General features: G+C 38.7%; 1 pseudogene; it reads left to right on the top strand.

Moving 5' to 3' along the window:
• The first annotated feature begins 91,453 nt into the window (after positions 1-91,453).
• On the top strand, positions 91,454-91,547 carry LOC114198800 (U6 spliceosomal RNA; annotated as a pseudogene).
• The last annotated feature ends 52,632 nt before the right edge of the window (positions 91,548-144,179 follow it).

Here is a 144,179-nt window from a genome sequence, read left to right as displayed (position 1 = left end):
AATTTTTTTATTGTTATGTTAATCACCATATATTACATCATTAGTTTTTGATGCAGTGTTCCATGATTCATTGTTTGTTCATAACACCCAGTGCTCCATGCAGAACGTGCCCTCCTCAATACCCATCACCAGGCCAACCCATCCCCCTACCCCCCTCCCCTCTAGAACCCTCAGTTTGTTTTTCAGAGTCCATCATCTCTCATGGTTCGTCTCCCCCTCTGACATACTCCCCTTTTCTTCCTCTCCTGTTATCTTCTTCTTTTTCTTTTTTCTTAAAATATGTTGCGTTATTTGTTTCAGAAGTACAGATCTGTGATTCAACGGTCTTGCACAATTCACAGCGCTCACCGTAGCACATACCCTCCCCAATGTCTATCACCCAGCCACCCCATCCCTCCCACCCCCAACCACTCCAGTAACACTCAGTTTGTTCCTGAGATTAAGAATTCCTCATATCAGTGAGGTCATGTGATACATGTCTTTCTCTGATTGACTTATTTCACTCAGCATAACACCCTCCAGTTCCATCCACGTAGTTGCAAATGGCAAGATCTCATTCCTTTTGATGGCTGCATAATATTCCATTGTGTATATATACCACCTCTTCTTTATCCATTCATCTGTCGATGGGCATCTTGGCTCTTTCCACAGTTTCAGCCCCTAGCTCTTGCTCTTACATCCTAAGGGCATTAGTGAGCTTATAGTGGACACACCTTCCACCTACTGTCCTAGTGGGCTTCTACTTACTTCCCACATAATCCTGTAGAAACTCCTGGGAGATGGTCTTCTTATCTTGCTTCCATATCATAAAACATTTTTCTAGTTTAGTGGAACTTAAAGTATGTTGCCATCCAAGAGGTCAGAACTGAATATGGATGGGTATCAAGGAGGGCACATATTGTAATGAGCACTTGGGTGTTATACGCCAACAACAAATCATGGAACACTACATCAAAAACTAATGAAGTACTGTATGGTGACTAACATAACAATAAAAAAATTAAAAAAAAAAGTGAATGTGGAATTGGATAATCTGAAAAATTCTCCTGAGGGAATTCTGATGTGATCCTTCTCTTTAAGAGTCTCCTAGAAAAATGCTCAGTGTTATTCCAGGTGTCAGCATCCCAAATGCAGTTTAGAAGACAGAATAAAAATTGAGGTAAACTTGAAGAGGCCAGTTACTCTAAACACTGCCCTGGAGGCAACACCTCATCCCACAGATTAGTCTGCAAGGAAGAAAGAGGGGACATCAGGGCATCCTGGCAAATCCTCTGGTTGAGCTAGACAAGAAACCTGGAGTTCAAAGAAGGGCAGCGACAAACACAGGGCAAGTCTAGGTCATAGAGCCAGCAGCTCCCAGACTCCCAGACTCCCGGCCAGTGTGTCTTCCCTGTGCCAAGCAAGGCTGAAGAGATGGGCTGAGGCCACATGGTAAAAAGCTCATCTGTCCCATCTGTAATTTAAATGACGTGGGCAGTTGGTCATAATAATGATAATTTTAATAAATCATGTCCCTTTATTCCTTGCAAAGCACTTTCACATCTATTCCGTCATTTGACCCTTAATACAATCTAGTGAGGTAAGAAAGGCAGACAAGACTCCCCCTATTTACAGATGAGGAAGTGAGTGTCAGAGAGGGTGTGTGAGTTGTTCCAGATCATAGGACAATGGAAGGATGACAAAGAATGAGCACAGACCTGATGCAGACCCCTGAACTCTACCTCGGCCAGCCTTCCATCTTTACAAAGAAGAATGACAAAACTGGCTGGGAAAACAGAGGAAGGGTAATGGGGGGGTACAGAAAAGATATAAAGGAATCTAGGAAGCAAAGCTGGCAGAATTAAAAATTGCTACACAAGGGTTTTCCCCATGTAAAACTCAGAAAGTAAAAACATCAAGAGGCAGATGAATGGTAAGGAAATAAGTGAAGACAGCCTAAAAAATTGGAAAGGAGGGAGGATTATCTGACTGAATCAGGTAAAATCTTCACCATTTGGGCATCTCCATACGCACACAAGAAGCAGATAAGGGTCTAATTAGCCTCTAGAAAAACTGTGCGATTCTCCTTCCTAGGTTTTCATTTAGGTTTTTTAAGGGTGTTTGGGGAGGAGAAAGAGTGTAGACATTTCCCTAAACCAGTGTTCTCACTTTGGGGAGATTTGCCTTCAGATCAAATGTCTGGAGACATTTTTAATGGCCTCGACTTGGACTTGGAGGAGGGAGCTCCTGGCATCTAATGGGTAGAGACCAGCGAAGTGGCTGAACACCCCCACCGATGCATAGGAAAGCCCCCAACAATAGGAATCATCTGGCCCAAAATGTCAATAGTTCCAAGTTTGAGAATCCCTCACTTGAACTGATAAAACCACATTCGTGATTGGAACACTCTACGGGAGCTCTAATTCTGGCTGAGTCCAGGCCCTGACTATCTTAGGCAGCCTCTCCAGAGAAGGGGACACAGAAGGACACTGAGCACAACGGCCTTTCCCCAGCAACCTGACTGTAGCAGCTCCATAAGATAGGTGCCCCTACAGAACCAGATGTGTCAGAGACTCTGGCCCTCCAATCCAGTTGGTGCTGGGACTGGATACTCCCGGAGAATATCCAGGAGAAAGCAGAGCCCACTGCATAGGTCTGAAGAACCTGTGGTCAAAGCACTGAGCCCTCAGGGGAACCCTGGTTTGGGAGTTAGAAGGGCCATCTCCTCCCTCTGTCCCCAGTGACCTTCACGTGGTTGGGGTGGGTAGATTAAAGGGTACCAGTTGTGGGGCAGATGGGGCTGCCTATCTCTTGCTAACTCTGTGGCCTCAAACAACTCTCTACCCATTCTGTTTTCTTTTCTGTGTATGTTGAAAATAGTAACAGCCTGACAATTTTGAAGGGAACATGGAATACAGTAATTCACATAAAGTTCACAATACTAATTCCTGGTGACTGTTATTCCCATGCCCTTCCCACCCTACATCTTCACTGAGCCTCAGGTTCCTTAATGATGGAGCCAAATTGTTGAGCTAATTCCTTTCCAAAATCCTTTCCAGCCTTAAAAATATCCTGACTGTAATGAGGCTCTCCTGGAAATTTCAGGCTTCTAAACTGCTGATATTTGGCATTGTCATTCAAAGAACCAGGACTCTCTATCTCCTTGGGCAATAGATTTTTTCATCAGCCTTGAAATTTTGCCCTACTCCAATTTGCGTGTTCTGATGCCAGCCTGCACACCTAGCTCAGGCATGATCTGTCCTCATCGCCCTGTCCTACCTCTAGTCTGGTGGAAGGACACACTACTTCTCTCTGTTCCACCACACTGGAGACAGCCAGCTGAGTACCTAATATATTTCTAAAAGGAAGACATTATGTAACAGGAAAAAAGTGGGTGATTTACTATATGAGAGTAATTTTAGTGGAATGAAGTTTTCACTTTGATATTTAACATAAACAATTATTTTTATTGTAGAAAATGCACATAAGTAAAAAGAAAATGAAACTGTCTATAATTTTACCATCTAGAGGTCACTAATACTTAGGCATAATTCATTTCAACTGGTAGATAGACCATTCTGTACAGTTCTATAATCTGCATTTTCCCTTAGTAATACATCATGGACATTTTCTATGTCAGATCATTTGGCTCTGCTATCACCTTATAAAAGACTGCATAGTGGTCATTTATGGAGTGTGAAATAATTAATTTATCCAATCCATATTATTGATGGCATTTGAGTTCTAAATTTAGCGACATCAAGTATATGGGAAAAAATACCCTTGCACCTATATTTGTATATTTGTACAATCATCTACTAAGGATATATTCCCATGAAAATGGACACTGCAGTGAAAAGATGAGAGGCTTAAAGAACTTGTCCATCTTTTTATCCCCAGTATCTAACTATAGTATCTATCATGTAATACAATCTCAATATCTATTTGTTGATTAAATGAAATTTTCTTGAAGTGGAATTATTGAGTCAGAAGGTATGCATATTTTATATTTTAACATACATTGTCAAGTCATACATAGAAAAAATATACAAATGTATAACCCCATCAACAATATCTGGAGGTGCTTGTTTCTACTTTGCCCTTGCTAATATGGAACATCACTACTATTTCAACTTTTGCTAAATAATTATATACTCATCTCTTAGATCACTTGTGCTGTGAAATTTCTTTGCTTATATTATTTGTCCTCCATATATCTTTGTATCCGCTTTGTATTCTTTACCCATTACTGTATTGAGGTTTTATCTTTTGCAAACTGATTTGTAAGTACTTTTATATATTAAGGATATTACCACTCAGTTTGTCATTCATGTTAAAGATTTTACTGAGTGCTATTTGTCTTTAAACTTTACCATTTTATTTCATATTTACGTACACACATTGTTTAAACTAAAATATTTACATCCATTCCTTTATGATTAAGAAGAGAGTCACACAAAATCAAATGCCTTCAGGAGCCAAGCAGGTAACAGATATGTGTAAAAGGACTATGTATAAGACCACCTAATATTTTATTACTGAGACAATCAGGAATGGTGTGTCTTTGAGGCTTCCACCTCAATTCTTTTCTTTCCTTTCCTTCCTTCCTTCCTTCCTTCCTCCTTCCCTACCCCCTCCCCCTTTCTCCCCTCTTCCTTCCTTCCTTCCTTCCTTCCACTGCCCCCCTTATTTCCTTCCTTCCTTCCCTCCTTTCTTCCTTGAAATCCCTCCCTTGGACAAGATGAATATATGTGTTGACAGTACTGAGCAGGTATCATCAGTTTGTGATGTCTGCCTTCACAACTTCTTAGATGTCTATATATCTCTCTACATCTTCATGATATGATTTTTAATATATGCATTTTTAGATTTATGTTTTAAATCCATCTGAAATCCTGAAGGTGCAATGGATGGATTTGACTTTTTTTCTGATTCCCTTTGTCTCACCATTTTTCAAGTTGTCCCTCTTTCCCCAGGAATTCTGAAAGACTGATATCATCGTATGCCAATTTCTTGTATATGTAAAAGTCACCTTCTGTATATTCTATTCTTTCAATTTATCTGTCTCTATCTCTATCCATGCCACTACCTCTCTATTCTATTTTCCATATTTCTGCAGCCGATCTCTGGTAGAAGAATCCCCTAAGTCATCCTATGCAGCTCCCCCACCATTATATTCTTTCCCAGATGTTTATTAGATGATATTGTGCATTTATTTATCTCAATAAACAATTTGGCAAGTAGAAATTTTGACTGCAATAGGATTAAATTTATTTTTTGAAAGAACTATAAGTTTTATTATTTAGTAACATAAATAAATATGTTAAGTTTTCCTTCATACACTTGGGTACAATTAACTCAAAATTTTGCATCTTTCTTATTCATTAATAATTATGTATTTTAAAATACTATTGCTATGGAGAGCCTCAGTGGCTCAGTTGGTTGAACACCCAACTCTTGGTTTTGGTTTAGGTCATGATCTCATGGGTCATGAGATCGAGCCCCTCGTCAGGCTTCACACTCAGCAGGGAGTCTGCTTGAGATTATCTCTCCCCTTCTGTCCCTCCCTTTGCTCTCTCTCTAAAAATAAGTAAATATGTTGACTAACTGAATTTAAATTAAAAAAAGAATAAAAATAAATAAATAAATCTTTTTAAAAAATAAATAAAATTCTATTGCTATTTTGAATGAGATAGAGAAATGAATTACAAGAATGAAGGCATATATACACACACATGATTTTATTGCATTTTGCTCTAATCTTCCCAAAATATTGAATATTAATATTGATGCCAGGCACCTAATAACTTTCTTGTACTGGATTTTAGTGGAAGTTGCTTGTAATATTCATAAAGGTTTATTGCATGGTAAAGCCTACTTGGAAGCCAGTCCGCCTGAGTTCAAAGGACAGCTCTTTTATAACAGTGATTAGTAGGCATGATATTTACTGTTAGATTCTGACACACACTTTATTATCCTACAGAAATATTATTCTCCTTCATTATTAATATACTAATTTTTTAAATCAAGAATAGATATTTAATTTTATTAATAGACTTATAGCAACCTATCAGATAATTCAAACCTATTTTTTCCTTTTCTCTCTTATTGCAATAAATGTTGATTAATAATTTCTTAATGTTGAACCATCCTTGAGTCTGGGAAAAACCCTTCTGGGACATATTATATTATACCTTTAACACATCAATAGGTTCAATTCATTCTTATCTTGTGTGAGTATTGTGCTATTCAAATATTTTACTTCTTTGTGATTAAATTTTAGCAAATATATTTTCCTAGAAAAGTATTCATTGTGTTGAGCTACTTAAATTTGTTAGCATAAAATTTAACTATATGTCTTTTTTAATTTATAAATTTCCTGTCCATATATATTATTTACCACTTTTAAATTTCTGTTGCTATATATTTGTTTCCTGTCCTGAATAAACTGAAAATAATGAGTTTATTTATAACACAACCTGGATGACTCTCCTTAAGATTCACTCATTTATACTGAAGCTTGTTCAAATCAATCTTTTTAAAAGATCTAATGATTTTAAAATCTGTAAGATTTTAAAAATTGTAAGATTTTTAAAATTAACAGGCATCTAGAGCCTCTTAGTTCAGAACTTTAAAATGAAAACTAGCCATTTATTGAGTACCTACTACATGCCAGGTATCTAAAATACATTCATCTTACTTAATCATAATCATAATGTATTATTATTCTAATTAAACAGGTGAGAAAACCTAATCTCTGGATAGTCAAGTGAGTTGCCTAAATTAACAGTTACTAGGCAGCAAAGGTGGGATTTGAACCCAGATCCTTTCCTAACACTATGTTCCTTCAATAATAAGCTTTGTTGTCTAGATGAGCAATGACTTGTGTTCTGATTCAATGACCAAGGGTAACCTTGCAGTTGCTAAAACTATACATGAAGCAATCATTTCACTTTGACCCACAATGTTATCACTGCCTAGCATCTGGCTTGTTGGTTAAAAGATCAGTCAAATGACTTCATCATTAAGCTTCATCTAGTATACCCAGCTCCCTATTTTCCAAGAGTGAAGCTGCAGTTAACTCCACCTGATACTCAAACAAGGCTCAGCACCAGTTGTTCTTCTTGTCATTAAACCCTTGTGGGTCTCACTATCACCAAGTCTCATCAATTGAGGAGAGTATTGTCCTGGCTGATGGAGAGTTCCAGCTAATGAAGCATTGGCTGATTGAGAGCTGATTGCACTCTGTAGACACAAAAAGCCCACAGACGGAGAAAATTGATACTCTTAGTGCTGATGGGAACACAAGAACAGTTTGATCAAACTGAGCAAAATTATAAATATTAAAACACTTTGATCCTTGGAATTCCTCTTTGAAGGATTTACCTTATAGATATCTCACACAAGCATGAAATCATATATGTATTAGCTTTGTTTGTAAAAACAAATACTGAAAACAATTAAAATGTTCATCAATAGGAGCAGGTTAAATAAAACATGATAAATGTCCACAGTCGCTTATCCAGAATCCTTAGGGCCAGTTTTGATTCAGAATGCAGATTCTCCTTTTTGGGGCACCTAGGTGGCTTAGTCAGTTAAGCATCCGACTTTCGATCTCAGCTCAGGTCTTAATCTCAGAGTTGTGAGTTCGAGCCCCACAGTGGGCTCCACATCCTATTAAAAAAAAAAAAGAACACAGATTCTCCTTTTTTATTTTAGTAAAGTAATACAACCCAAGTATGATATGTACTCCTATTTCCAGCAGACTCTGAGCAGCACCCAGCAATAAAATATATTTATACTTCTGAAGCATACCCAATGAAACTAAGTGAGATCACCAAAACGATATGTATTCTCATATCAGCTCAAGGGAGTTTTGCAGCTAGATAGTTTGGGTGTCAAAATTTGGGGTAAAATTAAGTTTCAGGGCCTTTGGGATTTGACAATTAAAAAGGTAAGTGTTCTGGACCTGTGCTATGGAATACTGTGAAACCAGTTAAAAATAAGTGGGGCAATTATACTATTGACATGGAAATGTTTTCCAAAATAAATTGTAAAATGAAAAAGATAATATGTCAGGCTTTACACACACGCGTGCACACACTCAAAATCTTGTGTAGTTATGTAAGCTTGAACAACAGATTATCTCTGAAAGATCCCATGTTTTTGTTTTCCCATACAGTTTGGTGTCATCTATGCTGGATGTCCACATATTGCTTTTATTCATTGATTTTTCAGCCTTATATATTGCTTACATGTTTCTCAAAGAAAAGTATTTGGACTTCCACTTCTGGGAGGATGTACTAGATGTAAATTTCTCTATTCCTCCTGCTAAGTACAATCAACAATAAAATACTTGTGGGTAAATTTAGCAAAATGTGTGCAGGAATGGTACGGGGAAACTAAGAAAATGCTGATGAAAGAAATCAAAGAGGTTCTAAATAGAGAGGCAAAGTGTACACATGGATCAAAATAGAAATAGTAAAGATACCAGTTGTCTCAAACTGGTGAACAGGTTTAACATAATTTTTATCAAAATACCAACAAAATTTTATGTAGATATAGAAAAAAAACTATTCTTCCACCTATATAGTATGGCAAAGAGACTACAATTGGTACAATTTTAAGGAAAAAAATGGCAGGATGAATCATTCTACTCAATTTCAAACCTTATTATATAGCCACAGTAATCAAGATTGTATGGTATCTGTGGAGAGATACACACACATAGATCAATAGAACAAAACAGAAAACCTAGAAATAGCTGCACACAAGTACAGTCAACTGATTTTCAGCACTCAATCTGTATAAGAGACTATTAATATCCTTAATATATAAGGAGTACTTACAAATGCAATATGCAAAAGAAACTCAGTGATGGAGAGATAGCGTCTTTAACAGAAGGAACAATCAAGAATTCACAGGCAAAACAAAACAGAATGAAGCAAAAACAAAGAAAAAAAACTTTGACCTAAATCTCAGATCTTTCTTTTGCATGAATCAACTCAACATGGACCATTGAATGTAAAACATAAAACTATAAAAAATTAGAAGATAATATTGGGAAAATCTTGGACATAGGGTTTGAGGAAGCATTCTTAGACATGACACCAAAAGACGATTCCATTTAAAAAACTGGTAAATTGAACTTCAAAATTAGAAATGTTTGCTCCGTGAAATCCTGTTAAGAGAATAAAAAGACAAGCTACAGATTGGAGAAAACATTTACAAAGATTATATATATATATATATATAGTATAAATAGCTCTCAAAACTCAACAGTAATAAAACTATCCAATTAGAAAATGGACAAAAGACATATCTTTACCAAAGAAGATATACAATGTAATTAAGCACATAAAGATGTTCAACATCACTAGTCATTAGGGAAATGTAAATTAAGACCATAATGAGATATCACTACACACCTATTAGAATAACTACAATAAAAAAATAATGACAATACCAAGTGCTGATGAGCATGCAAAAAATGTAGACCTTTTATAAGTTTCTGATGTGAATGTAAAATGGCACAGCCACTCTTGAAAACACTTTACAGTTTCTAAAAAAACCTAAATGCACACCAATCTTATGATCCAGCAGTTGTGTTTCTGGACATTTATCCTAGATACATGAAACCTTTTTTTGTTTTCTGAACAATTTTTTTGTTTTCTGAACAAAAACATTTACATGATAGTTTATAGCATCTTTATTTATAATAGCCCCAAACTGGAAACAACCAAAATTTTCTTTAATAGCTGAGTGGTTGAATGTGGTACATCTATACCACGTGCTATGGACTGAATACTCACATCCATCCTAAAACTCATATGTTGAAATCCTAATCCCCATGGTAATGGTACTTGGATATGGGGCCTTTGGGAAACAATTAGGTAATGAGGGCAGAGTTCTTATGATGGGATTAATATCCTTTTAAGAGGAGATCAGAGCTAAACCATAAGAGACTCTTAATTCTGGGAAACCAGCCGGGTTGCTGAGGGGAGGTGGATGGGGGGTCGGGGTAACTGGGTGATGGACATTAAGGAGGGCACTTGATGTAGTGAGCACTGGGTGTTGTATGCAACTGATGAATCACTAAACTCTACTGCTGAAACTAATAATATACTATATGTTAATTAATTGATTTAAAAAGAAGAAGAAGAAGAAGAGACCAGAACCTTGTTTCCTCTCTTTGTCATTTGAGGATTCAGCATGAAGACATCCATCTGCAAACCAGGAAGAGAGTTCTAACCAGACACCAAATAGGCCAACATATTGCTTTTGGACTTCCTAGGCTCTGGAACTGTGAGAAATAAATTTCTGTTATTTAAGCTACACAATCTTTGGTATTCCATCCATTATAGCAGACTGAGCAGATTAAGACACCATGGAATACTACTCAGTGTTAAAAATGAAAGAACTATTGTGAAACAGCCTGGATGGGTCTCAAGGTCATTATGCTGAGTGAAGAAAAAAAAAAAAAAGCCAGTAACAAAGATCACATCGTGTATGATTTCTTTTATATAACCTTGAAATAACATAATATAGCAATGGAAAGCAAATTAGTTGTTGCCACTAGTGGCTTAGGGATCTTGGCAGAAGGGAGAGGGTAGATGTAACTTAATAGGAGAAGCATGATGGAAATCTTTGTGGTGGTGGAATAATTCTCTATCTTGTTTCTGTGGTAGTTACACAAACCCACATGTGATAAAATGACAAACTACACGCACATGTAAAAATATTGTTTTGTTATTGTGCTACAATTATATATAATGTAACCACAAGGAATTTGAGTGAAGGTACCCAGGTACTTTCTGTACTATCTTCACAACTTCTTATGAATCTGTAATTATTTCAAAATAAAGAGCTAATAAGAAAACAATTTTTGAATCTTGACTAATTAGCCATAGGAATGGCTGGCTGTCTGATTCTGCAACTATCATCTCCTTCCATAAACCTGCTCTCTGTCTTTGCTCTGGGGACATTAGCCCCTTTCTCCACCACACACACCGTCTTCCTACTGTGGTGATGGGATTTGTTCTAAAATCCCTTTGGAGAGTACAGTCTCTTTATGTTTGGGCTTTAAACCAAGAACAAATGTGACATCTTCTTAATGTATGCCCCTTCCTATGTCACACCATTAAAGGGCCCATTTGGAAGTCATGCACAGTGTATAACTGTTAAATTATATCACGTCTAATTCTGCATAGATTACGCTACAGTTTGCTTGTAAAACTCTTGTTTTTTTATTTTTCCTTTTGTAGTTTGGTATGTACTAAAAGAATTATTTGTGTCCCCCAAAATTCTTATGTTGAAAACCTAATGTCCAGTGTGATGGCATTAGGAGGCAGGGATTTTGGGAGGTGACTCGTGAAGGCAGAGCCCTCATGAATGGAATTAGTGTCCTTATAAAAGAGGCCCCAGAGAGGTCCCTGGCCCTTTCTTCCATGTGAAGACACAAAGAGAAGGTGGTCATCTATGAACCACAAAACGGGCTCTCACCAGCACGAAATCTGCCAGCACCTTGATGTTGGACTTTCCAACCTCCAGAACTATGAGAAATAAATGTTTGCTGTTATAAGCTAACCCAAATATTTTTGTTATAGCAACCAGGATAGACTAAAACAGCATGCTATGGTTCTACTATAAAAATGTAAAATTAAATAAAGGAAACATCATAGTTTATAGATAAGAATATTGGACTAGAAATGAAAACCCAAGTTCAGGCATTTTCACAGTATTTTTATATTATTGAGAGCAAGAGAACAACTTGTTTAACCTTTTAAAAAGATCACTCTGAAAGTCATTTGGAGGCAAGACTGGAGGGGAAGAGATTGAAGACAATGAGGGAGTGATGGAAATAGTCCAGCAAGGATAACACGGGAGCTCCCTTTATCTTTGCTAATGCTGCACTTTCTGTCTAGATACACTATTCCATCTCAGTTCAAATTTAGTATATGTTGGACAATGGGTCAAGCACTACTGGTTGCCTACCCAACAAGAATGACTGATTTTGTTTCACTCCTTCACCATACAGCTCAGAGGCAAATCCTGATTTAATTTGCCCAAACATAGCAATCTTTTTCCCATTAACAGTGATTGGTTTGAGGGAAGTCTGTGACCCAATTTTAGTCAATGAGTTGTGAGGGACAAGCTTGCTGGTGGTCTTTCGTGAAAATTCCATAACCCTCAGACATATAAACAGTGGGAATAAATAGTCCCTTTTCTTACACTGAAAATGATAATGCAGGTTCTAGCCAAGGACATAGTCAAATTAATGAAGATGGTGAAGTGAAAGATGGGGAAAAAAAACTGGGTACTTGTTGGATTGCTGAGACACTGAATGACCAACTCTGTAGCCACATGACCCATAGATATGAGCTAATATATTTGTCCCTATTGTTTAAGTCAGCTATTGAGTCTTCTGTTAGTTGGAATCAAAAGCGCCATTATTAAAACAAACAATTACCGTGAACCAGACACAGTGCTGTGAGTTAGAAATTGTAGTAAAGTTGACATAAGTCTTGCCCTCTAGGAGCTTGTTATCTGTTGGAAGAGTTCACTGTCTGAGTGCTAAGTGTTAAAATTAATCCCATCCTTCAGGCTGTTGTCAAATTCCTCTGAGTCTCAAAAGGCTTACTCAGATTGAGTTCATTTGTTCATGAATTTTTAATACCTCTTTTATTATGCTTATTCTAGTCTGTCTTGTCTTGCCAGTGAATATACATTCCCGCCACTGGAGGAGAGAGATGAAGCCATCCTGGAAGTAGTATATTATTTTTACTCTATTTTATCTGATTGTGAGGCTGGGGATTCAAATTGCACAATCACATATGGTCTACACATAATCACAGCCCTGGCTCTAACTCTGGTCAGATGATTTAATCTTCTGGCCCTGAACACAGGTCTACAAATATCGTAAGTAAATATTTAAGAGAAGAAAGGCTAATTACTAAGTAAACACTTGCTATTTCAGGTCTCATTTTACTCCCTTGAGGTCAATGCCACAAGGGCACCTTCAAACCTCCCCTTTGTCCCTCTTCATGTTTATATGACACTACCTCTTTGGTGAATGGGAATACACATTGTGTAACCTATTATAAAAATATACATTTTATTTTATTGAGTTCTTTAAAAGAAGGCATACACTCACTGGTTCCCTTCTGTTTTATCCCTAGGCTTACTCCATCACATACAAGTTGACAAGTCTAAGTTTAAGGAAAATCTATAGGAGTGCAACACATTTAATGAGTATAATCATGCCATCTGTCGATACATAAAGCCTTGAGTTTGGTTCTCATAATGAACTGTGAAGCCCAAAACTATCAAATTAAAATGGAGAATTTCTTTGCTTTTCAGGTACAGAAGAATTGCTACATCTTAAATTGGGAGATGTTCTACATGAAATAAACCCTAAGGCAAAAAAAGCTATGCAAATATTCTACATGGCAAATGGTGGTTAGAACTAAGAGAAGATCTTTTAAACCAAAATTAAGTTGGAGGTTTTTGCCTTAGACAATCAACCTGCTTGTAAAGGGACGTTTTTAGGTTTAGACATCTGGTTGGTGGTCCTAAGGTGATCAACATAAAAAAAAAAAATCACATTCTGCTTTAATTTCTGTGAGGTTAATAATCATACATAGCCCTGTCCTTGTGAGTCACTTAATTATTTTGCTCCCACAATGACTCCAGCCTTTGAGCTTAAGAATATAATACTTTTTGCAAAAAAATTTCCATAGGTATAAAGGTACATCTTCTAATCAGTAACTGTAGTTTGAACCACTCCATAAAATGTGTTAATCTTGTCCACAGTCTTCAATTTTACAGAGTCTCTGTGGCACTTCTTGCAATTGAACCAGCACTCAGAGGCCACAGGGGATCAATGATCAAAGTCCCTGAATCTGGAGGTGCCAAGATTTCCTCTGCCTGCAGTCCTAGGCCCAGGCCCTCCAAGCTAATTGGATTTTCCCATCTTCCCTCAGTGTCTATTCCAGGAAAGAAAATTGATGGGAAGGCAGTGAAAACCAAAGAGAAAGTGGAGGAACAATCAGTCTCTAGACTTTTTTTTTCTTCTAGTTTAACTCTGGTCCTGCCCTTTGAACTTGATATTTGATCTGAGTCTTCCCAGCTTCCACCCTGGTACTTCTAAGACTCTGGCCAGATGTGTCATTTGATGTTCTCACTCCTGGTTGTCTCAGGTAGAAGAGACTATCTTTACTCCTGCTTAGGGACAAAAAAAAAAAAAAAATAAGACCTGGTCCCCCCAAGTGTTATATTTAAATAGAAAGAGAACTGGGTGATGGGCATTAAGGAGGGCACATGATATAATGAGCACTGGGTGTTATATGCAACTAATGAATAACTGAATTCTACCTCTGAAACTAATGATGTACTATATGTCAATTAACTGAATTTAATTAATTGAGTTTAAATAAAATTAAATTTAAAAAAAGAGAGAGAGAGCTGGAAGAAACAATCCAGAAGGGTGATGGAAAATTTACAAGAATGAAGTCTCATGCTGATGCCAATGGAGCTCATCTCCTTGGGAGTATATTGGTAAAACTAGTTATGTGAACAGGCTTTTTTAGACATTAGGATAGTAAAGTTCAGAAGAAGCAGTGACTTGTTTTGCAAAATTAATCTTTTTTTAAAGATGTTATTTATTAGAGAGAGACAGAGAGCATGAGCAGGGGTAGAGGGAGAGGGAGAATCAGACTCCCCTGCTTAACAGGAAGCCAGCTGTGGGGCTCCATCCCAGGACCCTGAGAGCATGACCTGAGCCAAAGGCAGATGCCTAACTGGCTGAGCCACCCAGGCGCCCTGAAAAATTAACATTAATTTCACTTTTTCTCTGATACACTAGCCTGTCTTCTTCAAGAGTTTTTTCATTGACATCTCCTTATCACAAGCCAAGTTGTGTCTGTAAGAGATCTTAGGGGTGCTTTGGGTGGGTGGCCAGGTGTCCAAACTATGTTTTGGACTGACTGGGTATAGGGAGCAGATTGTATGGTTTAACTCTATACAGAGCTGAGGTTTCATTCTTGGGGGCCAGAACTGGATTATAAACCCTACCTAAGGCAGCCAGGAATAAAATGGGTCAATTGAACAAAGGATCAGTTGAAGACAGAGTTCTTAGGTTATGTAATGAAAATCAATGATAAGTGGCCAGTCCAAAGAAGAGCATGTTTGAGTTATCTATTGCTACATAACAACTCAAACCAAACTTAATGGCTTAAAATAACAATAATCATGAATCCCTCATGAATTAGTAATATGTGCTAGTTTCAAATGGTAATATGGAGGCTGAAGGATATGCTTTGAAGATAGCATACTCACACAACTGGCAAGTTAATGTAAGTATTATGGATTAGATTGTATCCCCCCAAAATTTGTATATTGAAATTCTAACCCCCGGTACATCAGAAGGTGATCTTATTTTGAAATTGGATTTTTATAGAGGTAATTAAGTTAAAATGTGTTCATTACTGTGGCTCCTAATCCAGTATGACTAAGGTCCTCATAAGAAGGGGAAATTTGGACACAGACATACATAGAAGGGAGACTGTGAAGACACAGATAGAATGTGGCCCTCTACTAGACAGGCAGAAAGGTCTGGAACAGATGATTCCCTCATTGCCCCCTGAAGGAACCAAACCTGCTGACACCTTGATCTCAGATTTCTGGTCTCCAGAACTGTCAGACAATACATTTCTGTTGTTTAAACCATGCAGTTTGTGGCACTTTTTAACTGCAGCCCTCAGAATGCAATCTAGCTAGCTATGAGTTTCTCTGCACATGGGCTTCTCCCTGGAGTGATTTGAGCTTCCCCGTGGCATGCTGGTTGGGTTCCAAGAATGAACATGCCAAGAACAGGGAAGTAGAAACTGCCAGTCTCTTCCAGCTTGGGCACAGAAACTGGCATGGTGCCATCTTCCCTCTGTATTCTATTGGTCAAAAATTGAAAAGCTAGATTCAAAGGGAGGGAGCATAAATGTTACCTCACTTCTTTTTGGAAAAATCATCAAATAATACTGGGGCCATGTGTGAAAACATCTTAAGAATTGAGGCTGGGAAACAAAGTCAAGTATGGAGCATCTTTGTCATGCCTTGTAAAAAATAACAGCTAACATCTATGGAGTACTTTCCATGCCCTAAGCACTGTACTAAATGTTTATGTGCTTTTTATTTATTTCTACTCTACCCATTATCCTATGACATAGATGTTGTTATTATTCCCAGTTTGAAATCAAAAAGATCAAGCAACTTATCCAGGGTCATATAAATAGTGGCAGTCAGAACTGTCATTTAAAACTAAATTTCTGACCCCTGAGCCTGCACTTTTAGCCATTGCCCTACTGATACATGTTCCAGGATGGCTGGAATAGGAGTTTCTATTGGATATAACTTTGATCTGAGGCTTTCAAACATGTACCTGCTGGTGTCCAAGCTTCTCTTCCAAAGTATGTTGCCCAGATCCTCAGGTTTAAAAAGAAAATGCAACCCAATTCCCCTTCCTTTCACTTTTTCATAAAGGATGAGAATGAAATCTCATAAATTCTATAAAACATCCATAGATTTAAAGAGGACGATACAGGCCAGATGAAAAAGTTTGTTACTCTGAGAATAAACTCAAGTGCACTGAGTTTACAGGCACTGGTAGGGGAATAAATCAATTTAACTCTATATCCCATCATTCTTTACAGGTTTGTAACAAGGTGTACTTTGTTAGATTTTAATCTGCCTACATTTGAGACAGCAAAGCTCTCCACAATCATCTTTTAATGGCATTGCAATTTATAGACAGTAACTAATTTCAAACTTCATAGCACTTGGCTTTTATGATTATTTCAAATCATTTAAATGCAAATGAATTTCCAGAGAGAGAAAACATCAAATGCCCTTGAGTGGCAACATGTAATAGAACCGTGTGCAGAAGCCACTGTAGGAATCCGAATGGGTCGGATAAGGTTGGATGGTAAGGCTGTATAAAAGTGTTTGCCTAAATCCAATTTACATTTCATTCCATGTTATATTCTATTTACCCATTTTGTCATTTTAATATGACTTATTTACTTAATCCTCCACTGAAATCCCATCCACTCCTGATTGCAAACCTAAGATTCAAGTTAGGAAAGGAGAAATGGCAATGCAACATTCCAATACAATAATCAAAGACCCTGGATATCTCTTGCTTCTCCACACCTCTTTGCAGCCAATGATGTTACTGCAGGCGGCAGCCCCAAACATCCGTGCATGCATTAAACTATTGCTCTTCCTCCAAACTAAGCTTGTGTTTGCCTGCTGATCAAGTCGCATTTCCTTCACTGAATTGCTAAGCAAACATATACATATACTGCTGGGACACAGAAGGCTGGCCCTTATGTGAATGCATGCTAGCTTGATAGTTCACAAAAGCATTGGAACTGTCAGGGCAGAGCCCATTTAGAGAAAAGTTGAGGATAGTGATGTGTTTTTCATAGAAGAAGAAAGATGATATTTCATTCTCTCATTCCACTTAGTATATGACAAGCTCTGAGTTAGGTGTTAGAAATTTAAGCATAAACAGAGCATAGTCCCTGGTTCTCTGAGTTCACAATACAATAGAGGAAAAAATGTAATTCTTCTTCTTTTATTTTTTTAAAGATTTTCTTTACTCATTTGAGAGAGAGAGAGAGAGCACAAGCAGGGGAGAAAGGCAGAGGGAGAGTGGTAAGCAGACTCCCTGATGAGCAGGGAGCCTGATGTGGGGCTCAATTTCAGGACTCTGAGATCATGACCTAAGCTGAAAGCAGATGTTTAACCAAATGAGCCACGCAGGTACCCCAGGAAAAGATGTAATTAAATAGCTATATAACAAGATTGCACAAGACTGCAGGACAATTGCCATCTCTGAACTTTAAAGAACACGGAGGCAAAGGAGAGAGTGGATGATGTGGCAGATATTACAGAGAAGAGCTTCTTAATGGGGTCCCCTGTTTTTACTCCCACTCCTTGGGGCTTTCCCTCCACAATACTCATCACATCTAATTTTTAATGATTCTAATTAGTGCCCCTCCCTTCCACAATGGAAGGGTCAGACAGAAATGGACAATATCTGCCCTGCTCAATGCCATATTTCATAGCTTAGCACAGGGCCCTGCACATAACTGTTTGTTGGATATAAGCACCAATCTAAAAATTTTCATCACCATTCACAAAATTGGCTTTCACACCCATTACGTGATCTCCTATCCATCCCTTTCCTGCCTGTGCTCATTCCCACTTCTCCACATTTGCCTGTTCTGATCTTTTTGTTTGGACCACAGTCCTCACTTTTCTCCGTGTGGTCCTTCAAGGACTACTTTAGTGATATGCTTTTATCACAGGAACTGCCTGATGATGCCACCTCTAATGACCTTTATGTCTCTAAATTTGTACAACATAAATTATCATTTTCACGGTTTTCAGCATAAAACTAGTTTGTTCTTCTTGGCTTCATAAAGTGAGTGTTGCTGTGTCTGTGCATGTTCAACATGGAACTTCTTATGAAATTCCTTCAAAGTGAAGACTATTGAGTTTTCTCTGTTGTGTTCTCCATCTTCTAGAACACAATGGCCGCCTCAACCAGCAGAATATGCAAGTCTGATAGGCCTTAATGATCACCTAACACTAGACATTGCTCTCCATTTTCGAGTGGAGCTACATGAGTGTCAGAGGGATGAAGTGGCCCAGCAAGCATCAAGAAGCAGGGGGGATAGCAAGACCAGTATTCATTCTCCCCTATTCTAAACTACTCTTGTTTTTACTCTTATGTATTGCTATTATTAGATGCACAATGATGAATCATATGAAAATAATAATTTGAACCCCTCAAAATCTGTCTTTTTAAAACCAAGTTACTTCCCTCATCCAGGATTCCCTCTTCTCATCTCCAAAAATAAAAACTCTGGATTAAGGGACTTCCTCCACCCCCTCACAACTTAGAAGTTCTAGTTTCCATTTTCTGAGTTAATGGTTTCTGCTGCTCAAGGGAAAGAATGTAAGAATCTGAACTTTGAAATTAAATACTATGATATATGACATAATAAACTTCCAACCCTCATATTACAATGTAATTACATTTTTACATTAACTTGTGTCAAAAAAAATGAACTAGGCAGGGAATACAGTATGTAGATATCACTCCTAATCTTTTCTAAAGAGCTTAGAATTTAATTAGATAGACTGACAGGTGAGACAAAAATTACAGGGAGAAAATGAGTCACCTACTCAAGGAACATAAAGTCCATGGGCAAGCTCCTTGAGTGGTATGTACTTATGAGCACAAACCCCATCCACTAATTTGACAAGAGTTTCGGGACAGTTTCCAGAATAATGTTTGGAAAAGACTATGAAAGATTAGTTGGACATCAAAAAAGTGATTCATTTGGGACCACAAGACATGAAGGATGGTATAGAGTAACAGTTAAGTGCATAGACTTTGGACTCATTGAGATCTGAGTTAAATCTGGATTCCATAACTTCTAAGTGCAACCTGGACCAAGTTATTTAACATCCATAAGCCTCAACACAGTCAGCAAGCAAAGGTAAGTAAAAATATTTCCCTCAAGTGTTTTGTGTGTGGCTTCAATGATAAGATTTATGCAGCTCCCAGGGCATAGCAAGTGCTCAATAAAGTTAATATAACAGGAGATCAATATTTATTAAATTGAATTCACACAATTTTAGAAAGGTAGATTGCTGAGACAATTGCCTCAAATCCTTTCTGGAAGTCAGAGATTGTAAATAAGCAATAAAGATGGGAGATGGAATGGAAGTAGGAAAGGAAGCTGAATAATAGTTGTCACAAATATTGACAAAGGACTTAAAAAGCTTCTTCTGTGCTTATATCACTGGATAGTCTCAGCAGTTCTTGAAATGGGCAGAAAATGAATGGTGATTCTCACTTTAGTTATAAGGAAATCAAGTGACTTATTTGCACTCACCTAATTACAGAGATGTGGAGCTGGGTCTTCCAAAACAAACCTCCTCAACAGAGGAGCTCAACAGAGGCTTAGATTTCAACAGAGGCAGTGGGGGTTATATGTAAAGACCTAAAAGGGAAGGGATATTGAATTATAAGAATGTGATAAGTGTGGGCAAGTTGACACAGAGTGTGGGTCTAGAAAAGAGATTAGAAAATGGCAAAAGAAGAAATTTCCAAGAAGTCCATGGAAAGGAATACTTGGTTGTGGTCTCAATGTGTAGGCTAGGACTTTTAACTCTCATCCTGGAGTGTTGTTATATAGATGTGAACAACCAGTCAATATCTGCTCTAGAAAATGGGCTTTCATCTTGACCTGGGACAGAAGAAGGAGAACCTTGGTTCCCTGTTCCATCTCATAGTGTGTCCTAGTGAGGGTCAGATGCTGTTTCAGGGGCTAGATGTACAGAAATGAGAAGCTAACCCTGTTAGTGCTGTTGAGACCTTAGCAGGGGAAACAAATAAGAAAAAAAGACAATTAATAAAATCGAAAGATATTATAATAGAGGCAAGCACAGGGTTCTCTGAGATCAGAATGGAAAGACCTGCACAGGGATAGAAGTTGAGGACACATTTCTTGACCTGCAGTTAGTGGACTTAGCCTCAAAGGATGAGCACAAGATGAGCAGGGGAGAAAACTGAAAAAAAGGAGGTGTAGGAAGAAAGAGAACTCCCAAGTTCCAGGCAGAGAGCACATCTCATGCAAGAGAATTGCAGTATTGAGTGGATTGATCAAATTTCTCTCTCCCTATTCCTAGGCTGCATCAAGAAAGCCACTTAACTAGAGATGCCATCGTTCCTGTTCCACACTTACTCCTTCTAAATGTACCTCTCCATCTGTGGAATGGAATATCCAGTGTTATTTCATCCCACATAGCCTGTCCTTAGCTAGTGAAAGCCAATTAGACCAGGGTGGGCACCTGGCCCACGGGCATAATAATCAGTGACATCAACACCTACCATAGGTACAGATCTTTCATGTGACATGAAAAGATGCTTCAATAAGATGTCTCGCTCATTAACTGAAAATAGGAGAACAGAGGGACCAAAGTAGTAAGTAATATGAGCAAAAGCCAAAAGGAGATATCTAGAATTATCAGAAGCAAGAATCAGAGAATCAGAGAAGAATCAGAGAAGGAGAGAGATAGGAAGACAAAGCCATGAAGAAGACAAAGTTAGCAGGGCAAGGGAAGCATGAACAAAGTTAGCAGGGCAAAGTTAACAGGGCGAGGAAGACAAAGTTAGCAGGGCAAGGAAAGATATAAACAAAAAGATAAAAGTGAAGATATAAACAAAAAGAAATGTCCGATCTTCATGTTCCGCATTGGTCTCCCTGGCACTTTCATCACATTACCTGCTACCGGAGATATGGTAAAACAAGGTGAAAATAACAGAAAATTCTGAGTCATCATTCTTGACAGTTTTCTAACCAGAGCCCATATTTGGGAGCTAGACTAACCAAACAAAAGATATCCATATAGCAATGTTAACAAAATATAAATTTAAAACAAACAAGTGAATTGGAAGCAAATATTTGAAGCCTAAATATTGATGCCTGATTTGTCCCTGAGCTTCCTGGCTGTGAGAGCAATGAGGGCAATGCACTGTTAGTGAATTTCATTAGTACAGGAAGGAAGGTCTCAGTTTCCTGGAGGAAATAGTAGTTTTCCTGTCTCAAACTTCAAAATTGATCTCCATATGGGTCATTCTTTGGGCTACTCATTTGTGTGGTAGACACCATCCTCCATGATAATTTCAGAGCAAATGCAGAAATAGTTTTCAGTCTTAAAGTCTAACTAACTGAAACGAGTCCTGGGAGGAACTCATATGGCCTATGGACCCATCTGGTGACTCTAAATGGAACTCAGCACACTCTGAACTCTGGTCAAGCTCTGTCTCTTGTCTTCCACGCTTCCCCTCCTTCTCCATGCCCTGGGGGTATATGGGCAATAGACTATGACCCTCAAGAAGACAGGGGATTTTGTCTGTTTTGTTAACTGATGCATTACCAGTGCCTAAAATAGGGACCGGTATACAGTTAGGACCAATTCCGTATGTGTTAAATTAATGTGGAATGAACCATTCAGATCTCAACCTATAAACAACAATTGATTTCCTTTGCTAAATGTCCTATCAAACATTTTTCACTCATTACTGAAATTACATATTTGAAATTGGCCTTCCTGGAAAACTGTAAACTCTTTGAGGGCAGTATTAATTTCTGCCCTATCCCAGGCTTTGCTCTGGGCCCTGTATTTAGAAAGTGTGCAATACACAAATGATCAGGGGTGCCTGGGTGGCTCAGTTGGCTAAACATCTGACTCTTGGTTTTGGTGCAAGTCATGATCTCAGAGTGGTGAGATTGAGCCCTGCATCAGGCTCCATGCTCAGTGGAGAGTCTGTTTGAGGTTCTCTCTCTCCCTCTCCCTCTGCCCCTTCCCTGCTCAAATAAATAAATAAATCTTTTAAAAAATACACAAATGACCAATGAGTGACAATAGGCATGAATGACCTGTGAGTCACATAATGAATCTTGTGATGCAGTTTCTAAATGCAACATTATCAGAGACAAATAAGACGGAAGGATTTCAGGGCTACTGAAACCAAAGAGAAGGATACAGTGACTAATGATGGAAGAGGAAGGTAACAAGAACAGGTGAAAAGAGATCAAAAACAAGGAGAACCAGAACAAGGCTGATGACAAGGAGGAGGACAAACCCATACCTATCATCTTAATTGATTTTCCAAATTCTGTGAAACCTGGATTGTAACCATCTAACAGATATAGAGACCAATATTCAAAGAGTATTAGTAAGATATATTAAATGGATTGAGCTGAAGATATGAGAACTATGGTTGTTAAAGATTGTGCCAAAGAACCACTAAATCATATTGCTGGTATAGATTGCCCGGGACCACCTGGCCCATTCATCTATTTATAGACAAAGGAAAAATGTCCTGAGAGAGCTCACTGTTGCCCAACCTTGCCCAAATACTTGTTTGGTGTTGCAAGTGACTCCTCAGATGGCTGACACAACAAATAAGTCTTCTATTTTCTCAAATGGGATCCTTCAGAGGTTTGTGGGATCAGCAGAAGCTGATCAGGATGTGAGTGAAAACAGAGAACTTCTAGTTTTTAGTCACTGCAACTTCTCTTCCGTGCCAATCCAGGGAAGCACACTAAAGCCAAGGTTAGTGTGATTATCCTCTCTGACTGCTAAGTAACCCCTGTACCTGACCCTGAGAAAAGCCCCAGGGAAAACCAAAGGTCAGATCAGCCAAAGACCAAAACAATATGGCTGACCTTTGCAAAGGTGTTGAGACTGCACAGAGAGATTTGTAAAAAGGGAGGGATTGTCTTGCAAAGTTCAGCTACTTTTTGTGAGGAGAAGTGGCCCTCTGCTCAACTAATGCTAAGTGAAACCTGCAGGGGCACTGACAGTGGGTCCCTTTGGCCTTGGTGAGCCAGGTGGCCTCCCCCAACTGATATCCTGCTGGAGTCACATTTGGAATTTTCAGAGAATGGACCTTCACCACCTGAATGAAGTGGGATTCAAAGAGATAAACACATAAGTGTTATGCCTAGAAACAGCAGGACACCAGGAAAAATACAATTATTCTAGCATTTAGCACATTATCCATTCTCTTAAATGTAGAGTTCAGAAGTCTTTGGTATTTTGCATACAATGAAAAATTTTTCAAGCAAAAACTTATTACAAATACGGGTATGTCAAACAAAATCTGTGTGCTGTTTTTATCTTTATATCTTTTTATCTTTAAATCTTTAACTGAAACAGAGATGGGGACCAGAACCTGTCCTTTAAACTCCCGTATTCCCATAGCCGCTGCAGAAGCACCTCTAATGGACTTAATGTTCTTAAATACCAGTGTAATAAAATGAATCTCAACAGCACACTTCCTTATGTGATTATTTGCTTAATATCTACCTGCCCCGCTGTACTAGCGCCTTCCCAAGGACACACACCATGTCTGATTCTCCTCAATGTAGCATTGCCAGTGCCTGGCAGAGTGCTCAAAACAGTGCTTGAGACAGTGTGTGGGAAAACACCTTGTAAATTCTAAAAACTCTAAAAGGCTACAACTAGAAGGTAGTAGTCTCAGTTCACTCGCCAGAACCTATTTTCAGGAAGCAATCATGTTCGGTCGAGTTGAAAGTGTTTTCTCAGTAAGTTCACGAACTCCCAACAAACAGAGAATTCTTGTTTGACTGATGCCTGGCAGACACGTGAAGTGATTTCCTAAGCCCATCGCTGCTTGTCATCATTTAAACACCGCCTGTCCCTCTCACTGGCTCCACCTCCCACAATTCATTGTGTGGGGGGCATCCATTGTCTCCGGGCACTCTCTCTCTCTCTCTCTCTCTCGAAAACCTGCTCTAACTCCTTTCAAACCTCCATGCAACAGCAGAATGTAATTGCACTTTCATCTTCCTTAGGTATCATGTCTAGAAAAAATCGGCAGTGAGTCTATTCTTCTGATTAGATGGGCACAGCAGCAGAAAAATAAATTGAACCTCTGTCTTTTTGTGAAATCCAATATTTCACAATATACTATTTGACACAGCTCAGATTGCATTGATCTGAATCGGAGCATTGTAGCACACTCAGAAAACATTCCCTTTTATTACGTTACATGGATAAAGAGAGGTTTAAAGGCCCAAGGCATAAACAAAATCTTGAGCTTTCGTTGCAGGCTCATTAACATACTGGGTGTTAATTAAATCTTTAGAAAGTGTACTGCTTGGGTCATGAGCTGACATATAATGAAAATGACTTGTAATGCTTCACACCTCATAGGGTCATGCAGCAAAATATGTGGATTGGAAAATCTATCCTGCAGGACTCCCCATCCTGTGGAGAGACAGACACCCCACAAATTCAGCCTATGGTCATTCCTTTTATGGAGGTGCCTTTTGCCTGGAGATGACAAAGAAGGCCCCATAGTGGAGGAAACATTTGAAGGGAGCCTGGAAGAGCCGGCTGATTTTGCTTGGTGGTACCAGGTAAAAAGATATTCCAAGCAGAGGGACTAGAATGTGCAAATGAGTAAGCACAAAATCTCTCAGCCTCTGGTTTGTCTATATTCCTCCAAAAGCCTAAGAATGGAGTATTCCACCAGAGACTGTCCACTGTGCAGAAATGAGGGACTCTAGCAGTAAGGCCCTGCTTGTTCAATCCATCACTCTTCTGCAGGTGTACATAAGGCTAGCAATCAAGGAAATCCTGTTATTTTCCAGTGAGCAGCTGTCTGGTCAGTTCTCTTCCTTCCTGAAGTTATGAAATTCCTCTTTAGGTATTTTCTCATGAGCAATTTCACCTTTACTGCTTTACTTTTACTATTTTTTCAGAGCATTTTTACCTCTGGAGATTATTTTAATCTCATCCTTTTTTGTTTAGTTGTATAAGTTACCAACCCCCTCTTCCCTGATCCTTTTAGCAAGCTTGTCTCCATGTCTATGTACATCCTTTATAAAAAATGTTGTCCAGGATGGGATCAGGAGACCTCTGTGGAAAGAACACTTTCACTACCTCCATTCTGACCTCAGTCTGTACTTTCTAATTGATTAAATTCTTCTTTCCAGCTTATCTCTTGACTCAGGCAAAAGACCCCGTGGACAAAGCATCCCATGATGGTAACCAAAACTACCCCTCAAGCCCTGATACCAGCAAAACCCATGTGATTGACCCCAAGACAATGATCGACTTGACCTTCACTGCCCACCAGCACATATCCACTGATCTTTGTCTCACATTTTCTGTATATAAACCTAGAGGTATTTTCAGCACTTTGGAGACAGTCTTTGAGACATTATTCCACTGTCTTCCTGGTGTGGCCTCACTGAAATCAATTCATTTTTTGTGCCACTACTACTTATCTCTCTGCCTTTGGATTTTGTCAGTGGCTGGTGACCAAACCTGGCCTGTTTGGGATCCTCAAACCCAGGTGCTTTTACACCCCTGTGCCCTGGTTACGCTGTGCTGCCCCAGGAGAGAGCTGACTTGGAGATCACACAATTATTTATCAGCAGTCTCTGTGTAGGGCTGATTTACCATTTTTGACTGTGATTTCCATTATTACTCTTGAGTTATATGATTTTTGATAACACAAAGAAACACAGTGGAAAAAGCACCAGAGACTGAGATAAGATTTAAATGTGAATTCTGACTCCGCTACTCTCTATAAGAAGAGAGGCCAGACATTCTTCTCTGAGTCTCAGTTACTTAATCTCGAAAATGGAGATAAAAATTCCTTCCTCTGATGAATAGTTTAAAAATGTAATTCACTGATTCTCAATACCTGGAATCTAATAGGCCCAGAAACATGCAAATGCCTATGGATGCTCATACTGACACTGATCCTGGGCCAGGCCTAAAAATAAACACTGCTTCTTTCTTATTTCCAGGTGTTGAATAACTTAGAATATTTTCCTCCCTCACTCGTTTAATCCCTCTGTGACATTTTGTCAGTGACATCTTTCAAAATATCTTCTATCTTGCAGTAATGGCTTGCTTCATTATGGAATAATGAGGGCTAACAAATCTGATTGTACTGATTCTTTCACTACAAATAGATCACTGGTGCTCAGCATTGTCTGTTTCAGAACTCAAAGAATGAGTGTCTGCAGATCAAACAAGAAATTATCCCCTTCCATTTGCTTCCAGAACTCCTGCCCGCTTAAGTACCGCAGAACTGTAGGTGCTGATGGGACTGAAGCAGTCTCTTGTAAGGGAGCCTGTGAGCCATATCAAAGCAGAACACAAATCAGAACTAAGATTCTAGCCCAGGTCCACTTCAGAATCACTATGCAACCTTGGAAAATATATTCCACTTCTCTGAACTTTTTCTTCTTTATCTAGAAAGTAGGCACAATATTATCTACTTTGCAGCAAAGTTAAGAGAGTAGTATGAAATAGCACAAAGGTACAGTCAAGAGGAAGGTAGCTGCTATTAATAAAATGGCTTCTGGGGGTGCCTGGGTGCTTCAGTTAAGCATCCGACTCTTGATTTTGGCTCAGGTCATGATCTGAGGGTTGGCTCAGGTCAGGAGCTCAAGCACTGAGCAAGGAGCCTGCTTACGATTCTCTCTCTCCTTCCCCCTCTGTTCCTCCCTCCCCTCCGTACAAGTGCCTTATGCCTAGAAGAGGAAGCTCTTTTCCAATACATAAGTTAAAAAACCACCTATTGTTTACTGAGAATTTGCTGTGTGCAAGTATCATATAAGTCACTGTGGAGAAGAAAAAATGCAAACCATGCTGTCAATGAACTACTGTTCTCATATGGGTGATATGCATCATATGTTAATATGATTCTGACAAGTTATAAGTGGTGATTGTCATGAGAGAGGTGACGGCAAAGGACTGTGAAATTCCAGAGGATGGAGAAGGTTTCTACTTGTGTAAGGCCATGAAAATACCCTATAAAGAAAGACTTTGAATGTGGCCTTAAATGGCAAGCAAGGGTAAATCTGAGGAGATAAGGTTTAAGGTAAGTTAAAGCTCCTTGGTTGTATATACCAGAAAGCAAAAGACACAAAAATTAATAGTTCTCTTAAAGGAAAGAAAAGGTTTGTTGGAAAGATGCATTAAGGAGGAATTGAAATACCAAACTTGAGGAAGGCCAAGAACCAAGGGACATCTGTCTGGACATGTCAGCAACAGAGGCACATGACTCTTCTTTCTAGGATGCAGCCAAGAAATAATTAGCTTTTAGCTGCATTTCACAACTTGACATCTCTGTTCTTGTGCTCAAATTCTAAGGAAAGAATCTAATTGGTACAATGCATATTAGTCACAAATGACCAGTGGGGAGGGCATAGTCATTAGGGACACCTTTGTAAGCAGGGCAACCACCCCAATTTGTGTTGATCATGGATCAGAATGAAGGAGTGCAGTCCAGGGAGAGGGACCCAGTAAGCAGTAGCATGGAGGTCAGAAAGCTCAAAAATAGAGAATTGTGTGAAGCATGGAGAGATTATAGAGTCTGTGAAGGAGAGGACCAGAAGATGAAAGCCAGAATCTGAATCTATTCCAACAATGCCTTCAAAATCCCTTGGATAAAGAGTGAGTAAGAGATGAGATCAGAAAGGAACAAGTGACATTTAGACAGATTATTGCAAAGAAATTAATCCTGTGGGATCTGCTGGGGTTGTTACTGAACACCAGGACAAAATTACTCTGTGATCACTGCACAGCAAAAGCAAAATGTGTTAAGTTTAATTCCATCTCATGGACAAAGTAACTGTTCACAATAAAGAACAAAGTACATCAAAAATTTTGAGGGGGCGAAGCAAGATGGCGGAGGAGTAGGAGACCTAGATTTCGTCTGGTCTCAGGAATTCAGCTGAATAGGGATCAAACCATTCTGAACACCTACGAACTCAACAGGAGATCGAAGAGGAGAGTAGCAACAACTATCTGAAAAGAGAAGCGACCACTTACTGGAAGGTAGGACGTGCGGAGAACTGAATCCGAGGCGATATTCGGGAGGATAGACAGTGGGGGAGGGGCCTCCGTCGGCCGCTTCTGGCAAGTGCTAGAGCCGCGGAGCACAAAATCGGACCTTTTAGAAGTCGGCTCCGCTCAGGGACGTCGCTCCAGTGGCTAAGCGGGGGGTGGAACCCTCGCGGGACAGTGTGTCTCAGGACCCTCGGGGTCACAGAAAGACCGGGGATGCCTGAGTGCGGCAGAGCTCCCAGGTATCGGGGCGGGGAAGCCGGCTGCAGAGATGGAGCCGAGGCGCGGGCTCTCAGCTGGGGGTGGCCATAAACTGTGATCCGAGGCCCAGTCGGGCCACTGCTCCTGCAGCAGGGACCCAACAAGCGGCAGAGCCGGGGAGACTCCCCTTCCTCCCCCGGGAGGAGCGGCGCGGGAGCGCACAGCAGGGATCTGCTGGGTTTGGAGACTCCACACGGGGTCGGGTGCCAGAGGTAGAAACGTTCGGTCACAGGCCGGGTGAGCACGGAGAGCGGCCGGAGACCAGGGAGACGGGTGTGACTGCTTTTCTCTGGGGGCGCACTGAGGAGCGGGGCCCCGAGTTCTCAGCTCCTCCGGGTGGAGATTGGGAGGCCACCATTTTTGCCCTGGTCCTCCAAGGCTGTACGGAGAGCTTGCAGGGAACAAAAGCTCCTGAGAGCAAACCCAAGCAGCTTGCTTAGCCCAGACCGACAAGGGCGGGGCAATTCCGCCTCCGGCAAAGACATTTGGAAACCACAGCAACAGGCCCCTCCCCCAGAAGATCAGCACGAACAGCCAGCAAGCCAAGACCAAGTTTACCGATCAAGGAGAACGGGAGAACCCCAGCGCTAGGGGAACACTGCACATAGAATTCATGGCTTTTTTTTACCATGATTCATTAGTTCATCAAAGTTAATTTTTCTTAACTGTTTTTTTTTCTTTTTCCCTTTTTCAACCAACATCTTATCAATCTCTTTTTAAAAAAAAAAACAATTTTTTATTTTTCATTTTAGAGTCATATTTTATCCCTTCATAGTAGTTACCCTTATTTTTGGCATATATATATAAGTTGTTCTCTCTTTAAAATTTTGAGATACAGTTTCTTCTAACAGATAAAAATATACCCTAAATCACTAGTGTATGGCTCTGTTCTAGTCTCCTGCCTGATCACATTCTCCCCTTTTTTATTTTTTTTTTTAAATCTTCTTTCTTTTTTCAAACAACTTCTTATCTTATCAAGTCCTTTTATAAAATCTTTTATAATTTTCATCTTTACAGTCATCTTCTATCCCTTCATTGTATCAACCCTTATTTTGTACATATATGTCTTTCTTCCTTTAAAATTTTAGGAGGCACTTTTTTCTAACAGACCAAAATACACCCAAAATCTAGTGTGTGGCACCAATCTATGCACTAGCCTGATCACATTTGATCACATTCTGCTTTTTTTGTATTGTTCTGTTTTTGTTTTTATCTTTTTTTTCTCTTTTTTTTTCTCTTTCTTTTTTCTTTCTTTCCCTTTCTTTTCCCCTGGTTTCAGGTCTTTTCTGATTTGTATACAGTATATTTGCTGGGGACGTTGTAAACCTGTTAGCATTTTGTTCTCTCATTCATCTATTCTCCTCTGGACAAAATGACAAGACAGAAAAAATCACCTCAGCAAAAAGAACAAGAGGTAGTACCGTCAGCCAGGGACCTACTCAATATGGACATTAATACGATGTCGAACCTAGATTTCAGAATCATGACGTTAAAGATACTAGCTGGGCTTGAAAAAAGCGTGGAAGTTATTAGAGAAACGCTTTCTGGAGAAATAAAAGAACTAAAATCTAACCAAGTCGAAATCAAAAAGGCTATTGATGAGGTGCAATCAAAAATGGGGGCAATAACTGCTAGGATAAATGAGGCAGAAGAGAGAATCAGCGATATAGAAGACCAAATGATGGAAAATAAAGAGGCTGAGAAAAAGAGGGAGAAACAACTACAGGATCACGAGGGCAGAATTCGAGAGATAAGTGATACGATAAGATGAAACAACATTAGAATAATTGGGATCCCAGAAGAAGAAGAAAGAGAGAGAGAGGCAGAAGGTATATTGGAGCAAATAATAGCAGAGAACTTCCCTAATGTGAGGAAGGAAACAGTCATCAAAATCCAGGAAGCACAGAGAACCCCTCTCAAAATCAATAATAATAGGTCAACAGCCCGACATCTAATAGTAAAACTTACGAGTCTCAGAGACAAAGAGAAAATCCTGAAAGCAGCTCGGGAGAAGAGATATGTAACCTAAAATGGTAAAAATATTAGATTGGCAACAGACCTATCCACAGAGACCTGGCAGGCCAGAAAGTACTGGCAAGATATCTTCAGAGCACTAAATGAGAAAAATATGCAGCCAAGAATACTATATCCAGCTAGGCTGTCATTGAAAATAGAAGGAGAGATAAAAAGCTTCCAGAACAAACAAAAACTAAAGGAATTTGCAAACACAAAACCAGCCCTCCAAGAAATATTGAAAGGGGTCCTCTAAGCAGAGAGAGAGCCTAAAAGCAGCAAAGATCAGAAAGGAACACAGACAACATACAGTAACAGTCACCTTACAGGCAATACAATGGCACTAAATTCATACCTTTCAATAGTTACCCTGAATGTAAATGGGCTAAATGCCCCAATCAAAAGACACAGGCTATTAGATTGGATTAAAAAACAAGACCCATCAAGGGCGCCTGGGTGGCTCAGATGGTTAAGCATCTGCCTTCAGCTCAGGTCATGATCCCAGGGTCCTGGGATCACGTCCCGCATCGGGCTCCGTGCTCCTTGGGAGCCTGCTTCTCCCTCTGCCTCTCTCTCTCTCTGTCTCTCATTAATAAATAAATAAAATCTTTAAAAAAAAATAAAAAATAAAAAAATAAAAACAAGACCCATCGATATGCTGTCTGCAAGAGACTCATTTTAGACCCAAAGAAAACCCCACATTGAAAGTGAGGGGGTGGAAAACCATTTACCATGCTAATGGACACCAAAAGAAAGCTGGGGTGGCAATCCTTATATCAGACAAACTAGATTTTAAAACAAAGACTGTAATAAGAGATGAGGAAGGACACTATATCCTACTTAAAGGGTCTATCCAAGAAGAAGATCTAACAATTGTAAATATCTATGCCCCGAACATGGGAGCAGCCAATTATATAAGGCAATTAATAACAAAAGCAAAGAAACACATTGACCACAATACAATAATAGTGGGGGACTTTAACACCCCCCTGACTGAGATGGACAGATCATCTAAGCAAAAGATCAACAAGGACATAAAGACTTTAAATGACACACTGGACCAAATGGACTTCACAGACATATTCAGAACATTCCATCCCAAAGCAACGGAATACACATTCTTCTCTAGTGCCCATGGAACATTCTCCAGAATTGATCACATCCTAGGTCACAAATCAGGTCTCAACCGGTACCAAAAGATTGGGATCATTCCCTGCATATTTTCAGACCACAATGCTTTGAAACTAGAACTCAATCACAAGAGGAAAGTCGGAAAGAACTCAAATACATGGAGGCTAAAGAGCATCCTACTAAAGAATAAATGGGTCAACTAGGAAATTAAAGAAGAATTTAAAAAATTCATGGAAACAAATGAAAATGAAAACACAACTGTCCAAAATCTTTGGGATACAACAAAGGCAGTCCTGAGAGGAAAGTATATAGCAATACAAGCCTTTCTCAAGAAACAAGAAAGGTCTCAAATACACAACCTAACCCTACACCTAAAGGAGCTGGAGAAAGAACAGCAAATAAAGCCTAAACCCAGCAGGAGAAGAGAAATAATAAAGATCAGAACAGAAATCAATGAAATAGAAACCAAAAGAACAGTAGAACAGATCAACGAAACTAGGAGCTGGTTCTTTGAAAGAATTAACAAGATTGATAAACCCCTGGCCAGACTGATCAAAAAGAAAAGAGGAATGACCCAAATCAACAAAATCATGAATGAAAGCAGAGAGATCACAACCAACACCAAAGAAATACAAACAATTATAAGAACATATTATGAGCAACTCTATGCCAGCAAATTAGATAACCTGGAAGAAATGGGTGCATTCCTAGAGATGCATCAACTACCAAAACTGAACCAGGAAGAAATAGAAAACCTGAACAGACCTATAACCACTAAGGAAATTGAAGCAGTCATCAAAAATCTCCGAAGAAACAAAAGCCCAGGGCCAGATGGCTTCCCAGGGGAATTCTATCAGACATTTAAAGAAGAATTAATACCTATTCTCCTGAAACTGTTCCAAAAAATAGAAATGGAAGGAAAACTTCCAAATTCATTTTATGAGGCCACCATTACCTTGATCCCAAAACCAGACAAAGACCCCATCAAAAAGGAGAATTACAGACCACTATCCTTGATGAACATGGATGCAAAAATTCTCACCAAAATACTAGCCAATAGGATCCAACAGTACATTAAAAGGATTATTCACCATGACCAAGTGGGATTTATCCCTGGGCTGCAAGGCTGGTTCAACATCCACAAATCAATCAACGTGATACAATACATTAACAAAAGAAAGAACAAGAATCATATGATCCTCTCAATAGATGCAGAAAAAGCATTTGACAAAGTACAGCATCCTTTCTTGATCAAAACTCTTCAGAGTATAGGGATACAGGGTACATACCTCAATATCATAAAAGCCATCTACGAAAAACCTACAGCGAATATCATTCTCAATGGGGAAAAACTGAGAGCTTTTCCCCTAAGGTCAGGAACGCGGCAGCGATGTCCACTATCACCACTGCTATTCAACATAGTATTAGAAGTCCTAGGCACAGCAATCAGACAACAAAAAGAAATCAAAGGCATCCAAATCGGCAAAGAGGAAGTCAAACTCTCACTCTTTGCAGATGATATGATATTTTATGTGGAAAACCCAAAAGACTCCACCCCAAAACTGCTAGAACTCATACAGGAATTCAGTCAAGTAGCAGGCTATAAAATCAAAGCACAGAAATCAGTGGCATTCCTATACACCAACAACAAGACAGAAGAGAGACAAATCAAGGAGTCGATCCCATTCACAATTGCACCGAAAACCATAAGATACCTAGGAATAAATTTAACCAAAGAGGCAAAGGATCTGTACCCAGAAAAGTATAAAATACTCAGGAAAGTAATTGAAGAAGACACAAAGAAATGGAAAAACGTTCAATGCTCATGGATTGGGAGAACCAACATTGTGAAGATGTCGATGCTACCTAGAGCAATCTACACATTCAATGCAATCCCCATCAAAATACCATCCACTTTTTTCAAAGAAATGGAACAAATAGTCCTAAAATTTGTATGGAACCAGAAGAGACCCCGAATAGCCAGAGGAATATTGAAAAAGAAAAGCAAAGCTGGCGGCATCACAGTTCCGGACTTCCAGCTCTACTACAAAGCTGTCATCATCAAGACAGTATGGTACTGGCACAAAAACAGACACATAGATCAATGGAACAGAATTGAGAGCCCAGAAATGGACCCTCAACTCTATGGTCAACTTATCTTTGACAAAGCAGGAAAGAATGTCCAATGGAAAAAAAACAGTCTCTTCAACAAATGGTGTTGGGAAAATTGGACAGCCACATGCAGAAGAATGAAACTGGACCATTTCCTTACACCACACACAAAAATAGACTCCAAATGGTTGAAAGACCTAAACGTGAGACAGGAGTCCATCAACATCCTAAAGGAGAACACAGGTAGCAACCTCTTCGACCTCAGCCACAGCAACTTCTTCCTAGAAACATCACCAAAGGCACTGGAAGCCATGGCAAAAATGAACTATTGGGATTTCATCAAGATAAAAAGCTTTTGCACAGCAAAAGAAACAGTCCACAAAACCAAAAGACAACCGACAGAATGGGAGAAAATATTTGCAAATGACTTAACAGATAAAGGGCTACTATCCAAAATCTATAAAGAACTGATCAAACTCAACACCCAAAGAACAAATAATCCAATCAAGAAATGGGCAGAAGACATGAATAGACATTTTTCCAAAGAAGACATCCAAATGGCCAACAGACACATGAAAAAGTGCTCAACATTGCTCGGCATCAGGGAAATCCAAAACAAAACCTCAACGAGATACCACCTCACACCAGTCAGAATGGCTAAAATTAACAAATCAGGAAATGACAGATGTTGGTGGGGATGCGGAGAAAGGGGAACCCTCCTACAGTGTTGGTGGGAATGCAAGCTGGTGCAGCCACTCTGGAAAACAGTATGGAGGTTCCTCAAACAGTTGAAAATAGAGCTACCATACGATCCAAGAATTGCACTACTGGGTATTTACCACAAAGATACAAATGTAGGGATCCGAAGGGGTACATGCACCCCAATGTTTATAGCAGCAATGTCCACAATAGCCAAACTGTGGAAAGAGCCAAGATGTCCATCGACAGATGAATGGATAAAGAAGATGTGATATATATACACAATGGAATATTATGCAGCCATCAAAAGGAATGAGATCTTGCCATTTGCAATGACGTGGATGGAACTGGAGGGTGTTATGCTGCGTGAAATAAGTCAATCAGAGAAAGACATGTATCATATTACCTCACTGATATGAGGAATTCTTAATCTCAGGAAACAAACGAAGGGTTGCTGGAGTGGTGGGGGGTGGGATGGATGGGGTGGCTGTTTGATAGACATTGGGGAGGGTATGTGCTATGGTGAGCGCTGTGAATTGTGCAGGACTGTTGAATCATAGATCTGTACTTCTGAAACAAATAATGCAATATATGTTAAGAAAAAAAAGGAAGAAGTTAGTAGGAGGGGAAGAATGAAGGGGAGTAAGTCGGAGGGGGAGACAAACCATGAGAGACGATGGACTCTGAAAAACAAACTGAGGGTTCTAGAGGGGAGGGGCTGGGGGGATGGGTTAGCCCGGTGATGGGTATTAAAGAGGGCACGTTCTGCGTGGAGCACTGGGTGTTATGCACAATGAATCCTGGAACACTACATCAAAACTAATGTTGTAATGTATGGTGATTAACATAACAATAAAAAAATTAAAAGAACAAAAAGAAGGGATAGCACGAAGGATTTCCCACGTAATGAAAAAAATAGTCATGTATCTTGACCGTGGCGGTAGTTATACAAATCTATATGGGTGATAAAATGGCATGGAACTTACACATGTAAACTGTCGACATAAAAAATGAGTGCACATAAAAACTGATGAAATCTGAGTATGGTTTGTAGTCTAGTTAATTGTATTAGGCTGATGTCAACTTTCTGATTTTAATAATGTACTATACTTATCTAAGTAATAGGTACATTAGATCTCACTGTACTCTTGAAACTTCTTGAGAGCCTATAATTATTTCAAAATAAAAAGCTTAAAAAGGTACATAAATGGAATTGCACTATATATACTCCTGTAACATTTTATACCTCAACATTGTTTGTGAGCTTCAACCAGGGGACTACCTATAGCTCTTATTTATTCATTTCCACTGCTATAGTATTTTCACTGTATACTATTCCGTAACTTATCATTTATCTTTCCAATGATGTACATTTAAGTTATTTCCAGTCTGTATTGTTTTTGTTTTTGTTTTACTATGCACAACAGCAATGCAATGAACCATCTGGTGCATGCATAAGATCATTTCTCTGGGGAACAGAATCATAAGAATGGACTTTCTGAAATTTACTCTCCAAAGTGGTAACAACAAGTAGTTGTGAGCGATCTTCTTTTTCAATATGTGGTATTATCAAGCTTTTAAATCTTTTCCAGTTTGAAGATGGGAATCAGTATCTTACTGTTTACTTTTGAATTGCCCTTATTATAAGGATTGTTTCAAATATTTGGTGGTTGCTTCTGCCTGCCTCTTCAATCTCATTCCCTGCCATTCTATCTCATTACTAATTACACTCCTTCTTTCATATCCTGGTCCAAGCCCACAGGTTTCTTTTCCTAGGGCCTTTGTACTTGTTGTTCCTTTTACTTAACCCTTCTGCTCAAAATAGTTTGCCATTGGACAGTTAAATGATTAGACTCTTGTCCTTCCGGTCTCACCTCCTCAGACAGGCCTTTTCTAACTACCTTCATATCACCATTAAAATTTTTAAATGTGTTTCAATATTCTCTGAAAGAATTGAAACAATCTTGATCATTTTGTTTTTAATAACTTGTTGTCTCTCTCACCTTCTAGAATATAATAATTCCCTTGGGAGAAGTGACATTGTAAGTGTTCTTTATCACAGTCTCCCCTATACCTAGAATAGTGAAGAGGTAACAGCATATTGGTAGGAAAATTATGAGTCTTGGAACAGCTTGGCATATGGAGCATGAAAAACCTTGTGAGCCATGTTAAAGAGTATAGATTTATTTTTGAACATGATGTTAATATTAAAGGAACATGAAAAGAGCATAGACAATCCTAAATATATAAAAAGATTTGTGTGATTTTCCTGAAAAAGACATAAACACTAAATTTCTTTTTTTTTAATTTAAATTCAATTAACCATCACTCACTGCAGATGTAGTGTTCAATAATTTATCAGTTGCATGTAACCCCCAATGAACACTAAATTTCTAATAATAAGCCTATTTCCCCTGGATCATTGGCCTCTAGAGGAGGTGTATAGTGGCCATTCTGAGATTTCCCATTATTCCACTAATAACTTGGGGCCTCTGTCTCCAAGATTCCACATCATCTTCTTTATTGAGCTACTTCTGAGAAAAAAATAACCAAAGTAAAAACTTTCAGAATTGGGCACCTGGGTGACTCAGATGGTAGGGCATCTGCTTTCAGCTCAGGTCATGATCCCAGGGTCCTGGGATCAAGCCTCGCATCCCCCCTGCTCAGTGAGGAGCTTGCTTCTCCCTTGGCCTCCTGCACTCCCTGCTTGTGATCTCTCTCTTGCTCTCTAATAAATAAATAAAATCCTAAAAAAAAAACCTTTTAGAATTATTGCATATACAATCTGTCCTAATTTGGTACTTCAAAAAGGTATCAAATAATAAGCTAAATTATTTTAATAATAAATCAAAACTGAAATTATAGAACATTGAATCAAATAAAAAGACAACACTAAATGCTAAATTGTTGATAGTCTTAAATGCATTTATTAGAAAGCAGGAAAGAATAAATGATCAAGCTATTCAATTCAATACAATAAAGGAGTAAGAGAGTAAATAACAGAAATGGAAACATAAAGACAAAAGCATACACTATTAAAATAGAAAGCAATAAAATAAAAGGAAAATGAGAGATGATAATACTGTGAGCTGAATTTTTGAAGAGTCAAAGAGACAGAAAAAGAAAGACAGAGAGAAAGAGACTGGTGGAATAAAAAACACAAAATAAGGAATACTGAGATAGGCAAAGAGCTTTCTGACTATCAACATACTTTTTTAAATATAGTTGACAAACTATATTATGTTAGTGTCAAAGTATACAACAGTGATTCCACAAGGCTCTGTGTTATGCTATGTTCACCACAGGGGTAGCTACTGTCTGTCACCATACAATGCTACTATAATGCCATTGATTATATTACCTTTGCTGTACCTTTTATTCCCATGACTTATTTATTCCATAACTGAAACCCTCTATCTCCCACTCCCCTTCACCCATTTTCCCAACCCCCAGACCCTTCCCCTCTGGCAAAAACTAGTTTGTTGTCTGTATTTATAAGTATGTTTCTGCTTTTTGCTTGTTTATCCATTTGTTTTGTTTTTCTTAGATTCCACATATAAGTGAAATCATATGGTATTTGTCTTGAAAATGACAAGATTTTATTCATTTTTATGGCTGAGTAGTATTCCACTCTTCTTTATCCATTCATCTATCAATGACCACCTGAGTTGCTTCCATATAATGGCTGTAGTAAGTAATGCTGCAGTAAAATAGGGGTGCATATATATATATTTTTTTTAATTTGATGATAAAAATATTTTTAAATTATGTAACACAAATAAGCAAATTGATTCTAATAATTGTGTAAATGTTAATATCCAAGTCTTAAAGAATTGTAATTACCTCTAAGGACTATGCATTACATTTGCATTTAGAAAATTTTCCTAAAAAATAGAAATTTCTGAAAATCTTTAGAAGGAAAAGAGCTCAAAATTGGCACACTAGTCAATAGTATCAAAAGCTTTAAATTTCTTGTTGTCACAGTCCCAGATTTGATATTTGATAGGACCATTGGACTAGAATTAGGCATCCTTTTGAGATGTGGAAAAAAAAAAGATCTTTTAGGTACTTAGAGTGACTCTTTTACTTTTAAGTATTCACTTATACACATCTAATCCTTTTTAATCTTTCTTGGCCAAAAATATAAGTCGTTTTCAGTTCCTTGATTTCTCAATGTTGGGGGAAAACTCTTCTTCATTGCTTCTTATATTTTCTCATATTTGAATAATTGAGTAGGCAAGTCTGTATGATTTTTTTATTTTAGTGTAATGGATCCCACTTGCTCATGGATATAAGCCACTATCTCCAATATCACTTTTATTACTAATAGTGATATTTTTGTTTTATTTTATTTTATTTTAAGATTTTATTTATTTATTTATTTGACAGAGACAGAGACAGCAAGAGCAGGAACACAAGCAGGGGGAGTGGGAGAGGGAGAAGCAGGCTTCCCGCTGAGCAGGGAGCCCAATGTGGGACTTGATGCCAGGATTCTGGGATCATGACCTGAGCCGAAGGCAGCTGCTTAACACCTGAGCCACCCAGGCACCCAAAATTATAAACCTCCATAGAGCCTGAAGGCTATTTTTTTAAGATTTTATTTATTTGACAGGAGAGAGCACAAGCAGGGGGAGCAGCAGAGGTATAAGGAGAAGCAGGCTCCGCGCTGAGCAGGGAGCCCGATGCAGGGCTAGATCCCAGGACCCCGGGATCATGACCTGAGCTGAAGGAAGACACTTAATGACTGACTGAGCCACTCAGGTGCCCCTTTTTGTTTTATTTTTAATAGTTTCAGAACTTGAATATGGGAGAGAAATGTTGTTTACTGAGTATTCTTGAATCCTCAACCACTGCTCCAACAATAAAAGCAATAACGGAAGAACTGTCAATGCCATTCTGTCTTAAGGAGGCAATTGTATCCAGTTGGGTTGGGAAAGGCCAGTTTTGCCAGGCTTCAAACTATGCACAACCAACTCAGGAGGAAAGAAAGTGGAAGGGAAACTGAATGCACTGTTACATTAAAGTAATAATTTTCTATTTATTTAAACCACTTGATTTTTGGGACTCTATATATCAGAAGCCACATGTTGGTACTAACAAATCCACCCCAAGAATTAAATTATTTTTCAGTGAGAAATACAGCTTGATAGAGGTGCAAAGAATGGCCAGAATTCTGTGTAGAAAGCCAAGGAAACAATTATGTAGATTATTTCATGGCAGGTATGTGGAAACGTATTTGATTATATTTATATTTGCTTTTAAAAGAATGTGAAAAGTAAAAAACAAATGTTGAAAAACAGTGCAATCAGCAAGGCAAAAGATGGTGCAGCAAATGGTGTGTTATGCCCCTTCTCTAAAGGAGACAAAGAGAAAGTACTTTAGAAATTAGAAGGTTCCATTTCTGAAGCTAATTAGCACTTCCCAATGTCTGGTTTGCTAATCTTATGAACAGTTCTATTATTAATATACAGAGAGCTACTATGAAAAGAGCAGTCTTATGTTAATTATCTAAATAACTAATCCAGGCACAATTAAATCAGTAAATTCACACAGTATTAATTTTTCTTAGTTTCACCTCATGGATACCAAATTTCTTTAGAAGTTAATATTTTTTGTTGGCTTTCCCACCATTTTGATATTTGATAGGACCATTGGACTTCTTAAAATGCATGAACTCAGAAATCATGGAGAATTAGAGGGCTCTCATATAGTTCCATCAGTCTTATTTCTAGAGAATTTTGTCTAACTTCCCCATAAGAGCTCAATAAATAATAAAATCACCCAGCAAGTAACATTTGTCACCTCAGATAAAAGTACTTAACCTTTCCTTTTTAGCAACTAATCACATGACAGGGAGAGAAGTAGAAGGGAGTGGAATATGTTGAGTGCATGGGGATATGAGGAAACCCTCCTTTGAAGGCTGGAAATTTGAAAACTAAAGAAACAGTTACTCTTATTCCTTCCTGGGGCCATTGAGAGTGGAAGTACCATTGATGGTTCCATTCCACATACCAAGGACAAGATGGTAAGCATGAGATCATAGCCTGATTGGGCACAAGAATTTCTTGAGGCAGCCCCCATCATCCTTTCCTGGGTCTCCCTAGAAACATGGAAGAAATCTGAATAGTTTCCATGGGCCATGTTCTAGGGGTGAGGATGGCTAAACATGAGAGCTGGTTTGCCTTATTTAATAATAATACTAATAATAATATCATAGTGATTAGTATAATATATCATTATAATACAGATATTATCTATATATTTATAAAATATGCCTCATATTATTCTCATATTATTGTGCTCATTTGCTAGAGGTACCAGAGAAAGGGAACAGAGGCACAGATTGTCCAAGCCAAGCATCAACTGGTGATGCTCAGAGCAGCCATAGCTTCAGCCATATAAGAGGTGTACATAGAGTCAACAAAGGAAAATAGCTGAATTCTCCAGGAGGTATTATGGGTTGCTATGTAACACCATGATGTCAAGGGACAGAATTATACTATTTGATGGACATTTCTCATTCACAACCTATGCTGCTATATTCATGACCTTTATTTTTTAGATTTTATTATTGAAGTATAGTTGGCATACAATGCTATATTAGCTTCAGATATACAACATACTGATTTGAAAACTCTATACTTGTTGCTCACCAAAAGTGACATTTTCTTCTTTCTTTAAGATCATTTTTTTCTTATTTCATCACATAGTAAGCAATGCAGTATGATGGGAATTTGCCTCAAAACTAAATTTTGTGCTGGCAAGTTATTGAGTTATAGGCTCACACTGACTTAAAGAATAACTGGATTGATCTGAGAGTCTCCCTGATGTGATGAGACTGAACTGGCTGCTAATAGAGTAGCAGCCACAGCTTATATCACTTTTGATGTTTTCTCTATCTCTTGAAGTGAGATAACAAAATATATTCCACTGCTCGGAAGAAGAAATAGTGAAAGATTCTAGGCTTTGCAGATCGTAAGACATGGGTGTGAATTCATCCCCTGCCGCTAAGCTGGCTGGGGTACACTTGCACAGGACTTTTTCCTTCTCCAAGACTCTTTGGCTTTCCTCTATGTCAGAATGGGGATAATAAAGTACCAGATAGCGTTTGTGTGAAGATAGGTGTGTGACTCATATACCAGTGTCTACAGAATTCTTTGAATAATTGGACTTCATCATAACTGATCCCACATCTTCTGAAAACTCCTTTGCAAGAGTTCTGGGAACTCCTATATCTTTCCCAGTTTCCTTCAGCTTTAACTGCTACCTTCTGCTAAACTCTCAATCATTACCCTGCATCCTGTGGTTTGTTATTTATTTCTGTTACAGTGTAAATCGGAATTTGGACATGTGTACTTCTCATTGGTTTCTCAGTTGCTTCTGGGGGATTATTATTCCTTAGTGGTTTCACACTGCAATATCATATAGAAAATACTTTTATATTGAATATTGTTTCCCTAATATTTTAAAGCTTTTTTAAAATTTCTAACAAGCTTTTTTTAATTTCTAGCAAGTCAGATTTAGCCTAAAGATGTTTCCCAGCTCTCTGTCCTTTTCTTCTCTACCTCAACCTTCTTTCTCCTCAGGGCTCTCCCCTAACACATTTTCTTTTTTCCAACTTTACATGTGAAAAATTAAATATATATAGATAGAGATATATAGAGATATACAGAGATAGATTATATATATATACACATATACACACATGTATACATATTTTTATATTTTTTAATTTTTTTTATTTATTTGACAGAGAGAGAGAGGGACAGCAAGAGAGGGAACACAAACAGGGGGAGTGGGAGAGGGAGAAGCAGGCTTCCTGCCGAGCAGGGAGCCTGATGAGGGGCTCCATCCCAGGACCCTGAGATCATGACCTGAGCCGAAGGCAGCCACTTAACCAACTGAGCCACCCAGGCACCCCCATACATATTTTTATAATGTAAAATTCAAGAAGTAAGGAATTACAAAAATGAGACCAATGCAACCACTGTGGAAAATAGTATGGAGTTTTTTGTTTTGTTTTGTTTTGTTTTTAAGTTAAAAACAGAAATACTGTATAATCCAGTAATTCCACTACTGGGTATTTACCCAAAGAAAACGGAAACATTCATTTGAAGATACATGCACTCCTATGGTTATTGTGACATTGTTTACAACAGCCAGCTATGAAAGAAACATAAGCACCCACTACCCACCACATATATACATATATAGTAGAATATTACTCAGGTATAAAAAAGAATGGAATATTGCCATTTGCAACAATATAGATGGGCCTAGAGTGTATTATTCTAAGTGAGATAAGTCAGACAGAGAAAGACAAATATCATATGATTTCACTTATATGTAGAATCTAAAACACAAGCAGACTCTTAGATGCAGAGAATGGACTGGTAGTTACCAGAGAGGAGGTGGGTGAGGGATAGACAAAATAAGTGAAGGGGATTAAGAGGTATAAACTGCCAGTTATAAAATAAATAAGTCACAGAGATTAAAAGTACAGCATAAGGAATATAGTCAGTAATTTTGTAATAGCATTGTGTGGTGACAGATGGTGACTACACTTATCATCATGAGCACTGAGTAATGTATAGAATTGTTGAATCACTATGTTGCATACCTGAACTAACATAACATTGTATGCCAATTATACTTCAATTAAAAAAAGAAAGAAGTCATCCTAAAATCTCAGTACCTATAAACTTTAATGTTAGTGATTAAAAACTATCTGGGTTAGAACTGTGGCTTTACAATCAATACCTATGTGGTTTGGCTAATTTAACAAACCCCTACTATGCTTCAATTATCTCATCTCTAGAATGGGTATTATGATAATGGTACTTGCTTCTTAATGTTCTTGTGAGATTAAATGAAGTATTATATGTACAGTGCTCAGGAAAATTCCTGCATTGAGTAAGCGCTCAGTAAGTAGTGCTAGTTTCTCTTACTATTGTTTATTATTATTAGACAGTATAATTCTAGACATCAATTTATGTGTATATATATATATAGTGAAAAAAATAAAGACATGAATAAGTGAACAAAATTTAAAGAAGAATCATTCTGATAAATGCTGTTTATTAATTTTAAAAATTATATACTGAACTTAATTTTAATAACCAAGTAAAATTAAGGATACTGTTGAATTCACAAAAGAATTCCTTCACAAAAAGAAATGTCATTTACTAAAAACTTTCCTCCATAGTTGAGAAAAAAATGGTTTGCAAAAATTATTATAAGTTGGATTCATTTGTTTGACTACATGTTTTAATTTCAGAAAGTTTAAATTCCTTCTTTACTATGAAACATGTCAGATCAGGTGGTGAGCCTACCCTGCTGATAATTCCTACACCCTAGACTTTCTCCACTTCTAATCTTTGTAAGCTATATTATTACTCTTAACATTATCAAGTTTATAATATTCATATTCCATTTTGCATATATAATTACCTAAATTTTAGTTATATATTAAGTAAATTTAATATTCATCCCAGGCCTTTCAACACACCTTTTTCATTTTTAAATTCTGTGTGTTCTATGCTAATTATCTATTTTGTTTGTTTTGATGCAAGGAAGGCCCATGGTTATTGTATTTCTAGAATATTTTTACTTAACACCACTGTAATCTCTATTTATGCTACTAGAACCAGGTAGGTATTTATCCATTATCTTTTGGCATTGAACATTACTGTCAAGAGGTAGAAGTCCTGACTACTTATTTCCCTTATAGGTGGTTCTTTTTTTCTTTTTTCCTGGCCTATCAGAAGCATTCTTTCTTTATCTCTGACAGCAAACCAATAACTCCATTAGAATGTGTCCCAATATTAGTCACTCAGAATTATTTTGTAGCTACAGATTCACTATTTTGTTGCTTTTCAAGAAGTTTGCTTGCATTATATCTTTAAGTATCTTTTCTATCATGTGTTAAGTTCACATTTTCTGGCTTCCGAGGCAATATACAGGAAGATAGACCGAGGGGGAAGGGAGCCTCTATCATCCAGCTACTGGCAAGTGATAGAGCAGCAGAGCACAAAATCAGAACTACCAGAAGTCGGCTCTGCTGAGGGATGTCGCTCCAATGGCTATGCGGGGGGTGGAACCCTCACTGGGACAGTGTGGTCTCAAGACCCTGAGGGTCACAGAAACACTGAGAGTGCCTGAGTACAGCAGAGCTCCCAGGTATCAGAGCAAGGAAGCTCGCTACAGAGACGGAGCCAAAGAGTGGGCTCTAGCTTGGGGTTGCCATAAACTGTGATCCATGGCACACTCAGGCCACCGCTCCTCCAGCAGGGACCGAACAAGCCACAGATCCAGGGAGACTCCCCTTCCCCCCCAGGGAGGAGCGGTATGGGAGCGCACCACAGGAATCTGCTGGGTTCTGAGACTCTAGATGGGGTAGTGTGCCAGAGATAGAAACATTCAGTCACAGGCCTGGTGAGCATGGAGTGCAGCTAAAGATTGGGGAGTCAGGAGTGATTGACTGCTTTTCTCCGGGGGCTCACTGAGAAGTGGGCTCCCGAGTTCTCGCCTCCTCCGGGGCAGAGATTGGGAGGCTGCCATTTTCACTCTCATCCTCCAAAGCTCTATGGAAAGCTTGCAGGGAACAAAAGCTACCTAGGGCAAACCCAAGCAGATTACTTAGCTTGGCCCTTAGCAAGGGCGGTGCAATTCTGCCTCTGGCAAAGACATTTGAGAACCAATGCAACAGGCCCTTCCCCCAGAAGATCAGCAAGAACAGCCAGCCAAGACCAAGTTTACCAATCAATGAGAATGGCATAACTCCAGTGCTAGGGGAATAGAGCACATAGAATTCATGGCTTTTTTCCCATGATTCTTTAGTCTTTCAAAGTTAATTTTTTTAATTTTCATTTTCTATTTTTTTAATTTTCCTTTTCCCTTTTTCAACCAATATTTTATCAATCCTTTTTTTTAAAAATCTTTTTTATTTTTCATTTTTAGTGTCATATTCTATCCCTTCATTGTAGTTAACCTTAATTTTTGTATATATATAAGTTGTTCTCTCTTTAAAAATTTGGGATACAGTTTCTTCTTACAGACCAAAATATACCCTAAACCTCTAGTGTATGGCTTTGTTCTAGTCTCCTGCCTGATCACATTCATTCCCTTTTTTTTTTAATTTCTCTTCTTTTTTTTTCAACCAACTTCTTATCTTATCAATTCCTTTGATAAAATCTTTTAAAATTTTCATCTTTACATTTATATTCCATCCCTTCATCGCAGTTATCCTTATTTTTGTACATATATGTTTTTCTTTCATTAAAATTTTGGGAGGCAGTTTCTCTAACAGACCAAAATACGCCCAAAATCTAGTGTGTGGCACTGATCTATTCACCAGCCTGATCATATTTGATCATACTCTTTTTTTTAATTTTCTTTTTTCTTTCATTCTCTTTTTTTCCCTTGATTCCAGGTCACTTCTGATTTGTTTATTGTATATTTTTCTGGGATCATTGTTACCTTGTTAGCATTTTGTTCTTTCATTCATCTATTCTCTGGACAAAATGACAAGGCAGAAAACCTCACCTCAAAAAAAAAAAAAAAAGAACAGGAGGAAGTACTGACTGCCAGGGACCTAATCAATACAGACATTAGTAAGATGTCAGAACTAGAGTTCAGAATGACGATTATAAAGATACTAGCTGGGCTTCAATAAAGCATGGAAGATACTAGAGCAACCCTCTCTGGAGAAATAAAAGAACTAAAATCTAACCAAGTCGAAATCAAAGAGGCTATTAATGAGGTGTAATAAAAAATGGAGGCTCTAACTGCTAGGATAAATGAGGAAGAAGAGAGAATTAGTGATATAGAAGACCAAATGATGGAGACTAAAGAAGCTGAGAAAAAGAGAGATAAACAAATACTGGAACACAAGGGCAGAATTCGAGAGATAAGTGATACCATAAGATGAAACAATATTAGAATAATTGGGATCCCAGATGAAGAAGAAAGAAAGAAAGGGCCAGAAGGTATATTGGAGCAAATTATAGCAGAGAACTTCCTTAATTTGAGGAAGGAAACAGGCATCAAAATCCAGAAGGCATCGAGAACCCCCCACAAAAAAAATCAGTAAAAATAGGTCAACACCTCGACATCTAAGAGTAAAACTTACAAGTCTCAGAGACAAAGAGAAAATCCTGAAAGCAGCTCGGGATGAGAGGTCTGTAATCTACAATGGTAGAAACATTAGATTGGCAACAGACCTATCCACAGAGACCTGGCAGGCCAGAAAGGACTGGCATGATATATTCAGAGCACTAAATGAGAAAAGTATGCAGCCAAGAATACTATCCAGGTAGCTGTCATTGAAAATAGAAGGAGAGATAAAAAGCTTCCAGAACAAACAAAAACTAAAGGAATTTGCAAACACAAAACCAGCCCTATGAGAAATATTGAAAGGAGTCCTCTAAGCAAAAGAGAGCTAAAAGTAACATAGACCAGAAAGGAACACAGACAATATACAGTAACAGTCACCTTACAGGCAATACAATAAAATAAAGACTTTAAATGACACACTGGACCAAATGGACTTCACAGATATATTCAGAACATTCCATCCCAAAGTAACAGAATATACATTCTTCTCTAGTGCCCATGGAACATTCTCCAGAATAGATCACATCCTAGGTCACAAATCAGGTCTCAACTGACCAAAAGATTGGGATCATTCTCTGCATATTTTCAGACCACAATGCTTTGAAACTAGAACTCAATCACAAGAGGAAAGTCAGAAAGAACTCAAATACATGGAGGCTAAAGAGCATCCTACTAAAGAATGAATGGGTCAACCAGGAAATTAAAGAAGAATTTAAAAAATTCATGAAAACAAATGAAAATGAAAATACAACTGTTCAAAATCTTTGGGATGCAACAAAGGCAGTCCTAAGAGGAAAGTATATAGCAATACAATCCTTTCTCAAGAAACAAGAAAGGTCTCAAATATACAACCTACCCCTACACCTGAAGTAGCTGGAGAAAGAACAGAAAATAAAGCCTAAACCCAGCAGGAGAAGAGAAATAATAAGGATCAGAGCAGAAATCAATGAAATAGAAACCAAAAGAACAGTAGAACAGATCAACGAATCGAGGAGCTGCTTCTTTGAAAGAATTAATAAGATTGATAAACCCCGGCCAGACTTAGCAAAAAGAAAAGAGAAGGGACCCAACTAAATAAAATCATGAATGAAAGAGGAGAGATCACAACCAACACCAAAGAAATACAATTATAAGAACATATTATGAGCAACTATATGCCAGCAAATTAGAGAATCTGGATGAAATCAATGCATTCCTAGAGACGTATAAGCTACCAAAATTGAACCAGGAAGAAATAGAAAAACTGAACAGATCTATAACCAATAAGGAAATTGAAGCAGGAATCAAAAATCTCCCAACAAACAAGAGCCCAGGGCCAGATGGCTTCCCAGGGGAATTCTACCAAACATTTAAAGAAGAATTAATACCTATTCTCCTGAAACTGTTCAAAAAATAGAAATGGAAGGAAAACTTCCAAACTCATTTTATGAGGCCAGCATTACCTTGATCCCAAAACCAGACAAAGACCCCATCAAAAAGGAGAATTACAGACCAATATCCCTGATGAACATGGATGCAAAAATTCTCACCAAAATACTAGCCAATAGGATCCAACAGTACATTAAAAGGATTATTCACCACAACCAAGTGAGATTTATTCCTGGGCTGCAAGGTTGGTTCAACATCTGCACATCAATCAGTGTGATACAATACATTAACAAAAGAAAGAACAACAACCATATGATCCTCTCTATAGATGCAGAAAAAGCATTTGACAAAGTACAGCCTCCTTTCTTGATCAAAACTCTTCAGAGTATAGGGATACAGGGTACATACCTCAATATCATAAAAGCCATCTATGAAAAACCCACAGCAAATATCATTCTCAATGGGGAAAAACTGGGATCTTTCCCCCTAAGGTCAGGAATACGGCAGGGATGTCCACTCTCACCACCGCTATTCAACATAGTACTAGAAGTCCTAGCCACAGCAATCAGACAACAAAAAGAAATAAAAGGCATCTGAATTGGCAAAGAAGAAGTCAAACTCTCACTCTTTGCAGATGATATGATACTTTCTGTGGAAAACCCAAAAGATTCCACCCCAAAACTGCTAGAACTCATACAGGAATTCACTAAAGTGGCAGGATATAAAATCAATGCACAGAAATCAGTGACATTCCTATATGCCAACAATAAGACAGAAGAAAGGGAAATTAAGGAGTTGATCCCATTTGCAATTGCACCCAAAACCGTAAGATACCTAGGAATCCATCTAGCCAAAGAGGTAAAGAATCTGTAAACTATAGAAACTATAAAATCTGTAAACTCAGAAAACTATAAAATACTCATAAAGAAATTGAAGAAGACAGAAAGAAATGGAAAAATGTTCCATGCTTGTGGATTGGAAAAAGAAATATCGTGAAGATCTCAATGCTACCTAGAACAATCTACACATTTAAAGCAATCCTATCAAAATACCATACACTTTTTTCAAAGAAATGGAACAAGTAACCCTAAAATTTGTATGGAACCAGAAAAGACCCCAAATAGCCAGAAGAATGTTGAAAGAGAAAAGCAAAGCTGGCGGCATCACAATTCCGGACTTCAAGCTCTATTACAAAGCTGTCATCATCAAGACTGTATGGTACTGGCACAAAAACAGACACACATATCAATGGAACAGAATAGAGAGCACAGATATAGACCTTCAACTCTATGGTCAACTAATCTTTGACAAAGCGGGAAAGAATGTCCAATGGAAAAAAGACAGTCTCTTCAACAAATGGTGTTGGGAAAATTGGACAACCACATGCAGAAGAATGTAACTGGACCATTTCCTTACACCACACACAAAAATAGACTCAAAATGGATGAAAGTCCTAAATGTGAGACAGGAGTCCATCAAAATCCTAAAGGAGAACACAGGCAGCAACCTCTTCGACCTCAGCCGCAGCAACTTCTTCCTAGAAACATCACCAAAGGCAAGGGAAGCAAGGGCAAAAATGAACTATTGGGATTTCATCAAGATAAAAAGCTTTTGCACAGCCAAGGATACAGTCAAGAAAACCAAAGACAACCGACAGAATGGGAGAAAATATTTGCAAATGACATATCAGATAAAGGGCTAGTATTCAAAATCTATAAAGAACTTATCAAACTCAACACCCAAAGAACAAATAATCCAATCAAGAAATGGACAGAAGACATGAACAGACATTTTTCCAAAGAAGACATCCAAATGGCCAACAGACACATGAAAAGTCCTCAACATCACTCAGCATCAGGGAAATCCAAATCAAAACCTCAATGAGATACCACCTCACACCAGTCAGAATGGCTAGAATTAACAAGTCAGGAAATGGCAGATGTTGGCGAGGATGCGGAGAAAGGGGAACCCTCCCACACTGTTGGTGGGAATGCAAGCTGGTGCAGCCACTCTGGAAAACAGTATGGAGGTTCCTCAAAAAGTTGAAAATAGAGCTACCATATGATCCAGCAATTGCACTACTGGGTATTTACCCCAAAGACACAAATGTAGGGATCCGAAGGAGTATGTTTATAGCAGCAATGTCCACAATAGCCAAACTATGGAAAGAGCAAGGATGGGGTGGCTGGGTGATAGACACTGGGGAGGTTATGTGCTATGGTGAGTGCTGTGAATTGTGTAAGACTGATGAATCACAGAGCTGTACCTCTGAAACAAATAATACATTATATGTTATAAAAAAGAAGAAGAAGAAGAAGATAGCAGGAAGGGAAAAATGAAGGGGGGGAAATCGGAGGGAGAGACAAGCCATGAGAGACTATGGACTCTGAGAAACAAACTGAGGGTTCTAGAGGGGAGGGGGTCGGGGGGATGGGTTAGCCTCATGATGAGTATTAAAGAGGACACATACTGAATGGAGCACTGGGTGTTATACGCAAACAATGAATCATGGAATACTACATCAAAAACTAATGATGTAATGTATGGTGATTAACATAACATAATAAAATTAAATTAAAAAAACAACAACCCATGGTACCATAACAATGTGAAAATGTCTTGTCAGATTTCTGGAAGGAAACTCTATATCCCAGCTTAATCACAAAGACACTGGAAATGCAACTAGCTCCTTGTCCTTCTGTACACAGTAGCCTCTCAGAGAGAGAGAGCGAGAGAGAGAGAGAGAAAAGACCTAGAAGCTGAAGTCTCAAAAGCCAGCCACCCAGACAACCCACAGAGATGATGAATGAGCTGTCAAGGAAATGAATAAACAGTAACTCAGCCATCACATTCAATACTTTATTTTGATCAAATAAATGTCATTATTGAGATACTTCATTTGAGAATCATTGAATTGGAGAGGACCTAGAGATGTTATTAATAAGAGTAGCTAATATTCATTCAATATTATCTAAGGGCTTGGCGATTTATATTAATTGCCATACATAGTCCTCATAACAACCCTATGAGGTAGTTAAATAAGTCCCATTGTTACAGATAGTCACTGATGCAAAGAATGTAAGGAGAGAAGTAGCGTGCTCAACATCTCATAACTATGAAATAGAATGAAGATTTGAACCTAGACAGTATAGTTCCTACACTATAATTAATTCCTTTACCATACAGATAGAGACAACAATGTAAGCAAAGCTACAATTTGTTGAATTCTTAACCGAGTCTCTATATAAGTACCATACATTTATTATGTTGTTTACATACCAAAATAACACTATAAATCTGAACCTGAACACGTGGAAGGGGAATAATTGTGAAAGTAATTCAGTTAAACCCAAAGAATCCCAGAAATGTTCAAAATTGGTGTACTATGTACTATGGAAAATTTAGATAAGCTTAAATATGGGTTTGACCCCCATGTTCCCTCTCCCACCCCATGAAGAATTAACTAGCTCATTTTTTCCCTGCTTCTATAAGAAACCAGAATTTATTCTTTCAAGAAATGTAATCAGAGAGGTCTTGAAAGCAGTCACCATGTCTGGTAGAAGTTGAGGGTAAGACACTGAAAATGCAGATTACATAGAACTCTGCATAGTGAATGGGGAAAACCCAAGTGCCATTCTTTATTTCCAAACACCGACAAAATAGAGGATATAAGATAGTTTTACTCATATGTGTGGACCTTCCCTAGGTTAGCTGGACACTTCTGTCTATATATGTAGTCTCAGGACCTCTCTATGTGGTCTATTTCATGGCATATATTCAGGGATCTGCGAGACTAAGGCAAAAGCTTACAGTGCTCTTATATGAGAGGTGTGGACTGCCAAAGCATCACTTCCCCCATGCTCCATTAGTCAAAGCAGTCACAAGTCAGCCCTGGTACAAGAGGACAAAATGAATGAGTAAGGAAAAAATGGTGAGACTCTTCAGGCACGGCTCTTTGAGTATAGTCCTTTCAATCTAAAGACCTAGAAACCAAACACAAAGTTACATGGCCCCTATCCACCCCATATACAGTGTTGGAACAGAGAGAAAATAACTATCACAGATGCTCCTGTTTAAAAAGAAGGGGTTAAGGGGAGCCTGACTGGCTCAGTCATTAAGCGTCTGCCTTCAGCTCAGGTCATGATCCCAGGATCCTGGGATCAAGCCCCACATCGGGCTCCTTGTTCCACGGGAAGCTTGCTTCTCCCTCTCCCACTCCCCCTGCTTGTGTTCCCTCTCTCGCTGTGTCTCTCTCTGTCAAATAAATAAATAAAATCTTTAAAAAAAATAAAATAAAAAGAAGGGATTAAGACTCATGTTGCAGTCACTACTCTAGAGAAATTTTGAAACTAACTAGACACATGTTGCTAGTTCTTATATTCCATCCAAGTCCTGCTTCTTGGGAAAATTTTCCGTGGTTCTTGACTCTGCTCTCTGTGTTTTTCTTTCCGTCATGAATTATCTTTTCTTTTCCATAAGAAAGAAACTAGATAGCGTATGTTCTAGTCTGATTCCTGCTGAGGGGTTAGAGGCTGACAGCCCTTATTCTGAGCTCTCTCTGACTCTTTTCACACTAAGTTGGTGATATATACACCATTTAAATTATTTTTAAAACTTCATGGGTTTCTTTTGAATCTTATTAGGGCCCACTACATTTGATGATATTCATATCTATAAATCTTTCTTACAAAGTCTCTCCCATACTTTTTCTTGACTGTGAGATTGCTGTGGGACAACATATCTAAAATTCTTCAGAGTCCTCCTACCTAGCAAAGAGAGTCTACAAGTATTCCAAGAGGATCAAGGCAAAACTATCAGTCTTCCTAAAGGCTAGGTTCAGAACTAGTATAGCATCACTTCTGCTACATTCCAGTGATCAACGCAGTTACAGGCTAGTACATATTCATGGAGAGGGAAATAGATCCTACCTCTCAAAAGGAAGGGGTGACACTGATTATGCAGTCAGCTCTAAATTACCACAATTATTTAAGAGACAGTAGGGAGAGAACAGAGATCTTGATCTAAGAGAGCTAAATATTCATCAACTACCATGATACAGAGTCAGTAGATAACATTCACAATTAATCAATGAAGAAAGAAAAGTATAAACATGTTATTTAGAGTTTTGGCGATAAATACCAGAAATAATGGCTTTAAGAGCTGAAAGTAGGTACCACGAGGGAAAGGATTTATGGGTAGGAAGAAAAGGACAAATCTCCTGCCATATTTCACTTATAGCTTTTTTCATAATACTTAATTATTTTCACAATGCATATGAATTTCTTGGCAAAAATAAAAATTAATCTCAAAAGAGTAATTTCCATTTTGTTTTTCCAAGCATGGTGGAAATTATATTGTATCAATCTAAAATGCAGTTTAATGAATTTGGCAACTTGTTATTATTCTGAACTAAGTAACAAAACAATTCACCAGAAACCTCTCCTTAGCATCTCTGCCCAGTAAGTTGAAAAAATTAAAAAAGAAAAACTGGAAGAGTCAATAACATAGTTTATAGAAGAAAAAATGAGTGAGAGCGTAAGTGCACATATTCCCTTTCTTCAACCAACATTTTTTACACTTCAAAAGTGTGTTAAAGTGCATTCCAATTTCATAATTGAACTCCAAAATAAAATCCTTGGTAATATTTGTGCGGTGCTGTGCCTTTGATGAATGACTCTCCTATACATATTTTTTTCTTACCCTCATAACATTTGTGTGACTTTCATTAACCAGGCATCATTATTCTCTTCATTTTCCAAAGGAAGAAAGTAAAGTCCAGATGAGTTAAGTTCATCATCTAAGGTCATATGGTCATCCAGGGTCATATGATTATTTAGTGTCAGAGCTAGTTTTCCAGTTGCAAACCCTGACCTCTTTCATCTGTCTGGCCTGCCAGACTTTGAAAGACCATATCCAGAATGGCACAGGGAACCAGTACGCTGAACATCCATCTGGGTGTGGAAAGTAGCATCACACTTGGACATTTTACCAGAATGAGTACAGCCCTGACATACACAGTAGTAGCAGTGGTATTTATTTACTATGTCTACATCAAGGAAAAAAAAAAAAAACAGTGTCTTTCTTGCTAAATACAATGAACAGAAAAGGATTCCAATTCAGTAACATTTCAATGAGAGTGTTGAAAGTCTCCCTCTATTAGTAGAGGAACATTATCCAGAACACTTCCTTCTAAACAATGCCAAAGCATATGTAATTTGAACTTAGCCAACAGTTCAAAGCCCAGTTTGAGGAAACTCTGACAGGATTTTTAATAGGAATTAAAATGTGTGATCTGTGTTAAGTTTCAGAGACACACTTCACAACCCAGGGGACTCAACTACTCCCCTTGCATGGACTGATTCAACAATCCCACATTTACTTTCTGAGCAGGCTCAGTCCATGGACCTGCAACTTGGCTTTGAGGAACAGGATTGCTGTCTTGTATAGCTGGTGAGCCATTGGGAGGTGTGAGTTCTAAGCTTGGCCATGAGTTATCTGTGTACCCAGGAGCATATTACACCTCTGGCTCTCAGCACTCTCTTTTGAAGATTGATTGAATGCCATTTTCCAAAGTGTGCATCCATACCACTGAGGGTATTTGGAATTTTAAATTGTGATAGTCATTTGGCTGCTTTAGTACAATCAAAAAACAAAGTATCTTATCTGCTTTGAGATTTTACAGATTTTATTGCTTTGGATGAGCCTACAGTAGCTATTTAAATTGTTGTCAACTTACATACCAGTCAACTTACAAGGGAAAAAACTAAATAATAATACTATAAGCATATATAAGTGTAAAATTCTTAGAGATGAGGAATAAATGGAAAACACTGGACCAGAAGAGTCATTTCTGCTTGAAAAGTATTATGAAAAGTTTTTTCTCCCTTTAAAAGTCAAGAAAATCAACAATAAAATGAGTAAATATCTTCTACATTAATAAAAACACTAATAACAGCTACTTTACAATAACACTGCAAGGAAGGAACTAGTATTTTCCTTATACTAGTTCAGAAACAGCAGTTCAGAAAAACTGAATAATTGTATGCCCAAGAAGGACACAACTAACATGTAGTAGTGCTAAGATTCCAAGTAGGTTCCTGATAACCGTTAAGCCCATGGCATTCCACAAACTGTGGCAGAAGTTGGCAGATGAGAAATAGACAGGCAGGATTCAACCTGGCTACTGAAAGCTGCCAAATTTTCTTCTTGTGAGATTTTGAGCATGTTGTTGAACATGTGCCTTGGTTTCCACATTTGTAAAATAGTGTTAATAAAAATAAATGAGGAGATGTTGGTCAAAGGGCAGAAAGTTTCAGTTATGGAAGATGAATAAGCTCTGGAGATACAATGCATAGCCTGGTGACTATAGTTAATACTGGGTTGGATAGTTGAAGTATTCTAAGAGAGTAGTTCTTAAGTGTTTTTTTTTATTTTTTTAAGGATTTTATTTATTTATTTATTTATTTATTTATTTATTTATTTGAGAGAGAGAGCACGAGCAGGGGAGAGGTATAGAGGGAGAGGAAGAAGCAGGCTCTCAGCTGAGCAGAGAGCCCAATGTGGGGTTGGATCCCAGGACCCGAGATCATGACCTGAGCCAAAGGCAGATACTTAATGGACTGACCCACCCAGGCTCCCCAATTCTTAAGTGTTCTGACCCCATATTTCAAAATGGTAACTATGTAAAGTGATGGATATGTTAATTAGCTTGGTTGTGGTAATCATGTCACAATGTATATGTGTAGCAAAACATCACATTGCAAACCTTAAAAAAAAAAATCCAATGTCTTGGGACTTCTCCAGTATGAAAGTCAAAAATGAAATAATAAATAAATAAATAAATAAATAAATAAATAAATAATAAATAAATGTCATCTAAATAATATAAATATAAAATAAATAAGAATATCCTTAAATATAAATATAAAATATAAATTAAGATAAAATATAAAATACAAAAATATAAAACAAGACATCCCTGGTGAGCATTTAGTATGTTTTTACACGTAATAAGCTGTTAATGTCTAGCCATGGTTGCTGTTATTGTGATGCTCTCTTTATAATTGAACTCCAAACCAACACTTTTGGTAATAATTGTGCAGGGCTGTGTCCTTTATAGATGATTTTCCTACACATATTTTTATTTGCATATCGTAAGCATCCGGTTTACATGTCTCACTTCCCCCCTGGATCACTTTGTGTTTCACATTGTTCTTCAGACTTTAAAATGCCTTGAAAGCTTCAAACTTCATTTTTCTTAGGCTGGTTGTTTCCATCTTTTTCTCCCTCTTTCCCATGTGTGGCAGAATTCTGAAAGATGATACCATGAGGGGTGATAGCTATCATGTGTTGTGTGCCAGTTCTGCCCTAGTGCCTAATGTAAGTTATCTGAAAGAACTTTCACAGTGACATTTGATGTGGTTGTCTGCGTCAATACTTACAGGTAAGGAACTCGGGGTGTAAAGAGGTAAAGTGACTGGCCCACTCTTATAGATGAAATATGGTGGGGCTAGGATTCACACCCACTCCCACATGGCTCCACACTGCAGAGCTTCAGTTGGCACAGCATATGGCCCACTTATGACTCACTAGGACTTCAAATTCTGGTGGTTTTAGACTTTCCAAGGATTTACTCAGGGGCTGTCAAGTTTGTTTGCAGATGATTCCTGCAAAACTTCTGTCTTTTTACCAAGGCAGTTTTAATTTGAGGCTCTAGGAACACTCCTTCTAACTTGAAACATACATCTGGCAAAGCATTCTTCTAGGACATCATCTGGGCAAAAGAAGATGTTTCATATTTGCTTTGCTTCAAAATGCTGTTCTTATTTCAGATAAACACACATTCCTTTTGACTAGCTTAATTTTTTTTTCTAATTGAGATTTGATGTCTGGTATTGTTTGGTTATGTATTAAGTTTCTGTGATGATCATAAGTTGTCAGCAAGGAACTTCAAAATCTCTGAGTCTTGTTCCACACTACTATGTTGAGTCAAACCCTCAGATCTGAGAGGAGGATGCACCTCAGTAGGGACTAAGACTCGCTGTACTCCTTATCATTGTAAGGCTGTCAAAGAAACCTACACTGTTGTGGTAACACCAATCCCTGCAACACAATATCTTACCTGATAGGTTTTTTTTTAGAATTCAGCTCAGTGAAGAAAACTTCCAGGAAAAGAATTCTGAATTATATTTCTGTTTCTATTATGATTTTGCTGGTGATTAAGTCTTCTCAGCTTGCAAAAACATATTATTCAGGCCAATGGCTCTGATGACAATTTTAACTTACATTGGCTGCTAATTTGAAAGGTTTTCCTCCTCCAGAGTTTTGACCTTGAAAGATCAATTGTTATTATAATTAACACATGGGAGCTATTACATCTTACAGTAAAGGAAGTACCAACTAAGCAGCATCCATCTGAGAGCTTAGCGCCTCTTATACTGCTCCCTTTTAGTGTTGTGAACTTCTCCCAGGAAACTCATTTGTATGTGAATATCCAATGATATTTGCAATGGGGAAACAGGGATATAATAGAATTGCAATTGAAATACACATACAGGAAAAGAGCAGACAGGGAGAGATTTGGGGACATTATTACTTATGTGCCTAACACTGTTTTGAATCCTTGTGTGGACTCAATATGTGATATTATTTAGTCCTCACATTTACTTTATTTCTATTTATATCTCTTTGCATCTATCTCTCTACCAAACCATTAGACCCTCCTATCTCTACACAAGCCCAGAGCAAAACCTGAGATAAGGATTAACACATACAAATGCTGATCCTTATTGGGTGTGAAGATTTGTGTGATTTTATTCTTATTTTTTCTTGTACAGTTTCTTTTTGTATGTTTTTAATTAAAAATGCATTGTTTTCAAAGTTATTATTCTTAAAATAAATAATAATAATATGCAGTCATCAGAAGCAGACTCTGAGACAGTTTAGGATATAGAAAGTACTGTTGGAAACAACACCTGGGGACCAAACAGGGAAGGCAGAACTAAGTAGAGTAAGCAAGTAAACTGTGATGCAGACCAGAGCCTCAGCAGACCCTTGAGAAGGTGTGGAAATGGTGCACCCAAGTTGTCTCATGTGGGGCTAAAGTGACCAGCCCTTTACATCCCTGCCACAGTTGGGTATGGTCCACCCCAGGAAGCTAGGCTCCTTGCAGATGAGGCCATCCTTGGCATTCCTCACAGCTGAATCAACAAGTCCTTTTTTTTATTATTTTATTTTATTATGTTAATGTTAGTCACCATACAATACATCATTAGTTTTTGACGTAGTGATCCACAATTCATTGTTTTTGTATAACACCCAGTGCTCCATGCAGTACGTGCCCTCCTTAATACCCATCACCAGGCTAACCCATCCTCCCACCTCCCTCCCCTCTTGAAGGGTCATCTGGGTAGTACCAGGGCCTGCCTTATAGGTATATGATCTCTGCACTCACTCAGGGCCCCTCAGGGGCCTTTGTTTGGGTCAATGCTCTGCTGTTGCTGTCCTGAAATTCTTGATAATTAAAAAAAATGTATCCCTGCATTTTTGTGCACTGGGCCTTGTAAATTAGGTAACTAAGGTCTCAGGTGGCACATCTCTATGTTCACCACAGTTCCTACTCCATGAGAAGCTGATGTAACCTGATAGAGTGGCCCAGCCACCAAAGACAAACTTCCAGTGTTAAACAGTGTTAGTGGATGCTACCCCACAGATGTGCTGATGCAGAATAAAAGTTTTGAGATCCTCTGAAATAAAATTAAACTTCTACATAATTTAACTAGTGAGGTTTAAGTAAATGTAACCAGAGATTGTTTATTAGGTAACTGAGTCAAAAATAGAGTATAACGGATTTTTTTTCTCCTTTTTGTTGCAACTTTTTTGTATATTTTATTATGGCAGTGAGTGTTGAGTAGACTCAGTGCTGATGTTTTTTATCATTCTTTTCTATCTCCTTTTTCTCTTAGTTTGTGAGTAACAAAAGCAGAAATGGAATAAATTACTAGGACTGAAGGCTCTCCAACTGCAGCCCTTTATTTATAAGTAAAGAAAACAAGACCCTACAAGGACATTGTCCAAAGTCACACAGCTGCTCAGGGCCAACTTGTGAATTAGAACTCAATTCTCTTGCTTTTAAATAAGGTGTTTTTTTTTCCCATTATATTTGAGCTATAATTTCTTCTCTATGTTACATCACCAGTAGTCCTGACATTAATTCTCTAAAGAGAGGCATTTCAGTCCATGCTTAATTTCTCAGTAGCTTGGAAAATTTCTAATAAATCAAGTCTAAATTAAAATCTGTATAACAAAAGTGGGACAGCAGATTTATGAGGTGATTCTCCAAGCTGCAAATGCTGTCATTTTCTCTACTGAGATAGTTGTCTGTTGCTGCACCTGGAAGGTTTCATTCCAAATGTGCAGTGAATTCACTTCAAGATGCTACCTGTTCCTCTTTGTATGAGCAGAGAGTTGTCAAAACAGAAAGTCCGATTATAATGGGGCCACAGATTCAGCCTGAGGCTGTATTTGCACATCTGGTAACTTTGAATATAACATCCCCAGAGATGGGAACCTTCATAAAAATGTAGAGGGCAGAAACTGTGATTTTTGCCTTTGGAGACAAAATGTGTTGATGGAAAGCTGATGGTTTGAAACAAAGCCAACCTGCAAAATTATGCCAAAAATCATTGCTATTGAGATTGGTTGGAAAATGAAGTATTCAGGCCAATGATTCTTTCCTGGAAGCTAAAATAAATCTGGAACAATGGAATACACTCTGGGGTATAAGCCAGAAGTGGTCATAGAGCTTTGGGTAGCCAATAAGAAGTCACAATAAACTCTGTTTTTAGCATTTCAAGTTACCAGCAATCTCAGATGACATTGATACTGTTTTCCAGGTGTCTTAAACTTGTTTTAACTGTGTATTTTGCCTTGGTTCCTCCTGCAGCTTTACATCTTTGCCTCTATCTTCAACAAGGAAAAGAAAGAGAGAGAGAGATGGGGGAGGGGACAGAGAGAGAAATAAAATTAATTCCTGCCTATGAGTAGCATTCTTTCAAAATAACAAAGAATCGCATTCATAAATTAGAGTGGTCATCTTGCTTGTGTCCTTAACATTCTTTTACTTTTGGGAATGCATGCCCCTCAATTTTAGCCAATATGTTTAAGGTAGGTTAACCTACTTCCAAAAGTGAGGCCCCACTGACCTGAAAGCATATCATCTGACCATGCCTCTGACCACAATGATTGGCTCAGACATTGGTGCATAACCAGCTTAGAGCCTCTGACATGCTGTGGCTTCTGCAATGAAGTAGTTTTCACCTCTCTTCTCTTGGTGGTGAAAAGACATAAGGCTTAGAGCCATTTTTCTACCATTAGAAGAGCTAGGCTGGTGATGAAGCCAATATAAACAAAGACAGTGTGTCAACTTTACTCAACTTAAGATACATTTGTAGTATTCAACAAGAATGGCAGCTCATGAAGCCACTAATAATCCACTATGCACAGAACAGGAAAATCATTTTTTTGCTGTTTTTCATTAAATGATGTGTTTTCCTATTTATTATAAAAATTAAAATATAGTCAACAATGGTTGACTTTTCTTTATAAAAGAAATTTCTTTATAAAAGAAATACGGGGAGGAGGAGCAAGATGGCGGAGGAGTAGGAGACCTATATTTTGTCTGGTCCCAGGAATTCAGCGGGATAGGGATCAAACCATTCTGAACTCCTACGAACTCAACAGGAGATCGAAGAAAAAAATAGCAGCAACTCTCTGAACAGAAAAGAGACCACTTTCTGGAAGGTAGGACGTTCGGAGATGTGACTCCAAGGCAATATTCGGGAAGATAGACGGCGAGGGAGGGGGCCTCCGTCAGCCACTTCTGGCAAGTGATAGAGCAGCGGAGCACAAAATCAGAACATTTAGAAGTCGGCTCCTTTGAGGGACATCACACCAGTGGCTAAGGGGGTGTGGAACCCTCACTGGGACTGTGTGGTCTCAGGACCCTCAGGGTCACAGGAAGACCTGGGGTGCCTGAGTGCAGCAGAGCTCCCAGGTATCGGAGCAGGGAAGCCGGCTGCAGAGACGGAGCCGAGGAGTGGGCTCTCAGCTCAGGGTTGCAGTAAGCAGTGATCCACAGCTGTCGGGCCACTGCACTTCCAGCAGGGACCCAAGAAGCGGCAGATCTGGGGAGACTCTCCTTCCTCCCCTAAGAGGAGTGGCTCGGGAGCACACCGCAGAATCCGCTGGGTTTGGAGACTCCACACAGGGTCATGTGCCAGAGATAGAAACGCTCAGTCACAGGCAGGGTGAGCACTGAGTGCGGCTGGAGACCGGGTAGACGGGAGTGATTGACTGCTTTTCTCTGGGGCCGCACTGAGGAGTGGGGCCTGAGCTCTTGGCTCCTCTGGGTGGAGATTGGGAGGCTGTCATTTTCACTCTCATCCGCCAAAGCTGTACGGAAAGCTTGCAGGGAACAAAACCTCCTGGGAGCAAAACCAAGCAGATTACTTAGCCAGGTCACCAGCAATGGTGCAGCAATTCCACCTCTGGCAAAGACATCTGAGAACCAATGCAACAGGCCCCTCCACCAGAAGACCAGCAAGCACAGCCAACCAAGACAAAGTTTACCGATCAATGAGAACAGCAGAACTCCAGCACTAGGAGAATACAGCACATAAGATTCATGGTTTTTTTCCCATGATTCTTTAGTCTTTCAAAGTTAATTTTTTTTAACTTTCTTTTTCTTTTTCTCTTTTTTTTAAATTTTTTCTTTCCCTTTTTCGAACAACATCTTACCAATCCCTTTTATTAAAAAAATCTTTATATTTTTCATTTTTAGAGTTATATTCTATCCCTTCATAGTAGTTAACCTTATTTTTGGTGTATATATATATATATATATATATATATATATATATATATATATATGTTGTTCTCTCTTGAAAATTTCGGTTACAGTTTCTTCTAACAGATCAAAATATACCCTAAATCTCTAGTGTATGGCCATGTTCTAGTCTTCTGCCTGATCACATTTGCTCCCTTTTTTTTTTAAATCCTCTTCTTTCTTTTTTCAATCAACTTCTTATCTTATCAATTCCTTTTATAAAATCTTTTATAATTTTCATCTCTAGAGTCATATTCCATCCTTTCATCATATTTACCCTTATTTTGTACATATATAACTTTTTCTTTCTTTTTTTTTTAAAGATTTTATTTATTTATTTGAGAGAGAGAGAATGAGAGAGATAGAGAGCACAAGAGGGAAGATGGTCAGAGGGAGAAGCAGACTCCCCGCTGAGCAGGGAGCCCGATGTGGGACTCGATCCCGGGACTCCAGGATCATGACCTGAGCCGAAGGCAGTCGCTTAACCAACTGAGCCACCCAGGCGCCCCAAACTTTTTCTTTCTTTAAAATTTTGGGAGGCACTTTCTTCTAACAGACCAAAATACACCCAAAATCTAGTCTGTGGCACTGATCTATGCACAAGCCTGGTCATATGTGATCATATTCTGGTTTTTTTTTTTTTTTATTTTTGGTTTTTCGTTTTTATCTTTTTCTTTTTTCTTTCCTTCCTTTCTTTTCCCCCAGTTTCAGGTCTCTTCTGATTTGTTTAGTGTATATATTTCTGGGGTCATTGTTACACTGTTAGCATTTTGTTCTCTCATTCATCTATTCTCCTCTGGACAAAATGACAAGATAGAAAAAATCACCTGAGAAAAAAGAACAAGAGGCAGTACTGACTACCAGGGACCTAATCAATATAGACATTAGTAAGATGTCAGAACTAGAGTTCAGAATGATGATTTCAAGATTACTAGCTGGGCTTGAAAAAAGCATGGAAGATATTAGAGAAACCCTTTCTGGAGGAATCAAAGAACTAAAATCTAACCAAGTCAAAATCAAAGAGGCTATTAATGAGGTGCAAACAAAAATGGAGGCTCTAACTGCTAGGATAAATGAGGCAGAAGAGAGAATTAGTGACAGAGAAACCAAATGATGGAGACTAAAGAAGCTGAGAAGAAGAGAGATAAACAACTACTGGATCACGAGGGCAGAATTTGAGAGATAAGTGATACCATAAGATGAAACAATATTAGAATAATTGGGATCCCAGAAGAAGAAAGAGAGAAAGGGCCAGAAGGTATATTGAAGCAAATTATAGCAGAGAACTTCCCTAATGTGGGGAAGGAAACAGGCATCAAAATCCACGAGGCACAGAGAATCCCGCTCAAAATCAATAAAAATAGGTCAACACCCTGACATCTAAGAGTAAAACTTACGAGTCTCAGAGACAAAGAGAAAATCCTGAAAGCAGCTCGGGATGAGAGGTCTGTAACCTACAATGGTAGAAACATTAGATTGGCAACAGACCTATCCACAGAGACCTGGCAGGACAGAAAGGACTGGCATTATATACACAGAGCACTAAATGAGAAAAATATGCAGCTAAGAATACTATATCCAGCTAGGCTGTCATTGAAAATAAAGGGAGAGATAAAAAGCTTCCAGGACAAACAAAAACTAAAGGAATTTGCAAACACGAAACCAGCCCTATGAGAAATATTGAAAGGGGTCCTCTAAGCAAAGAGAGAGCCTAAAAGTAACATAGACCAGAAAGGAACACAGACAATATACAGTAAGAGTCGCCTTACAGGCAATACAATGGCACTAAATTCATATCTTTCCATAGTTACCCTGAATGTAAATGGGCTAAATGCCCCAATCAAAAGACACAGGGTATCAGATTGGATAAAAAAACAAGACCCATTGATATGCTGTCTGCAAGAGACTCATTTTAGACCCAAAGACACCGCCACATTGAAAGTGAGGGGGTGGAAAACGATTTACCATGCTAACGGACACCAAAAGAAAGCTGGGGTAGCAATCCTTATATCAGACAAATCAGATTTTAAACCAAAGACTATAATAAGAGATGAGGAAGGACACTATATTCTACTTAAAGGGTCTATCCAACAAGATCTAACAACTGTAAATATCTATGCCCCTAACATGGGAGCAGCCAATGATATAAGCCAATTAATAACAAAGGCATAGAAACACATTGACAACAATACAATAATAGTGGGGGACTTTAACACACCCCTCACTGAAATGGACAGATCATCGAAACAAAAGTTCCACAAGGAAATAAGGATTTTAAATGACACACTGTAACCAAATGGACTTCACAGATATATTCAGAACATTCCATCCCAAAGCAACAGAATACACATTCTTCTCTAGTGCACATGGAACATTCTCCAGAATAGATCACATCCTAGGTCACAAATCAGGTCTCAACCAATACCAAAAGATTGGGATCATTCTCTGCATATTTTCAGACCACAATGCTTTGAAACTGGAACTCAATCACAAGAGGAAAATCAGAAAGAACTCAAATACATGGAGGCTAAATAGCATCCTACTAAAGAATGATTGGGCCAACCAGGAAATTAAGAAGAATTTTAAAAAGTCATGGAAACAAATGAAAATGAAAACACAACTGTTCAAAATCTTTGGAATGCAGTGAACGCGGTCCTAAGAGGTAAGTATATAGCAATACAAGCCTTTCTCAAGAAACAAGAAAGGTCTCAAATACACAACCTAACCCTACACCTAAAGGAGCTAGAGAAAGAACAGCAAATAAAGCTTAAACTCAGCAAGACAAGAGAAATAATAAAGATCAGAGCAGAAATCAATGAAATAGAAACCTAAAGAATAGTAAAACAGATCAACAAAACCAGGAGCTGGTTCTTTGGAAGAATTAACAAGACTGATAAACCCCTGGCCAGACTTATCAAAAAGAACAGAATAAGGACCCAAATAAATAAAATCATGAATGAAAGAAGAGAGATCTCAAACAACACCAAAGAAATACAAACAATTATAAGAACATTCTATGAGCAACTAGATGCCAGCAAATTAGATAATCTGGAAGAAATGGATGCATTCCTAGAGATGTATAAATTACCAAAACGGAACCAGGAAGAAATAGAAAACCTGGACCTATAACCAATAAGGAGATTGAAGCAGTCATCAAAAATCTCCCAACAAACAAAAGCCCAGGGCCAGATGGTTTCCCAGGGGAATTCTACTGTAAAGAATTAATACCTATGCTCCTGAAACTGTTCCAAAATACAGAAATGGAAGGAAAAATTCTAAACTTGTTTTATGAGGCCGCCATTACCTTGATCTCAAAACTAGGCAAAGACCCCATCCAAAAGGAGAACTACAGACAAATATCCTTGATGAACATGGATGCAAAAATTCTCACCAAAATACTAGCCAATAGGATCCAGCAGTACATTAAAAGGATTATTCACCATGACCAAGTGGGATTTATCCCTGGGATGTAAAGTTGGTTCAACATCCACAAATCAATCAGTGTGATACAATACATTAATAAAAGAAAGAACAAGAACCATATGATCTCGAAAGATACAAAAAAAGCATTTGACAAAGTACAGCATTCTTTCTTGATCGAAACTCTTCAGAGTATAGGGATAGTGGGTACATACCTCAATATCATAAAAGCCATCTATGAAAAACCCACAGCAAATATCATTCTCAGTGGGTAAAGACTGAGAGATTTCCGCCTAAGGTCAGGAACATGGCAGGGATGTCCACTATTACCAATGATATTCAAAATAGTATTAGAAGTCTTAGCTTCAGCAATCAGACAACAAAAAGAAATCAAAGGCATCCAAATCAGCAAAGAAGAAGTCAAACTCTCACTCTTTGGAGATGATATGATACTTTACGAGGAAAACCCAAAAGACTCAACCCAAAACTGCTAGAACTCATACAGGAATTCAGTAAAGTAGCAGGATATAAAATCAATGCACAGAAATCAGTGGCATTCCTATACACAAACAACAAGACAGAAGAAAAGAGAAATTAAGGAGTCGATCCCATTTACAATTGCACACAAAACCATAAGATACCTAGGAATAAATTTAACCGAAGAGGCAAAGAATCTGTACTCAGAAAACTATAACATACTCATGAAGGAAACTGAGGAAGACACAAAGAAATAGAAAAACGTTCCATGCTCATGGATAGGAAGAACAAATATCGTGAGGATGTCAATGTTACCTAGAGAAAGCTACACATTCAATGCAATCCCTATCAAAATACCATCCACTTTTTTCAAAGAAATGGAGCAAATAACCCTAAAATTGGTATGGAACCAGAAAAGACCCCGAATAGCCAGAGGAATGTTGAAAAAGAAAAGCAAAGCTGGCAGCATCACAATTCCGGGCTTCCAGCTCTATTACAACACTGTCATCATCAAGACTGTATGGTACTGGCACAAAAACAGACACACATATCAATGGAACAGAATAGAGAGCACAGATATAGACCTTCAACTCTATGGTCAACTAATCTTCGACAAAGTGGGAAAGAATGTCCAATGGAAAAAAGACAGTCTCTTCAACAAATGGTGTTGGGAAAATTGGACAACCACATGCAGAAGAATGTAACTGGACCATTTCCTTACACCACACACAAAAATAGACTCAAAATGGATGAAAGTCCTAAATGTGAGACAGGAGTCCATCAAAATCCTAAAGGAGAACACAGGCAGCAACCTCTTCGACCTCAGCCACAGCAACTTCTTCCTAGAAACATTGCCAAAGGCAAGGGAAGCAAGGGCAAAAATGAACTATTGGGATTTCATCAAGATAAAAAGCTTTTGCACAGCAAAAGAAACATTCAACAAAACCAAAAGACAACTGACAGATTGGGAGAAGATATTTGCAAATGACATATCAGATAAAGGGCTAGTATCCAAAATCTATAAAGAACTTATGAAACTCAACATGCAAAGAACAAATAATCCAATCAAGAAATGGGCAGAAGACATGAACAGACATTTCTTCAAAGAAGACATCCAAATGGCCAATAGACATATGAAAAAGTGCTCATCACTCAGCATCAGGGAAATCCAAATCAAAACCTCAATGAGATATCACCTCACACCAGTCAGAATGGCTAAAATTAACAAGTCAGGAAATGACAGATGTTGGTGAGGATGTGGAGAAAGGGGAACCCTACTACATTGTTGGTGGGAATGCAAGCTGGTGCAGCCACTCTGGAAAACAGTATGTAGGTTCTTCAAAAAGTTGAAAATAGAGCTACCATACAATCCAGCAATTGCACTAGTGGGTATTTACCCCAAAGATACAAATGTGGGAATCCAAAGGGGTACATGCACCCTGATGTTGACAGCAGCAATGTCCACAATAGCCAAACTGTGGAAAGAGCCATGATGTCCATCGACAGGTGAATGGATAAAGAAGAAGTGGTATATATATATAATGGAATATTATGTAGCCATGAAAAAGAATGAGATCTTGCCATTTGCAATGACATGGATGGAACTGGAGAGTGTTACGCTGAGCGAAAAAAGTCAATCAGAGAAAGACATGTATTATGTGACCTCACTGATATGAGGAATTCTTAATCTAGGAAACAAACTGAGGGTTGCTGGAATGGTGGGGTGTGGGACAATGGGGTGGCTGGGTGATAGACATTGGGAGGGTATGTGCTATGGTAAGTGCTGTGAATTGTGTAAGACTGTTGAATCACAGATTTGTACCTCTGAAACAAATAATACATTATATGTTAAAAAAAAAAAAGAAGATGATAGCAGGAGGGGAAGAATGAAGGGGGGAAATCGGAGGGGGAGATGAACCATGAGAGATGATGGACTCTGAAAAACAAACTGAGGGTTCTAGAGGGTAAGGGGGTGGGAGGATGGGTTAGCTTGGTGATGGGTATTAGGGAGAGCACATTCTGCATGGAACACTGGGTGTTTTACGCAAACAATGAATCATGGAACACTACATCAAAAACTAATGATGTAATGTATGGTGATTAACATAACATAATAAACAAACAAACAAACAAAAGGGGACAGATATGATCAAATAAATGCTAATGACCTAAACTTGAACTATCCAGGTGAAGCCATACCTCTGTACTTTTCAGCTATTTTATTTCAAAAATTCCCTTAAACAGTTAAACCACTAACTGTTTTGAACACGTGTTTGTCCTTCATAGCATAATAAGTAAAAGCCATTATATCATTCATCACACACCTTTAAGTGAACCCAAACTGCTGATGAAGGCATCCAACAAGTGATTCAGAATATCCTAGCCTCAGGATTTAATTAACCCCACCTCTGGAAACTTGTTAGACTTTGCTTAACCAGACTTTCCATATTGCTATTCTTTGCTCTACCTCCTTTACACCCCTTCTCCAATTTAATGTTCTTGATTATCAACCACAGAATTTAATACCCCAAGAACCTCTTGGGCTGTAGCAACTCACTTGGGCTTGCCTCTTTGGGATGACACTGAGAAATCCCCCTTGGGTACAGTAACTGTTCAATTGTCAAAACCTGATTGAGCACCTGCTACATATAGGATACTGCCCTAATCACTCTAGATGCAAATCAATGGGTCAATTCCATATTTGGGGTCATCAACTTGCCTTATTTTCTATGGCAACATGAAGACAGTTCATATTGTTCCAGGATAATGGGGTTACAATTACACAATTTTATAAGACAAAGACTCAATATCAAGGCTTTCAGAGGATCCAAATATATAGTTTGAGGAAGACCAAGACTATCTTTTAACACTTCCATGCAGAATAAACTCTATTTTCTTACCTATATTATAACTTCTTTTCATGGATGGATATATTGACAACAGAAACTGCCTTTTCCTTTCTTCAAAGCAGTACTAAAGCTGATTTAGAAGCAACAGTGAGCATAACATTTATGGTCCAAATTTTTTTTTTAATTTTTTTTATTGTTATGTTACTCACCATACATTACATCATTAGTTTCTGTTGTAGTGTTCCATGATTCATTGTTTGTGCATAACACCCAGTGCTCCATGCAGAATGTGCCCTCTTTAATACCCATCACCAGGCTAACCCATCCCACCACCCTCCTCCCCTCTAGAACCCTCAGTTTGTCCATCGTCACTCAGTGCGCCCCCAGAGAAAAGCAGTCACTCCCATCTCCCTGGTCTCCGGCCGCACTCCGGGCTCACCTGGCCTGTGACGAGAGTTTCTATCTCTGGCACCCGACCCCGTGTGGAGTCTCCAAACCCAGCAGATCCCTGTGGTGCACTCCCATGCCGCTCCTCCCCAGGGATGAAGGGGAGTCTCCCCAGCTCTGCTGCTTGTTGGGTCCCTGCTGGAGGCGCAGTGGCCCGACTGGGCCGCGGATCACAGTTTATGGCAACCCCAAGCTGAGAGCCCGCGCCTCGGCTCCATCTCTTCAGCAGGCTTCCCTGCTACAATACCTGTGAGCTCTGCCGCACTCAGGCACCCCCAGTTTTTCTGTGACCCCGAGGGTCCTGAGACCACACTGTCCCGCGAGGGTTCCACCCCCGCTTAGCCACTGGAGTGATGTCCCTCCGCGGAGCTGACTTCTAAAAGTTCTGATTTTGTGCTCCGCGGCTCTATCACTTGCCAGAAGTGGCCCACGGAGGCCCCCTCCCCTGCCATCTATCCTCCCGAATATCGCCTTGGATTCACTTCTCCGCACGTCCTACCTTCCAGTAAGTGGTCGCTTCTCTGTTCAGAGTTGTTGCTATTCTTTTCTTCGATCTCCTGTTGTGTTCGTAGGTGTTCAGAATGGTTTGATCCCTATTCAGCTGAATTCCTGAGACCAGACGAAATCCAGGTCTCCTATTCCTCCGCCATCTTGCTCCGCCCCCTATGGTCCAAATTTCTCAAGATCTTCAATAGATTCCATTCTGGAAGTTCTTAAGTTTCTTGAATTCTACTCTCACCATGTTCCATTACTTCAACTATCTCCAATATACCAGTGATTTCCAAGTATATATCTGCATCAAAGAAAGAGCTATATCTCTTCCTAGCTGCAGACTCCAATGTCCAAACATATGTCAGATTCATCCACCTAGATGTCACACTGAGACATCTCAATAGTTTTGAATCCTCAGTTCCCAACCGAACCCTTCATCCTTCTCTCAAAGTTTACCCTTCTGTCCCCTATGTAATTGAGATTGTCTAGCTGCCTAAGTGAGACATAACATATTCATCTCCAGCTTCTCCTGTCTACTGCGCCTATTCCCAATTGGTTACAAAAGCTTATCAGTTTTTTTTTTTCTTAATTGTGTCTCTAATCTACTTCCTCATTTCAATTCTCATTGCCCTACTTGGAATCTTTATTGCTTCCTAATTGAACTTCCACTTCACTGCCATCCAATTCATCTACAACTTTACCACCAGAATTCTATTTTTTTTCCAAAATAAATTAATCCTGTTACTTCTCTACCAAAAAAAATATTTCAACACTTAACCATTACCTAGTAGATGAAGTTCAAATTCCTAAATCTGATAGTCTATATATTCTGCAATAAGACTCCACCTTACATCTCTAATGATGTTGGTCACTCCTCTTAAAATATTACCTGACCAAACCAAACTACTAGGCATTGTCATAAAGTAATATAGACTTTCAGATTTGTCTTTACCTGGCCTTTCCTTCCTCAGTTCCTTACCTGTCTGGATTGTATCCATCAGTATCCATCATGTGTCACAGTTGAATGGCACCTCCTTGGTCAAGGCTCTCCCCACCATCCCTACAAATGGAGGTAAGCCCATTCTCACTTTCAGTACAACAGCCCTTTCCTCACACCTATACGGTGGCTTTCTTCACATTATATTATCATTCATTGCATACCTGTTAACCTCCTTAATTAAAATGTACTCTCTAAGGATGCTGGAGTCATAATTTTATCCTCTTTGCTACTCCTAATGTCTATCAACTTACACTGCATAAAGAGGCAATTCAGTAACTATTAAATAAAGGAATACATGAATGAACTGATGGATACTGAAGGAAATCTTTTGTAATTAGAAACATCAGTGTTAGAGTCACATGCACCTAATCCAAAACTCTCATTTAAAACTGAGGCAAATAGAGGTCTGGAAAGGCAGAGCCTAATGAGAAAAGGCTCTCACAGTTTTCTGGGAGCAGAGGAGCAGTATTAGAGTGTGGGTGCTCTAAATCCTGGTATGGCCCTTTCCACTCAGCTGATTTTTCTCTATAACTCTAAGCCTCCCTCCTCCCCCAAATTATGATGCTACCCTTCAAGAAACTTAATTAAAAAAAAATACTGACTTGTATTTGTCAGTATAAAATAGGAAATTTCAGTGATTCGAGCATTTGTCTGGAATTCAGCACAACTGGGTCCTCATGTCCGGTTCTAGTCCTAGGAGTTCTACTAATAAACAATGGGGTGTTGGAAAAGGTGTGTGATGAAGAGAAGTATCATTCATTGGTCAATTTATCACTATAAAGTGAGCTTCATGAGGTTTTTATGCTATTCATTTATGCATCCATAGTACCTAGAATAATACCCAGTTGCCCAATAAGCTCTCAAGGAAATATTTAGTATAGAGAATAAAAAAAAATAAATGGATTACTATATGCTAGGAATTGTTCTTGGTGCTTTATATGTTTTACTTCATTTAATTTTTATGACCATATAAAACAGGTCTTATTTGCTATATTTTGAAAATGAGAACATCAAGGTGTAGAGGGTAAAGATGCGGCTGGAATACTCAGAATTATTCAATGTTCGAACAAATGTTAACACCCAGGTGTGTCCAACTTAAAAGGTCTTATTATTCTTTTCTTATCTGTGAAATCAGAAGTTGGAAAAGTTTAGTATGATCCAGCAATCCCACTTATGGGTGTATATCTGAAAGAGATGAGATCACTATTGCAAAGGGATATCTGCACTCCCATGTTTATTACAGTAATATTCATAATAGTCAAGGCATAGACACAACCCAAGTACATCAACAGATGAAAGGGCAAAGAAAATGTAATATATACATATTTCTTTCGCGCACACACACACACACACACACAGACATATATTAGAGTGGAATATTAGTCATAAAAGAGAAATCCTGCCATTTACCTCATGGATGGACTTTGAGGGCATTATGCTAAGTGAAATAAATCAGACAAAGAAAGACAAATACTGCATGATATAACTCTATGTGCAGGAAAACACTGAACTCATAGAAACAGAGAGTAGTTTGGTGGCTGTAAGGGACAGAGGGGTAAGGGAAATGGGGAGATGTTAGTCAAAGGGTACAAATTTTTAGTTATAAGATGAATAAATTCCAAGGATCTAATGTACAACATGGTGACTATAGTTAACAGTACTGTACTGTATACTCAAAAGCTGCTGTGAGAGTATACCTTTAATGTTCTCACCATAAAAATGACAATAAAATACTAATTATGTGAGGTGAAGGATGTGTTAATTGACCTTACTGTGGGAAACATTTCCTGATATATACATGTATCAAACCATCACATTGTATATCTTGAGCTTACACAATGTTATTTGTCAATTATATCTCAATAAAGCTGGGGAAAAAACAGACATATTTAGGCACAGAGCAGCTCCTACACCTATAACAAACACAGATACTCAATTGCCCTTATGTAGACACGTCTCAACTTGGAGACAACTGTAACACACAAACAAGAATATAATAGGAACAACAGACAAGCAGACTCAAGCACATTTAGACCCAAAGGAGTGTTAAAAAAAAAAAGTTGGAAAGTCAAGACAAAAGGAAACAAAGGAATTAAATAAATACACACACACACACATATACACACACACACATAGATATATTCACTGAAAGGAGAGATACATTCATGCTTTACAGATCAAAAGACACAATTGGTTAGATATTTAAGATAACACCATGCATTACTTAGTTTGTTCATAAAATTGTCATTATTGACATATTTAGAATTTTTAAGGTTGAGAAAAATAGAGAAATATTTCTGGGAATAATGCTAAGGGTTTTTAAAAGAATTTTTGTATCCTTTCCCTCCCAGATATAACCTAAAAGTCCTTAAGAAATATTTTCAAAATAATCCAAAATTTATTATTTTTCCTTCTGGGCTTTCACATCTCCAGGATGAGATTACCACCAAGGTCTAATCAAGCAATAAAAATTTAATGGTTGTAATAAAGTGCAGAATGGAATATCAAGAGCCAAAAATGTACGCTCCAGAGACCAAGTATGAAGAAAAGTCAGGAATGAAAAAGATAATTATTGCCTGAAGTCATAGAGGGAGGCCTCATGGAGGACATGGGACATGAGCCATATCCTTATGGTGGATATCGGGGTGAGTTTTTTTTTTTTCTTCTCATTTTGCCTGTCCAGTGTCCATTTCCTAATTCTTTTTCTTCTGGGAACTGTCTTCAACCGTACTTTATCCATTTGGTTTGAATTGGGACTAACCCCACTTGGTACCATCAATCCATGTGTGGGCTCAGGCTTAGGGTTTGGCCAATAAGTATTACATAGGTTTGTTCAGGGTGTTTAATGTATTTAGGGCAATAGAGTGAAACATGAGGCTCTTACTAGAATATACTAGAAAGAAAAATTCTCTTTCTACTGAAGTTACTAAGTTGGTAGGATGAAGTGGAGCTCCAAATGATCATCTTGACAAATTATGGGAGAAACTTAGAGATAGAGACCCAAAATATAGATTCTGGGCAAGCTTCCATTAGTTCTCAGATCCATTCATTCCTGAAGGAACTAGATGTCCTCATGGAATTTTCATTTGTATCATTCACAAATTCCTTTCACAGTTCAAGTCAATTTGAGGTGTTTCTGTTCCTTGTAACCAAAAAAATCTGACTAATAAAAGTGCAGATATGAATTGGATTAGGACAGGTGGAGACAAGTGGTGAGGGCATTCCAAGTGAACCACTGTCCATCATGAGCAAAGGCCAGGTGTAACAGCAGAGGTGCAATGGGAAGAAGACTGGAGGTGATATATTGGGAAAGGACGTAAGAAATATGTTTTGTTGGTCAGATGGGGCTAACAGATGAAAGACTTTAAAACACATTGATAGAAGACGTTATGCCATTGATGTCAGAGAATCATTGAAGATTTCTGAGCAGTAGTCATAGTGATGAGATTAGCTTATATCTCTATAGCATTGTACAGCTTCCAGAGTGATTACCCATGCATTATCTTATTTAACGATATTTTGAAAACATTGGTATTATCATACCTATTTTAAAGACAGGGAAATGGGAATTTAGAGAAGTGATGTCAAACATACATCATACCCTACCTCTGCTGCCTAAACCCTTCAACAGTTTCTCATTGTTTTTAGAATAATTCAAGCTCCTTACCAGAGACTACAAGTTTCTTCATGATATGACCCTTCACTTCCTCTCTACTTTTATCCCACTCCCTGCCTTTTATACAATCTTTGAATTGTTCACTGTGCTCCAAGATACTGTGCTGCCTTCCATTTCTTCAAAAGCACCAAGTCATTTAGGACTCAGATTTTTAACACAGGCTGTTCCTCTGCCTGGAGGAATACATTAATAGTGGACACATAGGGAGTTTTAAACTTTTCAGTAGCTATATCAAGTTAAAGTAAAAGCAAACAATTAAATTATTTTGAACAATGTCTTTTAATCCAACTATCTAACATACTTCAACATGCAATCAGTATGAAAATTATGAAATAGATTTACATTCTTTTTCTCAAAGTATTAAAATCTGATGCATATTTTATACAATTTTTATGTCAATCTGAACTAGCCAAAATTTGTGCTCAAATAGGAATATGTGGATGGTGGTTACCATTTTGGACAGTATTAGGTTAAAAGTGTTCATTGTGACTAAATTTAGATTGGACTAAATGTTTGGTTTCTTTTCTAGACACCAGTGCATGGGATTTAGGAGGAAGACTAGAAAGAACATACAACAAATAAAAGAATTACATTCTGTATGCATATCTGAATTACCATGTGAGTTAGTGCTTCAATCTCTCAACTTCCCCGTAGTTATAAATCTCTTAAAATCTTGTCTGGCGGGGCACCTGGGTGGCTCAGTCGTTAAGCGTCTGCCTCCGGCTCGGGTCATGATCTCAGGATCCTGGGATCGAGCCCTATATCGGGCTCCCTGCTCAGCGGGGAGCCTGCTTCTCCCTCTCCCACTCCCCCTGCTTGTGTTCCCTCTCTCGCTGTGTCTCTCTCTGTCAAATAAATAAATAAAATCTTTAAAAAAAAAATCTTGTCTGGCACAAACAAGAACTCAAGTGGTATGAACTATTTTTATTATCATCATTATTAATGCCAGGAACAGACTGGGGGCACAGGTCTCCTGACCACCAGCCAAATACCCTTTCCAGAATCCCAAGGGACCTCTCATGTTAGCAACACGTTTATGCTAAAAATACAATGTCATGGGTAGCCACCAGAATTATGCAAGCTTGCACACTGGATTTCTGATGCTGTAAGATATGAGATGTTCCAAATCACCTGTTTGCAAAACAAAGCACTGAAAAACAAAACAATTTCATTTTCCCTGGATTGATATTTAAATCCATACATGCTGCCTTGACTATGCAGCCCTAACTGCTAAGCACCTTGATGTTCTTATTAAAGATGCAAGATCCAACTTGTAGGCAGGAAGCCCTGGATGCCTGTCATGGATTAAAGTCAGCATTGGAACTCCAATTTTTTTTATGTGAATATACTCCCATCAATGAAAAGACTTAACAAAGCCACATTTTAGCTACATTCCCACTAATGAATCAACTGAGAAAAAAGAAGGCTAAAAATACTTCATGACTATGTTTTTGTAACATCCTCAGAACTGACAATTGGAAAAAAAATGAATTTTCTTAAAACAAGGACATTTTGGGGACAGCCATAGTAACCAAATTGAAGCCACATTATTATATAGAAGGGAGAGGATAATAGTGAATGATTAAGTACCTAATTAAGTCTATTTTCTAGACACGAATCCCCAAGATACATTTGTTGTTCCTCCTCACTAAATATTTTTTAAAGGTTACTTAGTGTCTCAGGAAACCTGTCCTCATATTAATAATTCACTGAAAGAGAGGGACAGACACAAATGCTCATGACCAATGTGACAGAATCATAGGTAGGACACTCATCCACACCCCCTATACAAGAAATATGCAAAATCCAAACCCTCTTACTCTGAGAAGCAAACACAAAGTGGGTTAAGTGTATGGTAGATCAGAGGGCTGTTTTTAGCAGCAAAAAAAAAAAAAAAAAAAAAAAGTTATTTCATTCAATCATTTATCACAATGTAATTGCTCATCTACCATGGGCCAGGTACTATGGTAGATACTGAGGATAGAAAACAAATGTTGTCCTGCTTTCATGGAACTTACAGTCTTGTGGAGGGGAAAATAACCTAATCAGATAATTACACAATAATAATTAAACTTAATAATTTCAATAGGTTGTTCAAAGACCTATAATCACTATTTAATATATACAATCTCAGTTAATCTTTCCAGTGGAAATGAATATCAATTTACAATTCAGGTAAGTACTACAAAGGAGAGGAGCATGGTTATGACAGCATGTAACAGGAGGCATTAATTTGAGAGATCAGGAAGTGACAAATGAGCACTGCAATTCTGATAAAAGTTTAGCAACCAACTTTCTAGGAGAAAAAACATGTGTAGTGTTTGTCCATTTCCATGGTATAAATATTTTCACCATGCTTTATGTTGAACTACCAATGTGATGTCACCAAAGGAGAATTGGGAATAGATGTGCACAATTGGCCCCTGAAATAGGCAGATACAGTCTAGCTCCAGCATATCTGTGCAATAAGCTAAGATCTATTTAGAAAAGACAGCTAGCAATTTGAATGGGCCCAATGCTCTGCTGTTGCCAATGAGTGTATGTCAGTTTCCAACACAGGACCACAGGTGGAGATGGGGGTGTCCTGAGAGATATTATAAGGGATTCAGCCAAGCATAAACACACACCTAGAATCTACCTATAGAATGAATAGATGCCTTGCCTATACAAATAAACTATAAATTTGTATAAGCAATTACATATTTTTATGATTTATAATACATTAAAGGCTCTCTTAAGTTTACTGTACCTTTGTTTATAGAGTACTTTATTAATAAGGAAATATAATTGATCTAGTCCAGAAAATGACACACTGATGCTGGGTCTTGGAAATGAGTGAGGGTTTTCTCAGTTAAGAAAGAGAGATAAGGACATTTCAGAGAAGGATCCTATTTATAGCTGACTCAGGATGGCCCATGGTGTGGGCAGATAGAGCACGATCCTCTTGGGGAAGACTGTGAAGTGAGGGTTGTGGACTGGGGCTAGATTCAAAGGGTTTGGTGATTGTCCTAGGTAGTCTGGCCACCTTCACCACCGCCCCCCCCACCAATATCTGGTTCTCCATGAAGAACACTAACTTGGAGACTGATCAGAGAAGACTTGCTTCTTAGAAGGACCTTTCATTAATATGGAAGATGGTTGCAAGAGTAAGAATCTGAGAACACAAAGACCAGTTCAAAGATATGGAATAGTTCAGAAACGGATAATTAGGACCATGCCAGAGGTGCCTGGGTGGCTCAGTAGGTTAAGCATCTGCCTTTGGCTCAGATCACAATTCCAGGATCCTGGGATTGAGCCCCACATCAGGCTCCCTGATCAGCAGCACCCCAGCTTGCACTCTCTCTCTCTCTGTCAAATGAAAAATAAAATCTTTAAAAAAGGCGGGGGGACCATGCCAGTGGAGATGCAAGAGGAAGGCCAGGATTTAAGGTGTTCCTACCACACTTTTCCTCTACGCAGATGTAGACTTGTGAATTCTTACCAGATCATTGGATGACACAAAGATGATGCATATTGAAAGAGAAGGTCAGGGGCACCTGGGTGGCTCAGTCTGTTAAGCATCTGTCTTTGGCTCAGGTCATGATCTCAGGGTCCTGGGATGGAGCCCCACATAGGGGTCCCTGCGCAGTGGGGCATCTGCTTCTCCTCCTCCCTCTGTACCTTCCCCCCTGCTTGCTCTGTCTCTCTCTCTCAAATAAATAAATAAAATCTTTAAAAAGAGAGAGAAGACCAACTTTCTACCAACAAAAATTGGTTAAACAAATAATCTATCAATCTTTTTTTTTTTTCTTTTTCCTTTGGGTCACTGTCTATGAACCTACACTATAATTAAGATTCTATTTATAGTTTTTACCAAATAGCATTTGGAGGAACCTATATTTTGTTCCACTTATTTATGCCTTTGGTTTAGAGAACAACAGGGAAGAAAATCCTGTTTCCAAATGAAGGATTTGGAACAGTTTTTGTTGTGACTTCAAGTTAAATAATGCTTCGCTTCTCATTTTTAAAAGTTTAGAATTAGTTTTTCTTAACATTTGGGATTTAAATCTTTGTGTCACAGCAAGAAATAAATAAAGTCGAAGAGTGGAACAAATACAAATAGCTGGCATACTAATTGATTTCTGTATTAGATTTTTGCATAATGTTTGGCACACCTAGAAAAAGTCAAACCTTGTTAAGACAGTATTCTTAAAGGAATTTACTTGTATGATTGTGTCCTCTCCAGACACTATGGCTCACTTCTTTTATTATGCCCATATCTTGTAATTTAGAATATTATAAAAATGATGGGAGGGGTGCCTGGGTGGCTCATTTGGTTAAGCATCTGATTCTTGATTTCAGCTCAGGTCATGATCTTGGGGTCTTAGGATCAAGCCCTGTGTGGGGCTCCATGCTCAGCAGGGAGTCTGCTTCTCTCTCACTCACTCTCCCTGTGCCCCTGATCTTGCTTTCTCTCTCTCTCTCTCTCTCTCAAATAAATAAATAAATAAATAAATTCTTAAAAAAATGATGGGAGGTTTTTCTAAGAATGATTGAGCCCACAAAGTGGAAAGAAAATTTTATACAATTTCTACTACACAATATTAAAAAATAGCTCTTGTCAACCTAGATGTCCTTCAGAAGGTGAATGGATAACAAACTGTGGTACATCCAGACAATTAAATATTATTCAGTGTTAAAAAGTAATGAGCTACCAAACCATGAGAAGACATGGAGGAACCTTAAATGCATATTACTAGGTGTAAGAAGCCAATGTGAGAAGGCTTGATACTGTATGATTTCAACTCCATAATATGCTTAAAAAGTTAAAACTATGTAGACAATTAGTATATTAGTGGTTGGGTGCCTGTGTGGCACAGTTGGCTAAGCATCCATCTCCTTGTTTCTGCTCAGGTTGTGATCTCAGGGTCCTGAGATGGAGCCCCAGGTCCAGCTACATGCTCAGGAAGGAGTCTGCTTGAGGCTCGCTCTCCCTCTCCCTCTGCCCTTCCACACTGAGTGCTCTTTCTCTCCCTCCAAATAAATTTTTAAAAACAATCAGTGGTTGCCAGGGATGGTGGTAGGAGAGAAGAAAAGGCAGAGCACAGAGGATTTTTAAGACAGTGAAAATACTTTGTATGATATTACAATGATGGATATATGCCATTATACATTCATTAAAGTTCATTGAATCTATAACACCAAGAGTAAACCCTTAGGTGAATTATGGATTCTGGGAGGTTATGCCGTGTCAATGTAGGTTCATCCTCTGTAAAAAGTGTACTTCTCTGGTGAGTGATATTGATCACGAAGGAGGCTTTGCATGGGTGGGGGAAGGGAGTATATAGAAAATCTCTGTGCCTTCCTCTTGATTTTGTTATAAACCTAAAACTGCTCTAAAAAATAAAATCTTTAGAAAAAAATTGCTGTCAAGAACTTACATGCCTTCCTCTATTAAATGCTTATATTAATTATATGAAATAAGTGCCACTATTATTCATATTTTATAGATGAAGTTTCAGAGTCTTCACTTGTCTACAGGCACAAAACTCAGAAGTAGTGCAAGGATGTGGAATGTTCTCAGACTTTTCTGTGACTCTGGAAGGATGCACTTTTCTCTGGCTTCAGAGCCTGGGCCCTTACCTATGACTCCATATGTGTGTTTTATTCTTCACTGCTCTCCATTTCCAGTTAAACCCTAAAGATAGCCCTTGAATCTGTTTATATTTTACTCATCATTAAAGACTGTCATCCAGTTCTTTTGGACCGTGACAACCAGCACCTAACTCATCCTTCTCCAAAACAAACACCAAAGAGGAATCTGATCAGACCATTGCTCAGACTTAGAACTCTAATGGTATATGCCACTGACCTCAGGATAAAATCAAGCATTTTTATATTGGCTTTAGAAGCTCTTACATGAGCACCTCCTTACTTGATTGTACAGCACCTACACCTCACAATCCACAATCAGACACACAGAACCATTTGCATCTAATCATCTTATGAATGTGCAACACTCTTTCTTACCTCTGTCTCTTTACAAATGATGTTTGATTATAGACTACAGAGAACTGGAATACAACTTAGCTGTAGCTCCAAAGCTTCAACCCGACATAACACCATTGGCAAATGATCATCTTGAGATACTTTTACACAAGACAGGAAGCCATTCTCTTATTAGGCCCACCATTTGTCAGCAAAAGTTATAAATATGGTCACATGCACCAAGATCTAGTGTCCCATGATTTTCATTCATTCACACTGGTCCCCTAAACTCTCAGTTCTGCCTTCTGGGGTTACTTAGAAGGAAATCTAATTCTTTTGCACATAATGCTGTATCACCAAATATTGAAAGTCAACTCTCATATAATTTTTGAATTAAGGTTTCTATTTAGCCATAACTATATATACATGTGTGTGTAAATGTGTGTGTGCACTTTTTGCATAAGAAGATAAAAGAGAGAGCACAAGATACAAGGAAGACAGATGAGAGTAAGTACTGATTCTAAGAGAAAGGACCAATGTTTTCACTTTGTTATACCATTTCTTATGTAAGATGCTTTCAAGATCTTATACTTCTCAGTCACATCTTCTAGAACAATGGTTCTCAAACTTCTTCCATCATCATTCTATGAAAAACAAATGCATTCACATTATGGACCAGTATGTGTGTATGCACATGCACACACACACACACACACACCCCTCAATTATTATCTGCAATGAATTCTCACATTTTCTATTCTAGTCTAGTCTATTTTTTTTCATATGCTGGTAATGACTCACAAATTTATTTCATAATCTGCTAATGTGTAGCAACCAGCATTTTGAGCAACACTGTTCCAGATGATCTCTATCTTAACCATGTTTCTCTTAACATGTAGATTCAGAAACTAAACAAAAGATTCCATTAATGCATCCCTAATCAAAAATAAGCTAATCTTACATAATCAAGCACTATGTGACAAAATTCTAAAGCATATGAGATTTCTAACTACGATGATTATCAGGACAAAGGGCTAGGTGTGGGATGGACATATGGCAGGGAACAAAATAAACAGCCTGACAAACAATGATTTAGGGGTCATAGTAAACTGAAAAATTAAGTCTCTGAAAGTAGATAAAGGGTGTGTTCTCAAAAATTGCATTAAAAATATTATCCGTACATCTTGTCCATGCAACAAAATAATGGACCCCAAAAGAGAACACCTCACTTCCCTATACCTGGACCAGGCTCAAATCTACCAGGAATGAACTATAAAATATTGAAGAAATCCTTTATATCTCAGTGGACCTTGAACTCCTCATCTCAATATAGAGAGTTTTTCCTAGGATATATCAAAGGTCCTCCATCCTTGTTATTACCTGAGGTGCTTCTAAAAACTCCAGAATTGGTACCTTCCTTAAGAAATCCTGATTTAATTGATGGGTCTGAGAAAACACCTGGACATGGGGTCATTCTAATGATGATCCAGGGCTAAACCCTATGGCCTCAGATAATATCTAGGGTCCCTGTAGCACTTGCTGCAACTCTAAAGGAAAGGAGAAGAAAGCTGTGCATCCTAAGCCAAAACTAAATCTCAGCTGCAATATGGCAGGTTGTGCACAGCATAGGCTCTGAGGTCAAGCCCCCATCCACTTATTTTCTAGTCTCTGTTCTCTCATTTATAAAATAAAGAAGTAGTTCTACCTTAGAAATAGTTATAGTGATTAAATAAGGAAATACAGATAGTGACTTCTACACAATACTAAGCTATACATATTTATTATGTATTATATATTATATGTGTAATATATATGCATATAGGTATAATATATTATATATGTATACATAAGTATTTCAATGAATGTAAGCAATCACTCTTATCAATTTATCCAATTATATAACTGAGTCCATGTAAAATATAAGTGAAAGTGAATTATGTGCACTCTCCTTCCCAAAGTTTAAATTTTCCTCTTGCCCAAAATAAAGGAAAGGAAAATCTTGACAGTATGCCAAAGTAGGACTGAAATGATATGGTGTCTGAATCTGCTTTGAAATTCTTCACGAAGGAAAATGGGGGTAGGTAAAGTAAATGAGACAAACTCCTGGCAATGTAGACTCTAAGAATGTATGAGAATGCATTGTATTCATAATTCTAAATGATTCTAAATAATTCTAAATACTGTGCTAGTAATTCATCCCATTTTTTTGTATTTTTGAAGTTTTTTCATTATAACTTTAAAAATCTAAAAATAGAAGAATAAACTTATCAGTTGTGTCATAGTTAGATATGTAGACAACATACAAGTAAAACTAGTTTCTATGAGGACCCAAGAATTTTTCAGAAGAGTTGGAGGGGAAAAGATTTGTCCACAGCATTCACAACAAAGAAAAAAAATAAAAGAGAAGTCACTAAGTAAATCCAATTTTTGTCTTATTCGGTTGGTATTCTCTTGAGAAAGAATATAGAAAAAATTGCCCAGTCTTTAAGCATATCATACACCATAATGTGAAAAATAGTACTGCAGAATTCTGTCTTTGTGGAAATGACTTTACCTGGAAACACCTGAGGTCCCTGTATAGAAGAGATATTCAGAGAAATATCTACTTTTTGTCTGAACTCTTATGAAAAGTTTTAGTTTCTAAGAAATGTGGCCTCTTAGGACCACAAAGAAGCTTGACACCTGTTGATCCAATGGTCTTTACACTGTGCCCCAGGGAGCTCCAAGGAATCCCTAAAGGAGCTTTGTTCATTCAAAAGTATTTCATGAGTACCTACTGTGTATTAGACAATGATCTAGGAACTTAGTGAACAAAACAGGTGCAATTCTTGCCCTGCCCTAGAATGGAAAGTGATGGGTTCTCAGTGTTCAGTTGTTAACTGTCTACCATAGGATTTGCTTTATGATTTAGTAGTCCATTGTAATATTTCTTTTAAAGAAAAAGTTTTGATAAAAATGAGCCAACACTACTTAAAAATATCAAGTCTACTATAAATCCTTGCTTTAAGATTGAATAAGTTATGGCTCAAAGAAAGAAACCAGACTGCTCAAGGTTGCATCCAGCTATTGGCAGGGCCAAGACCAAAATGCAATACTGCTGATTCCCAAGCGATTGCTTTTCCCACTTTCCACATTCTTCTCTCTCTTCCCTTGGCTGACTGACCTAGGGGAAGTTAATAGATTCGGAGTGAGAAGTTTGACATCTGAAATACAGATAATTAATCCTATTTTCCTGGTACTTGTTTTCCTCATTCATAAGATAAGGGTACATGTAGTTTGGAGAATCAAATCAGCTAAAATATTTTGTACACAATCTATATATAAACTGTAAAATACTATACAGATGTTAACAATTATAGTCTAATACTCTAAGTCTTTTCAGTGATACTCCTCAGAGCAAAATAATTGAAGGATGGAGTAATAACAGCAAAATGAAAGGAAAATAAAATGTGCCAATTGATCGGATTGTTATAGTTGAAGCAAAATAAATAAATAAGTAAAAAATATCTGGGTTGTAACCTGGCCTTCCTATAAGATGTCAATTGAGAGAGGCCCTACATGCAGGGACTGAGGCCTGAGTTCTAGAAAATCAGAGGGGTGTCATTATTTGAGCTATAAAATGGAGATGAACCAACAGAACCTATTTCATTGTGCTGCTTTTTGAGATGGTACTTTTAAAGCATTTATTACAATGTCTAGGACATAGTAGGTGCTGAATAATGATCAATTATTATTTTTAACTCTAAAATACTGAAAATAATTCCCACCTCAAAGGATATTCATTAGGATTAAATTAAGGTTAATCGCACATCCATTAAGTGACTGATGTATATAAGATATTGAAAATGCATTCTTTTCCTTTCTTTTCCTTTCTCCTGATATGTGAAACCAGATACAACAATTATAATTATTGGAAAACTGTAAGGGACCTGTCTGTTTGTCTAAGTCTGTGGCTATACAATTTTAGTGTATGCTATAATCTTCTTGAGATTTATTAAAGAAGATAAAGCATCTTTGGTGCCACCTCCTATGGAGAGGGAGCCCAGAAATCTGATTTTTAGCAAACATCTCCAATACAAATAATACGAATCTTGAGTTCACACCTCCTGAGTGGTCTAAGCCCTTGTTACTCAAAGTGTGGTCCTTGTTCCAACAACTGCATCACCCAGGGATTTGCTAAAAACACAGAATCTCAACCCTAAACCTAACTTGCTGAATCTTCATAAAATTTTAACAAGATCCCCAGGTGGTTCCTGTACGTGTCACAGTGAGACATGTTGGTCAAAGTTCTGTCTCTGGGCCATTAGGTAAGTCATGATCACCTGGAACTCATTAGCTTCTCCTCTAAGAAAATCTTTTCGTTACATTTCATCATAAATGTCATCTTTATGAAAGACTGGTAGGAAAAATGGGCATATTAAAATATGTCAACATTTCTGCTGAGTTACTATCAGAGATTTGTCCATTATATTGTCCAATGTCTTTCATTTAAAAGACTACATGATAAGTTAATTTTACCAGGAAAATGTCACTTCTAAAACCTCTCTCTCCTGATGATTTTCTTTTTATTTTAAAAAAATGAGAGTGTCAAATGATTAAGATTTTTTTTCATTGGCTGCTATCTCAGAATTAAATTTGGTATTCAATGATAGCAATTCTATTAGCCTAGGTTTTGGGGGTATGTTAATTGTTCTTTCCATTGGCATAATTCCAGCTTTTCTACTGCTCTTTTAAAGATTTGTTTTAAACATATGTATAATTTATGTACTTAAAAAGTACACAGGCTTATGCATGTTTGCATATTTACACACCCTTATAACCACCACCCAGAACAAGATATCGAATATTTTCATACTCTCATATGCTTGCGTCCCCTCCCAATCAAAGCTCCCAATCCCAACTCCATCATCTGACTTCTGTTACATTGCTTTTTCTTGATGATCCTTGAACTTCATTTAAATAGAATCATAGAGTGCACAATTTTCTGTGTCTGGTTTCTCTTATTTAATATAATGTCTTTGAAATCCATTTTGTTATTGTGCTTATCAGTAGTTTTTCCCTTATATTCCTGTGTACTATTTCATTGTATAAAGATATCACAATTTTTGTTTCATCTATGTTTCCGTTGATGGGTATATGAGTTGTTTCTAGCTTGAAAGTATTATGAATAAAGTTAATGCGAACATTTGTATATAATTATCTTGGTGGATAAGTGTATTTATTTCTAATGGGTGTATATCTGGAATGAATTGCTCTTTTGGTAGTCTATGTACATGAGTAAATCCTTTCTGGATATAGGGAGGATATACATTAGTATTGGAAAGAAAGGTTTTTTTATTTTATTATGTTATGTTAATCACCATACATTACATCATTAGTTTTTGATGTAGTGATCCATGATTCATTGTTTGCATATAACACCCAGTGCTCCATTCAGTATGTGCCCTCTTTAATACCCATCACCAGGCTAAACAATCCCTCCACCCTCCTCCCCTTTAGAACTCTGTTTCTCAGAGTCCATAGTCTCTCATGGTTCGTCTCCCCCTCTGATTTTCCCCCCTTCATTTTTCCCTTCCTGCTATCTTCTTCTTCTTCTTCTTCTTCTTCTTCTTCTTCTTCTTCTTCTTCTTCTTCTTGTTTTTTACATATAATGTATTATTTGTTTTAGAGGTACAGGTCTGTGGAAAGATTTTTTTAAAAGGACAAGAAGGAGGAACGATAAAAGGACAAAAGAATAAAGAAACAATATAACAGGAGAAGAGCAAGATGGCGGAGGAGTAGGAGACCTAAATTTCGTCTGGTCCCAGGAATTCAGCTAGATAGGGATCAAACCATTCTGAAAACCTATGAACTCAACGGGAGATAGAAGAAAAAAATAAAAACAACTCTCTGAACAGAAAAGAGACCACTTTCTGAAAGGTAGGATGTGCAGAGAAGTGACTCTGAGGCAATATTCGGGAAGATAGCAGGGGAAGGGGCCTCCTTCAGCCGCTACTGGCAAGTGATAGCGGAGCACAAAATCAGAACTTTTAGAAGTCTACTCCGCTGAGGGATGTTGCTCCAGTGGCTAAGTGGGGGGTGGAACCCTCGCTGGGACAGTGTGGTCTTGGAACCCTTGGGGGGTCACAGGAAGACCTGGGGTGCCTGAGTGCGGCAGAGTTCCCAGGTTTCAGAGCAGGGAAGCCGGCTGCAGAGACAGAGCAGAGTGGGCTTTCAGCTCGGGGTTGCCATAAACTGTGATCCGCAGCACAGTCAGGCTACTGCTCTTCCAGTAGGGACCTAACAAGCCGCAGATCTGGGGAGACTCCCCTTCTTCTCCCGGGAGGAGTGGTGCAGGAGCACACCTCAGGAATCTGCTGGGTTTGGAGACTCCACACGGGGTCATGTGCCAGAGATAAAACGCTTGGTCACAGGCCAGGTGAGCACAGAGTGGGGCCGGAGACCATGGAGATGGGAGTGATTGACTCCTTTTCTCTGGGGGCTCACTGAGGAGTGGGGCGCTGAGTGCTCAGCTCCTCCAGGGCAGAGATTGGGAGGCCACCATTTTCACTCTGGTCCTCCAAAGCTGTACAGAAAGCTTGCAGTGAACAAAAGCTCCCGAGAGCAAACCCGACCAGATTACTTAGCCCGGCCCCGCCGGCAAGGGTGAGGCAATTCTGCCTCCAGCAAAGACATTTGAGAACCACTACAACAGACCCCTCCCTCAGAAGGTCAGCAAGAACAGCCATCCAAGGCAAAGTTTACTGATCAATGAGAACAGCAGAACACCAGCACTAGGGGAATACAGCACATAGAATTCATGGCTTTTTTCCCATGATTCTTTAGTCTTTCAAAGTTAATTTTTTTATTTCCTTTTTCCTTTTCTTTCTTTTTTTTTGAATTTTCTTTTTCCGTTTTTCAACCAATATCTTATCAATCCCTTTTTTAAAAAAATCTTTTTTATTTTTTATTTTTAGAGTCATATTCTATTCGTTCATTGTAGTTAACCTTATTTTTGGTATATATATAAGTTGTTCTCTCTTTAAAATTTTGAGATACAGTTTCTTCTAACAGACCAAAATATACCCTAAATCTCTAGTGTATGGCTTTGTTCTAATCACCTGCCTAATCACATTCTCTCCTTTTTTCTTTTTTCAACCAACTTCTTATCAATTCCTTTTATAAAATCTTTTATAATTTTCATCCCTTACCATCATATTCCAACACTTCATCATATTTACCCTTATTTTTGAACATATATAAGTTTTTCTTTCTTAAAATTTTGGGAGGTACTTTCTTCTAATAGACCAAAATACGCCCAAAATCTCATGTGTGGCCTGATCATATTTGATCATATTCTTTTTTTTTTATCTTTTTTTTTCTTTTTTCTTTCTTTCCCTTTCTTTTCCCCCAGCTTCAGGTCTCTTCTAAATTGTCTAGTGTATATGTTTCTGGGGTCATTGTTACACTGTTAGCATTTTGTTCTCTCATTCATCTATTCTCCTCTGGACAAAATGACAAGATGGAAAAAAATCACCTCAAAAAGAAGAACAAGAGGCAGTACTAACTGCCAGGGACCTAATCAATACAGACATTAGTAAGATGTCGGAACTAGAGTTCAGAATGACGATTTTTAAAATACTAGCTGGGTTTGAAAAAGGCATGGAAGATATTAGAGAAACCCTCTCTGGAGAAATAAAAGAACTAAAATCTAAAGAAGTCAAAATCAAAAAGGCTATTAATGCGGTGCAATCAAAAATGGAGGTTCTAGCTGCTAGGATAAATAGGCAGAAGAGAGAATTAGTGACATAGAAGACCAAATGATGGAAAATAAAGAAGCTGAGAAAAAGAGAGATAAACAACTACTGGATCACAAGGGAAGAATCTGAGAGATAAGTGATACTATAAGATGAAACAATATTAGAATAATTGGGATCCCAGAAGAACAAGAAAGAGAGAGGGGGCCAGAAGGCATTGGAGCAAATTATAGCAGAGAACTTCCCTAATGTGAGGAAGGAAACAGGCATCAAAATCCACGAGGCACAGAAAACCCCCCTCAAAATCAATAAAAATAGGTCAACACCCTGACATCTAAGAGTAAAACTTATGAGTCTCAGAGACAAAGAGAAAATCCTGAAAGCAGTTCGGGATGAGAGGTCTGTAACCTACAATGGTAGAAACATTAGATTGGCAACAGACCTATCCACAGAGACCTGACAGGACAGAAAGGACTGGCATTATATACACAGAGCACTAAATGAGAAAAATATGCAGCCAAGAATACTATATCCAGCTAGGCTGTCATTGAAAATAGAAGGAGAGATAAAAAGCTTCCAGAGCAAACAAAAACTAAAGGAATTTGCAAACACAAAGCAGCCCTACAAGAAATATTGAAAGGTGTCCTCTAAGCAAAGAGAGAGCCTAAAAGTAACATAGACCAGATAGGAACACAGACAATATACAGTAACAGTTGCCTTACAGGCAATACACTGGCACTAAATTCATATCTTTCCATAGTTACCCTGAATGTAAATGGGCTAAATGCCCCAGTCAAAAGACACAGGCTATCAGATTGGATAAAAAACAAGACCCATCAATATGCTGTCTGCAAGAGACCCATTTTAGACCCAAAGACACCCCCAGATTGAAAGTGAGGGCATGGAAAATCATTTACCTTGCTAATGGACACCAAAAGAAAGCTGGGGTGGCAATCCTTATATCAGACAAATTAGATTTTAAACCAAAGACTATAATAAGAGATGAGGAAGGACACTATATCCTACTTAAAGGGTCTATCCAACAAGATCTAACAATTGTAAATATCTATGCCCTTCACATGGGAGCAGCCAATGATATAAGCCAATTAATAACAAAAGCAAAGAAACACATCGACAACAATACAATAATAGTAGGGAACTTAAACACCCCCCTCACTGAAATGGACAGATCATCTAAGCAAAAGTTCAACAAGGAAATAAAGACTTTAAATGACACACTGGACCAAATGGACTTCACAGATATATTCAGAACATTCTATCCCAAAGCAACAGAATACACATTCTTCTCTAGTGCCCATGGAACGTTCTCTAGAATAGATCACATGGATATAAAATCAATCCACAGAAATCAGTGGCATTCCTATACACCAACAACAAAACAGAAGAAAGAGAAATTAAGGAGTTGATCCCATTTACAATTGCGCCCCAAATCATAAGATACCTAGGAATAAATCTAACCAAAGAGGCAAAGAACCTGTACTCAGAAAACTATAAAATACTCATGAAAGAAACTGAGGAAGACACAAAGAAATGGAAAAACATTCCATGCTCATGGATTGGAAGAACAAATATCATGAAGATGTCAATGCTACCTAGAGCAATCTACACATTCAAAGCAACCCCTATCAAAATACCAACCACTTTTTTCAAAGAAATGGAACAAATAACCCTAAAATTTGTATGGAACCAGAAAAGACCCCAAATAGCCAGAGGAATGTTGAAAAAGAAAAGCAAAGCTGGTGGCATCACAATTCTGGACTTCAACCTCTATTACAAAGCTGTCATCATCAAGACAGTATGGTACTGGCACAAAAACAGACACATAGATCAATGGAACAGAATAGAGAGCCCAGAAATGGACCCTCAACTCCATGGTCAACTAATCTTTGACAAAGCAGGAAAGAATGTCCAATGGAAAAAAGACAGTCTCTTCAACAAATGGTGTTGGGAAAATTCGACAGCCATATGCAGAACAAAACTGGACCAATTCCTTACACCGCACACAAAAATAGACTCAAAATGCTTGAAAGACCTAAATGTGAGATAGGAGTCCATCAAAATCCTAAAGGAGAACACAGGCAGCAACCTCTTCGACCTCAGCCGCAGCAACTTCTTCCTAGAAACATCGCCAAAGGCAATGGAAGCAAGGGCAAAAATGAACTATTGGGACTTCATAAAGATAAAAAGCTTTTGCACAGCAAAAGATACAGTCAACAAAACCAAAAGACAACCAACGAATGGAAAAAGATATCTGCAAATGACATATCAGATACCAGCTAGCTCCATCTATCATTCTACAAATAAAGATATTACAGTTCAAGAAGCCTATACAAATTGTCAGAGTCAGGTTGAGAATCTGGGACTCCTGACTCACTACTGGGTCAGCTCCAGTCCTACTGCCCTGTCTTGTTAATGCTAAAATAAAGCAAAGTCCCATGTGGTTTTCAAGACATTTTCTGAAATGTCATGAAGAGATTGTTTTGTCATCTCTCTTTTGCAGACCCAAGTACTGGAGTCATAGTGCCTTGATTTAAAGTCTAGCTCTGTCATTTGAAATGTGACATTAGCAGGTTACTTAGTTTTCCTGTGCTTTAGTGTCCTCATTTATAAAATGGGAAAAATGCAATGCCTTCTTAAAGGGTGTTAAGACTAAATGAGATAATACATGTAATTAGTTTGCAGTTGCATTAGGCACACAATCACCATATCATAAACAGCAGCTATTATTATTTATGTTCTATTTCTGATGCATTAGCAGGCAAGATGTTTCCACTGTAAGGTCAGAGGTTTGGGAACTAGGAGGGTGACTATCTGTCCCTTGATACTCACAGGTCTACTCGGGTACACTTCCTTAGGGACCTAGATTAGATTGCTATCGTAGACTAGAGCAAAGAGTCAGAGTATGTCTCATCCTCATAATTTTCCAATAGGTTAATTCATTACAATCGGCCAGACCCTGAGCTGGGCTCTAAGACTCCAGAGATGAAAAGGATGGAGTGCTTCTTCACAGTTCAGCCAATCAAAGGCCCCTCAACAAATGAAGACAGTACAGTGGAATAAGTCAAACTGTGTTGAGGAAGAGGTGAGACCTAATATGTTTGCCAACAAGGCTCCTTAGACAGCCCCAAAGGCCACCAGCAAACCTCTTTGCTTTAGAACTTGATGAATGCCCGAGCTGAAAATCCAGCCTGGGTCCGTAGGAATAAGACTGAGGGACAGGGAGAGGATTACTTGTCTTTGAGCAAAGCTCTTTTCTGGGCCTTTGATCCCTCACCCATAAAATGGATAGATTTGTTAGGATCACTAAGTATTAAAGAAGAAATATGTTTAGTGCTCACTCAGCAGCACATGTACAATACAGAGAAGATTAGCATGGCCCCTGTGCAAGGATGACACACAGATTTGAGGAGCATTCCATATTTTCAACTGAAAAATAAAATTCATAAAGAAAAAAAGAAGAAATAAGTTTGGCACATAGCAAGTACATACTAAATAATAATAATATACCTTAAAGAGAAAAAAAAGATGGATCCATTAAAATGTTCTCTGAATTAGATCTAGGTTAACTTGTTCCAAAACTCTTTAAAAAAAATCCCATAAGAAAACTGAACTTGTAGCACTGCTACATCAAGGAGCTAAATAGACAGATTTAACTCCAGAGAAGTGCCGGCTTCCCACCCCAACCAAAGCTACAGAGCTGCAGTGAGTGTTAGAATCAAGGGCCTGTGGTCTCAAAAGTTGAATCCAAGAGGGTCAGCAGCTCTGGCTATAGCCACAAGGAAGAAAATAGAAATCAGTCCTTGACCTACTAGGAAAGCACTTTGTCATTCACCCAAAAGAATATGTGAACTTTCAGGGATCCTGAAGGGGGAGGAAGGAAAGTTAAGGGATTGGAGTCATAGTAATTCTTCTGTGTGTGAGCTCTGATTCAAAAATGCCTTTTCCTTACTGTTGCATTATCATCCTACTCCTGGCAGGTGTGGCTTAGGGAAGCAAGCCTGTGTGTGTGTGTGTGTGTGTGTGTGTGTGTGTGTGTGTGTGTGTGTGTACTTCCCCTGGGAAATGACAAATGGGCTAAAATTGTAGTAACATCAAAGATTAAAAGATGCACTTGGCTATAGGAAGTAGGGATGGGATGGGAATGAAATGGAGAAGGACTTTACAAGAGAATCACTTTGACTTACAAACACCATCAGAACAAGGACAGGGTTGATCTAATCTATCATTATATCTTCAGCATCTAGCACAATGGCATGCAGGAGGCATTCAGTGAATATCAATTGAAAGGACAGATTAATGAAAAGGAGAAGAAAAACATTCTAGACGCAGGTACACAGGATGTAGGACATCACTCTTGGTCTGTCCAGAGTCTATCTAATAGAAATGAGAATCAATTACCTAAGAGAGGGTAGAGTTATCTGCTTTTTTATAGCAAGCCTGGGCCCAAACCTTTGCAAAGGTGAAGCTGCTGATTGGAGGATATGATAGAGTCTTTTACCTCCCATCTCACCTGTGACTTACTGCCCGATCACAGGTTGGCTTCCTCCTCGGGGAAAGGAACAGTCTTGGTGGATAGACCACAAGAGATGAGGGAGAAAAGGAGGGGCTGCTCCTCCCAAGTGTTGCAGGTGCAAGAGAACAGTGACCTTTCCCTTTAAGGATTACCACACAAATGTGAATCCCAATGGCTGGTAGCGTGTTTCCAAGAAAAAGAGCCACTTATTTTTTGGGTAGGAACAAGCAAGGACATAGTGAATCAAAGAAAATATTGGGTTTCAGTATGAATCAAAGCAAAAACATGGAGGGATGAGGACAAAGATCTCTTACTATTGTCTCAAGTTGGGCAAAGGTACAGGAGGGATGAAGATAAAATAGTTCTGCATGATGGAGCCCAGGATATTGTGAATGGGCACTGCTGATGTGAGGTAAGCAGAGACCAGACTATGTCATACTGAGAGTTCTGGAGTTTATTCTGAAGATCAAAGATTCCAAGGGAAGTTTATAATGTGGAGAGTGGCAGGATCCTATTTGACACTGGGAAGCAAATTCTCATTCAGTATGGAAGATTCTGAAAATGGCCACAAACTCTTCCAGTTCTTGCATGCACACCTTTTTCATCCAGGGGGAGAGTATATTCCCCCCACACCCACCTGCCTTGAATCTGAATTTGGTCTTTTGCTTTTTTTGACCATTAGCACATCAGTAGGCATGATATAAACAAGGCTGAAAGTGCTTGCACATTAGGGCTTTCTCTCTCTCTGAGATTACCATGGACCTGAGCCCAAACTAGTCTGCTGAAGTAGGAGAGGTCAAGGGGAGGAGACTGAGGCACAGTGTGAACAGCCTACAACAATCAGACATTGGGAGTGTGACCATGCTAGATCATCCAGCTACTGGCCAGTGCACCAGCTGACCACAGGTCCTCCATGGGCAAGCTCAGCAGAGATCAGAAGGGACTCAGATCAGAAAAACCACCCAGCTAACTAACAAAATAGGTGAGTGATTAAAAAAAAAAAAGACCATTGCTGTAAGCCACTAAGCAACAGTAACTAACTAGTTAACTAGTATGGAATGTGACCTGAATCTATACTCTTACTAATGTAGTATTGAATAGTAATAGACAAATAAGAAACTACAAAAATATTCCAGAACGCAATCTCAGTATACATAAAAAATGTAATACATCCTGGGTCATAGGGTAGCTCTATTTTTAACTTCTTGAGGAACCAAAGGGGCATCTGCACCCCAATGTTTATAGCAGCAATATCCACAATAGCCAAACTATGGAAAGAGCCCAGATGTCCATCGACAGAGGAATGGATAAAGAAGATGTGCTGTGTGTGTGTGTGTGTGTGTGTGTGTGTGTGTGTGTGTGTACAATGGAATATTACTCAGCCATCAGAAAGGATGACATCTTACCATCTGTACACCAATGTGTACAGAACTGGAAGGTATTATGCTGAGCAAAATAAGCCAGTCAGATAAAGACAATTATCATATGGTTTTGTTCATATGTGTAATATAAAAAATTGTGCAGAGGATCATAGGGGAAGGGAGGGAAAACTGAATGGGAAGAAATCACAGAGGGAGACAAACCATGAGAGACTCAACTCTAGGAAAAAACCTGAGGGTTTCTGGAGGGGAGGCGACTGAGGGGACAAGGTAATTGGGTGATGGGCATTAAGGAGGCCATGTGATGTGATGAGTGCTGGGTGTTTTGTGCAGATGATGAATTAATGAACTCTGCGTCTGAAACTAATGATATAGTATATGTTGGCTAATTGAATTTAAATTAAAAAATGTAATATGTGACAAAGGCAGAATTTCAAGACAATGGAAAAAATGATAAATTCTTTAGTAGTTCTAATGGTGGGTTATCTTTCTAAAGAAAAATAAGGTTGAATATCTATCTCATGCTAAATGTAAGAAAAAAAGTAAGTGAATAAACTATTTAAATGTAAAAAACAGAAAATCAAAGGACCATATACACACAACAACCTAAGGGTTGGGGAGACCCCAATAAACACAGAAAACTCAGAAGCATTAAAAAAATATATAGATGTAACTGACTATAAAAACGGAGGGGAAAATATTATAAAGTCAATAAAATGGGAAGAATGGGGGAAGGAGACAGCAATACATTGACAGATAAAGGACTAGTATCTGTAATATACAAAGTTATCATGTATACCCAAAAAATAAAATAGTAAAGTCTACATATATATAAACTGCAGAAGAGAAAATTCAAATGGACAACAAACATAAAAAGATACTCAAGTTCACTGGTGAAAAAAAACAACAAAGTGTTACTTATATACCCATTTCCTGCCAAGGGTTAAAAAGTACAGTAACACTGATTACTGGCAAAAATGGGAGAAATGTACTCACATACATCACTTGTAGACAAGTTACTTATTACAGCCATTTTGGAAAGAAACCTGGAAACATCTATTCAAAATAAAAATGCAACTTTGACCCAGGAATCTCTTTCAACCCAGAAATCTCACTCTCAGGAACCTATCCTAGAGAAATAAAAGGAACTGAGGGGTACCTGGGTGGCTCAGTTGGTTAAGTGTCTGTCTTCGGCTGAGGTCATGATTCTAGGGTCCTGGGAGGGAGCCCAGTGTCAGGCTCCCTGCTCAGCAGGGAGTCTGCTTCTCCCTCTCCCTCTGCCCCCCGCCCCCACTTATGCTTACTTTCTCTGTCTCTGTCTCTCTCAAATAAATAAATAAATAAATTTTTTAAAAGAAATAAAAGGAACTGAATGTAAGAGTGTTTATTCCAGCGTTGTTTCACAGGGGCGAAAAAAAGGCATATCCATCAGAATAGATTAAATAAATTTTAATGCATCTACATTTTTCATGGAATACTGAGCAGTCATTAAAATGAATTTGAGGAATAACAATTAACTTGATGGGATTTCTATTAACTACTGACAAGACAGAAAAATAAGATGTAGAAAAATGTATGGGAGACATAATGTGGTTTTTTCTAAAGCAAAGAACTCCCAAATCTCTTTATTTATATATTTATAAGTGAATAGATATCTATATTTTTGTAAGTGGTTATAGAAGCACGGAGAAATTATGCATACAAAGATCCATTTTGTTAGCATGGGTTGAGGGAGAGAGGATGAGGTAAATGTGTGGCAAGAAAAATAGGAAATTGAAAATAAAAATAGGAGAATGGGAGAAAAGATGACACAGTAAAACAACACATATGGTATAATCTTATTTATGTAAAATGTCAATTTAGAACAAAAATATTATAAATTATATATGTAATTTATATATAATATTATTATGGACTGTGACATATAATATATAATGAATAGAATATATATATATGTTCTATTCATTACATAGATTCTGACTTAAGCCAGAATGGAGATGATGAAGGAGTATGAAGTAATTGACTTTGAATATGCCCTGAAAAAGAAACACAAGGATTTGCTGAAGGATTTGGTGTGGCATTTCTCCTTGGGAAGAAAGAAAGGACACATGGACAGCTACAAGATTTTTGGGAGCTAAGTCAATGGAGTGATGGGATTTCCATAAACTAAGATGGGGCAGAGCAGAGGTATAGTTGGTTTTGAAGAAAACATTAGGAGTTCTGTGTGAGACATGCTAAATTTTATGATACAGGCAAAGAGTGATGATAAGAATACAATAGGATATGCAAGTCTGATATTCAGGCAAAGATCCAGTCTGGAGGTATAAATTTAGGAGTCAGCAACCTAGAGACTTTCAATGGCTTGGGACTGAATGATATCTCCAAGAGAACAATGGGCTGGAGAAGAGGTCCAAGGACTAAACCCTGGATGAAAATAGCCATGATTATATGTTATATATTCATTATATATAAATGATAGATTTTAAAAATAGCGAGTTTCAAAGTAATGTGTATAGTATGATTCTGTTTGGTTTAAAATAAGTCTAAACATTTATGTTATTTTATACACATATATCAGAATAGTGGGAAAAATGGAAGGATATACATGAGCTTATTAACACCAGCTGCCTCAGGAGCATGGAAATGCAGGTAGCACTGTGGAGGGGATCATGAGTCAGGCCATAACACATCTTTGTTTTTGTCTTTAATTTTTACTTATTATAACAGATAATTATAATTTATAAAACCTCTAAGAAAAAACAGTTTTCTTCCCACCAAAATAGTAATTTTTGATTTCTCTCTAGGTGGGAAGAATAATAACCCAAGTTCTCTGCAAAGCCTTGTGCAAACATTCAGGCCAAACTGGAAGAGTAGAAAGGCTTCTTTCTGCTCTGCAATTACATGACATATCAGCCAGAGATTTCAAGGAAGGAAGCTGGCATTGAAAGTTTGCCTTGAGCAAGAATACAGCTTTAGGAAAAGGTTCAGCTAATCTTCTTTGGCTTGGTTAACTGAGCTGGAGAACCAGCAGAATCGTTCTGAGATCTCTGAGATGGAAATGGGGAAAGCATATTCATATAAACAGGAAGTTTCAAAGGGAAAACATAAGAAGGGAACAGCAACAAGAGAAGGGCCCCATGTGCTGGATTCGAACTGGAGGAAGGATCTACATTTCTACTGGCTTCAGGAGCAATTACTGAGCTGAAAACAGATGTTAACTGTACAATATATTGAACGAGAGCATTGACTCTGGACCCACACTAACTTTATTCCAGTTCCAGCTCTGTCAATTAATTTTCTCACCTAGGGCAAGGTATCCATACCTCTCCATATCTCAGTCAACTCATATGAAAATGGTGTGATGAAGATGACAATGATAATAATAGTAATAGTAAAAATAATAATACTATCCATAAGGTGTTTTGATTAAATAAGGCAATCTTTATAAAGTAACTAACTTAATGCCTGGTATATAGTAAGCATAAAATAAATGTTTACCTTATTGTTATCATAATCATCACTATCATCATCATCATCATCTCAGTATAATCAGAGGTTGATTTGTGGGTTGAATTGTGTTTGCCAAAAATATATCTTCATATCCTAATACATGGCACCCATGAATATGACCTTATTTGGAAATAGTATCTCTAGTAATCAAGTAAGATGAAGTCATAATGGGTTAGGATGAGCCCTAATTCAATGACTGGTGTCATAAGAAGAGGATAGTTTGGACCCCAAGGCCCAAGAAGAATGACATGGAAAAATAAAGACGGAGATCAGAGTAGTGCAGCTAGAAACCAGAGAATACCAGGGAATGTCAGTTACTACCAGAAGCTAGGAGAGAGGCATGGAACACTCTCCCTCAGAGCCTCCAGAAGGAATCAACCATGTCAGCACTTTGATTTCAGACTTCTAGCCTCCAGAACTATGAGACAATAATTTCTGCTGTTAAAGCCATCAAGTTAAAATTTGTAGTAATTTGTTATGGAAGCCACAGGAAATTAATACAGTTAAAGGTATTGAAGCAATTGGTGAACTTTGCTAGCAGGAGCCCCAACACTACAGAAACCACGTTAGTCAGGATTTATTAGTCTCATGAATTTGGACATGTTGATTACGGAACATAAAATGGAATATTCCTTCATCTGTTCCATTCAGTGGAACCTTAGATAGCTTACAGACTTCATAATAGGTCAGAGAAGGAAGAGACACCCACAGTCTTTCCTGGAAAACAAATTATTCAGTCATAGTAAGCATTAAATAAGTATCTATAGAACTGAATGGACTGAATTGAACACCAATGTAGAACAAGGTCTCATTGGGAATCCCTGAATGACCATTAAAAAATAAAGATAAAGGCATGTTTTTTTTTCAGAAAATATAACAAAAATAATAGATATCAATCCTTATACTTACTATGTGCCTATTCATTATTCTAAGCATTTTGCATTTACTAACCTATTTAATTCACATTACAACCCTATTTTAATAGAGAAAAAAAAAAGAGCAAGTGATACCATACCTTTTTACTTGTGGTAAAAAAGTATTATGGAAATGAACCTTGGAATGTGCCTAAAATATACAGTAAAGGCAGACTACTAAAGATTCATGTTCCCTTTCTATGGTACAGAGTTCTTGTCAGGAAGTCATTGCCAAACGAGGGATAATACTTTTCAACCCCCTTGCATTCACTCTATGTGAGGCCCTGTTACTCACTTATGGCCAATAGGAGCAGAAGTGATATGTGTCAATTCCAGGCCAAGAAATTCAAATATATGGCAAACATTCTCTATTTCCTCTCTTTCCATTTCACTGGAAGCCCAGTGATGAGTATAGGGGATTTCTAAGTTTCAACAAGCCTGCCTCCCTTTGCTGTTCTTTGGAGGCAAGGCACCCAGGAGGTCTGCTCCACTGGGAATATCAACATTGCTAAGCCACCCTGGGATTCTTTATTATAGTATGCAGCCCACCTTGATTATCATTATTATTATCATCATTAGAATTATTATCATATAACTTCACTTTTAAGAGAAAGGAATGAACACTTGAAACTCCACTGTTATGTTGAAGCCATCCCAACCAAAGAAGCTTTGCAGCCTGGGAACTCACTACAGTGTCTCTAATGTCTGAAGTTTAGGTCAAGAGAAAAAACTTTCTTGATGCATTTGTTCATTTTATTTCCAGGTCCCTTCCAAACAACAAAGTAAAGAGCCTATTTTTCCTGAAGGGCTTGGAAATGATACTTTTGTTGAAGATTGCTGGTTTTCAGATTGTGATTCTCAGCTATAGGTAAGGTGGCAGCTAGACCTAGCTGACCAAACTCATCCAGCCCTTATATCTGGGCAACTAATGTATCATAAACAATTTGGGAACATGTCCACATCACTGAGTGGCTAAGCAGATGAAAAACTTGTTCTTCTCAGATAGCAATGTAGGTTTGCAATTTTACAATGTTCTCTGAAAAGAAACAGAAATGAGTAATTACAGTATTGGGTACCATTTTGAAGAAGATCCTTAAAAACCAATCTCCTCTCCTAATCTTAGCTGATTAAAACTGATAAGAGGACATTTCCTCAATATTTCATCATTCCATTTTACCCAGGGTAATATATTGGATATTATTTGATTTTTTCCCCTAAATCTATAAGTTTGTCTTTACAGACTCAAGATTTGCATCTAAGTCAAGGTGGTTGAAGCATTGCACAATTTGTTCGTAAGTACTCCATAAAAGATACTCCCTTTCCTTTTTTATCACTAATCACCCACTGTCAAAACTATTCAACTCTGTAACTATAGCATGAAAACAGTTACAGGCAATATCTAAATGAATGGGCATAGTTGTGTTGCAATAAAACTTTATTTACAAAACAAGCATTTCAAAGACAGGGAAAATGAAGTGCAACACACCCACAGCATTAATGGGAGTGTCACACAGGGGGGAAAAAAGGTCATTGATAAGAGATTAATGAACAATGAGGATAGCTATATGAGAAGCCCGGGAAGTATCCGGGCCAGATCAGGCAGGACATACTAGGCAACAGTTTAGTTTTTATGTGTGCTTCTGATGTGCAGTGAGGAAAAGAAAGAAAGAAAGGCAGATTACTAAACATTTTACTTGAGAAACAAAGTTGTGTTGCGAGGTAGAGATAGTTTGGAGAACAGAAATCAAAAATTCTATTTTGGCCAACACATTATTTGCAGCCATTTTCCCTGCAAAAAGTTGGAATGATAATTAGCCATCCATTTGGTCAGTCTTAAACTCTCATTCTCATAATTCTATATCACAATTTGGTGTCCCGGAAAAAAGTGTAAAATTTAGCATAGACAGAATCAGGTTGAAATGTCAATTCTAGCACTGTCTAGTTGTGTGAATCAGGGAAACCATCTTCTCTGATCCTCTACTTTCTCATCTGGGAAATAAGTTTATTATCATTATTAACTTCACAGAGTTGTTTTGAAGAAAAGTTCTTAATGAAGGATGTGGCATAAAATGGGTTCTCCATGAAAAATTGCCTCTTCCTCCTCATTTACTTATTTACTCAATAAACACTTATTGTATTTTATGCCAAGTATTGTTCCAAGCACTGGGGTAGAGATGTGAGCAAGACCAATAAGTCTCAGCCCTCATGAACCACACAAGCATTTTTGTTGGATGTATATGGATATGGAGCCCCTAAGAAGGAATTTGACAATGTCTGGAGATATTTTTGGTTGTCATACTAGGTGAAGATGCTATCAATTAGTGGGGAGAGGCCAGGGATGCTGATAAACTTGTTACAATGCACAAGATAGCCTCACCCACATTAAGAACTTTTAGCCCCAAATGCCAATAACATAGTGAGAAACCCTGATCAGGGGGGTGTGTGTGTGTGTGTGTGTGTGTGTGTGTGTGTGTGTGTGTGAGAGAGAGAGAGAGAGAGAGAGAGAGAGAGAAAAGGTTATAGAGGCACCTGGGTGACTCAGTTGGTAGAGCATGTGACTCTTGATCTTGGGATTATAAATTCCAAACCCCACATTGGGTGTAGAGATTACTTAAAAATAAAATCTTTAAAAAAATGTATAAAAAGAGTACTGAAAGGAAAGTTGTGTTATAGAGTTCTAATTGAAGAGGAACCCTGAATAAAATAAAAGCTTTGTCTCAGTAATATCTGAAAAAATTTCCTAAATAGGACTACATGATGTGATGAGCACTGAGTGTTATATGCAACTAATGAATCATTGAACATTATATGAAAAACTAATGATGTACTATATGTTGACTAATTAAATTTAAATAAAAAATTAAATAAACAGAAGGACTAGGATTTATAATTGACCACAACAATTAAAAAAAAAAGAAAGAAACATGACTCCAGCTGTAAATGTGAATTTAAAGCCAGACATTAATTTTGCTTTAATCCTCAAAGCTTTATGCTCTTCCTTATATTCACATATTATTAGCTATGATGAGGAATACAGTTTTTGAAGCTGAATAAACTTAGGACCAAATCCTGGATTTACAACTCATTACATGATCTTGGGAAATCTCACTTAATATATTTGTAGCCCGGATTTCTTAACCTATAACAGGATCAATAATAGAAAATGTGTAAAGTGGAATTGTTTTGAAAATTGAATGAAATAACCAATTTAAAATGCTTATGTCAAACCTTCTTGCACTGTTGGTAGGAATGCCAACTGGTGCAGCCACTCTGGAAAACAGTACGGATGTTCCTCAAAAAGTTAAAAATAGAACTACCCTATGATCTTGTAATCACACTATTGGATATTTACCCCCCAAAAATACAAAAACTGTAATTCAAAGGGATATGAGCACTCCTGTTTTATAGCAGCATTATTTACAATAGCCAAATTATGGAAGCAACCCAGGTCCATTGACAGATGACTTGATAAAGTGGTATATATACACAATGGAGTATTATTCAGCCATAAAAAAAGAATGAAATCTTCCCATTTTCAAGAACATGGATGTGCTATAGAGTATAATGTTAAGTGAAATAAGTCAGTCAGAGAAAGACAAATACCACATGATTTCACTCATATGTGGAACTGAAGGAACAAAATAAATGAGCAAAGGAGAAAAGAGAGAGAAGCCAAGAAACAGACTCTTAACTATAGAGAACAAACTGATGGTTACCAGAGGGGAGGTGGGTGGGAATAACTGGTGAAATAGATGATGGGGATTAAGAAGTGCACATGTCCTGATGAGCACTGGATGATATACAGTATTGGTGAATCACTATACTGTACATCTGAAACTAATGTAACACCATATGTCAACTACACAGAAATTAAATTTTTTTTTAAAGTTTAAAAAAAGGATAATGCACAGCATAAGAAACAGTCAACAAAACCAAAAGACAACCGACAGAATGGGAGAAGATATTTGCAAATGACATATCAGATAAAGGGCTAGTATCCAAAATCTATAAAGAACTTCTTAAACTCAACACCCAAAGAACAAATGATCCAGTCAAGAAATGGGCAGAAGACATGAACAGACATTTTTCCAAAGAAAACATCCAAATGGCCAACAGACACAGGAAAAAGTGCTCAGCATTTCTCAGCATCAGGGAAATCCAAATCAAAACCTCAGTGAGATATCACCTCACACCAGTCAGAATGGCTAAAATTAACAAGTCAGGAAACGACAGATGTTGGCAGGGATGCAGAGAAAGGGGAACACTCCTACACTGATGGTGGGAATGCAAGCCGGTGCAGCCACTCTGGAAAACTGTATGGAGGTTCCTCAGAAAGTTGAAAATAGAGTTACCCTATGACCCAGCAATTGCACTCCTGGGTATTTACCCTAAGGATACAAATGTAGGGATCCAAAGGGGTATGTGCAGCCCGATGTTTATAGCAGCAATGTCCACAATAGCCAAACTGTGGAAAGAGCCACAATATCCATCGAAAGACGAATGGATAAAGAAGATGTGGTATATATATACAATGGAATATTATGCAGCCATCAAAAGGAATGAAATCTTGCCATTTGCAATGACGTGGATGGAACTGGAGGGTATTATGCTGAGCGAAATAAGTCAATCAGAGAAAGACATGTATCATTTGACATCACTGATATGAGGAATTCTTAATCTCAGGAAACAAACTGAAGGTTGCTGGAATGGTGGGTGTGGGAGGGATGGGGTGGCTGGGTGATAGACACTGGGGAGGTTATGTGCTATGGTGAGCGCTGTGAAATTGTGTAAGGCTGTTGAATCACAGACCTGTACCTCTGAAACAAATAATACATTATATGTTAAAAAAAGAAGAAGAAGAAGAAGAAGAAGAAGAAGAAGAAGATAGCAGGAGGGGAAGAATGAAGCAGGGGAATCTGAGGGGGAGACAAACTATGAGAGACTGTGGGCTCTGAGAAAGAAACTGAGGGTTCTGGAGGGGAGGGGGTTCGAGGGATGGGTTGGCATGGTGATGGGTATTAAGGAGGGCCTGTTCTTCATGGAACACTGGGTCTTATACACAAACAATGGATCATGGAACACTGCATCAAAAACTAATGATGTATGGTGATTAACATAACATAATAAAAAACATATAAATAAATAAATAAATAAATAAATAATAATAAAATGCCTATGTCACTGTCTGGCACACAGTAGCAATTCAATAAACAACCATCCCCTTCCTACCCAATTATCTTGGAAATGGGAGTAGAGAGGGATGACCCAATGCCTCCTGGCTATTTTTATCTTTATTACCACTAGTAAATCAGTGGCTAAAAATCTGAGACTCATTTTTTTTTTTTTTACTTTTCTCCATCTTTCTCTCTTCTCTGGCATTCTCCCTCTGAATCAGTCATACAGTCATACAGATTTAGTCTTTTTTTTTGGTAAAAGCAGGTAAGTTTAGTGTATAACAGTTTAGGAATGAACCAAAGGAGCTATCCAGCAGAGAGGTAGAAATTCAAGACCAGAATACACAAGAGAAGCTAATTCCCTTATTGTCATTAGGGGAGCTATCCATCTTGTGGCAATGTCACAGAGGAAGAAAGCCTCAAGAAAGGGTAAAGATGACTAAAGCTTAAGAAAGATTTTCATGTAAAGAACACCCACCAACTTGGCATGATAATCAAGAGAAAGAAATTTTACAAAAGCCTGAAGAACGGAGGTAGGTAGTCAGCAAAATGAGATGTGTTGGAGGTTGATGAGGACAGAACAAGTTCGGTAATTGTAAGGGCACTGTCAACTCATCAATTCAGTAAAGTGGTATGAATGGAACCCAGATCACAAGAGGATCCATTGGAACATAATGACACTGAGCCAGTATATGGATAAGACATTTTTGAGATGCTCACAGCAAAACTAAGTAGAGAAATAGGATGACAGCTTTAAAAGGAGGTGGACATGGTGAACTAGTGCAGAAGTAAAATTATTAATTTGGGAAAATAAGGGAGAAGGAGCAATGGAAAAGAAGCTGTGTGAAGATACAGAGTAGTTTTGAAGTATAGCAAAGATAACCCTTACCACATATCACCATTTTTTCCAGTGAGGTAGGAGGTGAATCATTGGTGAGTAAGCGGGTATAGAATTGGGGCAAAAATGTAAAGGGTTTGTAGCTGTTGCTTTGGGAATACATCTGACCCCTTTAGAGATAAATCTAGGAATGCTAAGCTGTGTGCAGACCCCCAACTGAGGTTAAATGGAATCAACTTGCCATGGACTTGACCATCATACTTGTGTGTTTTTCTTCAGCATCAGAGGCTGGCATGGAGCACAGCAAAACCAATAGACTCTACAGTGGATGAGCTGGGTCAGGATGTTAGGAAGATAAGAATGAAGAAAGTTAAAGGTGAAAGCGAAAACCTCAGGGTGGTAGCAGGTGCAGGAGTAGTCTATATGCTGGTGTTCAGGTTGGCTGGGAAGATATGGGGGAATACAAGGAATAAAGGAAGGGGTTATTGTTTTAGTTATTTATCAAACGTGTAAATCTACCATGTAGGGCTGTAAGTGAGACACTGGGGAAACGAGTATGAGCAGAACACAACCCTTAAAGGATCTTGCTATCCAATGGATAAAAGGACCAGTCATCACCTTGAGTAGTTTAAAGAGCATCCGAGTCCAAGGGAAAGAAATCCACTGAAATGGAACTTTAAACTCAGTAGGTAATTTATTATAAGGACAAGGGTATAATTCAGAACCCAAAGGCAGGGAGTACAATTGCTCTTCTATAAGGACTAGTAGCAGAAATAGGAAAGCTTTACCTTTACAATTACTATTTTATTTTTATTGAGTCCTCTCATCTCATATCTTTGAATCTTCTTTATCTGCAGTCTCGTTATCTCTATACTCAGATACCTTCTTGTTGATGCTTTAGCACCTCCCAGTTAATAATCCAACCAAAAGAGATTAGTGTCACCACATACTGACATTAAATTCTAGGGAGCAAGCTTGATTGGCTCACCCTATCAAGGGATTGATTCCCTCTGGGTCAAATATCCACCCTTCAGTCAATCAGCTATATCCAAGGGTTGCAGGTTACTTGTTCAAAACATAAGGAAATGTGAATGGTGAAGAGACTCAAGAGGAAGAAAAAAGCTATTCAAGAGGTCAGTCTTAAAAGGGAAACTTCGGTGAATATTTTATCTATTCAATGGATGCATGCAATGGATGCATGAAGTAAACAATTGTACCTAGTATTTATTATACTATGTGCCAGGAACTGCAACATGCTTTAGTGGGTTGAAAGGCCCTAGCTTGAGTTTCCTGTAAGTAAAGATGGAGGCAAGGCTTGAATACAGACAGTTTACTTAGAAATGTGATCCCAGAAAGGAGGATGAAGTTTAGGGTCATGAAACAAGGGAAAACCAACGGGTCATCAATCCTGAGTGACTTTCTAAAGAGTTTTATGAAATATTTCTAAACAAGAGATGGAGGCGTAGGGCATTTATTCCCCAGGTCAAGGATAGCCCCATAGTCATTATTTCCCCTACACTTTCAGGTTATGTGCACAGTGCATCCCAATCTTCAGTGTCAGAGAATCTTCAGGGCAGAAAATAAGAGGTATTCAGTGCAAGCTTAGGTGAAATGCTGTCAGGCTTCACCCAAACTAGTCCAACTTCCATGTAACTGGGTTACTACAGCAGTGTCTGCATAAAAGGTGAGGCTGAGAGAATGTGAAGTAGTGAACAAGGGGATTCCAGGACAAGAGACGTCAAAAGGTAAACAGAATATGAGATCAGGCTGCAGGAGCTGGCTTAATCATCATCTCTACTGACTCCTCATTAACCTACATCACCTACATTCATCAATCACTTACTGTGAATGAAGCAGGATGTTGGGATATAAAGGTAGGAGAGAGAGAGAGCTAGAACAGGGGAACCCAAAAGGGAAGGGGGCAAGTATAAACTGGGTCTCCATTTGCTCTCATGCACATTATATGCAGAATCATGTTTGTGCATGACAAATCTGTGATTTAAATATTCATGTGTCCTATTAAACAGAAAGAAAGTGAGGGCCAGGTTAGTAAATAATTGTGGAAGGTCACATGAATAGAATTAAAATCCAGGTCTACTCCTCACACACATTTTTCTTCAAAGCAATTTTAATTAGACACAGCTCTTGCCTTCAAGAAGGTTGTGGACTGTGGAAGGGAAAACAATGTATAATCACTAGTGATCATGGCATCTTAAGGGATTATTTGACCACTGAGCAGAAGAAAGCTGACAATTAGATTTAGAATACCAACGGTTGGGTAGCTGTGCTCCAAAATATTGGTTGTCTCTTGCCATTAGATGTCTTTAGGAGACCTAAGGTACAATGCACAAAGATGAGGATTCATTTTGTTTTGTTTTGTTTTTGCTATCGTGCAAAACAACATTTACCAGCATTCTGAAAATGTTCTTCTATTGAGAATGTAGAAGGGGGAGTGGAAAGAAAGAACATATTCACTTGATGGGTCCTGTTGAGTTGCTGCCAGGCTGAAGACTTTGGCAGAGTATCAGGACTAAGATTCTGGAAGAAATGAACACATCAGAATTAGAATGGAGAGTTCTCCATCTGTAAATGGGGCATTCATTTACAAGGTTAAGATTTGTTTGTTGGGACTCTCTGTGTTCATACAGAAATTTATTATTTGTAACATACTTTGCATATTAATGAAATAGCTTCCTACAAAGTTGTCTTTAAGGATAAACAAATGAAAACTACTGGGGCTGCTCAGGACAGTAGTTATTGCTGATTTTTCAAGTAGAGTCATGCCATAGCAACATGAATCACAATAAAGCACAAAGATGCTAAGCTGTGGGCAGAGCTCACAGTTGAGGTTAAAGAGTATAGCCTTGGCATGGTTTCCTCCATGTGGCCTTCTTTAGCAATACTGGCTGCCAAGGAGCAAAGTAGAGAGTAGTAGACTTAACAGTGGATGATGTCAGGGAAGATGTTGGGAGGGTAGGTTGAAGAAGCAACCTGAGGCTTTGTGGTCACACACGGTTCCATAGCTAGATGGTGAGAACTTTTAGTCAAACACTTTCATTCCTCTCTCTTTCCTCTAACCCATAACCATAGACACATAAACACAACACACACACACACACACACACACACGCACACACACATGTACATGTATGTTCACATACATGTAAATAAGAATTTTGAGAAAACCAGAACACTTGGGAGATGAAAATTTTCAGTTGACAGTCACTTCTTGTTCCTGAGACAATTCCTTGAGGCTAACTATAATAGCTAGCATTTATTCAGTACTGATGATGAACCAGGCTTTCTCTCACTTAATGTTCAAAACAACTCTTTGAGGTGAGTATTTATGATGCTCATTTCACAGATGAGGAAGCTTCAGCTCACGGAGATGAAATAACTTGCCCAAAGTCCCCAACTAGTGAATGATGAGGCTGAGATTCACTCAGTTTCATGTCTCCCTGATTGAAAACTCCGGTCGTCTCAGTGTATACAACCTGCAGTACCCATTCTGGCTCTGCCTTAATGTTATTTTATTGAGGAGATTTTTAATTGATCTATTCAATCTTTCTGTTCCGTTTCATCAGACTTTAGTTAAAAAAAATCACCACATTCAACCCTAAAACTAAAAAGTAACTAAATCTTTATATATTTTGCATCTAGTTTTTACTTCCTTGTATTTTCATGTATTTATTGGTCACCCTTAACAGATTTTAAACTGACTTTTTGAATCATGGACCATGATACATTGAGCATTGTGTTGAATACTTAGAAGACACAACAAATAGGTCCTCAGCTAGATAGTTGGGGAATTGATGGGATAACAGGAAAGGAAAGGAGACACAGACAAAGATGCAAATTAGAAAAAAGTGTGGTAAATACCACATTGACAGTCTGTGAGGGCACAAAAACTTTTGCTAAAACCAAATAGGATATCCTAGAGGATTGGGTTGAAGAGATTTTTAAACTTAGCAAATGGAAGGAAGGATTTGTCATCAACTGAGATGGAAGGTGGCAGAATGGATCATGTTGTGACAGTGGATGGGGTGAGGAGATAATTGGCATATTGATTTTGAGTGGTATGTTAGACTTCCAAATAGAGATGTGAAACAAACTGTTGAATATTAGATCTGGAGTTTGGGGGACAGGTCTTGACACTTCAGCACATAGATAGTATTTAAAATCTGCTATTGCATAATCTTCAAGAAAATAAACTTGTAAGGAAAGAGGAAAAGGACAAATGCTGAGCTCAGGGCAGCCTCAGATAAAGAGGTCATGATGACAAAGTAACAATAAAGGAAACTGAGAAAAAAAATCACCAGTAAAATAGGAAAAGCATCATAAAGCTTTAGAGTCCTGGGGATCCTAAAGAAAGTGTATCAAAGAGGAGAAGTGAATCACCTGTGTCAAATGCTGCTGATAAATCAAGTATGATGGAGATTGAGAATTGACCACTGGATTTAACAATTCAGAGGTCAGTGGTGACCTTGAAGTGAGCAGTTACCACAGAGTGGTGGGGAGAAAGACTTTTTTAAAGTGCTTTTATGGGAAAAGAGGAGAGAAATTGAAAAGAGATAATTCTTTCAAGATTTGAAGCAGAGAAAAACATAGAAAAGGGTGAAACCTCCCAGAAGTCAAGTGATTATGTATGCTGATTGGAATAATCCAATCAAAAAGAATACTTATTGAGGATGTAACATATAAAGGGAAGAATTGGTAAAGCAAGGTCTTTGAGAGGACATGTGTATATAGGAGTGTGATATGAGAAATTTTTATTTATTTTATAAAACACAGAGAAATGAACTAGTTATCTGGCACCTGCTATATGCTAGATGCCATGCAAATGCTTTGCATTCACTATCCTACACAATTTTTCACAATAGCTCTTTTAGACTATCCCCAAGCCTCAGAAAAATTACATATCTGGAGCAGCACAGTCAAAGCTTGGATCCTCACTTATCTGAGTCCAAAGACCATTCTCTTAATCTGGAGATGTTACCTCCTCTGCAGAGGAAAACAAACAAGCAGACAAACAAAAATGAGGTTTTGGCAGATATAAAAGATGGGTCGAATTAAGAGGTATAAAACCAGTTAGGAGGCTATTTTAATCATTGGCATGAGCAGTGATGACCATAAGGGCCTTAACTAGAAGCTTGACACTGGGACTAAAGAGCCAAGACCCAACCAAGAGACCTTTCTCTTGGGTCTGGGATGGTGAAAAGTGGAGAGTGGCACTAGAATCGGGAGAGGCATGGAGGAGAGGGGGAGTCTAAGATGCCTTCTAGTTTCCCTATGTGGGTATATAGGTAAACCCACACATGGTTATGGGGGTGATACTCTAGGATATGAGTGAGGTTAGGAAAGGAAGAGTTCTCAAAGGAAAAGAAAATATTAATGTGTATGGACACATGGTCTCCCCTTTCTCTCTCCTTCTTTGGCCAGAACTTTCTAACTCCTACTCTCACCTCTTATTCACAGGGGAAAGAAAAGTAAATTCCTAGAAGAAAGCTCATCTTGGGTAAAGAAAAGTGGTCATAGGAAAAGAACGATGTTATCAAAATGATGCTTAAGTGCTGAGAAAAAGAAGGAATTTAAAAAACATGGTAGGAGAGATAGGATGAGAGGAGGAAGAGAGGCCCCTAGGAATTTGGTAGATAAGAAGAAAGAGGTTTTTTTTTTCATTTTTTTAATGAAATAACAGTCATTATTAATATTTACTGATGGACCTGATGAATCGTTGAACACCACATCAAAAAATAATGATGTACTATATGTTGGCTAATTGAAAATTAAATATATATATATATATATCCCACAGACCTTTCAGGTGTGGGGGGGTGGTTTAAAATTAACCCCCAAAAGTCTGGAAAAAAACTGTGTCCATTCCAATCTATCCTTCCAATCAGGTAGTATATTGAATGAATAAGAAATATATGCCTGAAATACTTTGAATTAATGATTTGCAGGAAGGTAATAATTCAGAGCCAGACGTGGTTGCAACAGAAATGACTAACCTCTACCCTTGGCTCTTGGTTTAAGATCTTTCTATTTATGCCATATAGCTAAGAAGTGAAGACTAAGCGAAATAAGTCAATCAGAGAAAGACAATTATAATATGATCTCATTCATATGTGGAATTAAGAAACAAAACAGAGGATCATAGGGGAAGGGAGGGAAAAATAAAACAAAAGACGAAATCAGAGAGGGAGATAAACCTTAAGAGACTTTTAATTCGAGGAAACAAACTGAGGGTTGCTGGAGGGGAGGGAGATAGGGGGATGGGGTAACTGAGTGATACACTAAATGTTAATTGAATTTAAATAAACAAACAAATCATCAAACAAAATATTTACTGACCATTTACCATACATAGGGCAGATACTGGTATGTGTGTATGTGAGTGATTTGGGGGTAGGGGTACCATCTTTAATCCTCACAATTACCCAATAAGGTAGGTGCTTCTATTAGATCCGTTTTACATTTGAGAACACTGTGGCAGGCTGAAAATGTATCCACCCAACACATATCCTGAAGATTACTCTATATGGAAAAAAAAAAGGATTTTTTCAGATATGATTAAATAAAAGGATTTTGAGAAGGTAACCTGCATTATCCAGGTGGGCCCTAAATGCAGTCCTATAAAATCCTTGTAAGAAGGAGGCAGATAGACATTTTACTACACATTGAGGAGAAGGCTATGTGAAGATGGAGGACAGAGAGATTTGAAGATTCTGGCCTTGAAGATTAGATAGTCACAACCACAAGCCAAGGAATGCCAGCAGCCAGCAGAAGAAGTGAGGGATAGACACTCCCCCAGAAAATCCAAGGGGAACATGACCCTGCTGATACCTTGATTTGACCCAGGGATGTTGATTTCAAATTCATGGCCTCCAGAACTGTGAGAGAATAGATTTCAGTTATTTTAAGCTACCAAGTATGTGGTAATTTGCTGTAACAATCACAGAAGACTAATACAGATACCAAGGGCGTGAGAGTTTAATTAGTTAGCCCAGTAAATGTCTAAGTCCTTTTACACCCAGGCAGTCTGACTTTAGTGGCCTTAAACAACTCTGCTATAATCCCTTCCAGCAACACCTCCTTTAAATGGTTGAAAAAGACAAGATTAAGGATCTGAATTCCTGTTGGACTTCATTCTCTAACAGTAATACCACTCTGCCACTGATCTTTGGAGTCCTGACTGAGAAGCATTTCAGTAGGAACAAAATAAAATTAGTGAATTGTTAAACTAAGTCTCTAAGAACCACCTAGGGACAGCTTCGGACAGGCCCTCTGGGAGGTTGGGTGAATAATGCCTATGGGGTCTGGAGCTTTCCCATTTGTACAGCCTCAGACTTCTATCCAGTCCTCAGAGTAGACAAGCCCACTCCCAGGGCTGCTATCTCACCTTTCACCAAAGAAGAATAAAACCTTGCCTTCATAGGATGGGGGTGAATGGGGTGGGGGATGGAGTTCAACCCTTCCATCAGCCCTTGGGCTTTTTCTCTGGGCATTTCTGGAGAGTAAAGGAACCATCCTTCTGAAATGAGTGGTGAGGTGGGAAAAATATTTAGTGAAAAATAAACCCCTTGTTCTCTCTCTTTCACTGAACTTGGGGCCCTCTTCAGTTAGGCTTTAGAATAAAATAGAGGACATTCTAAAAGATTTTCTATTTCTATGAAAGGTTTCTTCTGTCTGAAGGTTTTCAAAGTCTCAGCACTGAGAGGCTGCCTACTTTGTGCTCCTCAGTACCATGGACAGCCCCTCACCTGAAGCCCAACCCTGAAGGGTAAAGCCCTACCTACTCAGTTTTGGCCCCCCCAACCCATTTCCTGCCATGTCCACCTCCACTTATACATGTTTCTTTCCAGTTACAGGATCTCTTCACCTCCTGCTCTGCAAATGATACTGCTTCTTCCCAAAACAATCTTCTTTGCACCCTCTAGGACATACACAATACTCCTGCTCTCCTTGGCTTGAGATAGTTATACTCTAAGGGGTCACACGGCTGTCGGTTCCTGTAGGTAGCCTCCTTGACCAACTTCCCACTAGATATCTGAATTCAGACCCTTGTACATACCCTTGCCATGACCTGTAACACTGAACAGTATAATCATCTGTTTCATTGTCTGTGAGTTCCACAGACAAGGACGTTACTTCATTTACTCATTATTCCAGAAACCTAGAACATCATAGGTTTTCACTAGGATTCACTGGATGAATATATGAACAAATGAATGGGTGGCTTTGGGTTTGTTGTGTCTGTAGCTTCTGTTTCTCAGCAGAGAATCTAATGTAAAGATAATATATCTTATTCTCCTGTCTTTCATGGGCCTTGACCAGAATAAACGTTCCATACTATATTATTCATTGATTCTCATCAAAAATTAATCTTGAGGGGCGCCTGGGTGGCTCAGTCGTTAAGTGTCTGCCTTCGGCTCAGGTCATGATCCCAGGGTCCTGGAATCGAGCCCCACATCAGGCTCCCTGCTCAGCAGGAAGCCTGCTTCTCCCTCTCCCACTCCCCCTGCTTGTGTTCCCTCTCTCACTGTGTCTCTCTCTGTCAAATAAATAAATAAAATCTTTTAAAAAAATTAATCTTGACTGAAAAATCTCAGAACTTTCTGGGATGGTATTAACAGAGGGCTCTGAGTTCTCATAACCTAGACCCACAATCCAATTTCAAAAACTTATCCTCCATAATTTGCCCCCAAAATCCTTTAACATACTGTTTTCCAGTAAGGATATATACTTATCTCTGTGTTTTCATTCATGTTGTTGTCTCTAATGAGAAAGCCATTCCCCCTTCTGTCCTTTAATACTTCTCAGGGCACCTGGGTGGCTTAGTTGGATAAGCAGCTGCCTTTGGCTCAGGTCATGATCCTGGGGTTCTGGGATCAAGTGTTGCATCTGCTTCCCTGCTCAGTGGGGAGTCTGCTTCTCCCTCTCTGATTGCCCCTACCCCTGCTTGCACACACACACACTGTCTCAAATAACTAAATAAAATCTTTTAAATTAATTAATTAATTAAAAAAAGAAAATATTTCTCATGCTCCAAGTTCCTGTTTAAATACTGTCTTTGCCAGCCAGACTTCTATTAGACTTGCCACCCACTTATTTCATAGCATTTTCTACACTTAAATCAATGTAGTTGTTTAAATGTTGGTCCCACTATGCTGTGAGATGCTTGGAAAAAAACCAGGATCTTACTGAATGGTACCCTAGTGCCTAGAGCTGATCCTGGGGCCTGAACGTTGAAATGCTCAGTAAGAGTCTGAGAAATAACTAAATGGGTGATACCCAGCTGACCAAACCGAGCCAAGGAGGTCACCCACAATGACAACAATGTAGATTCCTTACTTTCACAGCTTTTTTTTTTTTTTTTAGAAAAATTAGCTGAAACACAGTAGAGGCAAGTGGCTAAGCCCAAGAATGTAAAGTTAGTGGGGGAACTAGAACAAGAACTGAAGACTCCAGACACACTTTTTCCACTTGCCAGCTCTAAGGAATAGTTTGGTCTTGTACACAACTTCCTTTATCACAGGGGCTCATCAAGGGCTGAGTGAAGGGTTTGGTTGCTTCTGAGTCCTTACAATCCTTTGACTCTGGGAAGCAAGTGGCTCCTTGTCTTAGCCAGATGTGTCCCCCCTAGGAGGGCTGCAGACAAATGTGATTAGCTCCCTCTCAATCTTCTATGAAATGCAAATGTGTTCCACTCACACACCAGTGACATCCATTGTCTGCCTCTGTGTAGGAGCTGATAATGCCAATTAAATGCCAAGCCTCACTAACAGGTGTGCTGATTGCTTCTGCAAAATGATTTACTGGAGCAACACTCTTGAGGGTAAAGTAGACAAAAAAGAACATTCCAGCTCCCCCTGATCCTCATCTCTGTTTTTAGCTTTTATATTTGATCCTTGCTGCCAAAAATTAACTTTTTCTCCCTAAAAATAAAATCAGAATCATGCTTCACATGTGCAAACTAAACTAGTAACATTTCTGATCTGATATTCATCCCCTCACTACTGCCCCACTACAGCACTGACCCTAAGGTCTTTCTCTGGCTCCCCTCCCCCAAATCCAGCCACACCACTCACAGCTCACAGAGTGATCTTCCTTAAGAAGAGAAGCTTTCAGTCTGTCATTTTCCACTCAAAATCCTTCGGTGACATACCATTATCTGTTCAATCAAGTGCATATTCTTCTGATGGGCACTCAAAGCCTTCTATTGGCCCCATCCAATTTTCATGAAATAATCTCCCACTGCACATCAGCCCACTGTGAACCTTGCACTCTACTTTTCATGTCTGCTTTCTTCAGCGAACTTCTGTCTGAAATGCCTTTTCTTGAAACTTCAGTCCAAAGAAATAAACCTTCCTCCAGAGCCACCTCTGCAAGAAATACCTTCAGATCTCCTTAATCAAAATTTCTTTGTCTTTCCCCCCCAGTCCCCAAGTTATTGGTATAGAATTACCAGTTTTTGAGCATTTATTGCACATGTCAGACATATGTTAATTACTTATTTGGGAAACTTCATCTTCAAAAAGTGAGATGTTGTCATTCTCATTTTACAGATATTCCCCATCTCTGAGGGATAAAGCAGTTTGCCCAAAGTCACAGAGTTTAGGGGCAGAGCTCAAGATTAAGCCCAGATATGGGGCAATTTTAACGCACAGGCTTTTATTCTGTACAGTATGTGTTGGCATCCTGGGTAGAATATTACTGATTACCATGTACATGACAATTATTCATTTCTGTGATTACCTCTACTAGCAAGTTCTAAATCCTGAGAGAACAGGGAACATGCCATTTTCACCTATGTATGCCTACTACTCAGAAGAAGAAGCTAACAAACAGATGTTGTTAAAATGTTTTGAAACAATTCAATTTGTCCTGGAAAGAACATTTCTACCCTGTATCCACTTTTTACTTTAAGAACATCTATAGACATGTCGCATAAAAATGTGGGTTTAAATCCTCCTGACAGAGGCTGAGTTCAGTGGTCATATTTATATCTAAGGTCTATGGTTAAGAGACACAGGAGTTATTTATTTAATGTTTACAAGCCTATAAAATCAAATGGTATCACCTCAGACTAATGGATGCACTGTATTTCTATCACCTTTGGGTTCTGTCCTCCACCAGCAGAGAACTCTACCCAGAAAAACTTTGCCCATTCCTGCTGCCTCCTGAGGTCTTGCCTCCTTTCCCCAAGTCCATAGTAACATTGAAAGGCCCTGCTGCTCCTGGATGGAGATGTAGGGAAGCCTGCCCAAAGACAATTTTCATTTCAAAGCTCAAACATGACAAGGGCTCCCTTGCTGGGTAAATGAACCCCTGTTCTCTTGTTAAATTCAGATCTATTGAAGGGAACCCGGTGAATGAAACTGGCAGAGGGACTGGAAAGATGGGGAATGGAAAACAAACTTTTGGTAGCTTTTTTTTTAATTTTCAAATTTTTAGCTAAGCTTAATTTGGTGGAGTAAATGAATGGTCTTTTCCTAAGATGCATTTAAAAAGGTGAATAGTGGGGAGGCCTTGTTTAGTAATAAGATCTGATGTTTGTGACCCTTGATCTAATTTAAAGGGCTAATTAAACTGATTAATCCAGTACCCAAACCACTGCCGTAATCTGGACTTCAGTTGCGGGGAAGGCCACAAGCGTTTATCTTTCTTTTGTAAAAAGGTAGAAATTCAACTTCCTGGAGCCTGATATCTATGAAGTAGCAGTCTTTTTGCTACCTCTAGAAAATGATTTAAAAACTTTTTTTCATAATGGGCGGGAGGCAGATTCTACCTTCTTGAATTCCTCAGTCTGCTTTTGGTCTGAGCTGTCTCTTCTATAACAAGGAGAAATAGTTCTGATGGTTGAATGATTTTAATGGTAGAACTCAGCTACTTGGTTCCCTGGAAAAGAACAATCTTTTTCTTTCTCTGAGGATATCTATATCTTCAGGTGGTTTTAGTAGGACCCTGCAGGAGAAAGGAGAAAGGAAGGAGAACAGGAGAGAAAAGGGGACAATTGTGAGACAGATTATACATCGGTTCACCCTACTGTCCAGAAAAGAGATAGAGATTATCTTCACTTTCACAAATGATCTCTGAGACTCAGCCCAAGTTTAAGCCTTGTGATTTTGAGGACATCCACTTATTACCCTTCAGATAAACAACAGCAAACTCCTTCCACTGTCATTTAACTCTTTTCCCTGGTATTAGTAAGAGGAGACCTCTAATCAGGGTCTCAGGACTCTGGAGAATGCCCATTGTTTCAAATGTTCTTGTATAATAACAAGTGTACAAGAGTATTTCTTCCTGCTAACTGAACCCAGTCTTCCAAGGGCTGTGAGGGAGATATAGGAACACATGTGCACACACGCACGTGCGCACACACACACACAGAGGGAAAGAGACTGGCTGTGTTGGACCAAGGTTGAGGCTGGGGTGGAGCTAGAACTGAAGTCCTAATACCCAGTGCAGGAAACTGGGATCATGGACTGGACCACAGGGAAACAATAATCCACTAGTTTTCGAGCTCTACTTTACTTCCCTTAATGCTTAAACTCTAGTCCCACTGTAAGCTCCTCCAGGACAGAAATCATACTTTCTTTTGATTTTCTGTTCCTCCCTCTCCTACCTAGTCCTCTGTACTAAGAACTGTACTAAGCTCTAGAAATTAAAAATAAATAAAAATGCAAGAAGCTCAGGAAAAAAAAAAAAAAAAAACCCTAGTCCCAAATGTTAAAATACTCTGGGTGATGGCAAAGAACAAGAGAACAATGGTAAGACCTCCTTCCATTTGGGAACAAATCCAGCTCTCCTCATTTCAATTACATGGAAGAAAGACTCAAAAGAGGGTGGGAGAGGGTCAGAGAGGAAGAAAAGCCTGGACCTGTTCCACTATAACCTCTGTATCAACTATCAGTGAGGCCAAATATACTGAAGACAAAGAAAAAAAGATCAGTAAAGATAGAAAACCCTCCTTCCTCCTGGTTGTACTCTGGCTCTTCCCGCTTTAACAGTACAGGAGAGAATGCCTCATCCATAAATTATACTGTGATTCCCTCTGGTGAACTAGGCCAATCAGTGATTAGAAAGTGACTAGGAACACTACTGTGTTCCTAGTCACTTTAGGGATATGATATGAGGAGGAATGAAAGAGCCACATAGGAGAGAAAATATTCTGGATATAACCATGACATTGTATTATGTAGAGGAAAATAGGAAAATTGAAGGGACAAGAACAGTGGAAGAAATGTGTCTGAATGTTCAGGATACAATTTAAAAGCGGGCAGGACACATACTGTTTCAAATATCACAGCCTCAAAGACAGTATGAAATAGTGGGAAAAGCACAGGCTTCAGAGTAAAAAAAGGACTTCTGGTTCTGAATGTGTGCTAAACATCTTCCATTTTACTTCATCTGTTAATCACACACACACACACACACACACACACACACGGACACACACACACGCGAGAGCCTGGAAAAAACACATAAGTCATTTGTAGAATACTCTGAAAGTGCATAAAAGTGTGGGCCAGGAGCCTTGGGACTTGAGAAAGAGCTAAGTGCCACTCTAGGGTAAAGCCAATGGGCAAGGTTCTGACTTCTACTTTATCCTTGCAGTAACTAGATGGTACCCTTCCTCCTGCCCAGTCAGAACCATGGACACTGTGGGGTGGAGTCCTGTCATTTGGGTAACATGCAAGTTGAGCAGACCAGAATGGCACTTCATGGACTTTAAACACTAAATTTGACATTTAAGCCATAAAAGGGAGCTAGGACATGAATTCGGAACCTAAACAGGTTGACTACTTGTTATGGACTGAATGTGTGCATCACCCTCAAATTCACACATTGAAACCCCACTCCTTAATGCCTTTGAAAGATCATTGGGATGAGTTAAGGTCGTGAGAGTGGAGTCCTTATGAATGGAATTATAGGAGTCAAGAGAGAGCTTGTTTTTTCTCCCTGCTCTCTGTCATGTTGAAGTTGGCAGTCTGCAAACTGCAGGAGGATTCTCACCGGAATCTGACCACACTGGCACCCTGATCTCAGACTTTCATCCTCCAGAACTGTGAAAAATACATTTCTGTTATTTATAAGCCACCCAGTTTATGATGTTTTGTTATAGCATCCCAAGCTAAGACACTGTTAAAATAGATGATTAGACAGGAACTAGAGTCTTATAATACAAAAGATATCCATGATACAGTCCAAATCATTCAGTATGCCAAGAAACAGAAAAATCTCAAATTCCATTAGAAAAGCCAATCAACAGACACAAATACCAAGATGATACAGTTGTTGGAACTGCCATACAAGGATTTAAAGACAGCCACAATAAAGATGATCCAATGAGCAATTACAAACACTCGTGAAATAATAACAATAAATCTCCACAGATAAATAGTAGACATCAATAAGAATCAAATGAAATTTTAGTTCTGAAAAATAAGATAACTAGAATAGAGTAAAAAGCACCTGAGTCTGATGCAGCCTGCTTAATAATCTTGTGATTCAGTGAAAATGGCAATGTCTTAGAATTCTAGCTTTATAAATTGCCCTCTCTGAGCTTGGGGGTCAGTGTAAAATGAGGATAATGCATAATGTCTCTTGGAGCTATGGAAAAAAGTAAGTGCTATCAAACAATAATTTTAAAAGTATATTAATTATCAATTGTTATGGAACAAGCTACCCCCAAATTTAGTGGCTTAAAACAACAACAAAAAGTGTTCTATGCTTATGAATCTGAAATTGTGCAAAGGCTTGACAGGAATAGACCCTCTCTGTTCCATTTGGCTTCAGCTGGGGTGACTAGACGGTTGGGAACTGGAATCCTCTGAAAGATCGCTCATGCACATGGCTGGCACTTGGGCTGGGGAAACTCAAATGGGTAAAAGTTGGGACTCTTCGTGACTTCTCTATGAGATCTCTCCAGCATTGCAGTTTCAGAGCAAATAGACTTTGTATGTGTAAGCCCAAGACTCTCAGGTTGTTTGTCTCAAGGAAGGCAGATGAAAGTTGCCTCATCTTTTATGATTTAGCCTCAGAAGTCATGCAGCACACATTTGCTGTCATCCCAGGCACACTCAGATTCAAGGGGAGGGAGTATAGACTCCATTTCTGGAAAGGAATGTCAACAAAACATTGTAATAGGAACATATGAGTTGGGATATAGTGGTGTGATCACTTTGGAAAACACAATCTGCCACCAAGTCCTTTGTCTATTATTGTAAATAGTGAGTTGGCAAACTACAGTCGACAGGCCAGTCTGGCCCCCTGCCTGTTTTTGCAAGTAAAGCTTTATTGGAACACACTCAAGACCATTTATTTACATATTGTCTATTGCTGTTTTGTGTTACAGTAGCAGAATTGAATATTTGTGACAGATACTATCTGGCCAAAACCTAAAATATTTATTGATTTATTGTCTAGACCAAAAAAAGTTCATTGACCCCTGTTGTAGACAATGTCAACATCCTCTCAGAATATGCTACCTGCCTCTCAACATCTCCATGTGTTTAAGCTGACTCTTACCTTAGGATCTTTGCTCTTGATGCTGAAAGTGTTTTCCTATAACTTCTAATGAGTGATTCCTTCTCAGTCTGAGGTCTCAGTTCCTATACAGTCTTTTAAGAAAGGCCTTCTCTGTCTATCCAATCTAAAGTAGCTCCCCACGTTCATTCCCAGTTATTCTATTCCATTGTGTTTCATTTTCTTCCTAACACTTGTCACAATTAGAAATTGTCATGTTTACTACCACCCTACTCTTTACTAAAGTATAAGTTTCATAATGGTGGGTAACATATCTGTTTTTTGTTTGTGTGGGTTTTTTGTTTGTTTTTAGGACACTCCTGGGGCAGTAGGCTCTCAATTAATACCAGTGGAATTGGGGGGGGGGGGGAAGGTCAGTTTTTTTTTTTCCCAACAAATTGTAAGTAGTTTTAAACCACTGTTATATTAATTTTTATGTCTTGACTGCTCAGCAGAGTACAAGGCTCTTAAAGTGTGCACTACAAATAGCTTCCAAGTACACAGTCAGATGACAGATCTCTTAGAGTCTGCATCACAGTAGATTCTATAGAACATTCCAACAGTCTCTGGCTATTTTCTGTGAGCTTAACTTATCTCCTCGTTTATGTTACAAGCTGTTTGAGAACAGAGATTATCTGCTTCTGGGTATTTAGAGTGATATCTGGGAGTTAATGAGCATTTATCCACCCACATGTCCCATACACAAATGATGATTGCACCAGGCAATGGCCAGTGAGCAGAATCTAGCCACAGCAAAAGAAGGAGCCCAAGTGAGGAATGAGCTAGGGTCAGATCATAAACAATCTCCTAGAGGAGATGAGACCTCAGCAGCATCTGGAAACTCTTGAGGGCCTAGAGTAGGAAAGAAGGAATTTAGGAAGAAAAATCATGTTCAGAGGAACAGCATTTTATATCTCACACCTATGTACCACATACTGTGCTTACTGTTTATATGTGTTATCCCATTTATTTCTCACATCAATCAGATGAGAGAGGTAAGAACTACATCCTTCCTTAAAGAAGGAAATTCGAGAGACATTTCCAACTCAGATTTGTCTGATAATAAATAGTAATAATAATAATAATAGTTATATAGCAATCACTGTATGCCAGACATTGTCCTGGCAACTTCTGCATGTTATCTCACTTAACCACAGAAGGTCCCTGTGAGGAAGGTACTATTGTTATCCCCAATTCTACAAATAAGGAAAATGAAGGACAAAGGTTAAGTAAATTGCCCAAGTTAGCTCTTGACAGAGCCAAGGTTCAAACACAAACAGTCTGGCTCCAGACTCCCATGTTTATAACCACCACTTACTCTCTGGGGCTCTAACATTTCTTCTTGCCTTTCATTTTGTTCTTACTAATATCTCTATGGTCATCATCATCATTATGGTCAATATTTCCTTATGTGTCCAATTTGGCTCAACAACAACAACAACAACAACAAAAAACAATAAAATATAGGGTCAGGAGTGATGCCAAATGAGGGCAGGTGAGTCTAGACAAGTAAGATGGGTTTATAGATTGGAGGAGCTCAAATGCCATACCTAGAATTATTTTGATAGTTACCCAAAGGAAGTATAGAGCTAGCAAAAAATTTTCAGTAGAAGCCAGGGAACCCAGAAGATAAACTTCTAATTGTTTTTTTTTGTTGTTGTAATTCTTGATGAGACTGGTATTGAAATGTCTGTGCAAGACCAACTTGAATGTGTGGCTGGACTTCACAGCAGATATAGGCTTCACCAAATGGAAGATGACAGATCGGCTAGAGGAGACACATAAGCCTAGCTTTGAATGTTGGGCTCCACTAATTTACTAGTCGTGTGACTTTAGAAAATTTGCTTAAATTTTCTACCCCTAGTTTAAGCATCTGTTAAATGGAGCTAATGTTGGTTTTTAGCTTCTAGGACTAGTGTGAGAAGTAGACGACTATAAGCCAAACCACATTTACCTTTGACTGAATCCATTGGCAAAACTGAAGTATCTTTTTTTATTGTTATGCTCAGTTAGCCAACATATAGCACATCATTAGTTTTTGATGTAGTGTTCAACGATTCATTAGTTGTGTATAACACACAGTACTCATCACAACACATGCCTTCCTTAATGCCCATCGTCCGGGTACCCATCCCCCACTCCCCTCTGCTCTGAAACCCTCAGTTTGTTTCCTGGAGTCCAGATTCTCTCATGGTTTGTCTCCCTCTCTGATTTCTGAAAAAACGTTCAACATCACTGGCCATCATGGAAATACAAATCAAAACCACAATGAAATACCACCTTACACCAGTTAGAATGGCAAAAATTAACAAGATAGGAAACAACAAATGTTGGCGAGGATGGGGAGAAAGGGGAACCCTCTTATACTGTTGATGGGAATGCAAGCTGGTACAGCCACTCTGAAAAATTGAAGTATCTTAAGAGACTCCCTGAACATAGTAGGAATACAAATTGAGTAAAGAGTTTGCATCCAGTATCCCAGCTAGTATTAATCATATACCTGGTAGGAATACACCTGGCATTTTTATATTCTGATGATAAGACTGAAAAAATTGTTATTTGGCAAGGAAGAAAAAAAACGATCTGGAAGGGAACAGTTCTTAAAAAAATAAAAGTAATAAATAGTAATCAGAAAAGGACAAAGGGGAGCTTTTTTATTATCTGTATTAAGTGAAAATTAGAAGAAAGACTTCCAGCTTCCAGAACCACATCCTTTTCTCATCCCCTGTGTTAGTGGAAAGGAACTCAACTAGCAGGGTAGTGATTCAGACTTCATAATTAGATGGTGAAGGATAATTAATCTTGGGCCCTGAATCAACTCCCTGCTAGTATGCTTCCTTTCTGTGTTCCAGTTCTCCATAGTCCAGACTCCCTCAGAATCGCAAACACAAAACCACTCATTTTAGCTTGGCTTAATTAATTTCCCCTCCAATGTCTCACCTATTGCCTTTGCTCTTTGTTAAGCTTCTATTGAATTTCCCCATAGATTATGTTTGTTTCCGCAGAGCCTGGAGGAAGGACAATAAATGTGTGATTCTTCACCCTTTGCAACAATCTTCAAGGACATTGTGGAAAGCCCCTCCCCTTTTCCATTTTTGCAAAAAACTTGCATGAAATTGACATTATGCACATGTACACAGTTTGTAAAAGACTGCCAAGAACAAAGCTTAAAGGAATGGATGTGCTTTTATTTTAAGTTCTATTTCGGGTAAACAAGGTTGAACATGCTTCAGTGGTTCTCACTGTTACCAATAACACCCAAATTATTCTTAGTCAAGCCCTTGCAAGCCTCCATGTACATAATGCAAAGGAGATAGAAATAAGATTCGGAGATTTGGGCTCTGAATGGAGAAGAGTTGAGAATGACCCAAGTTTCTGCTTTTGTGCCAGGATAAATAATGTAGGCATTCTCTGAGAAGGGCAGCATTGGCAGAGAAGCTAACTTGGGGAGAAAATATTAATGGATTGTTTTGAAATGTTGAGTTTGAGTTGCCTTTGGGATTTTAATAATCTTAACCCCGATTTCCTTTCTTTACAAAACAAACAAACAAAAACAAAAACAACAAACTCCTTCAAAGACCTATTTATACCCATTACCTCACGTTAGGGTTCATAGCAGGAGACCAGGAGAGGGAGCTTTATGTGGAAGTGTCTTAGTAAGAATTGTACATCTTTCTGCCGAGGAAGGCAGATTCCCACACAGGTGACTCTGGCTAGTCCCCCATAGAGCCACAGAAATGGTGCAAGTCACAACTCAAAGTATCCAAACTGAAGGGTAGTGGGGTGAGCAATGAAGACCCATTTTCCCTCATTTGAATTATCATTTTCCTAGCTTGGGGTGCTCTCCTCTTAGATTTTTGTAGGTCTAGCTCCTTATGACTCAGGTGTCTACACAAATATCATTTTCTCATGGAATCCTTCACTAACTACCTAACATAAAATCTTTGACCACTGCAGGTGCCATTGCCACCAACACCTTCATCATTTCCACCACCAGCCCCCTGCTGCTGCCTTTCACTTCGTTTTAATTTTCTTCCCAGCACCTTGCACTACTTGATGTTCTATTCCATACGATAGGCTTCTTTAGAGTTGTCTGTCTCTCCCCTCTTGAATACAGACTCCTTGACAACAAGGACTAATTTGATGTTGTGTCACCAGTGCCTCGAGCATGTTGAACATGGTAGGAATGAATAGACCAGTTACCTGTTTAAAGACTCCCTAATGAGGGACGGGAGAGAGATGGAATAACTGTGGAGGAACAACATAGAGGAAATAAAAAGGATTTTGAAGTAAAAGGAGTGCAGTTACCTGGGGAAGGGAAACCTCTTATTTTGATGCTGAAAATGAGGTGTGGGGGGATTTCACACCTGACAGGCTCCATTTTCTGTGGGAGGCAACTTATATTTTTGCCTGCTTCAGCCCCAGCTAAGCTCATTAAACATAGTCCAGGGAATTTCTACATTTTCTAATGGTTTCATTTTAAAACCTTGTTTTATGAGCTTATCAATTAATCTAGTGTGCTTCATTCACATTTAATATGAAATGCCTTTGTACCATTTTATGTGCTTGAAGGTAGAGACTCAGAGGGGAACACAGTCTCTGATGGTGTCCTGGGGTTGCCAATGTCCTGGTCTAACCAGTGGCAGAAAGCCTTCCAGGAAGGCAGGGGAAGAAAAGCAGTCTAAAAATTCCTCCCAACGCCTCACATACTGACATTGACATCTGCACAACCATTTGCTGCTTATCACATTTGATCCCACAGAAGCAACATGTTTTCAAGGAAAGAATTTTAGATGCTGACCCAGAGGAGCCCCTCCTTATGGCCAAGTGGTCTCAGGCCAAGGGTTCCTTGTGTCTGAGTCTCATTTCCTTCAGATCTAAATGCCAGGTGGAATAAGCCAGCCTCCATGGCTCCTTCCATCTGTGGGGTCCTTACAACTCTATAAATGATCAACATTGTATTGTCACACATTTTTTACAAGTGAGGAAGCTGAGGCTCAGGGCCGTGAGGCAACTGGCCCCAAGCCACACGGCTCTTTAGAGGCAGAGTCAAATCTAAAGTCCAGATCTGTCCAGTTCCGAAGCCAGCCTCTTGTCTTCCCTGAGACACTGCTTTGGCTGAGGCTTCGAGCAGAGATGGCCACAGGTGTGCTGCTGCACAACAGCCCTGGGCTCTAAGTTCCAGATGGGGCTATGGTGGAAGTGGACAGTTGTGCTCACTGGCTTGACTTCTACTCTGACTTGCTCAACCCTCATTCCTTGTTTCTACAGCTTCTTCATTTCACCAAGATACACCATACCTCCCATCCCAGCTCCCAGAGCCAATGCTAATATAAAAACTGTCAAGTGATCTGGCAACCCCAGGAGAAATATGCAGGAAAAGGGGAAAAAAAGAAGAAAGAAAGAAAGAAAAAGAAAGAAAGAAAGAAAGAAAGAAAGAAAGAAAGAAAGAAAGAAAGAGAAAGAAAAAGAAAGAAAGAAAAAGAAAGAAAGAAAAAGAAAGAAAGAGAAAGAAAAAGAAAGAAAGAAAGAAAGAAAGAAAGAAAGAAAGAAAGAAAGAAAGAAAGAAAGAAAGAAAGAAAGAAAGAAAAAGAAAGAAAGAAAAGAGAAGAAAAGAAAATGATTAAATGAACACAGTGCCAGATAGACTCAAGGCCCTTGGGGACCAACTGCGACTGTCTTCCTGGGCTTGGGTAGGGTAATTCTCTCTGAGCCTCCTTCCTCACTATAAATGCGGAGAACAATACCCACCTCACAGACTTGTAACATGAATCAGCAAAGAAAAGCCTGCACAATGCCTAACACCCAGTAGGTGTTTGATAAGTGGTGGTCATTCTTATTTTCAACTGAACTGGGCAAGGGAGGGCTCATTTGAAGTGGCAGGGGTATGATAAGCTATTTGCTGTCCTGAGAAGAGGGAGGTCCTCAGACAGATGGTAGCACCTTCCTGGGGCACGGCGCCTCTCCCTGATGTCTGCCATCCTGGCCCGACATGGTACCATGCCGCGACCCAGGCATGGTGTTGCCATGGTGATGCAGTTCCATTCCCAGTCCAGCTCTGGCCATCCAGGACACACAGGATGCAGACCACTAGCTCTTGGTCTCAAGTGGAGATGAAGTTGTTAATGATGAGCGAGGCATGGGATAATCAGCCTCAGGACTATCACTAACTCTCCGGGCCTCTGGAAGCAACTCACTTAACATCAGTACATCTTGGATTCTTCATTTGTAAAAGAAAAACGATAAACCTCACTCCAAGGGTTGTTTGGAATACTGAATTAGGCTCTGCATGTGAAACCACCAAGGATGGCGCTTGACACATAGGCGGTCTTTTCTGAGTGCTAGGTCTTTTTCCTCTGTTCCTGTTATTTTTAATGCGATAGGAAGGGAGAAGGGAGCAGGAGGAAAGAGGAAAAGGATGAGGAAGGCATAATGGGGAAAAGAACAGTGACCGTAACTGCAGCCAAACACATGCCCTCTGTGTGCCCGCCCAGCCCCGTGTGTTGTTGCTCCCGGCCATTTGCACACATAGTGGGGGACAGTCTCCACTGTCTTTTTTTCTCATTGTTAGTGTAACAGATTATCACAAATATGGTGACTTAAAACAACACAAATTTATTATCTTTTGGTTCTGGAGGTCAGAAGTCTAAAATGGGTCAGCAGGCTCTGGGAGAGAATCCATTCCTTGCCTTTTTGGCTTTGGGAGGCTGCCCTCCTTCCTTGTCTCTAGCCCCTACACCACCCCACCCCAGCGGCATCACTCCAACTGCCTGTCTCTTTGTCATATCCCTTTATCTGACTCTTGGGGCTCCCTTTTTCACTCACAAAGGTTCTTGTGAGGACATCAAGTCCACCTGGATAATCCAGGATAATCTCCTATCTCAAAATCACTACCTTAATCCCATTTGCAAAGTGTCTTTGGCCATGTAAAGTAATAGGTTCACAGGTTCTGGGAATTAGGATGTGAATATATTTGGGGGTGGGGACGTGAGGGAGTCATTATTCTACCTACATCTACACAGGCCAGAAGGTGGGTATCAGCGTTCCCATTACAAAGTTAAAAAAATAATAAAAATACAACTCAGAAAAATTAAGAAATTCTCCAAAGATCACACATTTGTAAGTGAAAGAGCAAAAATGCAAACCACACTCTATTTAACTCTGAAACATATGCTCTTTCTGTAGAATATGTATTAAGATAGTGTTTCCTCTAAACCCAAGAAAGTTGTTTTGAATTATCTTTGAGGTTCACCTTGTGTCTGATATTCTACATTCACGGAAAAAAGCAGAGCCTCAATTCTAGCCAGTATCTACCAGTGCTGGTTTCTCTTCTCTGGCTCTAAACTAAAGGAAAAATGTGAAAGAGTCCTGGGACATCTCTAGAATAGAAGAAAATAATGGGGAGTAAGCATTTTCTGAGCAAGAAGTTAGAAAAATGCAGAATAAGCTCTGCTCCTACATATACTACCTTGGAATAATAAATACAAAATCTGCTTAAGATCCTGAAATATTCCCCCATTGGGCTTTTCTCCTGGCAGCCCAACCATCAAAATGAATGACAAGCACATTGGTGTTTTGCTAATTGAACCAAACAGGAGGTAACTAGTCTTGAGAAATCCTATAATGAAGTAATTAGTTACTCCATCAGTAAACGGAAATAATAATCACAGATTGTTAAAGCTGAAAATAAACTTTCTGATTATAGATGGGAGACCTGTGGCCCAGAAATATCTGACACTTGACACAGCTGTAAGGAACAGAGCTGGAACAGACACCCAGGTCTCCTGGCTGGTGGTCTAGGATACTTTCTACAGGACCATCAATTCCTAGAAGTGTAAACATGACTAGGTGATTTCCCTATAAACTGGAGCATCAGATATGGAATGACATATTGCATATACACGACAGACTTTGCTCCAGGTGAGAGATAGACTGCTGAAAAGTCCAGAGTCTGTGTGCACTTGGGTCTGAGGCTGGGCCAGGGAGAGTCCTTGGGTTACAGGTACCTACTGGCACTCCCTCTGACGAGCTCGCCAACCCACTCAGCAATCAAGGACCCTTTTTTTTTCCTTTTTTCTTTTTAATTATAAAAAGAATGGATCATGACTAAAAAATATTTGAACCATTTTTAAAGTAAAAATAAAGATAAATCATCCTTCATGAATTCCACATGCTAATCACTATTAATATTATGAAGAATTTCCTTCCAATTTTTTCTCTATGTCTACTCAACAGCTCTTTGGAGAAACCAAACCCTCCCTTTATATAACAACAACAAAATAGCACTGTTGTTCAATAGGCCTCACACTGTTCTACCAGTCTCCAAGTGATCTTTACCCAAACCACAGTGTTTTGTACAAGCATGGCCATGTGAACCAAGCCCAGCCAAGAGAAGACCTCTCTGGGACTTTTGCTAGAGCTGTCAGGAAGGGTGCCCTTACTCTGAAACATGAGAGCACTGCATCAGGATGGCCATGGACTCTTGCCTTCATGTGGGGGGAAGTCTGTCTGAAAAATAAAACAAAGCTGAAACAAACAGAGTTAGGAGAGAAGGAGAGAGAGAAAGAGGGAGAGAATCCTGAAAGCTTCATTCCATTTGGATGCCTCAGCCTAAGTTTTCTTAAGACTAGCTCTACCCAGTATATTTCCAAGTTTTTATGAACCAATAAATCCCCTTTTTTTATTAAGTTTGAGTGTCTGTCACTCACAATTAAAAAAAAAAACTGAATGATACTGGAATTGGTTGGTGTGTACAAGTGGCAGACATTAAAACAGGAAACTGGTTGGTTGAGGTAGTGTGAAGCAGTGAATGGCTGAGAGTTCCCCAGCTCCAAAGAAAGAATTGCAAATCCTTGTGCTAATGAAGACTCCATGTTGTCACTTCATGATATATGCATACAGTTTGGTGCCCTCCTTTTTTCACTTAGCACAATTATAGTGATGATGACAATAGCTTATAACTGTTGAACATTGAGTATTATGTATTATGCACTTTCCAGGCATATTTCATTTTATCACCCAGCCTTTCTATTGGGTAAGTCTTATTGTAATCAGCATTTGGAGGCCTGAAAGAAGTTAAGAAACATGCTGGAGTTCCAATAGCTAAAAGGATTCAAACTCTATTATCCTGATCCAGAGCAAGAGTTCTTAACTATTGTTTATTTATATTTTTAAATTTCATAACCCTGTTACTTCTTTCTTTTTTTTAATTATGTTATGTTAATCACCATACATTACATCATTAGTTTTTGATGTGGTGTTTCATGATTCATTGTTTGCATATAACACCGCTGTTACTTCTTTCTGGTAAACCTTTTTAACAGAAGCATAATATTCCATTAGGAACATGTAACAATCCTTTCCCTCTTTTGGTAAAGGACACAAGAAGACATGGGTCAATGCTGCTGAGACAAGGTTTAGATCTCGGTGACAAAAATGTCTATCTCCCCAGGGAAAGCAGATTAGCTAAAAATCTTCACATGGGATTTATCTCCATCCTCCTTCCTACTGGATCCTGGTAACCTGAACCAGTTCTTTCCATCACCACTCCCTTGGACCTCAACAGATAATAAGATGGGTCATAACAGTGGAAGGGGCCTTATATAGCTGGAGGTAAGGAAGAAGGCTACTTGTTCAACAAAGGTGTGTTGACACCAACTCTATGTGACTGGGACTATAGCAATGAACTAAACAACAGAAATTCTTGTCCTCATAAAGCTTTCATTCTGCTTGGGGAAGACGAGCCAAATCAATCAATCAATCAATCAATCAATTTAACATACAATGTGAAAGATGCTACCTAGTAAGTGCTACAAGAAAAATGGACAGAGAAAGGAATGGGGAGTTGGAAAAAGCTGCAAGTGAACAGAGTCATTGGGAGGAAGCCTTCAGTGTAGAGGTGACAGTTAAAGACTTGAGGTTCCAAGCCATGTGGATGTATAGGGGAGCCCTCCAGGAATGTGTTAAAGCAAACACAAATGTTCTAAGGCAGGAGAATGTCTTTGTGTGTTTGAGGAAGAGCCAGGAACCCAGTGGAATAGAGGAAATGGGGAGCATGGTATTAGGAGATGAGGTCAGAGACGAAACAGGTCAAGAGCAGAAATTGTGGGGTACCACATGGCGTGTGAGTACTTTATTATTTGCCCTCAATGAGATGAAAGGCCATTTAAGCAGAGGAATGAGATATCTGACCTAGAGTTTAATAGAATCCCTTCGGTCTATGTGTGAGGAATAGACTCTAAGGAAGCAAGGTGGATGCAAGGAGACTAAGAGAGATGATAGTGGCTTGGGCTAGAATGATAAGTATACATGTGTGTTGAGAAGTGATCAGGCCATGGACAAGTTGAACATAAAGCAGAAAGGATTTGATGATAGATTGGATGTGGGATGAAGGAGTCAGGATGGACCCTGAGATACAAACACCACCCAAAAGCATCTTTGTTTATACCAGGATTGTTGGAAAGCTGAAGTGGACCATGGTCACAGCCTTCATCTTCCCTGGAAGGAGGTGGTAGGTGGCTGCAGATGGTCCATGTCACTCCCCTGCTGCAGTCATTTAGTGGAAAGGAAGGTTATTTTGAAAATATCCCTAGTAATTGGCTTTTCTAATACATAATTGGTAATATTGGAATACTACAAGGTTATTGGTCATTAAAAATGCCCCTTTCTCATTATGCTCCGGGTGAGTTTTATTTTTCTGCTAGTCCATTTCTAAATCATGTTTTGCCAATTATTTCTGTTCTGTGTAGTTTCTGGTAGTGAGCAGTGGGAATAACTTAAATGTCAAAGAATAATTTAGAGGGCTGACACAAATTGTGGAATATAACAAGAGAGTATTTATATTAAATCTCGTTATAGTAAAATAATATATAGAGAAATCTGGGAAGATCTTAGCTGCACATGATGGCTTGTTTTAACAGTGGATGTTGAAGTGAGGGAGATTACTAATGCTCTTTTTGATTTTTCTTTAATGAGCTTCTGCTACTTTTTAATAAGAAAAAAATAAGAAAAATGTAATAAAGGATGCACTAATAAGAGCATTAAAAGTATTCTATTGCAGGTTATTTGTGGTGTTCCAACTAATCTCTTGCTATTGGACATTAGGTTCTTTCACCATATTAATGGATGAGAGAATGAATGGAGAATCAATCATTGGCTGAAAATATTTTAGAATTGAAAAAGAAATAGAGTAGAAAAATACTAAAAATTCTGAAAAAAAGACAAACTTATTAAGAAAGCATTATTATTTTTAATATATTCCATAGGACCTGAAAACTACCAATATTGCAACTTTAATTTCAACCAAATCTTCATGTTAATCAAACTGTAGTGATGCTCACTCAGTTTGTTTTTGACCAAGTTGTCATCCATAACTCACACAAAAGACCAAGCATGAAGGTATGTGCAGCCTCATGGAGAAGCCAACAGGTGCTGTGGTCAGATCCCTAGGGGTTTTTATTGTTTTGTTTTGTTTTGTTTTGTTTTGTTTTATGTTATGTTAGTCACCATACAATACATCATTAGTTTTTGATGTAGTGATCCATGATTCATCGTTTTCAGATAACACTCAGTGCTCCATGCAGTATGTGCCCTGCCTAATACCCATTACCTCGTTACCTCCTCCCCCTATTCCCCCCCGCAAAACCCTCAGTTTGATTCTCGGAGTCCATAGTCTCTCATGGTTTGTCTCCCCCTCTGATTTTCCCCCCTTCATTTTTCCCTTCCTAGGTTTTAACCCAGACACAACTTGTTGTTACCCTCTCAACCTTGGAAAATGTATGATAAATGCATCTTCATCTGAACAGTGCTAACAAGTTTCTCCTTTTTTGAGATTATTGTTATGAAAAAATAATGCACCTAAAATATTTCATCATGCTGTTTGTCATAAGGTTAATTCTCAATAAATGGTGACTGTTATTGTCCTTTCAGATTACTCCTGAACATCTTGAAATTCCCATCTGTCTATCTTCTAGCTTCCAACCTGGGTGGTTGCTGCTGCCTACTATGATACTGGGTCCCTACAGCAGACATCTGTGAACACAGCTTCTCATGTGCTTGCTCTATTATAAGGGAATGAAGCAGAGCTGGAGCCAGGGAATGCCTATTTACTCATCACCCCAGACCCAATGAAGCATTCTGTAATGTGCTCAGTGAGGCACTGCAAACTCTTTGCCCAAAGAACACTGAATGTGGGGTTGCTGTATATACAACACATAGCACATCGTATTGTAATGTTTCTCTACTTAGTCTGTTTTCCCCAATTAGATTGATAGCTCTTGAAACAGGGACTATGGCTGACATATGCTGCCTTTTTAGTGTCTGGCAAGTCCCTGTTACAGAGAGAAGCTTAATCCATCCATCAAATGATGGATGAATGGGTAAATTGATATATCAATAAAAATATGTAAGATCAGGCTTCTTCGGGTGTGTGTGTGTGTGTGTGTGTGTGTGTGTGTGTGTGTGTGTGTGTGTACATATTTATTTCCTGGCTTTTTTTTTTTTCAAAGCAAAGGGCAAGTCACAGCAATAGTCAAAAATAGACAAAAATAGTCACATTAGTATTTTTCAGTCCTATAAATGGGGTAAATTTAGCTTTCTCTGAGCAGTTACCAATAGTAATAAAAAGGCATAGGATTGACTTCCCAATTCTCTGACATAATACATCAGTTAATATTGTGTTCACTAGAGGGGAATAGAGTCTATTTAAAATTCTAAAAATGTATTTTTTTCTTAAGTGATGAGGGTTTTAATATTACTAATTGGCTAATGGGAAGGAAAGAAGGCAGAGTAAAAAGTCTTAGTAAATGCTTCATAAGGAAAAGTCCTTGGGCTCAGAAGTACGTTTTACTGAGGTTTCCTTTAGAGTCTTTACCTTTGTCTTTCGTGTACACATGCACATTTTATGAAGGTCAACCTAACCTATTTTTGGCCCACCATTTTCAACAGACTAGCCCTCCAACTCCTTCCCTTTTCCAAGCAGATTACCTCACCTCCTATCTCATGAAGACAATATAAGCAACAAAAACAAATCAAGAAACCAAACACCAGGAAATTAACCCGTTTTACTTGTACATTCTTCTCCCTTTCTATAACAGTGGAACTGGTGTCTCTTCTTCCATCTGAAGTTCAACCTCATTATCTTCAACTTCCTTAGGGACTGAGCTCATCAATTATCCCTCCCCTTCTCTAACATACTTTTCAGTCTTCTACGTATATACCCCCGTCAAGAGGTAAACATTCTCAAGTTTGCTCAATTGAAACAAAACTGTCCATTGCTCCTTATCCTCTTCAAGGTACCATTCTCTCTACCTCTTCATATCTAAAGACTTGAAATACTGTCTACTTTCACTGTGTCCCATTCATTATCCTGTCCTTCTATGTCATACATCACCACACATGAATGCATTTTGAAATTAGTAAATATTTTCTGTCTTACTTTACTGACCATTCAGCAATCCATGTATCTATCTATATACATCTATATCTCCAGCCCAAGATCTCCCCAGAGGAGCACATCTAGTTGCATTTCTTTCCTCTCCAGCGAAGAGACCCCAGACTAAGTCATTACCAAAACAGGTCCTCACAGGTCCACTTGCTTTCACAGTGTTCTCTCTGACAAATTGTCTATACTGCAACCGGATTACAAATCTGATCATGTCTCTGTTACTTACACCATCCAAAGACTTCCAGTTACTTGGTGGATAAAGTCTATAACCCTAATTATAGGTGGTTAGTGGGAATGAGTGGGGGTTGGGGTCTCTTGACCAGGAAAGTAACAATTTTGCCCAGATTTATATTTAGTATTGAATGTGAGTAATACTCTGTAATATCTTTGCTAGATAGTAGCTATTGTTGAACATTAGTAATCTCCATTTTCATCATGGATTCTGGAATAGGCTTTAAAAATAACACACACACACATACTCACACAAATATATTGATATATTTCTCCTTTTCCTTCAAAAGGTCCTATAGCCATCTGTCTGCTTCACCCTCACCTTCTCATTTCTCAGCACTTCCCAGCTCAAAAAAACTATTTCATGTTCCTGACCCTTCCATATCCTTTCATCTAGCAGCCACTTTAAATTTTTCCATCAACTTTTCTCCCTCTGAAAGACCTTCCATCTACTCAATTTTATCAGATTTCCTCCTTTTAGCTTCCAGACTTAATTCAACCAAAAAGAGAATGGAGAAAATGGAAGCCCATTTTTTTTCTCACGTTTTATCTCCTAGTCTAATAAAGTGTTCAGAAGAGATGAGGATCTCAGAAAACTAAATAAATGAAGTAAATAAAATGAAAGAATAAGTGAACGAGTGGATAAGTGGAAAGATGGATGGGTGGATAAAACAATAGACACATGAATTAAATGGATGGATGATATATTCCTCAGAAATCCCTTTAAATTGGCAGCAATGAGGGCACATATGCCTGGCCTCATCTCATTGGTTGGTAAACTAAACCTCAAAGATGTTATTACATGTACAATTATCCAACAACAAGAATCAAAATGAAATAATTCATTCTTCTAAGTTTATATAAGGAATCTGTGCTCCAGATTGACATGTACAGTTTCTGCCTGACAATGCCACCAGCAGATACCACTGAGTAAACTTTTCTCACATAAAATCCCATATAACCTCATAATTTTCCAAAACACAGTGCTCTGGAAACTTTCTCTACTAGAAGTTGTCCATGAGTGGACATCTAGTCCTCAGAGATCGCCTCTCCTTCTGGTCAGAATTTTGATTGACACCCTCTAAGAGCATTCCAAAACTTTATTGCAAGCACTGGAAAAGACAATGGGACAAATGAGTCTCAGAAAGGCATCAGCCAGGGTCCAATCCGAAAAACAGAAGCCACACTAGGTACTTCACCAGGGAAAAAAAAGTGTTATAAATTAGTGAAATAGGTGCTAGGTAATAAAAAAGAAATATAGTTTGTATGTTTCCAGTCCCAGAATTTAAAAAAAGGGTACAGAAGGATGGATTTGGTGTTGGGATACTAAGAAATGATAGCTTAATATGAGATAAATACAGTAATCTTGCTTTCTAAAAACATTGACACTTGCAGTTATATAGAGGAGAACAAAATATTCTTTAATAATGCTGAGATCTTGCAGAAGAGTAGCTGAGTAAGCAAAATGCAAATGGGAGATCTGGAAAGGAAAATTAATTTTATATCTTTGGAAAGTCTTTGATAGCCAGTAGAAAAAGACCCAAGTGGAAGATACCAGACTTTGGAAAATTAAAATGTTCATATGACATAAGCTATGTATGTATATAAAAAAGTAATTTACATAAAAGAGAGTAGAGCAGAATCTTAAATTCTTTCCATAGTGAGGCAAAGTAGACTTAAACCACTAGCAGGACATAGAAACTATCAACTGAAAGCTGGGCCTCTGGAGCCAGGAAACCCAAATATTAAATGCTGATGCTGACTACCTCTGTGACTTACACAACGTGCTTGACCTCCCTGATCTATATTTTCTAGTCATTAAAATTGAGACACAAGACTACCTTCCTCCTAGTACAAGTCAAATAAGATAATTTTGAGGAGTAAGTAAAATATGCTCTTAAAGTGCTTTATAGGGGACGGAGCAAGATGGCGGAGGAGTAGGAGACTTGGATTTCCTCTGGTCTCAGGAATTCAGCGGAATAGGGATCAAACCATTCTGAACACCTACGAACTCAACAGAAGATCGAAGAGGAGAGTAGCAACAACTCTTTGAACAGAGAAACGACCACTTACTGGAAGGTAGGACGTGCGGAGAAGTGAATCCGAGGCGATATTCGGGAGGATAGACGGCAGGGGAGGGGGCCTCCGTCCGCCGCTTCTGGCAAGTGCTAGAGCCGCGGAGCACAAAATCGGACCTTTTAGAAGTCGGTTCCGCTGAGGGACGTCACTCCAGTGGCTAAGCGGGAGGTGGAAACCTCGCAGGACAGTGTGGTCTCAGGACCCTCGGGGTCACAGAAAGACCGGGAGAGCCAGAGTGTGGCAGAGCTCCCAGGTACCGGAGCAGGGAAGCTGGCTGCAGAGACGGAGCCGAGGCGCGGGCTCTCAGCTCGGGGTTGCCATAAACTGTGATCAGTGACAGTCGGGCCACTGCTCCTGCAGCAGGGACCCAACAAGCAGCAGAGCCGGGGAGACTCCCCTTCCTTCCCGGGGAGGAGCGGCGCAGGAGCGCACCGCAGGGATCTGCTGGGTTTGGAGACTCCACACGGGGTCGGGTGCCAGAGATAGAAACGCTCGGTCACAGGCCGGGTGAGCACGGAGTGCGGCCGGAGACCAGGGAGACGGGAGTGATTGACTGCTTTTCTCTGGGGACGCACTGAGGAGCGGGGCCCCGAGTTCTCAGCTCTCCGGGCAGAGATTGGGAGGCCACCATTTTCGCCCTGGTCCTCCAAAGCTGTACCGAGAGCTTGCAGGGAACAAAAGCTCCCGAGAGCAAACCCGAGCAGCTTGCTTAGCCCGGACCGACAAGGGCGGGGCAATTCCGCCTCCGGCAAAGACATTTGGGAACCACGGCAACAGGCCCCTCCCCCAGAAGATCAGCATGAACAGCCAGCAAGCCAAGACCAAGTTTACCGATCAAGGAGAACGGGAGAACTCCAGCGCTAGGGGAATACTGCACATAGAATTCATGGCTTTTTACCATGATTCATTAGTTTTTCAAAGTTAATTTTTTTAACTATTTTTTTTGAATTTTTCTTTTTCCCCTTTTCAACCAACATCTTATCAATCCCTTTTTAAAAAAACATTTTTTATTTTTAATTTTTAGAGTCATATTTTATCCCTTCATAGTAATTAGCCTTATTTTTGGCATATATATATATATATATATATATATAAGTTGTTCTCTCTTTAAAATTTTGAGATACAGGGTGCCTGGGTGGCTCAGTTGGTTAAGCGGCTGCCTTCGGCTCAGGTCAAGATCCTGGAGTCCAGGATCGAGTCCCACATCAGGCTCCCTGCTCGGCGGGGGGGTCTGCTTCTCCCTCTGGCCCTCTTCCCTCTCATACTCTCTGTCTCTCATTCTCTCTCTCTCAAATAAATAAATAAAATCTTTAAAAAAATTTTTGAGATACAGTTTCTTCTAACAGATCAAAATATACCCTAAATCACTAGTGTATGGCTTTGTTCTAGGCTCCTGCCTGATCACATTCTTTCCCTTTTTTCTTCTTTTTTTTCTTTTTTAATCTTCTTTCTTTTTTCAAACAACTTCTTATCTTATCAATTCCTTTTATAAAATCTTTTATAATTTTCATCTTTACATTCATCTTCCATCCCTTCATTGTATCAACCCTTATTTTGTACATATATAAGTCTTTCCTCCTTTAAAATTTTAGGAGGCACTTTCTTCTAACAGACCAAAATACACCCAAAATCTAGTGTGTGACACTGATCTAGGTACTAGCCTGATCATATTTGATCATATTCTGTTTTTTTGTTTTGTTCTGTTTTTGTTTGTTTTTATCTTTTTCTTTTTTTTTTCTTCTCTTTCTTTTTTCTTCCTTTCCCTTTCTTTTCCCCCAGTTTCAGGTCTTCTCTGATTTGTATAGAGTATACTTGCTGGGGACGTTGTTAACCTGTTAGCATTTTGTCCTCTCATTCATCTATTCTCCTCTGGACAAAATGACAAGACGAAAAAAAATCACCTCAGCAAAAAGAACAAGAGGTGGTACCATCTGCCAGGGACCTACTCAATACGGACATTAGTACAATGTCGGGCCTAGAGTTCAGAATCATGACTTTAAAGATACTAGCTGGGCTTGAAAAAAACGTGGAAGTTATTAGAGAAACCCTTTCTGGAGAAATAAAAGAACTAAAATCTAACCAAGTTGAAATCAAAAAGGCTATTAATGAGGTGCAATCAAAAATGGGGGCACTAACTGCTAGGAAAATGAGGCAGAAGACAGAATCAGCGATATAGAAGACCAAATGATGGAAAATAAAGAGGCTGAGAAAAAAAGAGAGAAACAACTACAGTATCACGAGGGCAGAATTCGAGAGATAAGCGATACGATAAGACGAAACAACATTAGAATAATTGGGATCCCAGAAGAAGAAGAAAGAGAGAGAGGGCCAGAAGGCATATTGGAGCAAATTATAGCAGAGAACTTCCCTAATGTGGGGAAGGAAACAGGCATCAAAATCCAGGAGGCACAGGGAACCCCTCTCAAAATCAAAAATAGGTCAACACCCCGACATCTAATACTAAAACTTACGAGTCTCAGAGACAAAGAGAAAATCCTGAAAGCAGCTCGGGAGAAGAGATATGTAACCTACAATGGTAGAAACATTAGATTGGCAACAGACCTATCCACAGAGACCTGGCAGGCCAGAAAGGACTGGCATGATATCTTCAGAGCACTAAACGAGAAAAATATGCAGCCAAGAATACTATATCCAGCTAGGCTGTCATTGAAAATAGAAGGAGAGATAAAAAGCTTCCAGGACAAACAAAAACTAAAGGAATTTGCAAACATGAAACCAGCCCTACGAGAAATATTGAAAGGGGTCCTCTAAGCAAAGAGAGAGCCTAAAAGCAGCACAGACCAGAAAGGAACACAGACAATATACTGTCTGTGACAAAAATAGTCACCTTACAGGCAATACAATGGTACTAAATTCATACATTTCAATAGTTACCCTGAATGTAAATGGGCTAAATGCCCCAGTCAAAAGACACAGGCTATCAGATGGGATTAAAAAGCAAGACCCATTGATATGCTGTCTGCAAGAGACTCATTTTAGACCCAAAGACAACCCCACATTGAAAGTGAGGGGGTGGAAAAACATTTACCAGGCTAATGGACACCAAAAGAAAGCTGGGGTGGAAATCCTTTTATCAGACAAATTAGATTTTAAAACAAAGACTGTAATAAGAGATGAAGAAGGACACTATATCTTACTTAAAGGGTCTATCCAACAAGAAGATCTAACAATTGTAAATATCTATGCCCCTAACATGGGAGCAGCCAATTATATAAGGCAATTAATAACAAAAGCAAAGAAACACATTGACCACAATACAATAATAGTGGGGGACTTTGACATACCCCTCACTGAAATGGACAGATCATCTAAGCAAAAGATCAACAAGGAAATAAAGACTTTAAATGACACACTGGACCAAATGGACTTCACAGACATATTCAGAACATTCCATCCCAAGGCAATGGAATACACATTCTTCTCTAGTGCCCATGGAACATTCTCCAGAATTGATCACATCCTAGGTCACAAATCAGGTCTTAACCAGTACCAAAAGATTGAGATTATTCCCTGCATATTTTCAGACCACAATGCTTTGAAACTAGAACTCAATCACAAGAGGAAAGTCGGAAAGAACTCAAATACATGGAGGCTAAAGAGCATCCTACTAAAGAATGAACAGGTCAACCAGGAAATTAAAGAAGAATTTAAAACATTCATGGAAACCAATGAAAATGAAAACACAACTGTTCAAAATCTTTGGGATACAGCAAAGTAGGTCCTGAGAGGAAAGTATATAGCAATACAAGCCTTTCTCAAGAAACAAGAAAGGTCTCAAATACACAACCTAACCCTACACCTCAAGGAGCTAGAGAAAGAACAGCAAATAAAGCCTAAACCCAGCAGGAGAAGAGAAATCATAAAGATCAGAGCAGAAATCAATGAAATAGAAACCAAAAGAACAGTAGAACAGATCAACGAAACTAGGAGCTGGTTCTTTGAAAGACTTAACAAGATTGATAAACCCCTGGCCAGACTTATCAAAAAGAAAAGAGAAATGACCCAAATCAACAAAATCATGAAAGAAAGAGGAGAGATCACAACAAACACCAAAGAAATACAATTATAAGATCATATTATGAGCAACTCTATGCCAGCAAATTAGATAACCTGGAAGAAATGGGTGCATTCCTAGAAATGTATCAACTACCAAAATTGAACCAGGAAGAAATAGAAAACCTGAAGTGACCTATAACCATGAAGGAAATTGAAGCAGTCACCAAAAATCTCCCAACAAACAAAAGCCCAGGGCCAGATGGCTTCCCAGGGGAATTCTATCCAACATTTCAAGAAGAATTAATACCTGTTCTCCTGAAACTGTTCCAAAAAATAGAAATGGAGAAAACTTCCAAACTCATTTTATGAGGCCACCATTACCTTGATCCCAAAACCAGACAAAGACCTTTCAAAAAGGAGAATTACAGACCAATATCCTTGATGAACATGGATGCAAAAATTCTCACCAAAATACTAGCCAATAGGATTCAACAGTACATTAAAAGGATTATTCACCATGACAAAGTGGGATTTATCCCTGGGCTGCAAGGTTGGTTCAACATCCACAAATCAATCAACGTGATACAATACATTAACAAAAGAAAGAACAAGAATCATATGATCCTTTCAATAGATGCAGAAAAAGCATTTAACAAAGTACAGCATCCTTTCTTGATCAAAACTCTTCAGAGTATAGGGATAGAGGGTACTTACCTCAATATCATAAAAGCCATCTATGAAAAACCTACAGCGAATATCATTCTCAATGGGGAAAAGCTGAGAGCTTTTCTCCTAAGGTCAGGAACGCGACAGGGATGTCCACTCTCACCACTGCTATTCAACATAGTATTAGAAGTCCTAGGCACAGCAGTCAGAAAACAAAAAGAAATCAAAGGCATCCAAATCAGCAAGGAGGAAGTCAAACTCTCACTCTTTGCAGATGATATGATACTGTATGTGGAAAACCCAAAAGACTCCACCCCAAAATTGCTAGAACTCATACAGGAATTCAGTAAAGTGGCAGGATATAACATCAATGCACAGAAATCAGTGGCATTCCTATACACCAACAACAAGACAGAAGAGAGACAAATCAAGGAGTCGATCCCATTTACAACTGCACCCAAAACCATAAGATACCTAGGAATAAATTTAATCAAAGAGGCAAAGGATCTGTACTCAGAAAACTATAAAATACTCATGAAAGAAATTGAAGAAGACAAAAGAAATGGAAAAACGTTCCATGCTCATGGATTGGAAGAACAAACATTGTGAAGATGTCAATGCTACCTAGAGCAATCTACACATTCAATGCAATCCCCATCAAAATACCATCCACTTTTTTCAAAGAAATGGAACAAATAGTCCTAAAATTTGTATGGAACCAGAAGAGACCCCGAATAGCCAGAGGAATATTGAAAAAGAAAAGCCAAGCTGGCGGCATCACAATTCCGGACTTCCAGCTCTATTACAAAGCTGTCATCATCAAGACAGTATGGTACTGGCACAAAAACAGACACATAGATCAATGGAACAGAATAGAGAGCCCAGAAACGGACCCTGAACTCTATGGGCAACTAATCTTTGACAAAGCAGGAAAGAATGTCCAGTGGAAAAAAGACAGTCTCTTCAACGAATGGTGTTAGGAAAATTCGACAGCCACATGCAGAAGAATGAAACTGGACCATTTCCTTACACCACACAGAAAAATAGACTCCAAATAGTTGAAAGACCTAAACGTGAGACAGGAGTCCATCAAAATCCTAAAGGAGAACACAGGCAGCAACCTCTTCGACCTCAGCCGCAGCAACTTCTTCCTAGAAACATCGCCAAAGGCAAGGAAAGCAAGGGCAAAAATGAACTATTGGGATTTCATCAAGATAAAAAGCTTTTGCACAGCAAAAGAAACAGTCCACGAAACCAAAAGACAACTGACAGATTGGGAGAAGATATTTGCAAATGACATATCAGATAAAGGGCTAGTATCCAAAATCTATAAAGAACTTATCAAAATCAACACCCAAAGAACAAATGATCCAGTCAAGAAATGGGTAGAAGACATGAACAGACATTTTTCCAAAGAAGTCATCCAAATGGCCAAGAGACACATGAAAAAGTGCTCAACATCGCTCAGCATCAGGGAAATCCAAATCAAAACCTCAATGAGATAACCACCTCACACCAGTCAGAATGGCTAAAATTAACAAGTCAGGAAACGTCAGATGTTGGCGGGGATGCGGAGAAAGGGGAACCCTCCTACACTGTTGGTGGGAATGCAAGCTGGTGCAACCCCTCTGGAAAACAGTATGGAGGTTTCTCAAACAGTTGAAAATAGAGCTACCATATGATCCAGCAATTGCCCTACTAGGTATTTACCACAAAGATACAAATGTAGGGATCCAAAGGGATATGTACACCCCAATGTTTATAGCACCAGTGTCGTGTCCACAATAGCCAAACTGTGGAAAGAGCCAAGATGTCCATCGACAGATGAATGGATAAAGAACAAGTGGTATATATACACAATGGAATATTATGCAGCTATCAAAAGGAATGAGATCTTGCCATTAGCAATGACATGGATGGAACTGGAGGGTGTTATGCTGACTGGAATAAGTCAATTAGAGAAAGACATGTATCATATGACCTCACTGATATGAGGAATTCTTAATCTCAGGAAACAAACTGAGGGTTGCTGGAGTGGTGGGAGGTGGGAGGGATGGGGTGGCTGGGTGATAGACATTGGGGAGGGTATGTGCTATGGTGAGCGCTGTGAATTGTGCAAGACTGTTGAATCACAGATCTGTACTTCTGAAACAAAGAATGCAATATATGTTAAGAAAAAAAAAAGTTAGCAGGAGGGGAAGAATGAAGGGGAGTAAGTGGGAGGGGGAGACAAACCATGAGAGACAATGGACTCTGAAAAACAAACTGAGGGTTCTAGAGGGGAGGGGGATGGGGGGATGGGTTAGCCTGGTGATGGGTATTAAAGAGGGCACATTCTGCGTGGAGCACTGTGTGTTATGCACAAAAATGAATCATGGAACACTACATCAAAAACTAATGATGTAATATATGGTGATTAACATAACAATAAAAAATTTTTAAAAAGTGCTTTGTAAACACGTTTAGCACATAGTAAGTATCCAGTTCATGGTAGCCATTATCAAGGTGTCTCCCTCAGCCCCTCTACCTTCAGCTGGCCCTTCCCATATCTTCACAAAAATTAAGAAGTTGACAGGTTAGAGCACCTTTGTGGAAGATAGTGTGTCAGGCAAATTTTTAGAACCAAAGAGGATATTAAGTTCATTCTTCTTCTCTGTCTATACATTTGAAAGCCCCAACTTTCCCCAACACTTCTCATCAGACAAGGTTAGTCCATGTTCCTTTGACTAACTCTGAACTGTATACTCAAGGCCTAAGGAATCACCATCCCTGTTCCCAGCTGGTCCAAAAATTTGGGCAGTCATTCCCTGCTTTTCCTATGTGATGTCTTATTTCTGCCTCCAAATCAAGCTCATATTAAAACACATCAATTCATCAAACAACACATGAGTTAATCTTAGAACAAAACAGAATAGACTTCTTTCCTTCACTAACCTAAGACTGTCTTCAGTTTACAAGGGTGTTACCATGAACATTTCTGTTTTCCCCACTGATGAGCAATATGAATCCTCACTTTCTCTCCTTGAATTTGATTTGTTCTATTTTCTTCATAAGAGGGTTTAGAGTGGAGCAAATGAGCAATTTGGATAAAATGATTTTTTTGGCATTTGTGTCAAAAATGAACAAAAATTTATATTTGTTAATACAATGTAAACAATAAAAATATGTGATGAAGAGCTCTCTGAAATCAAATCCAACTACAGAATCTGATCAGAAAATTTTTTTCTTTTTTTAAAAAAATAAAACTGAAACAAAAAAAACAAAGCAAAATATGCATTTGGCCCATCTGTTGGGGTTTACTCAAATTCAGTTTGTTGACACAATAACACATTGGGCAAAAACCATCTAATTCTGTCTCCAAAATCAAGTAAGGGTTTACCACACTAGATTCTTTGTACAAATTGCATTACTATTTTCCCTTATTTTAACTAATTACCCACAAGGGTCCTCCTTCCAAGGATGAACATTTTATCATGGGCTCTTACAATTGGTTAAATGGGATATGTTTAAAATGTTTTCTGGGTTTTTTTTTTTTTTTGGAGGGGGAAGTCTCACTGACTCTTCTAACATAGACTTAGATTTGAATAACCACAGCTGAAGCCATAAATGGGAGGAGCAAATTATGTCTGCAGATGTGGGGAGTGTTTCCATCACACATCAACATTCTCCTGCCTCTTAATCTAAAAACTAATAAGATGGTTCTTATTAAAAGTAAGCTTTTCCATGCTTGGAAATCACATGAACAGGGTGTGATAATAAT

This window comes from Eumetopias jubatus, unplaced genomic scaffold (assembly GCF_037043125.1).
Source record: "Eumetopias jubatus isolate StellerSeaLion01/CBP00866 unplaced genomic scaffold, mEumJub1_p1.0 scaffold_2, whole genome shotgun sequence".
NCBI classification, from domain to species: domain Eukaryota; kingdom Metazoa; phylum Chordata; class Mammalia; order Carnivora; family Otariidae; genus Eumetopias; species Eumetopias jubatus.
The sequence above is the reverse complement of the archived record's forward strand: the minus strand, read 5'-3'. Positions and strand labels throughout refer to the sequence as shown.